Source organism: Medicago sativa, chromosome 7, assembly GCF_051527215.1.
Source record: "Medicago sativa cultivar Bolivia chromosome 7, Bolivia_mono, whole genome shotgun sequence".
Lineage (NCBI taxonomy): Eukaryota > Viridiplantae > Streptophyta > Magnoliopsida > Fabales > Fabaceae > Medicago > Medicago sativa.
Genome location: NC_140755.1, coordinates 60,864,755 through 60,998,831, shown reverse-complemented (window position 1 = coordinate 60,998,831; position 134,077 = coordinate 60,864,755). Strand labels below are relative to the sequence as shown.

Below are 134,077 nucleotides of genomic sequence, written 5' to 3'. Positions count from 1 at the left end.
AGTTTATCAGACAAGATTGTACAAGAGAAGAAACATGGCTAACCTTGAGGAAGAGAATGCCAGCCCCTCGGGCCAGCCCATTGAAGAGTCTAACTTGGACGAAATTCTGAGGCTTATCAAAAAGAGCGATTATCAAATTGTTGACCAGCTGCTACAAACCCCATCAAAGGTATCCATCTTGTCTCTGCTCATGAGCTCAGAAGTTCACAGGAAGGTGTTGATGAAGATACTTGAGCAAGCTTACGTTGACCACGAGGTCTCTGTGGATCAGTTTGATGGGATAGTGAGTAATATTACTGCCTGCAACAACTTGGGGTTCGGTGACGATGAGCTCCCCGAAGCAGGGAAACGCCACAACTTGGCTCTACATATTTCAGTACATTGTGGATCTGACCTGATATCCAACGTATTGGTAGACACTGGATCGTCTCTGAATGTAATGCCCGAATCCACGCTAAGGCAATTGAGCCATCATGGAATTTCTCTGAGGGGTAGCAGTTATCTGGTTAAAGCTTTTGATGGATCCCGCAAGGATGTTCTCGGGGAAGTGGACTTGCCAATTACCGTTGGACCCGAGACATTCCAAATAACCTTCCAAGCCATGGATATCAATGCCTCTTACAGCTGTCTCCTCGGAAGACCATGGATCCACGACGCTAGAGCAGTCACATCCACTTTGCATCAGAAGCTCAAGTTCATGAGGAATGGTAAGATTGTCACTGTGCATGGTGAGGAAGCATATCTAGTTAGCCAGGTATCATCGTTCTCTTGTGTTGAAGCAGGGTCCACTGAAGGGACGTCGTTTCAAGGCTTGACTGTTGAAGGTGCAGAGCCCCGGAGGGCTGGTGCTAGCATGGCTTCACTGAAAGACGCCTAGAAGGCTGTTCAAGCAGGGCAAACTGCTGGCTGGGGCAAAGTGATTCAGATCTTGGAAAACAAGCGTAAAGAGGGCCTTGGATTCTCCCCGACATCTGCTGTTTCAAAGGGAACCTTTTACAGTGCTGGGTTCATCAATGCTATTACTGAAGATGCTGCTGAAGGTGGTTACGTGCCTGCATTTGTTATACCAGGAGGCACTGTGAGAAATTGGGAAGCCATTGATGTTCCTTTAGTCATGCATGCTCCCATGTAATGTGTTTTGTTGCTCATGTTTTTTGCTGTTTTCAAAATAACAATCCTTTCGCTCTGCCCAAGGCGAAAGTGATATCACTGTAAGGGCGTGTTTGTTTCGGCATTGCCGTTGTCAATAAAAGTTGTCGTTTTTCTCACGACTCTTTGTTTTTTTACTTTTTAGTGCCTTTTTCTTGGAAATAATGGTAATGCCAGAAAAAACCAAAACATTTGTATTTTTCTTATTAATTTCAAAAATCTGCATGAAAAACTTTTTCTAAAATCATCCCAATCATATTATGCAGATTAAACCACAATAAACCCGTTGAACACAGTGACCCTATGGTTCCTCCAAATTTTGAATTCCCTGTATATGAAGCTGAAGATGAGGATGATGATTATGAAGAGATACCGTATGAGATCACTCGACTGCTTGAGCAAGAAAGAAGAGCCATTCAGCCTCACCAGGAAGAGATTGAACTCATCAACCTGGGTACTGAAGAGAACAAGCGAGAGATCAAGATTGGTGCTGCACTTGAGCCAGAGGTGAAAAAGAAGATCATTCGGCTTCTCCATGACTATCCAGATGTCTTTGCATGGTCCTATGAAGATATGCCGGGTCTAGATCCCAAGATTGTGGAACATCGGATACCGACAAGACCTGAATGTCCTCCTGTCAAACAGAAATTGAGAAGGTCTCGTCCAGACATGGCTCTTAAGATCAAGGCTGAGGTGCAGAAGCAAATTGATGCGGGTTTCCTCATGACAGCTGAATATCCTGAGTGGATTGCCAACATCGTACCAGTACCAAAGAAAGATGGGAAAGTTCGAATGTGCGTGGATTACAGAGATTTGAATAAAGCTAGTCCAAAACATAACTTCCCATTGCCTCATATTGATGTGCTTGTTGACAGTAGTGCTCAATCCAAAGTGTTCTCCTTCATGGATGGTTTCTCTGGTTATAATCAGATACGAATGTCTCCTGAAGATAGAGAAAAGACGTCCTTCATTACTCCGTGGGGAACATTCTGTTATAAAGTGATGCCATTCGGCTTGATAAATGCTGGTGCTACCTATCAAAGGGGTATGACCACTCTGTTTCATGATATGATTCACAAAGAGATTGAAGTATATGTTGATGACATGATTGTGAAGTCAAGCGATGAAGAGCAGCATGTTGTGTATTTGAAAAAGATGTTTGAAAGATTGAGAAAGTACAAGCTGCGGTTGAATCCTAACAAGTGTACATTTGGTGTAAGATCTGGAAAGTTGCTAGGCTTCATTGTCAGCCAGAGAGGCATTGAAGTTGATCCTGACAAAGTCCGAGCCATCAGAGAGATGCCGACCCCTCAAACTGAGAAGCAAGTCAGAGGTTTCCTCGGACGTCTGAATTATATTTCAAGATTCATATCTCACATGACTACTACTTGTGGTCCCATTTTCAAATTGCTCAGAAAGAATCAGCCTGTTGTATGGAATGATGAATGTCAGGAAGCTTTTGATAGCATTAAAGAATACCTGTTGGAACCACCTATCCTTGTCCCACCAGTGGAAGGAAGGCCTTTGATTATGTATCTGTCAGTGTTAGACGATTCAGTGGGCTGTGTTCTCGGTCAGCAAGATGAGACTGGTAAGAAAGAGCATGCTATCTACTATCTGAGCAAGAAGTTCACCGACTGCGAGACTCGGTATACGATGCTTGAAAAGACTTGTTGTGCTTTAGCTTGGGCTGCCAAACGCCTGCGTCATTATATGGTGAATCATACAACTTGGTTGATATCCCGAATGGATCCAATCAAGTACATCTTTGAAAAGCCTGCTGTTACTGGAAAGATTGCACGTTGGCAAATGTTGTTGTCTGAATATGATATTGTGTACAAAGCTCAGAAAGCAATCAAAGGAAGTGTCCTTGCTGAGCATCTTGCTTGTCAGCCTCTTGATGATTACCAGCCAATTAAGTTTGATTTCCCTGATGAAGAGATTATGTATCTGAAAGCGAAAGACTGTGAGGAGCCACTGATCAATGAAGGGCCCGATCCCAATAGCAAGTGGGGATTGGTGTTTGATGGTGCTGTTAATGCTTACGGTAAAGGAATTGGGGCCATCATTGTAACTCCACAAGGACACCACATTCCTTTCACCGCTCGAATAACCTTTGACTGCACAAACAACATAGCTGAATATGAAGCATGCATCTTGGGCATTGAAGAAGCCCTCGATCTGAGAATTAAGCACCTTGACATCTATGGAGATTCTGCACTTGTTATCAATCAGATAAAGGGTGAATGGGAGACTCATCATGAGAAGCTGATCCCGTACCGTGATTATGCAAGACGTCTGTTGACGTACTTTACAAAGGTTGAGCTGCATCATATCCCTCGGGATGAAAACCAGATGGCTGACGCCCTTGCTACTCTGTCTTCCATGTTTCGGGTGAACCATTGGAATGATGTGCCTGTAATCAAAGTGCAGCGTCTTGATAGACCCGCTCATGTGTTTACTGTTGAAAATATGCCAGATCAAGCTAATGAAGATGTGAATGACAAAAAGCCTTGGTATTACAACATCAAACAATTCTTACAGAATCGTGAATATCCACCTGGTGCTTCCAACAGGGATAAAAAGACTCTGAGACGATGGGCTAGCAGATTCCTTCTGGAGGGAGAAGTCCTATACAAGAGGAACTATGACATGGTCTTGTTGAGATGTGTTGATAAGCAAGAAGCCGAGAAATTGATGCATGATGTACATGATGGTACCTTTGGGACCCATGCTTCGGGTCACACCATGTCAAGGAAACTGTTAAGAGCCGGCTATTACTGGATAACTATGGAACGTGACTGCAACAGACATGCCAAAAGATGCCACAAATGTCAAGTTTATGCTAGCAAGATTCATGTGCCTCCGCATGCTCTCAATGTTATCTCTTCCCCATGGCCTTTCTCTATGTGGGGCATTGACATGATCGGAAGGATTGAACCGAAGGCTTCCAATGGACATCGTTTCATCCTAGTGGCAATTGACTACTTCACCAAGTGGGTTGAAGCTGCCTCCTATGCAAATGTGACCAAGCAAGTGGTTGTCAAGTTTATCAAGAATAACATCATCTATCGATATGGTGTTCCCAACAAAATTATCACTGACAATGGTTCTAATCTGAACAATAGCATGATGCAAGATTTATGTGAAGAATTCAAGATTGAACATCACAACTCTTCTCCTTATAGACCTCAGATGAATGGTGCAGTTGAGGCCGCTAACAAGAACATCAAGAAGATTGTTCAGAAGATGGTCACTACTTACAAAGACTGGCATGAAATGTTACCTTTTGCCTTGCATGGTTACCGTACTACGGTACGCAGCTCAACCGGGGCAACTCCTTTCTCTCTGGTGTATGGCATGGAAGCAGTTCTCCCTCTGGAAGTGGAGATTCCATCTCTTCGAGTGATCATGGAAGCAAAACTAACCGAGGCTGAATGGTGTCAAAGTCGGTATGACCAGTTGAATCTGATTGAAGAGAAACGTATGGATGCTATGGCTCACGGACAGTTGTATCAAGTGCGGATGAAGAATGCTTTTGACAAGAAAGTCCGACCTCGAGAATTCAAGGAAGGCGAACTTGTTTTGAAAAGAAGGATAAATCAGCAACCCGACCCAAGGGGCAAGTGGACACCTAACTATGAAGGTCCTTATGTTGTCAAGAAGGCTTTCTCTGGTGGTGCTTTGATTCTTACACACATGGATGGTGTTGAACTCCCAAATCCTGTTAATGCCGATATAGTCAAGAAATACTTTGTCTAGAAAGAAAAGAACAGTGTGGTAGGTCGAAAACCCGAAAGGGCGGCCTAGGCAAAAATGCGCTTCCCGGTGGATCGAAAACCCGAAAGGGCGATCCAGGCAAAAGTTAGGGACAAAAAAAAATGAATATGAAAGAGCTCGCTGAGATTGTACGCAACTCAGGCAAGAATGGGCGCCTCGATGAGCCGAAAACCCGAAAGGGCGGTTCATGCAAAAATGAGGTTAACAATAAAAGACAAGTAACTATATCTGGCAAATCACCATCACCCCTTGGGGCATCTGCAACTGTCAACGATCGTCTTCATCAGAAGCTTCTATACTTGTGGATTCAAAATTTCTATGAAATGTAGCGGTCATCGTGTTCAATGTATCACCAACCAATAAAATTACCATTTTCCAAGCTTTGTAAATCCGTGAAGTCATGCCTTTGGCTAACTCTCACTCTTATACATCAATTTGAGCCTTTCTATTGTTTGAAACTCTATATTTTTCTTTCTATTTTTCAATGCTATATACAAAATATTTTCTTTCTATTTGATAACGTCAACGTCTGAAACAAACATCTTTTGAAAATTGAAAAATCTTTTTCTGTCTATTTTGAAAGCAAACCTGAGCAACAGGGTACATTTCAATGAAACATGCATGAACGAATGAGCATCAATGTCTATTACAATACATGTTACAAGCAGGTTACTCCCCAGGATGATCTGTGGTCAATGGCAAGAATGAAAAAACAGAATGAAAATGAGAAATGAAAAATGAGAATAAAAAGCTCGCTAAGTTGAAAACCCGAAAGGGCGGCTTAGGCAAAAATGAGCACCCCGCTGATTGACAACCTATGAAGGCAATTCAGGCAAAAATGGGGCAATGAAAAGAATCTTTATTCCCCGGTGAATCGAAAACCCGAAAGGGCGGTTCAGACAAAAATGGGTTTGAAAATGAAAAATGAAAGAATGAAATATTGAAAAAGCATTGACCACAGATGCGAACATCCAATGTTTACCCAGCACTGACACGCCTAGCAACGGCGACCTGTATCCAAGGACTTTCCAAGGGTCCCTCCTCTACAAGTTTTATTGCCCTCAGCCATGGTTTTGATACGTCTCAAATGACGGTCTCTCCAAAGAGGTTTTCCCCTGTGAATATGTTGCAGCACGAGCCACTACGTGCCCAATCTTCCAATGTTTCGTCTGCCTTTGTGAAACTTCTCCGTTAAACTGCCAATCAATCATGCATTTCAAGCATTCATACATGCATAATCATGCATTTTATGTGCTCATACATCCAATAATCTTGCTATACCATACATACATGTTGCATATCCAACTTTCAACTGCCAAATTCAATGCAATTTTCCACTCTCCAACTTCAATTCCAATCATGTCGACTGTCAAATTCGAAGCAATTTCCAATCTCCAATGTCAATCCTAACCTCAATTTCAATGTCAAACTGTCAAATTCAACTCAATGTCAATTGTCAAATTCGATGCAATCTCAACCTTCCAATCTCAATTCCAAACCATGTCAAATGTCGAATTCGAAGCAATCTCAACTTCAATAACAATGTCAATATCCACATTCAATGACAATTCCAATGTTGACATCCAATGACAATGTCAATGTCAATCTCCGATTCCAATGTTGACATCCAATGACAATGTCAATGTCAATCTCCAATTCCAATTTCAATGTCAATCTCCAATTCCAATTCCAATGTCAAATTCCAATTTCAATCCAATTCCAATGTCAAATTCCAATTCCAATTCCAATTCCAATGTCAAATTCCAATTTCAATCCAATTCCAATGTCAATTTCAATTTCAATGTCAATATCCAATGTCAATTTCAATTCCAATTTCAATGCCAATGTCAATTTCAATTTCAATGTCAATATCCAATGTCAATTTCAATTTCAATGTCAATATCCAATGTCAATGTCAATGCCAATGTTAATGCCAATGTCAATGCCAATGTCAATGTCAATGCCAATGTCAATGTCAATGTCAATTTCAATTTCCAAGCCAATGTCAAATGTCAATTTCAACTTTCAATTCAATCCAAATCAATGTCAATTTACCCCTGGGCCAACAAAAATGGTCATGTCTATTCTCAGAGCAAGTCAATGACAATTTACCCTCAATTGGTATCTTGTTAAGCCAGACTCTCAATTTGTATCTTGTTACTGGTCAAGTGCCAAGGTTCGATCCAAAAAGAACCACTTGTACCTGCTTGTATACCTGTGCTTCCAGACAAACGGCAAAGTTCGATAGAACAGTTTGTACCCAGCTCATGCTTTGTTACCGGTCAGACGGCAAGTTCGATCTGAAGAACAGTTTGTACCCAGCTTATGCTTTGTTATCGGTCAAACGACAAGTTCGATCTAAGAGAACAGTCTGCACCTTCCCACATGATGTGGTGATAATCCAACAAGCAAGTTCGATCCAAAGAAACAGCTTGTATCAACCCTTTTGTCTATGTCTCCAGCCAAACAGCCAGTTCAATCCAAAAGAACAGTTTGTGTCTGCCTATCTGTTTGTACCTTCAACCAAGTGTCAAGTTCGATCCAAAAGAACCGCTTGTATCTGCCTATATGTCTATGTTTCCGGTCAAGTGCCAAGTTCAGTCCCAAGAACAGCTTGCACCTATCTCTTGTTTTGCATTTCTTGGTCAAGTGACTATTTCGACCCAAAGAACAACTTGCACCTTATTATTCTACTCCCTGGTTTGTCTACCCTGTCAATGTCCACCTGAATCCCCAGTGACATCACAGGTTCCATAGACTCCAGTTGTCTGTCTTGCATTCATAATCTAAGTATTGCATAACATTCACGTTTTTGAAAATCTGAAAGCGTATTTTTACGTCCAAAAGCAGTGCAAATGTTAATATTTAAGTATCTTCGTCCCGTCAACTCTGAGACTTCGTCTCTTGACTCTCCGGACAAAGAAACTTAAATAGGGGCAGCTGTTATACCCTAATTTTGGACCTAAAAATACTAACTCAATTCCTCTTTTCTTGCATTATAAGTCATTTGAACTATCCTCGATCAATTGCATCTTTCTCTGCATTTTATTTCAATGTTATTTGCAAAATTTACATGCAAGGGTATTTTAGTCATTTCCTATGTCAAATTTCTCTCAGTCTTTCAAAAATTTGGTTGAGTCCTTTCAAATAGTTTGAATAAGTCTTCATTTCAATTCTAGGTCAAAATCCATTCCAAAATTTGCATTTGAAGTCATTTTGAGTCAGTTATGCCCCTAGGGGCATTTTGGTCATTTCAAGTGTCAAGTCACTGTTTAAATCATAAATTTGTCTCTGAGTCTGTTAATTTTGCTTGTATAAGTCTTTGCTTTAAACCCTTGTTAAAAAATCCATTTTAAAATTCGCATCTGAGTCATTTTCAGTCGTTTTAGCCCTAGGGGCATTTTGGTCATTTCACACGAAATTTCGGCAGAGAGGTACTTTAAAGTACCTCATTTAGGCCATTGGTTCGTTTTAGTCCGTTTTGTCAATTTTAATCGTTTCACTTTACGTTATTTTCCAATTACCAATTTTAATTCATTTTATTTTTATTTTTAGTCCTAAAATTCCTAAAAATTGTATTTTAGTCCTTTTGTCCAAGTCGTCAGGTCTGTACACGTGTCAGTTTCTCATTTGTCCATCTGTCCAAAAGTTTGTTACAAGGTCCAGCGCCACATGGCAGTTTGTTATTGGTCCAGGCAGTTACACAGTCAGCTATAAAAGCCAACTCACTGGTCAAAGGTCAAATTGACCAATTATTTTCTGCACAATCATCACAAACAGATTCTCTTTTCTCTCTCTCTGCATTTTCAGATCAAAACACAAAAAACTCTTGATGAACTTGATGAACACTCATCAAGAACATCAAGAACAATCACAACAATTTTTTCCAGAAATTCAATCCAAACACATCACACCGCCACTGATTCAACACTGATTTCACCAATTCCGTTCACAACACAGATCAAGAAACGAAAACCAGCAACCAATTCTCAAGAACTCGCAGCAAATTCTGGAATCTTCATCAATTTCATTCGACGAAAATACCAGAATTTCGCCACAAATCACAACAACAACAGAATCAAGAGCAAGAACACAAGTCCAAATTCGTTCTCAGCACTGAATCGAACAAAGGGAGACAGAATCGAAGCTCAACATCACAAGACAAGGATGAAAAGTAAATGCAGAATCAAAGTTGAAGAACGAAAACAACAAGTGGCGAATTGAAACCAGAGAAGTGTGAAATAGATCCATTCGTGTTCTTCCTTTGAAATCCAGCACCATTCCGATCGTCCTTCAAAGCAGTTCCGTTGAAAATCAAGAACGTCGTCGGAGCGCGTAGGATCTCTTGGAAACTCTATTTCGCCAATTTGAGCAGCAAGGAGGAGTGAAAGGTCCAGAAACGAACTCAATCAGAACAGAACCGAATCAGCATCCTCATCAGATTCGAAAGCTCCAGGAGAAGGTAATTTCTCATCTTCGTTCTTGGGACGTGTCGTTAGATCTAGCTTCATGTGATTTCGTTTTAGAACTTTTGAATTGAGATTTGAATAGAGGGGAAGAAGAGCTTTGTTTTGATATATTGATCTTTAAAAATGGAGGTTCCTAGAGGTTTTCCGGCGGCGGCGCCGCCACCTTGTGGTGGCCGGCCACCGCGTCGGATACTTGGAGAAGATGAGTGTTCATCTTTTTGTTCATCTGTTCTTTTCTGGGATGTTTAGAGAGAGATAGGCTTAGAGAGAGGGAAGTATGTGTGAAAAGAGAAGAAGAAACCAACACAAACCCTTTTATACTTCACCCAACCGAGTTGGGTTCTCTGCGACCCATGGATCTGTTCCTGACCCGCTTCCATAACCCAGCTCTCTCCCTCTAGCCTGTTTCTTCTGCGGCCCATCTTCCTTATGTCTTGCTGATTGCTACGCGCACCCCCCCTTTTCCCTGAGTTTCTTGCAATTTCTTGCTGTTTACACCCCTGCTTGACTGAAAACCTCTTGAAAAATTCTATAAAAATTCCTGTGTGTTTCTTTATTTTTTGTGACTCTTTTATGATAGTAGTTGTGTTGGAAAATTGATAGAAAATAGTGTGGATTTTTCTTGCTTTAATTGTAAGATTTTATGTTAAAAACTTGTGGTTTTCTTGCCTAGTTTCAATTCCATTTCTTGATAGATGCTAGTAAATCATGATATGAGATGTTGTGAGGATTTTTGCCACTGTGAGTATGTCTTTTGTTGAATGTGTGTCTTGTGCCTAGTTGCTTGCTTTGCAAGATTCGTTTGTGAATAAATAATGTAAAATATGCTTAAATTCACTATTAAAATGCATGGACTATCACATCCCTTTGATCCCCATTTTACAATCTGAGTTCATGTCTTTAAAATGTGTTAAAATGTGAGGATTATAAGTCATGTGAATCTTTGCATTTTGTAGTAGGATTTTAGCTCTATTTTGCATCATTTTCGCTATGTTTTTTTTTTTTTTTTGTGGTAATTTCTTTGCTTTTGTTATAGTAATTTTTACTTGATTTTACTTCTTGATATTGTCGTGTACTACTAACCCTTTTGTTTCTTGTTTCATGTATCCCATAAGCTCATCTCATTTCATATTCTAGCTTAACTTTCTTGCAATTTATATTTCATACCAAAATTAGAATGTAACACTTAGGAGTTTTGTAATATTTTTTCCTTTATACACTTTTAATTTTCTTGGCAAAGAGGCCATAGAATGTATCTAGGATATGATGTAAAGGACAATGGACTCTAATGATGTACACCGACACAAGCACCGACACATGCACACACATCACTATATAGCTAGAATATGCATGTTTAGATGTATGTTTAGGATTGTATGTTTAGATGAATGCCTAGGGTTTATACTTAGAAAAAACCAATTTTCCAAACAAATGTGAACAACTTCACTCAAACCTTTTCCAAATAAACCTTGGGATCCAACATCCCATTGTATTTTCTTTTCCATTTTCTTAATCAAATTTCAATGAAAATAATCAAACTTTGACTTCTTTTGCAAATCACTAATCAAACCTCACAATTTCCTAATCTCATGCCCTTGAGGCCTCTTTCTATTCTTCAAAATCCCATTTTCAAACTTAAAATCAACCAACAAAAACAAAAACATTTTTTGGAAGAGAACTACGGTGGATTTGATCCCTTAATCGGGTACGTAGGCAAGGAACAAAATTCCTTCAATTCAACTAAAATAAAAATCCAAAAACATTCTTCTCCCTCCAATTCTTCATTTAGTAACTCTTAGGTGTAAATATCATTTCAAAATAGCATTTAAAAATAAAGCGCGCGCGTAGAAATTAAAGACGGTTCCTATAGGATACTATAGTCGTTATGGGTGCCTAACACCTTCCCGTAGCGAAAACAACTCCCGGACCTCGATTCTCAAGGGTTTTGCTTACTTTTTCCCTTCCCAAGAAAAAATAAGATATCACCGGTTTAAAAGGTTCAAACGTAATCAATGTTTGACACCCGAAAACCAAGATAAAACAGAAGGTTCTTGGATACAGGTCGCCGCGGCTAGGCGTGTCAGTGCTGGGTAATCATTGGATGTTCGCGTCTGTGGTCAATGCTCTTATATTTTGCTTTTCATTCTTTTATTTTTTCATTTTCAAACCCCATTTTTGCCTGAACCGCCCTTTCGGGTTTTCGATTCACCGGGGAGTAATATTCTTTTTATTGCCCCATTTTTGCCTGAATTGCCTTCATAGATTGTCAATCAGCGGGGTGCTCATTTTTGCCTAAGCCGCCCTTTCGGGTTTTCAACTTAGCGAGCTTTTTATTTTCATTTTCATTTTTCATCTTCATTCTGTTTTTTCATTCTTGCCATTGACCACAGATCGTCCTGGGGAGTAACCTGCTTGTAACATGTATTGAAATAGACATTGACACTCATTCATTCATGCATGTTTCAGACATTGACATAATCAAATGGAAAGGAAGTATTTTGTATATAGCATTGAAAGTAAAAAGAAAACAGAATATCAAACTGTAGAAAGGCTCAAATTGATGTAGAAGAGTGAAAGTCAGCCAAAGGCATGACTTCACGGATTTACAAAGCTTGGAAAATGGTAATTTTATTGGTTGGTGATACATTGAACACGACGACCGCTACATTTCATAGAAATTTTAAATTCACAGGTACAGAAGCTTCTGATGAAGACGATCATTGACAGTTGTAGATGCCCCAAGGGTGATGGTGATTTGCCAGATATAGTTACTTGTCTTTTATTGTCAACCTCATTTTTGCATGAACCGCCCTTTCGGGTTTTCGGCTCATCGAGGCGCTCATTCTTGCCTGAGTTGCGTACAATCTCAGCGAGCTCTTTCATATTCATTTTTTTTGTCCCTAACTTTTGCCTGGATCGCCCTTTCGGGTTTTCGATCCACCGGGAAGCGCATTTTTGCCTAGGCCGCCCTTTCGGGTTTTCGACCTACCACGCTGTTCTTTTCTTTCTAGACAAAGTATTTCTTGACTATATCGGCATTAACAGGATTTGGGAGTTCAACACCATCCATGTGTGTAAGAATCAAAGCACCACCAGAGAAAGCCTTCTTGACAACATAAGGACCTTCATAGTTAGGTGTCCACTTGCCCCTTGGGTCGGGTTGCTGGTTTATCCTTCTTTTCAATACAAGTTCGCCTTCCTTGAATTCTCGAGGTCGGACTTTCTTGTCAAAAGCATTCTTCATCCGCACTTGATACAACTGTCCATGAGCCATAGCATCCATACGTTTCTCTTCAATCAAATTCAACTGGTCATACCGACTTTGACACCATTCAGCTTCAGTCAACTTTGCTTCCATGATCACTCGAAGAGATGGAATCTCCACTTCCAGAGGGAGAACTGCTTCCATACCATATACCAAAGAGAAAGGGGTTGCCCCGGTTGAACTGCGCACCGTAGTACGGTAACCATGCAAATTTCATGCCAGTCTTTGTAAGTAGTGACCATCTTCTGAACAATCTTCTTGATGTTCTTGTTAGCGGCCTCGACTGCACCATTCATCTGAGGTCTATAAGGAGAAGAGTTGTGATGTTCAATTTTGAATTCTTCACATAAAGCTTGCATCATGCTATTGTTCAGATTGGAGCCATTGTCAGTGATGATTTTGTGGGAACTCCGTATCGACAGATGATGTTATTCTTGATAAACCTGACAACCACTTGCTTGGTCACATTTGCATAGGAGGCAGCTTCAACCCACTTGGTGAAGTAGTCAATTGCCACTAGAATGAAACGATGTCCATTGGAAGCCTTTGGTTCAATTCTTCCGATCATGTCAATGCCCCACATAGAGAAAGGCCATGGGGAAGATATAACGTTGAGAGCGTGTGGAGGCACATGAATCTTGTCAGCATAAATTTGACATTTGTGGCATCTTTTAGCATGTTTGTGGCAGTCACGCTCCATAGTTATCCAGTAATAGCCGGCTCTTAACAGTTTTCTTGACATGGTGTGACCCGAAGCATGGGTCCCAAAGGTACCGTCATGTACATCATGCATCAATTTCTCAGCTTCTTGTTTGTCAACACATCTCAACAAGACCGTGTCATAGTTCCTCTTGTATAGGATTTCTCCGTCCAGAAGGAATTTACTAGCCCATCGTCTCAAGGTCTTTTTATCCCTGTTGGAAGCACCAGGCGGATATTCACGATTCTGCAAGAATTGTTTGATGTTATAATACCAAGGCTTTTTATCATTCACATCTTCATCAGCTTGATTAGGCATATTTTCAATGGTAAACACATGAGCGGGTCTATCAAGACGTTGCACTTTGATTACAGGCACATCATTCCAGTGATTGACACGAAACATGGAAGACAGAGTAGCAAGAGCGTCAGCCATCTGATTTTCATCCCGAGGGATGTGGTGCAGTTCAACCTTTGTAAAGTATGTCAACAGACGTCTTGCATAGTCACGGTAAGGGATCAGCTTCTCATGATGGGTCTCCCATTCACCTTTTATCTGATTAGTAACAAGTGCAGAATCTCCATAGATGTCAAGGTGCTTCATCCTCAGGTCAAGAGCTTCTTCAATGCCCAAGATGCATGCTTCATATTCAGCTATGTTGTTTATGCATTCAAAAGTTATTCGAGCAGTGAAAGGAATGTGGTGCCCCTGCGGAGTTACAATGATGGCCCCAATTCCTTTACCATAAGCATTAACAGCACCATCAAACACCAATCCCCATTTGCTATTGGGGTCCGGCCTTTCATTGATCAGTGGTTCTTCACAGTCTTTCGCTTTCAAATACATAATCTCTTCATCAGGGAAATCAAACTTGATTGGCTGGTAATCATCAAGAGGTTGACAAGCAAGATGCTCAGCAAGGACACTTCCTTTGATTGCTTTCTGAGCTTTGTACACAATATCATATTCAAACAACAACATTTGCCAACGCGTAATTTTTCCAGTAACAGCAGGCTTTTCAAAGATGTACTTGATTGGATCCATTCGGGATATCAACCAAGTTGTATGATTCACCATATAATGACGTAGGCGTTTGGCAGCCCAAGCTAAAGCACAACAGGTCTTTTCAAGCATTGTATACCGAGTCTCACAGTCGGTGAACTTCTTGCTCAGATAGTAGATAGCATGCTCTTTCTTACCAGTCTCGTCTTGTTGACCGAGAACACAACCCACTGAATCATCTAACACTGACAGATACATAATCAAAGGCCTTCCTTCCACTGGTGGGACAAGGATAGGTGGTTCTAACAGGTATTCTTTAATGCTATCAAAAGCTTCCTGACATTCATCATTCCATACAACGGGCTGATTCTTTCTGAGCAATTTGAAAATTGGTCCACAGGTAGTAGTCATGTGAGATATAAATCTTGAAATGTAATTCAGACGTCCGAGGAAACCTCTGTCTTGCTTCTCAGTTTGAGGGGCCGACATCTCTCTGATGGCTCGGACTTTGTCAGGATCAACTTCAAAGCCTCTTTGACTGACAATGAAGCCTAGCAACTTTCCAGATCATACACCGAATGTGCACTTGTTAGGATTCAACCGCAGCTTGTACTTTCTCAGTCTCTCAAACATCTTTTCCAAATACACAACATGCTGTTCTTCATCACTTGACTTCACAATCATATCATCAACATATACTTCAATCTCTTTGTGAATCATATCATGAAACAGAGTTGTCATACCTCTCTGATAGGTAGCACCAGCATTTATCAAGCCAAACGGCATCACTTTATAACAGAACGTTCCCCATGGAGTGATGAAGGACGTCTTTTCTCTATCTTCAGGAGACATTCGTATTTGATTATAACCAGAGAAACCATCCATAAAGGAGAACACTTTGGATTGAGCAGTACTGTCAACAAGCACATCAATATGAGGCAATGGGAAGTTATCTTTTGGACTAGCTTTATTCAAATATCTGTAATCAACACACATTCGAACTTTCCCATCTTTCTTTGGCACTGGTACGATGTTGGCAATCCACTCAGGATATTCAGCCGTCATGAGGAAACCCGCATCAATTTGCTTCTGTACTTCAGCCTTGATCTTAAGAGCCATGTCTGGACGAGACCTCCTCAACTTCTGTTTGACGGGAGGACATTCAGGTCTTGTCGGAATCCGGTGTTCCACAATCTTGGGATCTAGACCCGGCATATCTTCATAGGACCATGCAAAGACATCTGGATAATCATGGAGAAGCTGAGTGATCTTCTTCTTCACTTCTGGCTCAAGTGCAGCACCAATCTTGATCTCTCGCTTGTTTTCTTCAGTGCCCAGGTTGATAAGCTCAATCTCTTCCTGGTGAGGCTGAATGGCTCTTCTTTCTTGCTCAAGCAGTCGAGTGATCTCATACGGTATCTCTTCATCATCCTCCTCATCTTCAGCTTCATATACAGGGAATTCAAAATTTGGAGAAACCATAGGGTCACTGTGTTCAACGGGTTTATTATGGTTCAATCTGCATAATATGATTGGGATGATTTTAGAAAAAAAGTTTTCATGCAGATTTTTGAAATTAATAAGAAAATACAGATGTTTTGGTTTTTTCTGGCATTACCATTATTTCCAAGAAAAAGGCACTAAAAAGTAAAAAAAACAAAGAGTCGTGAGAAAGACGATAACTTTTATTGATAACGGCAATGCCGAAACAAACACGCCCTTACAATGATATCACTTTCGCCTTGGGCAGAGCGAAAGGATTGTTATTTTGAAAACAAAGAAAACATGAGCAACAAGACACATTACATGGAAGCATGCATGACTAAAGGAACATCAATGGCCTCCCAATTTCTCACAGTGCCTCCTGGTACAACAAATGTAGGCACGTAACTACTTTCAGCAGCATCTTCTGTAATAGCATTAATAAACCCAGCACTGTAGAAAGTCCCTGTTGAAACACCAGAGGTTGGGGAGAATCCAAGGCCCTCTTTACGCTTGTTTTCCAGAATCTGAATCACTTTGCCCCAGCCAGCAGCTTGCCCTTCTTGAACAGCCTTCTGGGCATCTTTCAATGAAGTTATGCTAGTACCAGCCCTCCGGGGCTCTGCTCCTTCAACAGTTAAGCCTTGAAATGACGTCCCTTCAGCGGACCCTGCTTCAACACAAGAGAAAGATGACACTTGGCTAACCAGATATGCTTCTTCACCATGTACAGTGACAATCTTACCGTTCCTCATAAACTTGAGCTTTTGGTGCAGAGTAGAAGTGACTGCTCCAGCGTCGTGGATCCATGGTCTTCCGAGGAGACAACTGTAAGAAGCATTGATGTCCATGACCTGGAAAGTAATCTGGAATGTCTCAGGACCAATGGTAATTGGCAAGTCTACTTCCCCAAGAACATCTTTGCGAGATCCGTCGAAAGCCTTAACCAGATAGCTACTTCCCCTCAGAGAAATTCCATGATGACTCAACTGCCTTAGTGTAGATTCAGGCATTACATTTAAGGATGATCCAGTGTCCACCAACACATTGGATATCATGTCAGACTTGCAGTGCACCGAGATATGTAGAGCCAAGTTGTGGTGTTTCCCTACTTCGGGGAGTTCATCGTCACCAAACCCCAAGTTATTGCAAGCAGTGATGTTACCCACTATTCCATCGAACTGATCCACAGAGACTTCATGATCAACATAGGCCTGTTCCAGTACTTTCATCAGCACTTTCCTGTGAGTTTCTGAGCTCAGGAGCAGAGACAAGATGGATATCTATGATGGAGTCTGCAGCAGCTGGTCAACAATTTTATAATCGCTCTTCTTGATGAGCCTCAAAATCTCGTCCAGATTAGACTCTTCGATGGGCTGGCCCGAGGGGCTGGCATTCTCTTCCTCAAGGTTAGCCATGTTTCTTCTCTTGTACAATCTTGTCTGATAAACTCTATCTGGTTGGTGAATCTTGCGAGCACGAGCCACCTTTCAGACTGCGGCAGAAGAACCAGGAGACAATGAGCACGGGAAGCCATTTGTGACCGATGAATGATGCATATGATGCATGATATGCAAATGCAAAAAGACTCTTTTTTTGTCAGAAGACTTGTCAAAGTGGTTGTGAACATCACGGAGAAACACAATTTTATTTGAAGATCTTGAGCAAAACTAGAAGTTTAGTTGAGATAGTATCACTTGGTGTTCACATCCGTGATGTTCAAAAGATGACTTGTCTAAGTCCTCCGATAAATGCATGGAAAAAGTTTATGCATGTATGCATGTATGCATGAATGCATGATTATGTTCAAGTTCGGAGAAAACATGGTGGGTTGAAGTTCAAAGTCGAGGAGTCATGGGTGGACACGGCGTCCGGTGAAACTAGGGCTTTAGGAAATAGTAACCGGGTTCTAAAAGGGTTCCCAAGTTGCAACCTCTCCGACGTATATCATGGTGTCACGAGACAAACACTCGCTACATGATTATCCGTAAGAAGGTCTAACTTGAGTGTAGTATCGCGTGACGACTAAAACTCGAGACAACACTCGGTTTAGCCTCCGCACTACATCCTAGAAAATGGCCATGGATGGGTTCGGTTATCTACGGTTCATAGCGTCATAGAACAATTAGAAGTGAAGTGCCTAAACGCGACAACACGCGCCGACAACATCACCCCTAAAATGCCTCAGCTATGTGGGATTGATAGCATAATCCAAAGCACGAGGCAACCCCCGGAATGAATTGTCGATTATATCCCTCCTATATCCTAAGTTCACTCAGCCCGGGTGTAGGACTTTTGATATTCTCACCCCACACGTTTGCAAGAAATTAAACATTTATTCACATAAGAAAGCAAGTAAAAGAAATAAGTAAAAAGAGCGCAAGCGTGGAAATAAAGACTAGGCGTAACTCTCGAATTTCCCCAGTGAAGTCGCCAGCTGTTTTATCTTGGTTTTCGGGTGTCAAACATTGATTACGTTTGAACCTTTTTAACCGGTGATATCTCATTTTTTCTTGGGAAGGGAAAAAGTAAGCAAAACCCTTGAGAATCGAGGTCCGGGAGTTGTTTTCGCTACGGGAAGGTGTTAGGCACCCATAACGACTATAGTATCCTATAGGAACCGTCTTTAATTTCTACGCGCGCGATTTATTTTTAAATGCTATTTTGAAAGATGTTATTAAGCCTAAAGGTGTTCTAAGTGAAGAATTGGAGGGAGAAGAATGTGTTTGAATTTTATTTTAATTGAATTGAAGGAATTTTGTTCCTTGCCTACGTACCCGTTTAAGGGATCAAATCCACCGTAGTTCTCTTCCAAAAATGTTTTTGTTTTTGTTGGTTGATTTTAAGTTTGAAAATTGGATTTTGAAGAATGGAGATTGAGAGGCCTCAAGGGCATGAGATTTATGAAATTGTGAGGTTTGATTAGTTATTTTGCAAAAGAAGTCAAGTATGATTATTTTCATTGAATTTTGATTAAGAAAATGAAAAGGGAAAATACAATGGGATTTTGATCCCAAGGTTTATTTTGAAAATGATTTAGGTGAAGTTTGTTCAAGTTTTTTGGAAAATGATTTTTCTAAGTATAAAGCCTAAACATTCATCTAAACATACAATCCTAAACATACATCTAAACATGCATATTCTAGCTATATGCCTAAAGTGGTGTGTGTGCATGTGTCGGTGCTTGTGTCGGTGTACATCATTAGAGTCCATTGTCCTTATTACATCATGCCCTAATTACATGCTATGGTCTTGCAAGAAATTTAAAGGCATAAGAAGAATATTACAAAATTTCCTAAGCTTTACATTCTAACTTTGCATGAAAATTAAAGTGCAAGAAATAAAGAGGAAATGGAGGATAGGATTCTTAAGAAACATGAAACAAAAGGGTTAGTGGCACATGACAATATCAAGAAGTAAAAGCAAGTAAAGATTACTATAACAAAAGCAAGAAAAATACTACAAAACATAGCGAAAATGATATAAAATAGAGCTAAAATCCTACTACAAAATGCAAGGTTCACATGACTTATAATCCTCATATTTTAACACATTTTAAAGACATGAACTCAGATTGTAAAATGGGAATCAAAGGGATGTGATAGACCATGCATTTTAATAGTGAATTTAAGCATATTTTACATTATTTATTCACGAACAAATCTTGCAAAGCAAGCAACTAGGCACAATACACAAACATACAACAAAAACACATTCAAACAGCAGAAAAACCTTCACAAAAATTATATATCATGAATCAAGAATATCCATCAAGAATTGGCATCGAAGTCATACAATTTTCATAGGTTTTTTTACATAAAGTCTCACAATTAAAGCAAGAAAGCACCATACTATTTTTATATCAATTTTCCAACACAACTACTATCATAAAAGAGTCACAAAAAATAAAGAAACACACAGGAATTTTTATAGAATTTTTTCAAGAAATTATGGGCATGGCAGGGGTGCATACAGCAGCACTGGGGGGTGCAAACAACAAAACTGAATACACACACAGCTGGGCCTAGCAGAATTGAAAACAGGCTGGGTTGAAAAAGCTGGATCGGTTTGGATCCATGGGTTAATGGGTTAAACAAAAATAGATAAAGTTGGTTTGAAGGACAAAAAGCAGTTTCACGTTAAAAAAAAAAACAAATTGCTCTCCTTTCTTCATTGCAAGCATAACAGCGGCCATCATCAAGCTCACTTCGCCGGAAAAATTTCTCCGGCACGGTGGTCGGTGGTGCTCCACCGTGCTGGAGTTCCAAAACAACTCTGTTTTCAGAAACAAATACGCATTCCCACGTTGTTTTTTACACTGATAACAGATCCGGTCTCAAAAATCTTCAACATCTCGCCGCAAGCTTCCATACAATAATGAAAATACAGAGATTGAAACCTTACCTTCGTTCTTCGATCTGGTTCCAACTTAGCTTTGTTGAGATTGAAACCGGTTCCGATTCGAATCTGTTTATCGCTCGCATTTGTTCTTGCGGTATGAGGTTCCCCTTTGAATCCGCCGCCGGTTTGTCACCGCAGAATCTGAACTCGGTTTCGTTCTTCACAACTCGATATCATTCCAGATTGCTCGCGTTCGATCCAGTTGTTGAAGCTTCGGATAGTTCAGCGTTTGTTCGGATTCATCCCTCCATGTTTGAACGCGATTGCTTTGATCTGAGCTGAAAACGTTGTTGTTGTTGCGACATTGGAGCTTCTTCCTCTTCCTTGATTTCGAAAACGCTTGTTTGTGATGTGATGAATTTCAAGAATGATCGGGGAAGTTGCGATTCGGCTTTGGTTATGGATGTTGAATTGTTATTTTCCGTGAATAATTGTGGTGAAAGGTTGTTGGAGAGAGGTTGAAGATGAATTTGTGGTGGTTATGGAGGTTGAAGGTGGTGGTTGTGGAGGATTGGTGAGGGTTTTGGCTATGGTGGAAAGTTAGTTAGAGGTGAAGATGGAGGTGGTTAGAGTTTGTTAGGGTGGTGATGGAGGTGGTTAGAGTTTGTTAGGGTGGTGAAGGAGGTGGAGGAAATTAGTTAGAAGGGAGGAAAAAATTGAGGGAAAATAATTATGAATTTTTGGATTTTTGTGGAGTTTTTGTGAAAAATCATTGGTGAAATGATTAATTGACCCTTTGACCAATTTATAGGCTAAGTCATTGGCCTTGGACCAATAGGATAGAGACATGTGGCACTTGGACTCTAACAAACTTTTATGGACCAATAGCATTTGGACACATGGCACTTGGACTCTAACAAACTTAAAAAGGGATTAAAATGCAAATAACAAAAGTACAAGGACAAATATGAAGATTAAAACTAAAATTGAATTGAAAAAGTAAATTGAAAATTAACGTAAAGCGAGACGATTAAAAACAACGAAGCAGACAAGAGTTTTTATGTGAAATGACCAAAACGCCCCTAGGGACTAAAACGACTAAAAACGACTCGAATGCAATTTTAAAAGGATTTTTTAACAAGGGATTAAAGCAAGAGTTCATACAAGCGAATTAAAAGACTCAGAGACAATTTTTAGAATTTAAACAGGGTTTTAACACATGAAAAGACTAAAATGCCCCTAGGGGCAAAACTGACTCAAAATGACTTCAAATGCAGTTTTTTAAAATGGACTTTGACATAGAATTGAAGTAGAAACCTATCAAACTATTTGAAAGGACTCAAACCAATTTTCAAAGATTGAAAGAAATTTTAACATGGGAAATGACTAAAATGGCCCTAGGGGCTAAACTGACTAAAAATGACTCAACTGATATTTTTTTGAAATGAATTTTGACATGAAATTGAAACAAGGATTTATACAAACCAATTTGAAAGACTCAAACAATTTTCAAGGATTAAAATGAGTTTGAATGCAGGAAATGACTAAAATACCCTTCTATGTGAATTTTGCAAATAACATTGAAATAAAATGCAGAGAGAGATGTAATTGATCAGAGCCAGCTCAAATGGCTTGTAATGCAAGAAAAGAAGAATTGAACAAGTATTTTTAGGTCCAAAATTAGGGTATAACAACATGTACATCCAAATTGATGAAAGTAAAAGATATTGGGTCTTCTTCCCTTAAAGAGTTCATATGCTGTTTTCTCCAAGATAGGTCTGATATGGATTCTATTTTGGACATAACATGTTGTATTCACTGCTTCTGCCCTGAAATGTTTAGCCAAATTGTTTTCATGAATCATGGTTCTAGCCATCTCTTGTAAAGTTCTATTCTTTCTTTCTACAACCCCATTTTGTTTTGGAGTTCTAGGAGAAGAAAATTCATGAACAATTTCAAGTTTTTCATAAAAGATTTCAAATGTCTCATTTTCAAATTCTCCACCATGATCACTTCCAACTTTTAAAATTTTCATTTCTTTTTCATACTAAATTTGAGTACAGAAGTTACTGAATACATCATAAGCATGATCCTTACTTTTCAGGAATTTTACCCAAGTCCATCTGTTGTAATCATCAACAATAACCAATCCATATTTACTTCCATATAAAGATGCAGTACTAACTGGTCCAAATAAATCAATATGGAGTAATTCTAAGGGTCTAGAGGTTGAAACAATGTCTTTTGATTTAAAAGATGATTTCACAATCTTTCCCTTCTGGCATGCACCACACAGTGCATCTGAATGATAGTCAATGTCTTGAAGGCCTTTGACAAGTTGTAACTTACTAAGCTTAGAGATTAACCTTCAGTTAGTATGTCCCAACCTTCTATGCCACATCCATTTCTTATCATTCACTGATAGAGGGCTAATCACCTTCTGGTAAACGAGTTCAGAGAAATTAATTTTATAGACATTTTCCATTCTCTTTCCCTTGAATATTATGGATTTGTTTTCTTTGTTGATTACAGTGCAGTTGGTCTTTTCAAACATGACATCATAACCATTGTGACAAAATTGACTAATGCTCAATAGGTTATATTCAAGACCATCTACCAACCACACATTATTAATTGAGATAGAGGAGTTACCAATAGTTCCTGTACCAATGATCTTGCCAGACTGGTTGCCTCCAAACTTCACACTTCCTCCTTCTTTCATAGTGGGGGTGAGGAACATAGACTTCTCTCCTGTCATATGCCTTGAGCAACCGCTGTCTAGGTACCCTGACTTTTGCTTTTCCTTTGCTCTTAGATATATCTGCAGTATTGACCAATTCAGATTTAGGTACCCATTGTTTTATGGGTCCATTCAGTTTAGTACTGGAAGCTTTACTCTTCACTTCTTGTACCTTGTGTTGTAAAATTGGTTGCTTCTGGTTAACCATTACTTTAGGTTTGACAACCTTTGGTTTTGGTACTCCAGGAGCACTAACTACTTTGTTCTTCTGACCTCTAGACTTCAGGACCTCAGATTCAGGTTTAATCAGACTCTGAGGAATAGGTTCTGACCTCTTTAGAATCTTTATCTGTGAAGTCTTAGAATCAGAGTTTATCACTGCCTTTGGCTTAGAGTTCTTTGGCTTTGATGTAATCTTAGCCTCAGAGCTGGAAGCTTCAGGTTCTGACTGAACAGCAGTTTCATTCTTAGCACCTTCAGGTACAAAGAAGGTTTTCAATCTTTCCTTGATGCATTCACAACATGCTATGAGACTGATTTCATTAGGTTTCCCTCCTGAAAATCCAATCCCTTTACCATTGTTTCTGTAAATGCTATAAATCATTGTAGCAACTTTGCTTCTATCAATACTAGATATAGTAAAGTCCTCAAGAGCTATCTCATGTTTACTTAAAGACTTTCCATTACATTTTTCTTAAGCTTCTCTTCATAAGTTTTACAAATGAAGTCAAAGCCTCTAAGTCATTCTTCAGAAGCTTTTAGATCCAATAGAGTTGATTCTTGTTGTTTCATTAAAACAACATATTTTTCTTTTAAATCTTTCAACTCATTGGTTCTCAGCTCAAAATGTGTAAGGAGTTCTTTAAGTGACTCAACAAGTTCTTCTCTGGGAATTTTAGAATATACCTCATTTTCATCTTCAGAGTCTGAAACAGGTTCTGCTTCTGAAGTCACAGTAGCTACTAACCCAACAGCTACCTTAGCATCTTCATCAGCTTCTTCCTTTTCAGATCGAGATTCACTATCTAAATCTTCTCAGGTTGCCATTAAACTCTTCTTGATCTGCTTTCTGAATTTCCTTGTGTTGAAGCTTGATTTCTTTGACTTGTCCTTTGATTTCTCCTTCTAAAGATCAGGGCAATTAGCAATGAAGTGTCCAGGCTTCTTACAGTTGAAGCAACCATTCTGATATTCTCTTTTGAAGTTCTTGCTACCACTTCTCTTACTCAGAAACTTCCTGTTATTTCTTGCTAGACACCCAAGCTTGTTGGAAAGCATAGCCATCTTCTCTGCAGGATATTCACTAGAGTCTTCATCAGATGACTCTTCTTCAGATTAAACCACCTTCAGAGATTTTGATGACTTCCCTTTAGATGGTGGAGCAATAGATTTACTCTTCCTGACAGGTTCATGTTCATTAAGACTAATCTCATGAACTTTGAGAGAGCTGACAAGATCTTCAACACTTAAAGTGTTTAAATCTTTAGCTTCCTCAATAGCAGTAACCTTAGGCCTCCATCTAGCAGGAAAGCTTCTTAGTATCTTGCTAACATGGTCAAAAGCAACATAACTCTTCTTCAGTATTTGTAGTCCAGAGACTAATGTTTGAAACCTTGAGTACATCTCCTCAATAGTTTCATCATCCTTCATCTTAAACAAGTCATACTGATGAACAAGCATAAGCGCCTTTGCTTCTCTAACTTTCATGTTGCCTTCATAGTTAGCACAGAGAGAAGCAAACATTGCTTTTGCTGTTGACTTGTCACTCATCTTCATATACTCTGCTTTAGGAATAGCAGTGACAGGTGCTCCTCTTATAATATGATGCTTCTTGTAGATCTTCTTCTGAGTAGGAGTATGTTTCTTTCTATCCACAGCAGCTCCTTCATCATCAAGAACCAAGTCACCAACACCATCTTCAAGTATGTCCCATAGTACTTCATCTAAACCCATGACATAGCTGTAGAAGTTGGTTTTCCACCAAGAAAATTCTTCTGGATCTCCATTGAACTTAGGAACTTTTCCTGAGTTGAATTTCTTGTTGTCACCATAATCATATGGAAGAGCATTGTGACCAGATCCAGAACTAGAAGTATCACTAGACATGTTTTTCTCAGATCTTTTTTTGTTACACTGTTAAATGTTAAGACAACAGACCAAAGGCTCTAGATACCAATTGAAGGTGAGAAAAACACAAGAAGGGGGGTTGAATTGTGTAGACCAAGATTTTCGGGTGTCAAGCCATTGATTGGACTTGAACCTTCAATCTACCGGACTTGCTCGATTTTATTCTTGGGAAGGGAAAAAGAGATTGAAAAACCCTTTTTGGATCCGGGGGTTGGTTACGATTCGGGAAGGTGTTAGGCACCCGCGTCGTTCACGGTACTCCGTGAGAACCTCTTTCTAACTTTATTTTATTTGAAAATTTATTAATTAAAGTATGAGTGAGAGAATGGAGGGAGAAGAAGTAGGAGTTTTGGTTATTTTTATTTGATCGATTTGAAAGGATTAAAGCCTCTGCCTACGTACCCTTTAAAAGGGATCAAAACCGTCGTAGTTCACTCTTATAAAAAATACCTTTGTGGGTTAGGTTGATTTTAATTATTTTTGAAAAAATGGTTTTCAAGAAGGAGATTGCGGGGCCTCAAGGCACTAGAAATAAAAATAGAAGTGAGGTTGTTTCATTTTATTTAAGAAATTGAGTCTAAGTTTAATTAAAGTTCAATTAGGAATTTGATTAAGAAAATAAAGGGAAAAATCACTTGGATTTGGATCCAAGGTTTATTATGAAAATAATTTGACTTTTGCTTACTTAATTTTTGGAATGAAAAAGGTTTTACTAAACTAACGGTAAATAGGTGTAACGATGCGAAAAGTAAAGCAAGCATGGATAAAATGGTGTAGTGTCGGTGCTTGTGTCGGTGTGTGCAATTACTAAGCTATTACATACCATTCCTAAATGCAAAGCCCACAACAAATTACATCATTCCCCTAATTATACACACTAAAAAATCATGGGGCTTTGCAATAGGAAATAAATGAATAGATACCAAAAATTAAAGCAAACATAATTAAATGAAATATAGAGAAAATTTAAAGCATCAAATATTAAAATGTAAAGCAATGATGATAATTTTTTTTTAGTAAAGCATGATTTAAAGCTAGATGCACATATAAAAAAATGGACAAGACATTAAAAATATGCATAATATAAAAACTTTAAAGCCTAAGAACAAAATGATAAAGTATGGAGATTAATGCTAAAAAAAAGATGAGGTAATATCAAAATAAAAAATGCATGAAAGAAAGTTTAAAACATGAAATTATAAAAATATAGTGATAATAAAATGCAATGCATGAAATAAATTATTATGCCGTAAGTATGAGAAAAGGATATGCATGTGAAAGATTTTTTTTGAGTCTAAATAGAATGCATGACATAGAGAAGGACTATATGAGCTATAACATAGAAGTTTGGTTCATAATCAGACTTATATAAATGCACAATGGTGTAAATTCTTTCAAGAAGAAGCTACGTAAACTAGAAAAGTAAAAAAGAATGCGTGATGTAAGAACAAAAGTTATTTAAATGAACTTAAAAGATAAAGATGCATGATATAAACGATTCTAAACCTAAAAAAGATGAATGTATCAAAGGATTAATGTGCTAAGATAATAAGTAAAAACAAAGTAGAGTAAGACATGCAACTACGAGGAGAAAAAAAACAAAAGCAAAGAAAATTTTATCATGAAATAGGGGGGTACAGGCTGTACAGTGGGGTGTGTGTAGTGAAACTGAAAACCTGCAACAGAAGGAAGAAGAGTGGGCTGCAAGATGGGTCAAAAGAAAATTGGACCGGTTCAGGAACGGGTCGGTTCAACCGAACCGGTCCAACACATTGGTATAAAAACGGGAAACTAGGGTTTCCTCTTCATTTCAAACAAAAATCTTCTTCCTCCCTACATGCTAAACGGCGCTACTCTCTTCACTTCCTTCTTCATCCCTTTTTTTAAAATTTTCTTCTTAAACATAACAAACTCATATGTTTTAACATTCAAACTACTCTATTTTTTTCTAAGAAAACGAAACCGATTTAAAACTCAAGATGAAACATGAAGCTGAGCTTCATCTTCTTTGTCGGATCCAAATGGTGACTCCGGCGAATCTCTTTGAACAAAGCAACCTCATCTTTCATTTTCTTTTCATTCAAACGTTAGATTCGAGGTTTTTTGTTCGAAGGAATTCGGGACCAGAATGGATCTACGAGTTTTGGTTCACGGATATGAAAATACACACACATACCAGTCGAGTGATATTCATGTTCAAAACCTCTATCTCTTCTAAAAACGTTTTACGAGTGAAAAAACGGAGAGAGAAGTTTAGATCTATGAATATACCGATTGTTTGTTCACATATTTTGAAAACGAATCGAACACAGTTCAAAGGTGAGTTGGATCAAAGTTTTACCTCAATTTTTACGGAGGAAAAATACGTCGACGGGAAAACTTGAAAAGCTGCTCAAACTGGTTCAAAGAGCTTCAATCCGAACACAATCTGCTCCGATCTGGTACAAAAGCTTCGATCCAAACTCTTGTTGCTCCGATCTGCCTCTTTGTGGTGATATTTTGTCCGAATTTGAAATGTGTTGCAGTAGTGAGATCCGAAAATGAGGAATGTGGCTGTGTTGATGTGTTTGCGTGAAGGTTTTAAAGGAAACGGTGGAAAATTGAGAAGTTTAAGTTTCTGGAATTTTGTTCATGTTCATATGTTCTTCCTGTTCATATGAATTTTTGATTTTTGTTTTTGAGTATTTGATTCGAATTTGTGAAAAGAAATGAAGAATTAGGGTTTGTTGCTGAAAAGCTGCGGCTACAGTGAAGACTAATGATTGGACCTCTGCTGCCATAAATGACAGTCTATTTATAGGCTGTCATTTTAGGGTTTCAGAGCCTGAGCGAAAAAAGACCAAAATGCCCTTATGTCTCTGATGAAAAAGTGCCAGCACAACAAAAACGAAAATTGGGGACCAAGTCTCCTATAAGACCAATGACAGACTGACACTTGGACAAGACTAAAGGACTCAAGGACTAAAATGAAATAAGAATAATAATAAAAAGGCAAAAAGAAAATAAAAAGGATGGTGAGTTTTTAACTCACGTGACTAAAACAAAATATTAATAAAAGTTGTAATAAAAATAATAATAATAATAATAATAATAATAATAATAATAATAATAATAAAAAATAAAGACTTTATCTTAAATGAGGTATTTTAAAATACCTCTCTGCCGAAGTTTTGACTGAAACGTCTAAAATAACGCGGCGTTTTAAAGCGCGAACAAAATTCTTTTGAAGCAATCTAAAGACGGACAAAGAGGAAAATTTGAATTAAAAGCTTCTTACAGGAAATTAAAATAAAAATAGGACGCTAAACACTTAAAAAGAGCGCGTAAAATATTTTTTAAAAAAAGCTGACGCGCAAAAGAAATAATTACACGAAAGTTGGACAAAAAGAAATTCGCTTTGAACTGTAAAATAAAGCCTTAAAAATTTTAAAAGACGACTACATGACTTTAAATAAATAAAGCGAAAAGAGTTTGACGTTTTTAAAAAATACGACTAAAAAGAAATGACTGGTCCAAAATTGGAGTATGACAGATGCCCCTATTTAAGTTTCTTCGTCACAAAGATTTGGAAGAAGACTTTTAAATCGATGGGTCGAAGAGACTTAAATACTTAAATACACCACTTTTGGACCAGTCGAGATGCTAAGAGTGTAATGTTCATGAGTGTTATGGTATGCATGTGTACAATGTCATTATGAATGCAATGACGACAAACATATACTGACTGGGGGAACAAACTGATAAATGACATTGGGGAGATAAAGCCTGTCTAAAACTGACTGCCATGGTAAAGGCGAAAATGCGGAGGATAAAGCTTGTCTTTTATCAACTGCCGTGATAAAGACGAAAGTACCGAAGATAAAGCTTGGAACAGGCAATAAAGCTTAAGACGGAAAATAAAGCTTGAGACGGGAAGTAAAGCTTGTCTATTACCAACAGCCCGTAGTAAAGACGGAGATGCAGAAGATAAAGCTTGTCTACTACCAACTGACGCGGTAAAGACGAAAATACAGATGATAAAGCTTGTCGGAATATAAAGCTTGAACAAACGGTAAAGCTTGGAAGATAAAGCTCAGACAGCAAATAAAGCTTAAGACAGGATGAAAAGCTTGAGACGGAAAATAAAGCTTAAGACGGAAAATAAAGCTTATGACGGAAAATAAAGCTTGAGATGGAAAGTAAAGCTTATCAATTACCAACAACCCGTGGTAAACGACGACAATGCGGGAGATAAAGCTTAGACTGAAGATAAAGCTCAGACGGGAGATAAAACTTGAGACTGATCGTAAAGCTTGAGGCAAAAGTAAAGCTTGAGGTGGAAAGTAAAGCTTATCAATTACCAACAGCCCGTGGTAAATGATGAAAATGCGGAAGATAAAGCTTGTCTACTACCAACTGCCGTGGTAAAGACGAAAGTACTGATTAAAGCTTGTCTATTACCAACTGCCCGTGGTAAAGACGCAAGAACGGAAGATAAAGCTTGTCTATCAATAATACCGGAGTACTTTAAGCAGGGTACTGGGAAACTGATTAGCATTGGTAAAATGATCATTTGATGTGACCTGCCACTTGAGCATAAATTGATTGGTTAACACCTTGGGATTGACATTTTTAAGTATTGGAGTAAAGCATGGGAAAATAATGCAGTTATGCATGAATGATATTTGTATGCATGCTATCTATGCATGGATGAATGAATGCATATGAGACTTATATGACGGTTTAACAGAAAGATTATTGAGACGAGCATGGGCAGGTCCAAAGAAAGTGGCCCGACATCACATAGCCAACACTTAGTAATCTTCATTGGGGATAACATCGCTGGGGATGAACCAAAACAAAAGCCGGGGTACAACCCATCAAACGAATCATTGGCAGAGGTCGACATTTCTCAACCGCGGCACCTTCTCAAATTCATGCCCTACATAGTCATTGCTTTCTTTTGAATATTTTTCTTTCAAATCTTTTGAAATCCCTAACTTTTGCCTGGATCGCCCTTTCGGGTTTTCAATCCATCGGGAATATATTCTCTTTTCATTTTCTATGTCCTTAATTTTTGCCTGGACCGCCCTTTCGGGTTTTCGATCCACCAGGACGCTCATTCTTGCCTAATTCGCCCTTTCGGGTTTTCAACTTAGCGAGCTTCTCTTTTTTTCTCTCTTTTTTTTTTTTTTTTTAGCAATGACTATGTCCAATTGTTGTATCCACCTGCTTTTAGATCGAATGTTGACACATGCTTCTATGATACATAATTGTAAAGATAATATGTTTGTCATTTTTTTTTTATTTTTTCAAAGAAAACATGAAAAAAATTTTTTAAAAAAGATTTTTCAAAGTTTTTGTTTCAAGTACTAATATTAAAAACGGAAGAAATTTTGCACATAGAATAAACAAGAATTCCAAATAAAAGCACTGACTCAAATTAATGTATTAGAAATGGTAACCGGCCAAAGGCATGGCACCACGGATTACAAAATTTGGAAAATGGTAATTAATATATGGAAGGTACATTGAACACAATAACCGCTATATTCCCTAACAACTTTGAAATCCACTGCTATGATGCTCTGATATAGGAGAACTTCTGACAACTAAGGTGCCCCAAGTGAGTGATGCTTAGTCTGATGCAATTACTTGTCATAAACCCTTAACTTTTGCATAGATCGCCCTTTCGGGTTTTCAATCTATCAGGGTAAACATTTTTTTTCTTTTTTCTTCTTTTTTTTTGTGTCTCTAATTTTTGCATGGACCGCCCTTTCGGGTTTTCAATCCATCGAGACGCTCATTTTTGGTTTAGGCCGCCCTTTCGGGTTTTCAACCTACCGAGCTGTTCTTTTATATATTTTCTAGACATAGTATTTCTTGACTGCATCAGAATTCACAGGACGGGGTAACTCTTCTCCATCCATATTTGTAAGTATTAAAGCACCACCGGAGAAAGCTCTCTTGACAACATAGGGACCTTCATAGTTAGGTGTCCATTTGCCCCTTGGGTCTGGTTGAAAGGACTTGATACTCTTGACCACAAGGTCTCCTTCTTTAAATTTGCGGGGATGCACCCTCTTGTCAAATGCCTGTTTCATTCTTGACTGATATAGCTGTCCACGACACAAAGCTGTCATACGCTTTTCTTCAATCAAATTCAACTGATCATACCTATCCTGACACCATTCAGCTTCAGACAATTCAGCTTCCTTCAAAACTCTTAAAGATGGGATTTCAACCTCCACCGGGAGTACAGCCTCCATACCATATACCAGGGAGAAAGGGGTTGCCCCTGTCGAAGTACGCACTGAGGTACGATAACCATACAAAGCATAAGGTAACATTTCATGCCAGTCCTTGTAAGTGACCACCATCTTTTGCACAATCTTCTTGATGTTCTTATTTGCAGCTTCAACTGCACCATTCATCTGTGGTCTATAAGGAGAGGAGTTATGATGTTCAATCTTGAAATCCTCGCACAATTCCTTCATCATCTTGTTATTCAGATTGGTACCATTATCTGTGATAATCTTGTTAGGGACACCATATCTGCAGATGATATTGTTCTTGATGAATCGGACCACCACTTGCTTGGTCACATTAGCATAAGATGCCGCTTCAACCCACTTGGTGAAGTAATCAATAGCCACTAGTATGAAACGATGTCCATTGGAAGCTTTTGGTTCAATCCGACCAATCATATCAATGCCCCACATAGAGAAAGGCCACGGGGAGGAGATAACATTGAGCAAAGTTGGCGGGACATGGATCTTATCCGCATAAATCTGACACTTGTGACACTTCTTGGCATGGTGATAACAGTCAGCATGCATCGTTATCCAGTAATAGCCTGCCCTCAACGCCTTCTTAGCCATTGCATAGCCATTAGCGTGAGTCCCGAACGTGCCTTCATGTATCTCATGCATTAACAAATCTGCCTCACGCCGATCTATACATCGGAGCAAAACCTCATCGAAGTTCCTTTTGTACAACACATCTCCATTCAAGAAAAAGTTACCAGACAATCTTCTTAGAGTCCTCTTATCTTTGCGAGATGCCCCAGGCGGATACTCTTGAGTTTGAAGGAAAACCTTGATATCGTGAAACCATGGTTTGTCATCAAAGACTGCTTCAGCAGCAAATACATAAGCTGGCCTGTCAAGGAACTTGACACTAATCAAAGGTACCATTTTGGGGCAATTTACCTTGATCATGGAGGATAAGGTAGCTAAAGCATCTGCCATTTGATTCTCCTCCCTAGGAATGTGGTTCAATTCCACTTTGTTGAAGAAAGTTAACAGACGTCTGGCGTAATCTCTGTAAGGTATCAAACCGTCATGATGAGTTTCCCACTTTCCCTTAATCTGGTTAATCACCAGAGCTGAATCACCATATATCTTAATCTTCTTAATTCTCAAATCGATAGCTTCCTCAATACCCATAATACAAGCCTCATACTCTGCACTGTTATTTGTACAATCAAAACGTAACCTTGCAGTAAAAGGGATGTGCTCGCCATTGGGTTTGATGAGAATCGCCCCAATTCCTTTACCATAGACATTCACAGCTCCATCAAATATCAAACCCCATTCAGATTCAGGATCAGGACCTTCACCAAACAACGGTTCATCACAATCTTTCATCTTCAAATACATGATCTCTTCATCTGGGAAGTCAAACTTGATAGGCTGGTAATCTTCAATTGGTTGATGGGCCAAATGATCAGCAATGGCACTTCCTTTGATAGCTTTCTGAGTGCGGTACACAATATCATACTCGGACAATAACATCTGCCAACGAGAGATTCTTCCGTTCAGAACAGGCTTCTCGAAGAGGTATTTGATGGGATCCATTCTGGAGATCAACCAAGTAGTGTGATTAATCATGTAGTGGCGGAGACGCCGGGCAGCCCAGACTAAGGCACAACAAGTTTTCTCCAGCGCGGAGTATCGAGTCTCACAATCAGTGAACTTCTTGCTTAAGTAGTAAATTGCATGCTCTTTCTTACCAGTTTCATCTTGCTGACCAAGTACACAACCCATAGAATCTTCTAATACAGTCAAATACATGATCAAAGGCCTTCCGTCTACTGGAGGGACAAGGATTGGAGGTTCTAACAAATACTCCTTGATACTATCGAAGGCTTTTTGGCATTCATCTGTCCACACAATCCCTTGATCCTTGCGAAGCAACTTGAATATCGGCCCACATGTAGCGGTCATCTGAGAAATGAATCGGGATATGTAGTTCAGCCTACCAAGGAAACCTCTGACTTGTTTCTCGGTTTTTGGAACAGGCATCTCTCTGATAGCTTTGACTTTGTCGGGATCTACTTCAATACCCTTCTGACTAACAATAAAACCAAGAAGTTTCCCGGATCTGACGCCGAAAGTACATTTATTGGGATTTAGACGGAGCTTATACTTTCTCAACCGCTGAAACATCTTCAATAAATACTCAACATGCTCTTCTTCAGTACTTGACTTGACAATCATATCATCCACATAAACCTCGACCTCTTTGTGCATCATATCATGGAAAATCTTAGTCATGCCCCTTTGGTAAGTGGCACCAGCATTTATCAATCCGAACGGCATCACCTTATAGCAAAAAGCGCCCCATGGCGTGATGAAAGATGTCTTCTCTCTATCTTCAGGAGCCATCTTGATCTGATTATACCCGGAGAAACCATCCATGAAGGAGAACACTTTGCATTTAGCAGTATTATCAACCAATACATCGATGTGAGGTAAAGGGAAATCATCTTTTGGGCTAGCTTTGTTCAAATCTCGGTAGTCCACACACATTCTGACTTTACCATCTTTCTTTGGAACAGGTACTATATTGGCTAACCATTGAGGGTATTCAGATGTGATTAGGAAACCGGCGTCAATCTGCTTTCGCACTTCTTCCTTGATCTTGAGGGCCATCTCGGGATGAGATCTTCTCAACTTCTGCTTAACAGGAGGGCACTCGGGTTTCAAAGGCAAACGATGTTCCACAACTTCGGCATCTATCCCTGGCATATCCTTGTATGACCATGCGAAAATGTCAGCATACTCTCTGAGAAGCTCAATAACTCTTTCCTTAACCGTGGCATCCAACAATGCCCCTATCTTGATTTCTTTCTTGTCTTCCTCTGTACCCAGATTGACAATTTCTATCTCTTCCTGATGAGGTTGAATAGCTTTTCCTTCTCGCTCCAACATCCATCTAATCTCATCAGGAATCTCTTCATCACCTTCTACCATAGCCTCATATACGGGAACCTCAAAGTTGGGAGGAAGCATAGGGTTACTGTGTTCAACGGGCTCATTTATGTTCAGCCTGCATATGATTTATGATTGATTTTAAATGAGTAAATGCAGGACCTTTGAGTTTGATTTTTAAAAGAAAAAGAGAAACAATTTTGGTTTTATGTATTACCATTTTTTCCAGAAAAAGCCCTAGAATAAAATAAAGTAAAGTAAAATAAAGGCCGTGATAGAAACGACGATTTCATTAATAACCAAAAGTACTTGAAACAAAACATAAGGCCCTACAAAGTTTCACTTTCGTCTGGGGCAGGACGAAAGGAGTTTTCTTAAAGAAAAAACAAAAACAAAGACAAACATATTACTTAAAGCGAGGTATCACAGAAGGAACATCCACAGCGATCCAATTGCAGCAGACTCCCCCAGGTGTTACGAAGATAGGTGCCACCTCTTCAGATTGATCCTCAATGATCGCATTAGTCTCCGGTGGATCATTGATAAAACCAGCACTGTAAAAAGTACAACCAGCAGGGTTGAATGCCCCAGGCTTGCTATTCGGGAAACCAATTCCCTCCTTGCGTTTGTTCTCGTGCAGCTCCACCAACTGACCCCACGCTTCAATCTTGCCTTCTTGAATAACCCTCTGAGCGTCCTTCAAAGAAGCCATACTAGTCTCAGCTTTCTTTGCACTCCTTTCAACGGAGAGACCCTGGAATGACGACCCCTCTGAGCTACTACCCCCAATGTAAGAGAAAGCCGACAGATTACTGACCAACAAGGCCGTCTCACCACTTACGGTTATTAACTTTCCATGACTTATAAACTTCAGCTTCTGGTGGAGAGTGGATGTCACTGCCCCAGCATCATGGATCCAAGGCCGGCCAAGGAGGCAACTGAAAGAGGCCTGAATCTCCATAACTTGGAATTTAACTTCAAATTCATGCGGGCCCACTGAGATAGGCAACTTTATTTCCCCAAATACTGACCTTCTAGTTCCGTCAAATGCTCTCACCGTCACCGTGCTGGGCTGCAAGAGAGCTTTTGGATATGAAAGCTGGTCCAAAGTGGACTTAGGCATCACATTTAAAGCGGACCCAGTATCTATCAAGACGTTAGAGAGAGAATCTGATTTGCAGAGGACGGAGATAAGCAATGCCAGATTGTGATTCTTTCCTTCCGCTGGGAGGTCTTCGTCACTGAAGCTCAAATTGTTGCAGGCAGTCACATTCCCCACAATACTTTCAAATTGTCCCAGAGTCACATCATATTCCACATAGGCTTGATCTAGCACCTTCATCAAGGCATCTCTGTGGGCATCAGAGCTGGATAGGAGAGACATTATAGAGATTTTGGCAGGAGTTTGTAGCAACTGATCCACTACCTTATACTCGCTCCTCTTGATTAGTTTCAAGATCTCATCACTATCTTCATAGACAATCTCATTGGGCTGTCTGATAGCTTTACCCTTATCAAGATTTCGCCCTTTCACTGGTTCTTCGGCTGGAGCACTGACTTCTTTCTGATTAACAACCGGGAACACCCGTCCACTTCTCAAGATCTTGCTATTTTCCGCAATGTTGTCTACATGGACTGACGAATCAAGAGGTACCTTTTTTCCATCTTCCAGAATGGAGTATTCGTAGTTATACGGCACAGCTTTTTGAGATGAATAAGGCAACTGTTCTGGCGGGCAGATCACCAGGGGAGTACTGGCTGGTTTGGCACGATTGACCATTATCACAAGTGGCTCCCGAGTCTTGAACACTGGAGTAACAACACAAACATTCTTATCTTTCTCCTTTCTAGTGACAACAAGTTCTTTCCTGTCTAGTAACCCCTGCACATCGTCCTGGACTTGCTTACACCCGCGAGAATCCACTGAACATACAACACAAGCCTCATGATTATGGCTGAAGAGGGTGGCCTCACACATTTTTACATGGATCGGGACCAGAGGAGTCTTGATATCACTTGCATAGAGAACATAGTTGTCTCCTTGAATCATATTGACAGCAGGCCCATGTGGCGGCAGAGGGTTGTTTGGAACAACAGGGTCAGGGTTCGCGAAGGTTAGTTCCTTGTCATTGATTAACTTCTGGACCTCTTCTTTAAGGGCGCGACAATGTTCAATATCATGCCCTGGTGCCCCTTGATGGAATTCACAGGTGCGATCGGCACGATACCAGGCTGGTAAAGGGTTTTGCATGCGAGGCTGAGGCCTAGTTTGCACCAAATTTCTGGCAAGGAGAGAAGGCAACAAATCCTTGTATGGCATAGGTATGGGAGGGAATTGACTTCTAGGAGGGCGAGGCTGCTGTTGAGCTTGAGGACGTTGTTGTTGTTGAGGGGGTGAGGGTGGTGGAGGATAATATGGGTATGGGTAGAATGGTTGAGGATTGTATGGTTGGTAAGGTTGTTGGTATAATGGTGGATAGTATGGTGGAGGAGCTTGAGGACGTTGTTGTTGTTGAGGTGGGTTTTGTGGGGCTGGCGTTTGTGGTGCGATATTGGCGACATATGGGTAGTTTGAGTATACAGGCTGAGATCCGCCATGGGCCACCATGCCGACCTCTTGAGTGTTCTTCCTTGGATACCCATTTCCAAACTTTTTACCATTAGACGATCCACTTGATGAGCCACCCGAAGAACCATTCGATGAACCATTATCCTTAGACACGTGACCTTTCCGGGCCCACTCTTCGATACGCACCCCTGTATCCACCATGTCAGTGAACTTTTGCGAAGCACATGCCACCATCTTCTCTGAGTAAAAAGGGCTCAAAGTTTCATAGAATAAGTCAGATAACTCTCTTTCATTCAGAGCTGGGCGGATCTGAGCAGACTTCTGGATGAACCGCTGAGCATATTCCTTGAATGACTCCTTTTCTCCTTGTGTCATAGATTGCAGCTCTTTCCGATTAGGTGCCAGATAGGAGTTGTACTTATATTGCTGAAGGAAAGCGTCGGCCAGTTCCCCAAAAGTGGTAATACTCTTCAAATTCATATACCACGTATGCGCGGGGCCAGCCAAACTGTCCTCGAAACAGTAAATAAGCAAAGGTTCATTATCTCTATGAGCTGTCATTTTTCTCACATACGTGGTTAAATGCATTTGCGGGCAAGTTTCTCCTGTATACTTCTCAAACACCGGCGTCTTAAACTTAGGCGGTATTACCACATTTGGAACCAAGCAGAGATCATGCACACTTTGACCGAATACCTCCTTACCCTTGATACTCCTCAACTCTTTTTGTACTGCATCAAACTTCTCTTCCAAGTTACCCACTCGATCATCCCCCATTACACTACCAGAGTGATAAACCTGTTCTTCCTCTTGCTGGGTCGCATGGACAATAGGCCCTGCCTGAGTCATAGTAGCCTGAGGAATTGGCTGGCCAGGCTGAACAAATGGTGGTGATTGTTGACCATAAGGAAATGGCATTTCCGTAGCACCAGGACGAACACCGTCATTGATCATTTGTGGCATGCCCCATGGATAACCGGGCGGCATGTAGTATTGGGAAGCAACACCAAGAGGACCAGGAGGACGGAAATTCTGGTTGTTCATATCATCAGATGAGAAACCCACCATGAGAGGCTGTGTAGGCCCAGCAGATGTAACAACAGCAGGTATCGGCTGTGAAGTACCATTAAGTGCAGCAGAAGCGACCACAGTAGGAGCTGGCTCGGAAACCGCTGCATGTTCTCTCTCAGTCATCAAGACTTCCATCATAAGTGCCATCTTCTCTAATTCTGCCTTGAGATTACTAACATCTGCTCTGAGCTGAACGTTTTCCTGTTCCGCATTTGCCATCTTCTTCTTAATGTAAGCCCTTGTGTGATGAATGCGAGTAGGCTTGTATTGAATTCGTCGGGCCACTTTCAATTACTGCGGCAGAAAAGGAGTGAAGTGTGAGACTTGATTTTGACACTTGATGAATGCAAATGATGCATGATATGCAAGATGCGCAAGTATGCATTTTTTAATTTTTATCGAAGGACTTATAGAAGTAATTTTGTAAACATAACAACTTAAACATTACATTAATGATAAAAGAGTACTACAAGGTAATTCCCTTTCTAACAACCAAGCCAAGGGATAAGCTTACAAATATAAAATACTACAAGATAAATCCCTTTCTAACAGACTAAGCCAAGGGGTGGACTCCAAATATAAAAAGACTAGAAGGTAAATCCCTTTCTAACAGACTGAGCCAAAGGGTAGGCTCCAAATACAAAACACTTGCAAACCTAAAACAATACAAATATAAAACATAAAGCAGTAAACAACTCTCGGAAGAAACTTCAGGCACCCTAGGGAGACGGGTAAGAACATGTGCTGGCAAAGAAAGCGCTCCGCTTCTTCTTATGTCCCGGAATCTGGCCAATGATAGCCTCCTTCTCTTCATTCAATTTGACAATTTCCTTCTTCAGCTCACCGATATCCCAAGCCCTCTGTTCCAGTAGGCCCATCACACATGCATTCTCGCGTACTGCTTCTTTATACTCTTCCGTCACCCTTGCATTTTCTTTCATCAACTCGGCTATCTTTTCCTGATACTCCCTTTCAGTCTCCAAGGTCATGGGCATAGGTGGTGCTGGAGTTACTGCGGACACGGACCTTGTGAGCTTGTAAGGCATCCCGAAATCAATAGCTCGATCAATAACCCACTGCGTATAGTCAGCATGGACGGCCCCCGTCCGCCTTCCTAACTGGCCTCTATCTTTCCACCGGATGGCGTGCCAAGCTCGTGCAATTTGGCGCCTCATTCCCGTAGGGTCAATCTCATTGTTGTAATATATGTTATCCAGGTGAATGCTGAGAGGCTTTCCTACCATGGGGAGCTTGAACTGACGTCTTGCGAGAACCGGATTGTAACTGATTCCTCCATACATACCCATGAGTGGTACATTGTTGAACAACCCGCAACTATCAATGATGGTACCTTTGTCATAAGCTGGTTCATACCATACTACCTCATTTGGGGTAAGGGCCATGAGTCTGTCTGACCATCGGAGGCCATCTGGGTTGGTGGTGAAACGAGGAGTTCGGGGTAAATGAGAGGTAATCCACCTATAGAACAACGGTGCACAACATTTGATAAGTCCACGACCCGCTAAGGTACGCTCATGGATGGAGTGATAGGTATCGGCTAACAAAGTAGGAGTAGGGTTTTTTGAGAGGAAAATTTTAATGGCATGGATGTCGACAAAGTTGTCAAGGTTGGGGAAGAGCACTAGACCATAAATGAGTAGGGCAAGGATGGCATCAAAGGCGTCAGCACTGGACATTCTGTAGAAATAATCGGCTTTTTCAAAAAGGAACTTGGTAGGGAAACCTAAGAGTTTGCTATTAGCGGTAATATGGTTTTTCACTTCGGTAGTCGGTAAATGGAGAGCTTCGGCAATGGTCGAGAACCTAGGAGGATCTTCGAGACCACTAAAAGGTATTTGGTTGAGCACTGGTCGACCAATCCAAAAAGCATATTCCTCCAAAGTGGGAACCAATTGAAACTCTGGGAAACCAAAGCAATGATACTCTGGGTCATAGAACTGAACAAATGTACCAAGGAGTCCCTCATCAACCTTCATCCTTACCATACCGAGTAGATTCCCATGGTCTCTACAGAAGCGGTCCGAGCATTTCACCTTATTTGTTAAATCCCTTAACCTTACAAGATCCAGCTTCCTGAAGCTGTACTGCTTAAGCTTCCTTGTTTTAAAAGTCATATCTACGATGTTTACAATAAAACTAATATAAGTCCTTCAATATTTTGATGAATGCGAAAAAAAAGTTTTATGAATGAATGCGTGGATGTATGATTATGCAAGGAAACATGATGAAGTTTAGGATATACAATGTTGGAGCTTAGGGATAACAACGCCATTTGGTAAGGACTATGGTTTCCATTTGCACTTGTAACAAGGGTTCTACCAAGGTTCCCAAAGTTTTCAACCACGTCCGAATATTTGTTAGGCGACGAGAGTACTCTCGTTCCAACAATATTCATCGGTTAGTCTCGTTTGGGTGTAGTATCGCGTGACGACCAATACGAGAGTACTCTCGACTAGCCACCGCACTACGTCCTAAAAGGCCAAGATGGGTTAAAGGAGACTAAAGGTCCTCAACTTCGACGGTCCCTTGAAAGTATCATGCCATACGCGAGTACTCGCGACAACAACGGTATACCTCCAAGGTCCCTCCATTGAGTGGGTTATCACATGTACCCATGCCGAAGAGTACTCTTGGCATGTATACTATGATTATACCCGATCCTATCTTAAGTTCACTCAAGCCCGGGTATAGAGCTTATCTCACCACTCCCGTATAAATACTTACAAAGTATATACAAATGATAAAGCATAAGAAATAAAGAAAGAAAGGTGGGCTTAACCCGCGTAGGATCCCCAGTGAAGTCGCCATTTTTGTAGACCAAGATTTTCGGGTGTCAAGCCATTGATTGGACTTGAACCTTCAATCTACCGGACTTGCTCGATTTTATTCTTGGGAAGGGAAAAAGAGATTGAAAAACCCTTTTTGGATCCGGGGGTTGGTTACGATTCGGGAAGGTGTTAGGCACCCGCGTCGTTCACGGTACTCCGTGAGAACCTCTTTCTAACTTTATTTTATTTGAAAATTTATTAATTAAAGTATGAGTGAGAGAATGGAGGGAGAAGAAGTAGGAGTTTTGGTTATTTTTATTTGATCGATTTGAAAGGATTAAAGCCTCTGCCTACGTACCCTTTAAAAGGGATCAAAACCGTCGTAGTTCACTCTTATAAAAAATACCTTTGTGGGTTAGGTTGATTTTAATTATTTTTGAAAAAATGGTTTTCAAGAAGGAGATTGCGGGGCCTCAAGGCACTAGAAATAAAAATAGAAGTGAGGTTGTTTCATTTTATTTAAGAAATTGAGTCTAAGTTTAATTAAAGTTCAATTAGGAATTTGATTAAGAAAATAAAGGGAAAAATCACTTGGATTTGGATCCAAGGTTTATTATGAAAATAATTTGACTTTTGCTTACTTAATTTTTGGAATGAAAAAGGTTTTACTAAACTAACGGTAAATAGGTGTAACGATGCGAAAAGTAAAGCAAGCATGGATAAAATGGTGTAGTGTCGGTGCTTGTGTCGGTGTGTGCAATTACTAAGCTATTACATACCATTCCTAAATGCAAAGCCCACAACAAATTACATCATTCCCCTAATTATACACACTAAAAAATCATGGGGCTTTGCAATAGGAAATAAATGAATAGATACCAAAAATTAAAGCAAACATAATTAAATGAAATATAGAGAAAATTTAAAGCATCAAATATTAAAATGTAAAGCAATGATGATAAATTTTTTTTAGTAAAGCATGATTTAAAGCTAGATGCACATATAAAAAAATGGACAAGACATTAAAAATATGCATAATATAAAAACTTTAAAGCCTAAGAACAAAATGATAAAGTATGGAGATTAATGCTAAAAAAAAGATGAGGTAATATCAAAATAAAAAATGCATGAAAGAAAGTTTAAAACATGAAATTATAAAAATATAGTGATAATAAAATGCAATGCATGAAATAAATTATTATGCCGTAAGTATGAGAAAAGGATATGCATGTGAAAGATTTTTTTTGAGTCTAAATAGAATGCATGACATAGAGAAGGACTATATGAGCTATAACATAGAAGTTTGGTTCATAATCAGACTTATATAAATGCACAATGGTGTAAATTCTTTCAAGAAGAAGCTACGTAAACTAGAAAAGTAAAAAAGAATGCGTGATGTAAGAACAAAAGTTATTTAAATGAACTTAAAAGATAAAGATGCATGATATAAACGATTCTAAACCTAAAAAAGATGAATGTATCAAAGGATTAATGTGCTAAGATAATAAGTAAAAACAAAGTAGAGTAAGACATGCAACTACGAGGAGAAAAAAAACAAAAGCAAAGAAAATTTTATCATGAAATAGGGGGGTACAGGCTGTACAGTGGGGTGTGTGTAGTGAAACTGAAAACCTGCAACAGAAGGAAGAAGAGTGGGCTGCAAGATGGGTCAAAAGAAAATTGGACCGGTTCAGGAACGGGTCGGTTCAACCGAACCGGTCCAACACATTGGTATAAAAACGGGAAACTAGGGTTTCCTCTTCATTTCAAACAAAAATCTTCTTCCTCCCTACATGCTAAACGGCGCTACTCTCTTCACTTCCTTCTTCATCCCTTTTTTTAAAATTTTCTTCTTAAACATAACAAACTCATATGTTTTAACATTCAAACTACTCTATTTTTTTCTAAGAAAACGAAACCGATTTAAAACTCAAGATGAAACATGAAGCTGAGCTTCATCTTCTTTGTCGGATCCAAATGGTGACTCCGGCGAATCTCTTTGAACAAAGCAACCTCATCTTTCATTTTCTTTTCATTCAAACGTTAGATTCGAGGTTTTTTGTTCGAAGGAATTCGGGACCAGAATGGATCTACGAGTTTTGGTTCACGGATATGAAAATACACACACATACCAGTCGAGTGATATTCATGTTCCACTACAAGAAAATCTGTCATTACCCACGAACAGTTACCCGCGGCCGTAAGGCCGTGGGTAATTTTTTAGAGTACTGACGGATTACCCACGGCTAAACCGTCTGTAAGGTTAAAATCTCAATGTGAATTTTTTGAAATTGCTACCCACGGCTTAGCCATCAATAATTATAGACGGCTTTTTATCGTCAATAGTTACCCATGGTCTAACCCTCTTTATGATACATTTATTTATGTTAATTCATTTTCATAATGGCAACAATATATTTTTTTTTTTCTCAACAAAAAAAAATATTTGTTTCGGATTTTGGCTCCAAACTTTTTCCCCAATCTCAAAATTTCAATGATTTGGCTCCAAAAAATGTGCCAAAACTCATATTCCCAAACAAATAAAACAAAACTTAAACAAAAACGTAAAACGTAAAACAAAACGTATCTCACTCTCACAACTCATAGTAGAACGGTTAGCACTCCTCTCTCTCTCTCTCTCTCTCTCTCTCTCTCTCTCTCGTCCGTAAAATCTCCTCACCTGGCTCGTTCTCTTCTTCAATCGTCCACCGGTTCCCTCCCTCCCTCCCTCTCTCTCTCTCTCTGTGTTCGATTTTGGGTTTCTCGTGAGAAAGGGTTCTCGTCAGAAGAAGGGTTCTTGTGAGGAAGGGGATTCTCCAATTTCAATTTTGGTAAGTCTTCTCTCCTTCATCATCGTTAATTACAGATTCGTATTTCATACATGTATATTTGTGGTTATTAGGGTTTAGATTTTAATTTGATTGTGTTTTTCAATTGACTGTGATTGTGGCTTATTGTGGTTCAAATTGTTCGATGTGATTGTGACTGATTCAAATTGTTCAATGTTTGTGGCTGATTCAAATCATTAGTTCAATGTTATGTTTATTCAAATTGTTCTTGCATTTAAGTCATTAAATATGGTTAAATTATTTTGTATAAGTTGTTTCAACACTTGTCTATAAGTTGTTGGAACCCTCGGGAGTGTCTGATGAGATAGGGATTGGAGTTTTGGTGCGGTTTTAGTGTCGATTGCTGCCTGTTTGGCCTAGCTGGTTTGCTGTTTTTGCTGCAGGAATTTTGACAGCAAAGCTGTGTCTGTGCCTGTTTTGCTGTGTGCGCTACAGGGGTTGGGGGATTCTGTTCTGTTTTAGTAGGTGTGGTGTTATTAGTTTTCCCATTTGGGTGGCCCTGTTATGCTCATACGGTAGGGTATTTGTTTGTTTCATAGCACCAACTTTTTTATCTTAAGAAGTTGGCTTTGCTTGCATTAATATATTGACTATTAAAAAAAAAAACTTTTTCCTTCCAAGGATCTTTTGATGGCCCACCTTTCTTCTGATGGTTTATGTTTACTGAACAGCTTTTTGAAGTAGTAAAGAGATGATGTATGTTAAAAGAAAATTATCAAATAATCCCTCTCATCCATTTTATATGAAACAAAAGTGTCTTTTTTTTTTTTAAAATACACAAAGGTTCATGTTGATGGAAGCTAACTGATTCATAACTGATGTTTGTCTCTTACAATTTTCTTGTAAATTAAGTTTGTCATGCTACTTTTGAATTTGTTCTGTCTTTTCTATTTATGTTTCATAAGATGAGCTATATACACCTACTCTATCATTAGCAATTTTTGTTGCCATTTAATGTGATTTAACTGTATATAAAAACATGGCAGGAACTAAGTTTGCAAGATAACTTGTATTCACCAAATTCAGGGTTTTAAGAAAGGTGCTTCTTCTATTGCAGTTACTAGCAAAGGCAAGTATAAGTTTAATACCTATGAACTTAAGATAATACACATATAGGCCATGATTCTTCATGGATGAACTGTTTAATGAAACTGTTTCCATTTATGGCCCTGTTTTATATCAACTATTCTTTCATTTCGATGAGATTTTTTATATTTTTAATGAACTCAAGACTATACAAAAAAAAAAACAAATCATATGAATCAATGAATACTAGCATATTTTTGCCATTCTGTTTCTGCCTTTTTTGTCATTTGAGGGTGTTTGACAGGTGCTGCTGCTGTTTTTATTTTTTTGGTTGTATTTTATAATGCTAATATGATCTGATCAACTTTGATCCAATCTTGTGTTGTTTTAATTCACTAATCAGTGTTATGACATAATGAAGTTATACTCTGTTATGAAATTTTAAGTTTTGCTGCATTTTGACATTTGACATAAGCATTATGAATTTTGTGGGTAGAGTACTTGTTACATTTATGCAGAAATTGCAGAAATTTCATAACTTTTATATTTAATAGGTAGTAATTGAAAAAAAAAATCTTATATATGGATATGCATGGTGTAATATAATATAGTCTTCTCTATGCATTAGATGTGGTTGGAGTGTGTATATGATTCCACTTGAGAAAAAAGAGAGGCACATGCAATGAAATTAATTTCTCTTCACCAATATTATCTTGTCAATTATCGTTGCAGCTTGAGGAGTACATGCCTTAAGTAGCATTTATTTATTACACATAAAACCTCTCTATTAGAAAGATATTTGAGGTTCTTTACATAGTTTGATAGTTACACTTCATGAATTGACTTGTAAATTAGGATAGGGTGCCATGGCATATCAACTAGGATTGTAAATCCCCACCTGGACAGAAAATTCATTACTTGTTACATTTATGCAGCAAAACTTATAAATCATTACTAATCAGGGTTCACTAATCTTGACATTTGACTTTATACCCTGTTATGAAATTTTAAGTTTCCTGCATTTTTTAGTCAATGCTGGTCTAAAGTTTGTATTTTTAATAATATTTTTTTAGTATATCTAGTGCTAATGTATATCTGTATTTATGTGATCCAAATGTTTTAGTGTTTAATTTTGCAAATAATTATGATTCAATTTTTTTCATATCTAATAGTAGTGTGGTCTGATTAATTTTGCACTAAAGATGAATGTTCATAATATGATTTGTATGTAGGTTTGAATTGCAATGACTATATTCATATTTTTAAGGGTCTATAAATTTGCAATTTGATAAGATATTAGTGTGTTATGGAATAATGTTCTAACACTGTTTTTACCTGTTTTTTAGTATGGTCATTTGGTGCATTATAAAAGTTGTTTTCACTTATAAAAGTTGCCTCCCTGTTAATTCCCTTAGAATGTTAAAAAATTATCAACTTCACCATACACTAATTAATGTTCTAAAATACCATCTGTTTTAAAGTTGGCATATATTTTTTGTTGTTTCTCATTATCGACTATATTCTTTTATGTTTTTTTGGACAGATCATGGCTCCTAAAGAAAACTGCAAGAAGTTCAAAGGTTCACAGATGAAAAAGCGGATGATTATGCCACATAAATTGAAACAAGCTACTAGGCATCTACATGCGTCTACTGCAAAATCGCCTTTCAGTGATGACACTACAACACCATGGCAGCGGGATGCATATCAGCTGAATGAAGGGGAGCGAGATGCAGAGGAGCGAGATATCGAGCAGCTGGATATGGATGCAGGGCAGTCGGATACAGGGCATCTAGATGCAAGGCAGTTGGATCCAAGGGTGTCATTAGATGCAATACCCTCATCTTCCCCTACCATTGATCCTTCCCCATCAGCACAGGGGTCACGTCAAACTCCAGATCCAAACAATCAATCAAGTTCAGTGCATGCGCACAACAGTGATGATAGGGCACAACTGTCAAGACACACTAATCATGATCTTGATAAAGCACCTGATGGAAGACCATATATTTTTCCAGATGGGAAAGGGTACATAATTAATTATTGTTAACTTATCAATTGAATGATTACGTGTGTATAAGGTATTTTAGTATTTTGTTTATAACTTGTTTGTAGGTGGAACCCGTGTAGGGTGGCCTCAAGGGCACTGACCTCGGTGATTCAATCTCAGTTTCGCAGTGCTTGGTCTAGATGGGGAGAGATCCCGCCTAAGAGGGTGGAGCGCATGTTCTTAAAACTTGGGGTAAGTTTGTCACTTTTCTTAGCTATTCAAAGTTGTGTGAAGTTTTTCACTTTGATGTTTTTTTTTGTTTGTTTATGTTGGTTCTTATTACAGAAAAAAGTTGCATGGCGGCCCGAGGATGAGTTTGAGCTTAAGACTATCTTCAAGAGCAAGGGCTCAAAGCGTCTTTCTGAGATGCTAATGGAGGCAAGGAACAAGAATGAACGCCCATCTTGGATTGGCCCGCGTTCTTGGAAAGGGCTTGAAAAGAAATGGCAATCTACAGATTATAAGGTGAAATCTGCCCGAAATAAGAATAATCGTGCTTCTGCCAAGGGTGGATCCGTCCATACAGGTGGATCCATATCCACAAATGAGTATGTCATACGTATGGTATGTTTTTTTTTTATGATAAACACTTGCTTCCTTAAAATTCAACTTGTAGGTTCAATATTTAATGTTTCTAACATTCATAAACAATTTTTTATTATGTATAAGCGTCAAGAGATGGGTAGAGAGCCCACAATTGATGAGGTCTTCTTATGGACTCATACGAAGAAGGAGGACAGATCTTCATGGGTGGACGAAAGATCCAAGAGGACATATGTAAGTATCTATTGATGTTCAGTAGATGTAGTTTTTATTGATTGTTTGCAAAAAAACATAATGAATGTTTCTGTCAAGAAAGTTATTATTCATTTCATAGACCTTTGTTGCATGCTTCATCCATTCTGCATCTCTCTCTTCGTTCTCATCAGATTACATAATAGAATTGAGTTTCCGCATGCAATATGCAGAAAGTGTTATCATATTAAGATCAAATAATAAAATGAACCTGTAGGTACTTTGTATTTATCTGATGATGCACAATAAAATTCATTTCGTAGACTAGTATTTTATTTCAACGATAACCAATGAAGGAACTCTTGTAACTGATTAGATTATGTTCAACTACATAAGACTGAAATCTCTCTTTTTCCCTAGATTCAGTATTAGATTTATGTATAATATGCTTATCTGGTATATTGGTGGAAAAATTCACTAGTTGTTTCTTAATAAGAAGTTAGAGAAAAATAGAGACAAAAAATACATAGGGAAAAGGTGCTAAATGTGATCTTGTGCATCTCTCAGCGAATTTCTACTTGCTATGTTTATTGTGGTGAATTGTGGGAAACAACAATTATTGATTTAACAGTAGATCGACAATATTTATTACATATTAGAGAACTAAGTTATTGAAGGCTATATACCTACTGCAATTTGATGGAAAGTTATTGAAGGCTATATACCTACTGTATTTCATACATCGTGTGACAACTTAGATGTAATATGTATGTTACATTGTTATGTTGAGCAGGAAACATATAAGGAGAAGATGAAGAAGGCATCTGATAATGGCACCAAGGAGGTTGATCCTGCAACTCAATTGAACTTATGGGCTGAATCAGCTGGGGGAAAGTCTCGGGGACGTCTTTATGGTACTGGTGATATGGCAAAGCGCTACAAGCCAGGTGTATCCTCCCTGATCCAGCAGTCGCATGTATCTCCATATAGTAGCCAAGTTTCTGCTGGGATTGCTGCACAGATGGCAGCAATTGAAGAGAGAGCAAATGCAGCAGAGGATGATGCTCGAGTTGCACGTGAGGAATGTCTCAAGGCTAATAAGCGTACACAGGATTTGGAGAGACAACTGAAGGAATTGGCTGAAAGTGTTGCTTCCATCAAGGGTGGTCGACAACGTCGCCATCCAGACTATGATGATGACTCTGACACTGATGCTGACTCTGTTGACAGCGTAGAGGATTGAATTATGCTTTAGTATTACTTTGACATCCACACTATGTTTTATTGAAGACTTGTTTTATGTTTTGTTTAACTTTATGTCAAACTGCTTGCTATATATTAATGTTTATTTCGTTCGGAGAATTATGGCTTGATAATGATTGAGACTTGTTTAAGTTAAAATCCATTGGAGTTATCAAAGTTATTGAGTTTTGATTTTATTTTAGCTTTTGTTGATTACATAAAGGTCAATATGTTTTATGTATAAAGGTCAAGGTGGTTCTAAAAATATAGCAATCTTGAAGGCTAATGTGCAATCAATATATGAAACTGTATACAGGGAAAAAAAACATTACTGAAGGCTTAGCCGTGGGTATTAATGATTGAATCTCAAAGCATACAAACGAATTATAGACGGCTTAGGTAATGTTACTGACGGCTAAGCCGTGGGTAATATTACAGATGGCTAAGCCGTGGGTAATGTTACTGACGGCCAAGCCGTGGGTAATGTTATTGACGGCTAAGCCGTGGGTAATATATGACCAAAAATTTGTTGTTGAAACCACGATTACCCACAAATTATCCATGGTATGGCCGACGGTAAATATAGAGGGCTTACATGGCCGTGGGTAACGTTACCGACGAGGCATTTTCCCACGGCCTCGGGACCCTCGGTAAGCCGTGGGTAATTAAGATTACCCACGGCTTTTTGCTCCTAGAGACGGATTTTGTCCGTGGGTAATAAGAGATTTTCTTGTAGTGTTCAAAACCTCTATCTCTTCTAAAAACGTTTTACGAGTGAAAAAACGGAGAGAGAAGTTTAGATCTATGAATATACCGATTGTTTGTTCACATATTTTGAAAACGAATCGAACACAGTTCAAAGGTGAGTTGGATCAAAGTTTTACCTCAATTTTTACGGAGGAAAAATACGTCGACGGGAAAACTTGAAAAGCTGCTCAAACTGGTTCAAAGAGCTTCAATCCGAACACAATCTGCTCCGATCTGGTACAAAAGCTTCGATCCAAACTCTTGTTGCTCCGATCTGCCTCTTTGTGGTGATATTTTGTCCGAATTTGAAATGTGTTGCAGTAGTGAGATCCGAAAATGAGGAATGTGGCTGTGTTGATGTGTTTGCGTGAAGGTTTTAAAGGAAACGGTGGAAAATTGAGAAGTTTAAGTTTCTCGAATTTTGTTCATGTTCATATGTTCTTCCTGTTCATATGAATTTTTGATTTTTGTTTTTGAGTATTTGATTCGAATTTGTGAAAAGAAATGAAGAATTAGGGTTTGTTGCTGAAAAGCTGCGGCTACAGTGAAGACTAATGATTGGACCTCTGCTGCCATAAATGACAGTCTATTTATAGGCTGTCATTTTAGGGTTTCAGAGCCTGAGCGAAAAAAGACCAAAATGCCCTTATGTCTCTGATGAAAAAGTGCCAGCACAACAAAAACGAAAATTGGGGACCAAGTCTCCTATAAGACCAATGACAGACTGACACTTGGACAAGACTAAAGGACTCAAGGACTAAAATGAAATAAGAATAATAATAAAAAGGCAAAAAGAAAATAAAAAGGATGGTGAGTTTTTAACTCACGTGACTAAAACAAAATATTAATAAAAGTTGTAATAAAAATAATAATAATAATAATAATAATAATAATAATAATAAAAAATAAAGACTTTATCTTAAATGAGGTATTTTAAAATACCTCTCTGCCGAAGTTTTGACTGAAACGTCTAAAATAACGCGGCGTTTTAAAGCGCGAACAAAATTCTTTTGAAGCAATCTAAAGACGGACAAAGAGGAAAATTTGAATTAAAAGCTTCTTACAGGAAATTAAAATAAAAATAGGACGCTAAACACTTAAAAAGAGCGCGTAAAATATTTTTTAAAAAAAGCTGACGCGCAAAAGAAATAATTACACGAAAGTTGGACAAAAAGAAATTCGCTTTGAACTGTAAAATAAAGCCTTAAAAATTTTAAAAGACGACTACATGACTTTAAATAAATAAAGCGAAAAGAGTCTGACGTTTTTAAAAAATACGACTAAAAAGAAATGACTGGTCCAAAATTGGAGTATGACAAATTGTGTTAGATTTTTCTTCGTTTTCTCCTATCTGAAAACACTGATCAGAAGCAATTAGAGTACTGCTTCTGAAGTGATGTTCATAACTAAAATGCAGTGGATAAAACAGAGAAGAGAGAGAGAGAGAGAGAGAGAGAGAGAGAGAGAGAGAGAGAGAGAGAGAGAAGAAACACACAAAACAATTATACAGGTTCCTTCCACAGACCGAAAGTAGTCCTGTCCCCCCTTGCACTTCCAAGGAGAGTTCACTAAAATGTAATATCTGATTACAATTGCTCAAGCACACAGCAAGAGACTTCCTTTGCTCAAGCACACTTTGCAAGAGTCTTCCTATGCTCAAGAACACAATCAAGAGACTTCTATGCTCAAGCACAACTGCAAGAGGCTTATAAACAAACAAGATTACAAAGAATATGTTTGAGTTTGAACACTTGATATACAATCAGGGGTGCTCACAATACAAATCATATGCAGACTCTTAAGACTTTAGAATCTCAAAGATATGAACTTGAAAACAGAAATTCTAAGTGAACTTTTGAATGCAGAATAATTTCAGCGGAGTTTTGGCACTTGTAAGTTGTAGAGTATTATTGGAAATTGTTGCCATTCTCTAAGTCTTCACTCCTTTATATAGAGGTGTGAAAGAGACGTTGTGAAATTGCCAGCACATCAAAATAGAGTCGTTTGAAGCTTGATCAATCACCAATTCTCTTTTGCCTGATTTGGCTGTTGTCCTATGAAGGATCAATTTCAAATCCATTCCCATTGTGAAGGAACATCTTTGCAGGCAAGGCTGTATCCATAGCTGTTTTTCTTGTCTTGTAGCAAGGACACTACAGAGTAGTGGAGATAGTGGTTGTACACTTCGTACAATTGTACCATGTCAACGTTTTTTGAAGATAAGCATCCAATGCCTTCAAATCCTTTAAAAATGACCGTTGCTTCACATTCCAAGCCTTCTGCCATGCTTTCGAATCCATTAAACAGCTTTTGAAGCTTTAATTCTTTCATCTTGATGAATTACAGCTTCTGGTGATTTCCAGCTTCTGATGAGGTTGCTTCTGATGAACTTCAACTTCTGATTACGTAATCTCTTCAGGAGCACTTTGTCTTCAGGAGCACTATTGTCTTCAGGAGCGCTTTCTCTTCAGATGCTTTAAGCTTCCTTTTTGTTGATTTCTTAGCTCTCTTTTGTTCATCCAGAACTTTTGTATGATATAAATTTTTTTCTATGGTCCTGTACACTTGAACAAATATTAGCTAGTCCAATTGACAATTTTTAATACCTTGTTATCATCAAAACTCTCAAGGTTCATTCTTAAACACATTTTGTTCCAACAGTGTTATCAAAGGAAATTAGTCTATTTAAACGGAAGCTTTCCATATTTAAAACATAAAGCAACAAATTATAAATTTTAATGACATGCCTTAGCTGTTCAGTAGTCAGTGGATACAACCCGAAAGAATGAACTAGTTTAATGATATAGTAAATTTGCGGTTCGTCACTTATAGAAATGTCCTTTGTTATCTAGTTTGGATTAGCTTCCATTTTGTAGAAGTTTCTCAATTAAAATAAGTCTGCGGTTCTTGACTTACAGAAATGTCCTTATATGCTTATAGATACATACAAAGAAGTCATGCAGAGTTGGGTCACGAGGGGAACCCAGAGGACCATCCACATTATACGGAAGGTTAAATCCAGGCATGATAAGATTCTTTTAATATCTCTTCTCCCATGAGAGCTTCATGAGAATTCTATCTAAACCTGGCTCTAGAAGTACAAAATGAGTTAAATCCACGAGTTAAACTTAAGACGGTTACAACACTAGTCTCTTTACACTTAAATGATGATATGTATGATAAGAATGTCAGACCAACAAAATTTTTAAAAGCTCCCATATAACACAGTAAGGACATTTCACTATGATGGCATAAGAACAAAAAATTTCCTAGGGTTTCTGTACCACTAAGGAAAATATTAGGAAATGTATTACCTACCTCTTTATGTCCTCCATGGCTTGTTTGCGGCGCTCTATCTGAAGTTTCATAATGTGAATCAATGTTGATCTTGCCTACAGAGTAAATACATGACGTAATAATGAAAATTCCCCGAAAATGAAAAAAGAAACAAGCATGAAAATGAAAGGCAAGTATATATAATTGTATTATTTGTACAGAAGATTTAATACCTGATGAGGATGCAATGAATTTAAAAGATGATGCAAGTTTTTGAATAAAGTTGAAATTTCTTCGACTCTTCTTGCATACTGTGATGGTCTTTCAATAAGAATATCAGGAAACTCCAAAATGTGTAGTTGTAGTTCTCGATTAAGTGACCACAGTTCCTTCTTGAAGTCTATATAAAATCAAATAACAAGGGGGAAACTTTTGCTGATAGAGAAAATACAGTATGAGCACTATCCAAAAGGCAACCGCAAGACAGCATACCAACAAAGTAAGAATATTGAAATACATAATAGAATGCTCTTTGCTTTGGCTTTAAATGGGGCCCTCGCAAGTGGACAGTAGGTTTGGGCCCTTCGGATTAGCCGGTCCTTAGGCCAGATACCGAGTTGTCAAAAAAAAAAAAAGCAAAAATTATTTTTAACGACTCACATGGTTGTTTCATAACTTGTTTTGAGCACAAGTTACTTTAGTCGTAAAAAGGACAGGTATAAAAACTAAAGCACTACACTGAACCCATATTATATAATACACATTTTGATTTATGTTTTCGTTAAGTTGAAGAGGACAGGAATTGAAACCGATTAAAGTTAAATTGTAAGATTATTTTAAGCAGGCATATTTAGTTATCTTGTTAATTAGGTAAAGGTTTGAGAGCATGAAAAACTAAAGCACTACACTGAGCCCATATTATATAATACACATTTTGATTTATGTTTTCGTTAAGTTTGAAAGATCAATATCCCTCAACCATTACATTGAATGAATGATGTCATCCCAAACTACCACTGAAGAAAATATTGTGGAGCTACAAAGGTACATAGATACAGATCAAACACACCAAAATTCACGACCAAAGATACAAAGGGTGCCACAGTATCTCAGAAATAGAAAAAAAAATTTGAGGAGCCTTACCCCCCAAGTTGGTGTCAATAGGTCCTATCCCTCATGGCAATACAGATCTAAAGTTAGGAGAGAAGTACAAGCTTATGTGGGCAGCAAAATACATCAAAAACACTGGAAGCACTCAGAAGGATCTACACAAAAAGATTGTTTATAACATTGATGAACTGAAGGGTTATTTTCGCGACGATGTTTTTACTTTAACTGGCGAGTCTCTTAAAGGCTATCATAGCCTTGAAGAAAAGTTGTCGTGGATGTTGTTCGTGGATGGATGTTCTTTCCTGCACATCTTGGAGAAAGCCGGTCTTCTTTACCCAGAACGCATGAATATGAAGGTCGATCAACTGGTTCTTGTGATGATGGATGTGCTTTTGTTGGAGAATCAACTTCCTTATCAAGTACTCAAGCTATTATGTAAAGATAACAACGAGAATGAATTGAAAAATACCACGAAAAATTTCCTCAAATGCCACAGCAGATAATAAGAGGAATGGGAGGAAGCGACGCAATCAAGAGACTAGCAATATGGTTCCAGACATAGAAGAAAAAGAACAACATAGTGTATTGATAAGGAATGAGTCAGACACACCGACTCATCTTCTTGATCTTCAACGTAATCCTCATTGCATCTACACCGAAGGTACAATAGAAATATTAAAGACAAAAGTAAAATTTGCTACAAAATTTTTGTCTTCAAAACATAACGACAAAATTAGAAACAGATTTTGCCTTTTTCCGTTTCTAAATTTGCTACCATTATTATGGTGGATAGTATTTACAGAGGGTTAAACTAAAATAAAAACTAAAATAAAAAATTAGTAACCAAAAAAAACTAAAATAAAATAATTAATACTACGTAGAAAAGATAAAATAACAATTGTTTTAAAATGTTTTTTCTTTGCAAAATGTGATATTTAATTTTATTACTGTAAGAGGAATTAAATTTTGAAATTTTATTGTTATGATCCAATCCATTTCTGTTTAAAACAGATTAAAAACAATAAAGCTAAAAAAGAGTATTGCAGTAAGAAGAGTGCAGATGAAAAGGTCAAGATGATGGACAAGATATACACGAACATAAAAGATCTAAAAGCATTAGGAATAAGACTTTAGTAATCAAACCTATTTCAATGATTTGATTACTAGAAGAAGCTTTAAGGTTTGAAACATCCAATGTCTCAAGAATTGCAAAGACTATTTCGCTGTCTTTGAAATCCTTGTCTACATTCACTTGTTCAAATATCAAAACTCCACTTTCGTTTTATGAATTGATATTTGAGATGATGAATTAACAATTATCAAACCCTCCACTTTCGTTTCCACAGTTTGATAATGGTTAATTCATGTTAAAATGGTGAATTTAGATTAGAAACTAGGGTTACATAAGATTGGGGTTAAAGCATGGTTTGATTAGGATTATGTCATTAGACTTATCCAACAATCCCAAGACAAGAGAAATCTACTCACTCATGTTCATCGTAGACATAGAGAAGAAGAAGAATAACATAAATAAAATAAGAAGAAATTAAAAGAAAGAACTTTTATTAAGAAAGACAATTGCCACTTATTGAATTCCAAGAACAAAAGATGAATTGTTGTGATAGATAGCTACTCTATTTATAGTCTTATGTCGACTTAAAACCTAAGCAATTATTCAGTAGAATGTTTCACAAGAAACAACGGGCTTTTAGGTCAAAACAGGCAGCTTCTCCATGAAGCAAAAGCATCAAAAGAAGGCGTGGGAGGTGGCGCAGCCGTGCCTGCTGGTGGCACTGGCCGTGTCAAGCTTCTGACTTGGGGAGAATATTTTTTTGTCTTCAATCTTCGTATTTTTCACCCGAATCTGCTCCTAATCCTCTTTCTTTTGCTCCAAGACTCAATCTATCAAATATTCGTTCCTGAAATATAATAATATGCAATTGAAGTAAAATAGTTCTAAAAGGAAATAGTATTTAAATAAAAATACTTAAATCTAAATAAAACGAAACCAAATATTATATTAAAACTACTAATTATTGACTCATAAAACTCCTCCGCACTTGAATCTTTGCTTGTCCTCAAGCAAAAGGCATGGACATAGCAGCACAAACAAGATTTAATCATATGACAATTCAATTAAAAATTTATGTCTCCTCTAAGGCTTCATTTCAAGTGTACACTAATCACAACTCCAAGTATTCCTTGTGAACCTATTCAACCCAACAACAAGTCTCAAGTGAGAGTGTGTGTGTGTGTGTGTGTGTGTGTGTGTGTGTGTGTGTGTGTAGTCCAACCTTATGAGGAACATGTTCTAACCTTAACACTAAAGTAACCGAGAAAAGTCCTTTCTTCATTTCATATAAGAGAGATGGGAATATTTATTTCTATGGCATATTTATGTTTAATATTCGGGGAGTGGGGCAGACACTAGTAAAGAGGTTACCCTCGATACACCATTGCATCTGTACATGGGTTGGCTGTAACGGTACTATCCTCGCTTTAAGAAATCAATTATTTGCTTTATTTGCTTTGGGTAATATTTTAGATGCCATTTAGGAAGATTACGGAAGCTATTTTTGTTTGTTAAGGACGATACCACCTTCACGTGGGATGTCAGTGAGGGAGTATCCTTTCCCCCAGAGTCAGTGATGTCCATTTTATAAATGTATTTGTGTTTGCCCCTCTTCTAAAATTGATTTATTATTTCCCACACAAACTTATACTACTTTTACTCTGAAGACTTTTAAGGGTCCAAGTTACCATTAAAGTTAGAACGTGTTTGTCGCGCCATTTTTCGAAGATCAAGGCTATTTGATTAGCTTTTGACTCACTTTTGATTCTATGACTGAACATTTTAATTTTTTTAAGAAAAGGGGGAAAAATTCAAACCACCCAATTTCGAAAAGATTTAGGGTTCGGGGGTTAGTTACATAAATGGAAGGTATTAGCACCCTTTATGTCCGTAGTACTCTACGGGAACCTCTTGATTTTATTTAAATAATGTGTTATAAACTTGCTTGCTTTAAAAGAAATTGATTTGAAGTGATAAAAATAAAGACTGATTTTATTTACATTTTTTATGATTTGAGAGGACGAGTGCCCTTTGCCTACGTACCCATAATGGATCAAAACCTCGTAGTTCGGGGTAGAAATTGACGTTTGATTGATTTTTGTGTTTTTTATTAGTTTTGAAAAAAAGTTTTAAAATGAAAAGCCAAGTGGCAAATGAGAATTTATTTGTGTTTTTTAATTTAATTAAATGTAAATAGACTCGAAGTAGAATTAGATTGATTAAAGTTTGATTTAAGAAAATAAAATATAAGAAAGACGGTCACTTGGTTAGGATCAAGGTTTGTTATAAAAAATATTTTTGTGATTTTTTTTGGTTATTCACATTAAAACATTGAATTGTATTTATAACTAACGGGGTAAATAAAATCGTAGGTACTTTGTGGTGACGTTGGATCACCACAAAGACCATTAACCTAAAATGTAGAGCATAAAAATAAACCATACACACACACACATGCATGATTTACATTAAGCCAAGTATACATTCTAAAGACTGCAGAAGAATAGATATGCTGATAAATTTACATTAAGCCTAAATATACATTATAAAGTCTGCGGAAAAATAAATATGCATGATAAATTTACATTAAACCTAAATATACATTCTAAGTCCATGTAATACGAAAAAATAAATATTTAAATGACAATAAAATAGAGTGCTAAATAAAAAAATGCATGAAAAGAAACTAATAAAAAAAAGGCTTAATTGCACTTACAGCCCCCTATCTTTCCAAAAGTTGCGGTTACAGCCCCTTAACTAATTTAAATACAAAACAGCCCCCTAAGTATTGAATCTTTGGCAGTTTTGGCCCCCCAAGGCAAAAAAAAATTGCCAAAAATGACACGTGTCACCTTACTTAGGGTGCCACGTCAGCCTTGGGGGCCAAAACTGCCAAAGATTCAATACTTAGGGGGCTGTTTTGTATTTAAATTAGTTAAGGGGCTATAACCGCAACTTTTGGAAAGATAGGGGGCTGTAAGTGCAATTAAGCCTAAAAAAACAAACAAAATAAAAGGGCAGGGGTGTACGAAGAGCATGTGTGTGTGTGTGCAGGAAGTAGTGGAAAGAAAGAAGCAAAAAAAGGAAGATGGGCCTTGCTGGATTTCAAAATGGGCTTAGAGGAATTGGTTCTCGACCCTTTGATCTGGAATCAGTGGACTAAGGTGCGTGGGCGCATGGTAACCCATACACCCACGCACACCCAATCAAAATGATGTGGGTCCCTTTTCTTTCATTTTAAACGAATCTTCTCTCTCTTAACTACAAGGTCGCCGCTCTCTTCTCTCTTGTTCTCTGTATCTCTTCTTCTTCTCCGACGAGGAGAACGGTGGTCGGAGCAAACTCCGACGCGGCGGCTAGCCGTCGTAGACGGAGTCGCCGCCGTTATTAGCGTCCCAAACCACCCTTTTTTGGATTCTTGCTTATTTCCCTACCCTCTACTCCTTTCTATACTCAAAATTGCCAAACACCCAACCTAAACTTCTAGATTTAAAAAGAAACAAAACAAAAGAAAAAAAGATACTACCTTTGGGTTTCTCGATCCGGTTCGATTTGGTGATTCCGGCCCGGTTCCGTTTTGATTCTGACGGTGGTGATAACGTCTTGATATGTTCTTGCTGGTGGTTCACATGTTGAAAGCGGCTTTGATTCACAGTTGCTGGTTATTTACGGTTTGAATATTTGGTTGGACTTAAGTTCGTTTTGATTTGTTGTAGGGTTGCGTGATTTGAGAGATTGACCGTGAAATTGATTCCTGGTTGTGATTGAGGTTGATTAAAATTGGTTTATGCGTGTTAAATTGTTGAGTTGTCCATGTTATTATTTTTTTGCAGGTTTAGACGGTGTGTTGTGTGTGAATTGGCTATGGAAAATTGGTTTTTTAAGATGCAGGTTTTGGTGAATTCTCGGCCAGTTTGTGCGTTGATGAATTTTGGCCCCCCTTGTGTTTTGTGTAGTGCTGGTTTTTATAGTGTTGGATTTTGACTTAGGGTTTGTTGAGAAGAAGCACAAAAACTATGCTTCTGGATTGGGATGAAAGCAAAATGCGTTTGCTTGTTCCCGGATAGTAGCAGATGAGGTTGTGAATTGAACTGCATTGGATTTGCCTGTGTGAGGCGCGTGACAGGCTGTCACTTGGATTGAAAATAAGATAAAGACTAAAAAGAATTAAAAATTAAAATTAAGAATAATAAGATTTTAAAAACGAATTTATAATTAATTAGAAAGTTAATAAAAGATGGAAATTTAAACTAAAAATAAAGAGATAAGAGGGCCCGACTCGGAAACAAATATGAGGTATTTTAAAATACCTCTCTACCGAATTTTTACAGAAAATTTGGAGACTAATCAGGGTTAAACGACGCGTGTCAGTGGTATCTTAGGTCAAAAATTGGGGTCTAAGAGTGTTCCTTAAAATACCTACTCAAACACTTGCTCAAAGATTGCAACTATGTGCTTTTCTCATTGGAGAATTTTTCACAATAAAACATGATGTGGGTATAGCAAGAACACTTAAAACTCAAGAAATCACTTTCATGTACAAGAAACAACCAATTTAAAAGAGACAACAAAAAATTTATGTCATAATTTTTCAATAAAAACAAGCCGCCTAATCATGTCTTTCGCAACAAAACATAACAAAAGAATTAAAGTTCAAGGGAGTTTGGAAACACTACGACTCAAGACACTTTATTACCCCCCCCCCCCCCCACACACACACACACACACACACACACACTTGGGAGAAGCATTGTCCTCAATGATTCAAAAACATAATTAAAATAGAAGAAGCACGAGGAGGAGGAGGAGGAGGAGGAGGAGGAGGAGGAGGAGGAGGAGGAGGAGGAGGAGGAGGAGGAGGAGAGATAAGGGAAGAGAGGAAGAGGAAAACTCACATTTTTATTGAGGTCCATAAGGAGGACCTTGGAGGTGGAAGTGCTCCATCATGTTCCGAAGCATTTGATTGTTTTCTTCGGTCATGCGGTTGCCCCTTAGGACATCATTTGTTAGCCCAGAGAGTTCAACATCTTGCCTTTGTTGCTCGGTGCTTATCCTTTATACCTCAGTTTGCATCCATGCCCATCTTTGATTTTCAAAGTTTCCTCCGGTGTCATGGTCATGGTGCTCCTCATCATGGTGCAATTTAGCACCTTCCTCCTCACCGAGATTTTGCTCCTCATGTAACTGGCCATCATCAACATACAACAAATTTTCCTCCACCTCGGTGTTAGTTCGAGATGGGTTAGGAAGTAGAAATAAAATAGGCACATTGAGCTTGAGTGAATATTGCATAGGTGGACGATGCTTAATGAACTTCATATAGATGAAGGTCTCTGTGTTAAGCCTATTGTTGCCCTCAGTTGGATTTATTCCTTTGTCCTCACCTACTCAAAATTCCTAGCAATGAAGGTAATGATACCACCTATCACTATCTCAGCTCTATTGTCAGACTTAGCACCTACAGAAGCAAAGTAATCAAGCAAGTAAAAACAAGTATTCACGGGGTTGTTTCTAAGCATTGCCCAAAGCATGAAGAGTTCTAGTTTTCCTAGTTTTCCTAGTTTTCCTAGTTGTCCTAGTTTTCCTACCAGTTTGGAGGTACCTAAGCACGGGGTTGTGAATCTTACTTGCCTTGTTGGAACGTGAATTATATTATCTTAAACCGATAATGCGTCCAAATGCTAGCAGGGTCATAGTCTTCCGACTTTAGATCATGATTCCAAGAGTCATAGATGAACCCTGCATTTGCGAAGCCTATCTTTAAGCAAAAATTTTCAAAAGTCATTTCGTAACAATATTCAAAAGTCAGAAGGAGACTCTATGATCGGGGTTATCGAAATTCATCCTATCTTTCTTGAATTCAATAGAACTCAAGAACTCATAAGTGAAGTTTTTAAACCCCTTCATAGGTCTAAGCATTTCAACCCATCCTAATCTATTCAACAGCCCAAACACATTGTCCCTCATCCATAAGACATTCAGAGTATGAGAATCAGGGTACCTGCAAGGATGTAAAGGTTTAGAGATAAGAGCTTTATACCATGATTCTTTGAAGATTATGCCATGATTCTTTGTTGGTGCTTTCTTCTTTGAAGGTGGTCCTCCAGAAGAGCTTGCTGCTTCTTTTCCACTTCTCTTTGAAGCCATTACCTTGACCTTGTTATGATTTTGTGTGGTTTTGGTGAAGGTTAGGGTTTGGGAAGATTTTTGGTGGAAAAGGTTGGTTTAGTTATGGGGTTAAGGTTAAAGTAAGATTTATGAGTTTAGTTGTGGAGATTGGTGAAGAATTTGTGGTTTTTGGGTTATGTTAATAAGTGTTACGAATTTGGTGATTTTTGATTTGGGTGGATGAAAGTTGTTTTTGATTGGTGGGTTATGGTTTGAATGATGTTTGGAATTGATTGGGTGAAGAAATTGTGTGATTTGGTGAAGATTTGAGGGGGATATGAAGGTTTTTGGTTATGGATGTTTTAGAGAGAAGTTTGGATGTAGAGAGATGTTTGTGTTGGAGAATGAAGGAAGAAGAACTTTTAGAGCATTAGCTTGACGGTTAGAAAGTGTCCTTAGAAAGGATCAAAGAGATCATATTGTGTAGATGACGCTATGAAGCATTCTTTCACATCGTGATCTTTAATCGAATAAAGAGCGGGACCTTTCATAACATTTTCCAACTCAAATCCTTCCATTTCATCACTCACTTGAAAACCAATCCTACCATTTTTAACATCAACAATAGCTCCTGCAGTGGCGAGAAAAGGTAGTCCTAGGATTATAGGGACGTCATCGTCCTCTTCAATGTCAACTACCACAAAATCAGCCGGAATGTATATCCCTTCTATCTTAACAGGTATGTCCTCAACAAATCCGACTAGTTTTATAGTAGAACGATCAGCTAACTTCAAGACCAACTCAATAGGTTTCAACTCTCCTATCCCCATCCTCTTAAAGAGAGACAAAGGCAACAAACTAACACTAGCTCCTAAGTCGCACAAGGCTTTGTCAATGGTCTCACTCCCAATCATGCAAGGTATGGCAAAACTACCTGGATATCTAAGCTTAGGAGGTGCTTTCTGGATGATTGCACTACTTTCCCTAGCCAAGGCTATTGTCTCACTATGCTCTATAGTCTTTTTCTTTGAAAAAATTTCCTTTAAAAACTTAGCATATAGAGGCATCTGAGACAAAACTTCTGCAAAGCGAATTTTAATGCAAATTTTCTTAAGTATGTTGAAAATTTTATTAAATTGAGCTTCCAGGTTGAGCTTAGCAAGTTTTAAAAGGGAAGGAGCTTTGGTCTCATCAAACATGTTCTTAGTTTCTATCACAGTTTTCTCACCTAAAAGCTTAACACTCTCTCCCTCAATGTTTTTAACCTTAGCAATAGTTTCTCCTAACTTACTATACCCAAAAGAAATAGCATTAACATGGGCTTTGGGGTTGGCTTCGGTTTGACCAGGAAAGACCCCCGGTGTTTGAAAAGAGGTGGCCACTTGTTGGGCCACTTGAGAGATTTGGGTCTCAAGCATTTTAGTGTGGGTAGAAATAGAATCTACTTTGGTATTGAGTTTGGAAAGAGAATCATTCAGAAATCCGGTTTGGTTTTTGAGCTCTTGAAGCTGTTTAGATTGATTTGTGATATAGTTCTCCATTAAAATTTCCAAATTTTATTTCTAAGCGACTCTCTGGTTGTTTGCATAGCCAGGTGGTGCTACTTGTCCATAGGAATTTTGAGGGTTTTTATAAAAGTTTTGGTTTTGCCTCATTCCTTAGTTGTATTGAGCGTAGTTCATTTGTTCAACACCATTAATAGCACTACCTAGTGGGCAATCAACACCAATATGACCAAATATTCCTCAGATTTCACAAGAAAGAGATGCAGGAGCAGTTGTGATAGCACTAACATTTAGTTTTTCAAATTTTTGGGTTAGTGCATCAACCTTAGCAGCAAGATGGTCATAGTTAGAGACTTCATACATACCTGCCTCCTTTTTGGAGGGTGAAGAATTGGTGATGGCTCTCTCATCGGTCCATTTGTAGTGATTCTGAGCCATGTCTTCAATCAAGGCGTATGTTGCTGTATAATTCTTGTTCATTAAAGCTCCACCTGCAGCTGCATCAACAAACATCTTAGTGGTATATGATACACCATTATAAAAAGTGTGGACTATGAGCCACTTCTCTAAACCATGGTGGAGACAAAGTCTAAGCATTTCCTTGAAACGCTCCCACGCATCATAAAGAGACTCCCCATCTTTTTGATTGAATCGTGTGATTTGGTCTCTTAGTTTAGCAGTTTTAGAGGGGGAAAGAATCGGGCAAGGAATGGTTGCCTCATTTGATCCCATGAAGTGATGGAACCAACTTCTAGAGAATGGAACCAAGTGATAGCTCTATCCCTTAAGGAAAAGGGAAAAAGATGAAGTCTTACGGCTTCTTGGTTCTCTTTCAAGGTTCCGCTGATTCTTAGAAAAATTGAGATATGTAGATTTGGATCCTCAGCGTGCGATCCAGAAAATTAATTTTTCTGCACCAAGTTATTTTTTCATATTACTCCACTTTAGTAAGTGTATTTTTGTGTTGTATAGCAAGTGTCACCGTGTTAGTTAAAAGTCTCACATTGCTTAGAAAAGTGGAGGTTGAGCTCTTAATAAGTGAGAAGAAGACCCATAAATCCATTGTCTCAAGGTTTTGGAGAAAAGTGTGATGTCTCTCTCACTTGTATGGTTGCTCTGGGCCCAATGTGGATGGTCCCTTGAGTTCTTATCGTGACCCAGCATTTTGAAATTGATTAGATGACACGAAAAAAATGGAAATCTCTCATTATATATTAGTCTAAAACTGATTTATTTACAATGAATTTGAATGAGTGCGTTGTTGGAGTTGTTTGTGCAATAGAATATTGATTTGGCTCTTACTAAGGTTGATTTAGTTTCTTATGTTTATGGTTGGGTTATTTCTGAGAGATTGATTATATGACTTGAACACATTTTAAGTCATAGTCGCATGACAACAACTCCAATCATTTTTTGATTAAATTTAATCTATAAACACATATCTTCAGATTTTTATGTTTCCCTTGAATGATGCAGATAAGATTTTTGCTATGCCAACAACATACCCACCACCACCACCTTATTATAGACTTTACAAATATTATTTGGAAGATTTTGAATCATCTCCAGAGCTTCCACAGCCAATTCAAGGGACTTATGATGAGATAAAACCGCAAGTGCACGGTTCTACCGAAGTAGTGAAAATAGAGTATCGTTATGACAGGGAGTTCTTCAATTTAATTTACTTTAGTTGATGATTAGAAGAGAATTAAGTTACAAAGTTGGAGTTTTCAAATGGCTGAAAAGAAATTAAAATAATAAAAAAAGAGCCTTGGGATTATTGGTCATCCTAATGACAAACCCTTCACAAACCAAAACCTTAAACCTAGAACTTTATGTTAGACCTAATTTCTAAAGCCGGTTTCCCTTTAGCCCCTCACTTTTCCTTCCAGTCCCTTGAGAGTTTTCTTCTAGTAATCAAACATATTTCACTGATTTGATTACTAGAAGAAGCTTTAAGGTTTGAAACATCCAATGTCTCAAGAATTGCAAAGACTATTTTGCTACCTTTGCAATTCTTGTCTAAATTCACTTGTTCGAATATCAAAACTCCACTTTTGTTTAATGAATTGATATTTGAGATGATGAATTAACAATTATCAAACCCTCCACTTTTGTTTCCACAGTTTGATAATTTTTAATTCATGTTAAAACGGTGAATTTAGATTGGAAACTAGGGTTAAATAAGATTGGGGTTAAAGCATGGTTTGATTAGGATTATGTCATTAGACTTATCTAACAATCCTAAGACATGAGAAATCTACTCACTCATGTTCATCGTAGACATAGAGAAGAAGAAGAAGAACATAAATAAAATAACAATTGTCACTTATTAAGAAAGTAAAAGAAAGAACTTTTATTAAGAAATACAATTGTCACTTATTGAATTCCAATAACAAAAGATGAATTGTTGTGATATAGCTAGCTACTCTATTTATAGTCTTATGTCGACTTAAAACCTAAGCAACTATTCAGTAGAATGTTCCACAAGAGATCATGAGCTTTTAGGTCAAAACAGGCATCTTGTCCATTAAGCAAAAGCAGCATAAGAAGGCGTGGGAGGTGGCAGGCCGTGCCAAGCTTCTAACTTGGGGAGAATATATTTTTGTCTTCAATCTTCGTATTTTTCACCTGAATCAGCTCCTAATCCTCTTTCTTTTGCTCCAAGACTCAATCTATCAAATATTCGTTCCTGAAATATAATAATATGCAATTGAAGTAAAATAGTTCTAAAAGGAAATAATATTTAAATCAAATAAACTTAAATCTAAATAAAACAAAATCAAATATTATATTAAAACTACTAATTATTGACTCATCAACTTACATTTGTTTTGGTGGAAATTACACTGTGAGTTTTTTTATTAACCTTATGATTTTGATTATTCTATGGCCCTTGTGATTTTTAGTGGGATTTAGGGTATCGCTTGACTGACTTATTTGAGTTTATTTGTACGGCATAAGTTTTGTGACTGATTGGAAGAACTTATGGAAGCGACTTATGACAGTTTTGTTCAAAAGGTGTTTCAATGTATTTTTATATGTTCTCCAAAATGGCTGAAGTTATGGTGCATAAGTGATTTCCTTATGCACCATGCATAAGGACACCACAACCGTCAGATTTGTTTAACACTCCAGATCTGCTGGACCCCATTAAGCATGCACGTGAAGGGAGGAGGTCATAACATCTCATTCTTCTCTCTCTAACAAACATGTTACCCTCTCCTTTCTCTCAAACTTCATCTTTCTCAATTTTTTTTCCAGAAAACCGGTTAATAAACATGAAGATTCCGGTGACGATTGAGTTTCCGGTGACGGAACCACCGCGCCGGAATCTTAAACTTAATCTTTTTACATCTTTAGAAACCTCTTCTCATCCCTGTTTCAAATCTTTCTCTGTTCTCTTAAAACGGTTTGTTGTTGTTGAGATTCGAGTTTCGGATCTACGATGCTTCACGATTTGGAAGGAGATTTGAACTGGTTTGATATCGTTTGAACGCCGATTTGTGGTTTTGGTGAGTATGTTATTGCTGTCCGATTTTGCAAAACGTAGATTCGAAATTCGGCATTGAATTGATGAACGATTTGAGTTTGTGTGTTTTGATTTGTGCTTGTGTGGATTATAACGATGATTTTTGTGGTGTTATGTGAGTTTATGATTTTCTGGAAAAATTGCTCATGAACATTGTTTGGATGTTCTTGAGAATTTTCGAATGAGTTTGATCCGTTTTTTGGTATGAGAGAGGGTTTGAATTATGTTTCTGGAAAGAGTTTTTTTAAGAAGACGAAGTTGAGAGAAGAGAGGAGACCGATCAAAGAAAACCATTAAGTACATCTAATGGTTTTGGAGTACAACTCACATAAACCATTTCCACAGCAAAATGGTTTTGGAGTCCAACTCACAGAAACCATTTCCACAGCAAAATGGTTTTGGCATTCCGGTACATTGATGATGACGGTGATGATGATGAACGACAGTGTTGATGATGAGATTTAAGATTCTGGAAACCATTTCCACAACAAAATGGTTTTGGAGTACAACTCGCAGAAACCATTTCCACAGCAAAATGGTTTTGGCATTCCGGTACAGTGATGATGACGGTGATGAGATTGAAGATTCTGGCATAATTTACAATATTCAAGAGAGCAATATTTTGAGCTAAAACAAAACCAAAAGTTATGGCTAGGTGTTAATGATCATTCAACCTTGGAAACATCGAGCTGCAATTCGTGTTATCATTATCACCATGGAATACTTCTTCATTTGTATCATATTTAATTATGATTATTTCCAATTTCTCCCAATCAATTATTTTTAAACTCTCCAACAGAAGTGGACAAGTTAAAAACAGAAACCAACATTGGACATGATTTTAGCGTCATGTTCTTCAGATTGAAAAGATTTAGGCTGCTTTTGAACAACCTTTGTAAATTTTGACAACACTTGATGGTTAGCTCCTCTAAATTGTTCATAGAGTCAAATGAGATGGGACCATTGCATAATTCTTTTAAATTTTCCATTCCCTCCAGATATAGTTCAGCTAACTTGGAGAATACATGTACACTTGGTACTTGAGAATCAATATGTTCAATGTATATGAGGTACTGTAGTTGTGAATCATATTACAAATGAAGCTCAGTTAGATCATTCATACCATGATCTATTCAAGAGAGCAATATTTACAATATTTTGAGCAATATTCTGGGGTGTAGAAAGCAATTTTGTTGGACTAGGTGTTAATGGGCTGGACTTATGCAGGACTTATGCATGGTGCATAAGTTATGGCTTATGCATGATAACCACACCCCTCCAAAATAGCTTTATAAAAATAATTTCACTATAGAAATAGCTTTAAAGATAAGCGTTTATCATGATAAGTGTCTATGCTATAGCCTATAAGCTGTAAATTAGTTGTTTATACAACGAAGACCTATGGACATGCATTGTCATTGTAAACAATATGAAAGTACGCTATTTTTCCATATTAATCCACTTCCGTAAGTGTATTTTTGTGTTTGTAGTAAGTGTGGGTTAAAAGTCCCACATTGCTTAGAATAGTGGAGGTTGATCACATAAAACCCATAAACTCATTGTCTTAAGATTTTGTTTGAAAGTGTGGTGTATCTCTTTTTTGTATGATTGCTCCGGGCTCAATGTGGATGGTCATCTGGGCTCCCCTCGTGACCCAATATTTTGAAATTGATTAGATGACACGAAAAAATGGTGGTCTCTCATTTTATGTTAGTGTGAAACTGATTTACACAGATAGTTTATGACCATTAAACTATTTTAAATTTACAATGACATTTGAATGAGTGCTTTGTTGGAGTTGTTTGTACAGAATATTGATTTGCCTCTTACTAAGGTTAATTTAGTTTCTTATGTTTATGGTTGGCTTATTTGTTAGAGATTGATTATATGACTTGAACATGTAAGTCATAGTCGCATGACAACAACTCCAATAGTTTTGCGAAAACTCCTCTTTCAAAAGTTTGTTTGGTAAGGTCATATACACATGATTTCTATCTAGTTGGTTGGTATGTTTTTCTATAAGGTTATGATTGGATGCCATATTGTTGTGTGATAAATTCCTCCCCCTTGTTTATGCTATTTTAGTCATTTAAGTTTTAACTTTCAGTGTGTGGGAGTTATAAGGGTTTGTTTGGGAGTTGGGGGTGAAGGTAGGGGCTCAAGTTGAAACAAAGGAGGAAGGAGGAAGGAGAAGGAAGGTTAGTCTCTCCAAAACAAGAGAAAACCTTATGCCTAATATTTTCATTGTTTGAGATTATTATAAAAAAGAGAGAATTGAGTTCCCCCAAATTGGGTGGTTTTAGCCCAATAGGAAAAGATAAACCTTTATGAAAGGTGAAGGACTATCCTCCTTAATCCTTTCCTTTTTCCCCAACCTTCCCCTCCCAACTCCCAAATAAGCCGTAAGAGGAGTAATTGGTGAATGATTGAATCTAGGCGGTTACCAATGTTTCTTTGTATAGGGTTGCGGGGTAGTTTTTTTGTAGGTCTGTTTATCTGTTTGTGTTTTATTGCCCGGGATCTCTTTCAAGTTTTAAAATGCACTTATAAAAATTCCTTTGTTTTTTACATAGACCAACGATGTTCTACCAAGCTTGGAAGAACAAGGGGTGCGCCAGCTCTATCCTAAGGGGCCAGATGTTGGTACATTATCTTTAGTTGTGTTAAACTATTAACTGCTCAATTTGAATTTGGATTGATAATGTTATGAAGCGACCATGTCAGTCGTTAGAAATATATTTTTCTTTGTTTTTGATAACTTGGTATCCGGCCCAAAGAGCGACTAATCCAAGGGGTCTAAACCGACCGTCCATGATGACACTAGGTCATACATACTTTTATTTCAGTTTTTATGCTATTTTAAGCTGAGTTGAGGTGATTATGCATGTGTTAGAAGCCACAAATGACATGTCTAATGCTGCAAGCGAAGAAAAGAATCTTGCTTCAATCTATGAGCATTTGTGGCTACTGGGAAAATCGGGCTACGATGGAATCTCATCGTGCTCTGATTGTGAAGGCGCGTCGGGTTGGATTTGAAGCTTAATGACCAATCGTGCTTCGATTTGGAGCATCGTACTCTGATTTGTCTTGATCTAGATTATTTTCTATAAAAGCACGGTTCTGTTCTGAAGGAGGGATTGGAAATTTTACGGAGAAAAACTTACTTTTGGAGCTGGATCACTGAGCAAAAGGTGGGAGACCATCAAAACACATAGCCGGTTATCAATTTCAAGTAATGAATTCTTCTTTATCATTAGTTATTTGTGATTTAGCCATGAGTAATTAAATCCTTTGTGATTAGGTCAAGAGATGATTCTGTACTAGCTCATGTTAATGTAACCTGAAACTCTTACGTTCTATGAATGTCATTCTAGTTTATTCAGTATATCTTGTTCTTAATGCCTTTATGATTCTGACCAAATATAATTGATTGAAGAGTTTATACGATTATTGACACTAACGTGTAACTCAGAAATAGTTATACTGTTCGATTTGACGAACAATCTAGGGATGGAACGTTGTTAGGTTGTGATTCTAAAATTAACGCACTTAAATCCTTTGATGATTATAGGTTTGCCTAAGGGATTAGGGAATTATAATTAGATAACAGGACTTAGGATCATGGGATTGACCTAAGCCATTTTGTTAATTTGTCGTTAACTGGGAAGCATTCATAAACTTAAGAAACATGTTGCTAATGAGCGATGTGCAGATGAATCGAATGACCTAGTCATCTCTCTTTATTATTTCTCAAACCAACTTTGTTTTAATCATTTTTAATCACAATTTCACTCAAAACCAATTTGCCTATGGCAAACCCCCATTTAATTATATCTTAATTTTAACGTTCTTGTTACGTAGAAATTAAAACAGTCATTGAGGAAACGAATTATTTTATTACTCGATTTAAATTAGTACACTTGCTAATTTTTTATCAAGTTTTTGGCGCCATTGCCGGGGACTGTTGATTAATTTCAACATAGCATCAACGTTTATTGTTAAGATTTCTTTCATTTAAATTTTTGTTTGAATATTAAAAAAAAAATTATTGGTTTTTTATGGTGCAGTGCTACTAAGGTATTCTTTTGCTGTGTATGCAAGGTAGAGTCTGACCTGAGGACTTGTTGCACAATCCGGAGATCGAAAATACCGCAAGGGCTAATCGAAGAGCAGTTCAGTTAGCTAGATCAGCTGAAGGTACAACCTGAGATTCTTCACTAATAGACATCCATCCCGCTGAAATTGAATTCATAATCATGGGAGAACCACCACCACAACCCCCGCCTAGACCTCTGATGGGTGACTACCGATTAACTACCTATCGTGGTCACTTGACTCACATATATCAGCCAGCGAACCCTGTTGCGTTTGATATTAAAACTTCAGTCCAACAAGGGTTGAGCAAAGACCCATTTGAAGGGAGAGAAGCCCAATGTCCTCATAAACACCTTAGCAGGTTCTATGAAACATGTCAATATTGTGTGCCACCAAATCATGTCACCGAAGACCAAAAGAAACTAAGGCTTTTTTCCTTCACTTTAATTGGAAGAGCTAAAGATTGGTTGTTGTCTTTACCTAGTGGAACTTTACACACTTGGGATGAGTTAGCGCAGAAATTTCTTGAAAGGTTTTTCCCTATGTCAAAATATTGGGAGAAAAAGCACGAAATATCAAACTTCACGCAAGAGAGAAAGTGAATCTCTTTATGACGCCTGGGAGAGGTTTAAGTTGTTGTTGAAAAGGTGTCCAACCCATGATTTTAGTGAGAAAGCTCAAATGCAAATCTTCACCGAGGGATTGAGCAATAGCCAATGAATGCTCTTAGATGCCTCAGCTAGAGGTAGTATGAGAGTAAAAGCTGACATGAAGTTCAAACCTTGATTGAAAACATGGACAAATATGAGTACCGTGCTGAAAGCGAGCGCAGAAAGAAAGGAGTGTTTGAGGTGAGTGAAAACAGTGACATCCTTGAAAACCAAGCATGTGTAAACATTTAGAAGCATTAACCAAGCATGTTCAAGGTATGAGTGTGGGTCAGGGTCAAGTCCAACAAGCAATAACCCTTAGATGTGATTTATGTGGAGAAGGCCATGTCAACAGGGAGTGTGTACCTGAAGGAGTGAGCGAGGAAGCCAACTATATGGGAAACTATCAAAAAAATAACCCTTAACCCAATACCTACAATCCGAGATGGGCACAACACCCTAACTTAAAATATTCAAATACCAACACCTTGAACCCACTTCTACCTAACCCGATACCTCAACAACAAAGGAAGTCGTCCGCTTTTGAAGAAGCTATGACTAGCTTTGTGAAGATGACTACATCCAACATGCAAGAGCTGAAAGCAAGTCAAGAAGCAGCATAAAAAAATCAGGAGGCAGCTCAAAGGAATCATGAGGCATCAATCAAAAGTCTTGATAGTCAAATTGGGCAGCTTGTTATACAAATGGCAAATCAATCCAATGGAGGATTTTCTGGTAACACTGAAGATAATCCCAAGAATGAAAGTTTTAAGGCCATCGAGTTGAGAAACAAGAAGGTGTTGAGTCCTGTTATTCCAAAAAGAAAAGAAGTGGAAGAAGTAGAGGAGGATGAGGCGTTAGTTGAAAAAGAAAGTAGTGAGGTTGAAGATAAAAATGGTGGAGTTGAAAATGAATAGGAAGAGAAAAATTCAGAGGGAGAAAAAAATAAGAAAAAGAAAAATGAGGGAGAAAATAATGAGAGGTTGATTAATGCAGATTCCATCTTGCGAAGAACAAAAAGTCAAATCTTAGCAGAAGGAGAGAAAAAACAGAAGGTGCTTTCTTATGTCAAACTACCATACCCTAACTTGTCAAAAAAGAAGGAAAAACAAGAAGGGCAGTTCAAGAAGTTTATGGAGTTATTCTCTCAGTTGCAAGTGAACATTCCATTTAGTGAGGCTCTTGATCAGATGCTTCTGTATGCAAAGTTCATGAACGACCTGCTAACTGGAAGAAGGAAGCCTAGTGGTGATGAAAACATTGCATTATCAGAAAAATTATAGTGTCATTCTCCAGAAGAAACTTCCCCCTAAGTTGAAAGATCCGGGAGCATTCACAATTCCTTGTACTATTCGGAAGGTGAGTGTTGGATGAGCATTATGTGGTTTGGGGGCTAACATTAATCTGATGCCTTTGTTCATGATGAAGAAGTTAGGATGTGGAGAACCACAGCCAACAAAAATGACTCTTACACTTGCTGATTGATAGATCTCTGGCAAGTGCACCAAATACTATCGAAGTAGTAAAAATATCGATCCCACGAGGACTGTGTTAATCTCAATTCAGCAATAAGGCAAAATATTTAGGATGCGTAAAAGTTATTTTTGGTTTGCCACTAGGCAGTAGATTTGATTGCATAAAATTAAATAACATAAAATAAAGATTTGGTTAGAAAATAATAGAGAGATGAGATCAGGTCTTTCGAATCATCGATGTTCCCCTAATTGTTATGCTGCACCTATTCTTATGAATGATCTTCTAATCCCACGATAGTTAACAAAATAGTCCTAATCAATCCCTTGAGTTACGACCCTCTTCTTAAACTACAGCCCCTAATCCCTTAGGTGGTCTAATAATCTTTGAAGGTTTAAAGCACGTTAACCTAATATCACTAATAAACGATTATCCATTCCTAGACTAACCATGTTTATTAGAACAATTCAATTTGGTCTAAGTCGAAAGCTATGGTCAGTAGTCATTCGTTCTCACAAAATCATGTTTATATTTGATCAGGATATAAAAAGCATTAAGAACAATTGAATTGAATAAAGACTAGAATATCATTCACAATAAATAGAGTTTCACAACATAATATCTCAATTAGGGTTACAAAGAATCATCTCAGACCTAATCTCTAAGAGATTTAGCTACTCATAATTGAGTTTACAAATAGCATAATCAATGAAAGAATTAAAACATACATAAACTGGTAAAGAATGGAGGAAATCGCCCCGTTCTTCAGTCTCCAGGTCTGCAAATCGCACTTTCTCTTTCCAGAATTCGTAACCCTTGTTTTTGGAATAGACTTCAGCATAAATAGGCACAGAAAATCGCCCAAATCGTGTCACGTTTTAAGTGAATCGTGACACGTTTTTACCTTCTGGAGCAAGAAACTGAATTAGGGTTTCACCAAATCGTGTCACGTTTTACCAATCGTGACACGTTTTCATAATGTCGAACCAAACCTTTCTGAAGCTCTTAAATCGTGTCACGTTTCTGATAAATCATGACACGTTTTCTTTCTTTGTATTTTCTTCAGTTTTTCTGCTCTTTTGCTGCATAAGTCTCCTTGTGAACTCCATTTTTGTGCTAAAATACATATAAAATTACGTAATGACAAGATGTCATCACAACCCCAAACTTAAACCATTCCTTGTCCTCAAGGAATTTACTTGCAAAGCTGACAATTGACAGTGAAATAACAATTACCTATTCAAGCAGTAGTACCCAAAAGTTCAACACCTTACTAGCTAATGATGAGCTAGTTTGACTTGTATGCATCCACCAATTCACAACTCCACGCAAATATTTGAAATAGGGTTCTACCAGTCGACATGCAGATCTACATATTACCATACGCTTGAAAAGTTTCTAAACATCAATCAAAGTCAATATCATTACACACTTTTGAGGTCTTTAGGGTTATAACGGGGCTTAGGTGAAAGGTGGGACATATTTGGATAAGTAGGCTACACAAAATTAGAGTTAGGCATTCCTACGTAAGTTAAAGAATAAATTCAATCCTACGATCATTCACCTTGTGGAATAACAATCAATGCAAAGGTACTAGAGAATAATTATAACTTTTAGGGACAATCGAGTTTGAAGTTACTCGCATGTTTCAAAGTTTGGTCCCTTTTTCATCATTCATTTCATATTTTTTTTTTCATACATCAATTTTTGAATGTATTTTTGCATTTTGCATGACAATTCTTTTTCTTTTTGTTCTCTTATTCTCTAGTACCCCCACCCCAAACTTAATTGGTTGCAAATTCCAATAGCAACCCCAAACTTAATTTTAAGCAACATTCTACAATGCCTAACTCAGAAAAACAATAAGGGACAAGTCCTAAAAGTCTCTAAGTTTGTAATGTAGTTTGTCACCGAACAAAAAGTTCTAATCCTACCGGCTCAAAGTGGCTAAGAAAAGGATAAAGTTTAACAATTTTAATCAGGGTAGGCTTCAAAAGGCTCACAGGACCAAGCACTTTTGCCTCAGTGTGTAATTAACAAAGACCAATCAATAATAGAGAAACAATGCAAGTTCTAGAAATGTAGTTGCATGGAAAACTAAGCTAAATATAAGTAAATTGAAAAACAAAATATGGCAATGAACCTTATGGCTGAGATTTCTGGGAGTATGTGACTACCTAGCAACGCCGTACACTTCGCCTTTGAAAACCAAGTCACTCCTCCTTTTGAACTTTTGGAATACCACTTGAACAACTATTTGTTATCAAACTGTAAAAAGTCAACTAAACAAACAAATTCATCAATAATAAACAAGTGCAGGAATAATTACATAAACGGGGAGTAAAACCGAGTTAAACTTAATTAAAAGCAATTAAAATTGTTCGAACATAAAATTAAAGTTACATAACCAAAGTGCTGAAACAAAAATAGAAAAATAAAAATAGGTGGGCCATCAGTAGCCCACTCAATCCTGCATCTGGTCCTCCGGAATCCAAGTGTTGGGGTCCTCCTCTGCATAGGTATCCTCCCCAAAGTGCTGCCTAGACTGAGCTCCACCAGCAGCAAAGTCAGCTCGGATCTCCTGCTCTCTATCCTGAGCTCGACCTCTGGTGACATCAAAGTAGTGGTCCATAGCCTCCTCGGACCCATCAAAGCGCTCGAAAGACCCAGTCATCTTCCTCCTGTTGAGGCAGACCGCCTCAGTGAACTCCTGACCAAACCTCGGACGGTTCCAATACTCCTGATCTGACACCTCATTCATCCAGTTGGCATGGCCGAACATGTAGTCCAGCATCATAGGATGAATAGGTGCATAGGCACCCTGCTGGCTGCTCCCCTCTCCAGCAAAAGTCTGACTCTGAGGTGGTGGCTGTGGCTGTTGCGGTGGTGGCGGCTGTGGCTGTCCTGCTGCTGCTGCCTCGGCACCCATGATAGTCTGCATGCGGTCATGATAATCCTTGACAAAGCCATCCATGTAAGTGTCGGTGATGGGCTTCATCATTGCTGCACTCAAATCATTAGCAAACAAATCGCACTCCTCCTCCTCACAAAGCCAATTGATAAGGCTCAAATGAGGGAGTGCCTTCTTGGTACCTGAAGCAAACATATAGATATTGTCGGCAATTAACTCACCAACATTGATGGGTGCACCATCAAGAATAGCAGACAGCGTCAACAAGCGGGGCAGCGGAATCTCTGAAGTACAAGAGGTGCCCTCAATAGTTTGCACCACAAAAGATGCCCACGCCTTTGCATGGGGCTTGAAGTCAGCCCTCAACAGCATATGTGACCCTCCATGCCACTTAGCACCTTCAACACAAATCTGCATTAGCAACTCCTCCCACCTTTCATCATCCCAATTCTTGCACTCCTCCATCCTCCTCTTCACATCACAAATCTCCGGTGGCACAATCTCCAGCAACTGATTAATTCTTTCCGGGCTATAGTCTATCTCCTTCCCCCTCACATAGGACACATACTTCCTCCCCATATACCTAGCATTGGAATAGAATTCTATCCCAATAGTTTTGTTGGCCTGCTCGAAAATCATACTAACAAGGGACTCCCACCCTCTCTCAGTGATCACTTGATGGAATTCAGGGTTGGAGATGAGTTTGGTGAAATCAAAACCTCTCTCCAGGATCACCCTATAGCCTCGGATGTCCTTGAAACGGTCACGGGCAGCAGTATTATAAAACCGGTGGTTGATGGACGGTGGGGGTGCGGTGTTAGGGCTAGGTTTGACAGGTTGTTTGCGTTTGGGTGCTATTTTGGCCTTTTTGGCTGGTTGGGATGTGGCTTGTGACTTGCCTTTGTTGCGGGTCTCGACCATGGTTAGGGTTAGGATTTGGAGAAAAAAAAACTGGATATTAGGGTTAGGGTTAAGATGGAGATAATGGGTTTGGTTGTTTGTTGGTGATGATGAAGGTGTATGGTAATGGTTTGGTGATTAGAAGATGAAAAGATGAATATTTTTGGTAGAAAAGGGTTAGAAAATCGTAGGTTAGGGTTCTGGGAAAATTTTGGCAGAGTTTGGCTACTTTTGGAAGTGAATGGAATGAAAATCGTGTTGGATATATTTATAGGCTGGGAAAATCGTGCCACGTTTGGCCAAAAACGTGTCACGATTTTGTTTTGTAACGGTTAAATTTTTGAAACTGCTAAAATCGTGTCACGTTTGGGCTAAACATGTCACGATTGTTCATTTTTGAAAATTTTCTTGCCCAGAAATCGTGTCACGTTTTGGCCAACGTGTCACGATTTCCAATTGTCGAATTGCACCAGTTTGAGACTTGGAAAAATATTTAGGTGCCAAAATTCGTGTCACGATTTCAGTATCGTGACACGTTTCTGGAAATGTCGAATGGCACTTTTTTTTTTACTTAGAAAAATTTCTGAGAGGAGCTTCAGAGGGGGGGGGGGGGGGCAAATCGTGTCACGTTTGGCCCAAAACGTGTCACGATTTGCACAGTATTGGAAAACAAAAAATTTTCTTCCTCTGTTCGTTTCAGCAAAAATCTTTTTGTATTTTTGAATATTTGAAAGCAATAAAAAGGAAATAAGAAATACTACCTGAAATCTAAATGTGGGTTGCCTCCCACCAAGCGCTTTCTTTTACGTCATTGAGCTTGACGCTTCAACCACTGTTAGGGTGGCAAATATGTCAGAAAGAACACATCATCCTTCTTCTTCCTCTTGTTTGGTAGGAATTCCATGAATTTGTAGCAAAGAAGTAGATGCTCCCATGCGCTCACAGTTAAACCTTTGGAATTTAAGCTCTCCCACCTTAGAGAAGGACAAGCAACCATCTGCACACAAGTGATTTCCTTAACCCCTGTTTGTTCAGACTTCGAGAAAATGTCAACACTCCTCACTTTTGGATTTTCTTCCACCACAACCTTGTGACACTCAATCTCCATCTGAACTAGCTTCCTCTGAGACTCATGTGCTTTCTTAACAAGATCACCACACTGAACATCAAACTTTTCAAATAAAACTTGATTTGACACCAAGAAATCATCTAAAATATTCTGAAGTTGAGTATTGTAATCGATGTTGATCACCTCTTTCTTTCCTTCACCATCACTACCTGGTTGATTCGCCTCATAAAGACCACAACTCGAGATTTTGTTGTCCAAAATTTTGATCTTAAAAGATAGCATATATTTTTCATACTGCAACTTAGCAATCTCTTCTGTGTCATAGAGGAGTACCCTGTCTATCATAGCTGCAAAACTTGGATAAACTTTTTAGTAGCACGGTACAATGAGAAGAAAAAGAAGAGCATAAATCTTTTTTTTTATAAATATATATATACAAAAATATAAATGACAGAAATCCTAAATAAAAAACAAAATTGCCAAATTGAAATGACTCAACAGTCCCCGGCAACGGCGCCAAAAACTTGATAGATCTCTGGCAAGTGCACCAAATACTATCGAAGTAGTAAAAATATCGATCCCACGAGGACTGTGTTAATCTCAATTCAGCAATAAGGTAAAATATTTAGGATGCGTAAAAGTTATTTTTGGTTTGCCACTAGGCAGTAGATTTGATTGCATAAAATTAAATAACATAAAATAAAGATTTGGTTAGAAAATAATAGAGAGATGAGATCAGGTCTTTCGAATCATCGATGTTCCCCTAATTGTTATGCTGCACCTATTCTTATGAATGATCTTCTAATCCCACGATAGTTAACAAAATAGTCCTAATCAATCCCTTGAGTTAGGACCCTCTTCTTAAACTACAGCCCCTAATCCCTTAGGCGGTCTAATAATCTTTGAAGGTTTAAAGCACGTTAACCTAATATCACTAATAAACGATTATCCATTCCTAGACTAACCATGTTTATTAGAACAATTCAATTTGGTCTAAGTCGAAAGCTATGGTCAGTAGTCATTCGTTCTCACAAAATCATGTTTATATTTGATCAGGATATAAAAAGCATTAAGAACAATTGAATTGAATAAAGACTAGAATATCATTCACAATAAATAGAGTTTCACAACATAATATCTCAATTAGGGTTACAAAGAATCATCTCAGACCTAATCTCTAAGAGATTTAGCTACTCATAATTGAGTTTACAAATAGCATAATCAATGAAAGAATTAAAACATACATAAACTGGTAAAGAATGGAGGAAATCGCCCCGTTCTTCAGTCTCTAGGTCTGCAAATCGCACTTTCTCTTTCCAGAATTCGTAACCCTTGTTTTTGGAATAGACTTCAGCATAAATAGGCACAGAAAATCGCCCAAATCGTGTCACGTTTTAAGTGAATCGTGACACGTTTTTACCTTCTGGAGCAAGAAACTGAATTAGGGTTTCACCAAATCGTGTCACGTTTTACCAATCGTGACACGTTTTCATAATGTCGAACCAAACCTTTCTGAAGCTCTTAAATCGTGTCACGTTTCTGATAAATCGTGACACGTTTTCTTTCTTTGTATTTTCTTCAGTTTTTCTGCTCTTTTGCTGCATAAGTCTCCTTGTGAACTCCATTTTTGTGCTAAAATACATATAAAATTACGTAATGACAAGATGTCATCACTGATCGTTATGTTTCCTACCCTTATGGAGTTTTAAAAGATGTATTGGTGAAAGTAAATGACTTATTGTTTCCTGCTAACTTTGTTATCTTAGACATGGAGGAAGATGATGAGACACCCTTGTTATTGGAAAGACTTTTCTTAGCAACAGGGAGAGCTTTGATAGATGTGGAGATGAGGGAGTTTATGCTCAGGTTTCAGAATGAACAGGTTGTCTTTAATATTTTTGAAGCTATGAAGCATAGGAATAAGAACCCTCAGTGTTATAGGGTCGATGAGGTTGATGGTTTAGTTGAAGAGACCAATCTAGAAGAAACTGCTGCACACTTGGAAAAAGTGATGATCAGCTCCATTGAATGTAGTGATAAAGACATGAATGATGAGGTTGATGAATATCTTCAACAATTAAAGGCGTCAAGGGTTGAATCTGCAAACATAAAATTTGAGGTTTTGGAAGCAAAGGTTGTTGAAAAACCAATGGCACCAAAATTAAAAGAACTCACATCTCATTTGAAGTATGTGTTTTTAAGTGAAGATGCCACCAAACCAGCAATCATCAATAGCTCCCTATCCACTCTTGAAGAGGAAAAACTGATGAGGGTCTTGAAAGATAACAAAGAGGCTCTTGGGTGGAACATATCAGATTTGAAGGGAATCAGTCCAGCCTATTGTATGCATAAAATTCATTTGGAGGCTGCATACAAACCGGTGGTCCAACCCCAAAGGCGCCTTAACCCCAAAATGAAAGAGGTTATCAAGAAAGAGGTTCCTAGGTTATTGGACGCAGGAATGATTTATCCAATTTTAGATAGTGCATGGGTGTGTCTTGTACATGTGGTACCTAAGAAAGGGGGGATAACCGTAGTAGCAAATGAAAAGAATGAGTTAATCCCTACTCGGACGGTGACTGACTGGAGGATGTGCATCGACTACAAGAGGTTAAATCAGGCCACTAGGAAGGACCGATTTCCTTTTCCTTTCATGGATCAGATGTTGGAGAGGCTAGTTAGACAAGCTTTTTATTGTTTCTTGGATGGGTACTCGGGGTACAACCAAATTACGGTGTTGATGAGTCAATAACTAGTCATTAATTAGTGTCTTTTATTTAATATTTAAGTTTATTTTAATTAGATTTAATATGTTTTTATTTCCTTCTAGAACTATTTTACTTCAATTGCAAGTTATTATATTTCAGGAACAAATATTCAAAAGATTTAGTCTTGGAGCAAAAGAAAGGAGAATCGGAGCTGATTCGTGCCAAAAATATGAAGATCTCATACAAAAATATCTTGTGCAAGGATTCATGCCAAAAATATGAAGATCTCATACAAAAATATCTTGTGTAAAGAATTTGAAGATCTTGTGCAAAAATATAACAAAGTGGCGCGCCCCTTTTACCCTTTTGTTGATTTTGCTTCTTGGACAAAGCTGCCAATTTTAGTATTTCTGACCTAGAGCCCATGGTTTCTTATGCAACACTTTAGTGATTTAATTCTTGGGGCTCAAGTCAATGTTAGACTATAAATAGAGCAGTCATCTAGTTTGTAAAACCATCTTTTGTTCTTGGAATAAAAGTTCACCTTTATTTTATTGTTATTTACTTTTATGTTCTTCTTCTTCTTCTTCTTCTCTTCTATGTCTACAATGAACATGAGTGAGTAGACTCTTCTTCTCTTGGGATTGTTGGATAAGTCTAATGACGTAATCCTAATCAAACCAAACCATAAACCCTAATATTATATAAATCTACTTTGTAATCTAATTTCACCATTTTTATAATGAATTAACAAATACCAAACTCATAAATCGAATGCGGAGGGTTAGTATTTGTTAATTCATCATCTCAAATATCAATTCATAAAGAGAACGTGGAGCTTTGATATTGGAACAAGTGAAATTAGACAAGGATTGGAAAACACAAGAATAGTCTAGCAAACCTTGAGACACATAAAGTTTCGTTCTTCAAGGATTCTAATAGCAATCAACCATGAGAATAGGTGTGGTTTATAGAGGAACACACTCAATGACTTCGAGATAAGCTTTGATACGCTTAAGAGAAACTTGTCTTTAGAAAGTAGGTCCAATATAATGTTTAGGTTTAAGGTTTGTTTGTGATGGGTTTTTCATCAAGACGAACCAATAATCCCAAGGCGCTTTTATTTTATTATTGTTATTTTCTTTTAATTAAACAAAAATACAACTTTCTACCTTTCAAACTTTAAATCTAATCATTGTTAAAAGTTAATTGAATTTATAACTCCATGTCGGAACGATACTCTTTTTACTACTTCGGTAGAACCGTGCACTTGCGGTTTTACTCATCAGGTGTCTCCGGATGATCAGGAGAAGACAACTTTCACATGCCCCTTCAGCGTGTTTGCATATCGAAGAATGCCTTTTGGATTGTGCAATGCACCAGCCACTTTCCTATGGTGCATGCTCGCCATCTTCTCAGACTTTCTAGAAAAGAACATAGAGGTTTATGGATGCTTTTTCAGTTTTCGGTAAGTCTTTTGATCATTGTTTATATCACTTAGATGTTGTTCTCAAGAGATGCATTGAAACTAACCTTGTTTTGAAGGAAAAATGTCACTTTTTGGTGACCGAAGGTATAGTTTTGGGGCATAAAATCTCTAGCAAGAGCATCCAAGTTGATCAAGCTAAAATTGAGGTTATAGAAAAACTTCCACCACCCATCAATGTGAAGGGAGTAAGGAGCTTTTTGGGGCACGCCGGTATTTATAGGCGATTTATAAAAGACTTTTTGAAAATTGCAAAGCCCCTCTGTAACCTCCTGGTTAAAGAAAATGATTTTGTTTTTTATGCTGAATGTTTAGAATCGTTTTCCATAATCAAGAAAAAGTTGGTCACTGCGCCGGTAATCATTGCACCAAATTGGGACATCCCATTTGAACTTATGTGTGATGCAAGCAATTAATCGGTTGGAGCAGTGCTTGGCCAGTGACATGAGAAATTTTTCCATGCCATCTATTATGCGAGCAAGGTTTTAAATGAAAACCAAGTCAATTATTCAACTACTGAAAAATAGTTGCTTGCTAAAATATTTGCTTTGGAAAAAATTTTCTCTTATCTTATTGGGTCCAAAGTTATTATTTTTACAGATCATTCAACACTAAAATTTTTGCTTACTAAGGGGAACTCTAAACCCTGGTTGCTGAGATGGATTCTTTTATTGAAAGAGTTTGTGTAACACCCATACTAAATTTATCTAGAATATTTAGCATGTGCGTTAAACTTAGTATTGGATACATTAAAATTACAATAAATAAAAATTTCTCCAAATAAATTATAGAATTACTTGTCTTATACATCTGAAAGAGTATCAATGACGTTTACAAAATACATGCAATGACAAGTAAACATAATTTTCCAGCTTCTTCTGCTACTTCATCACGAAATGTTCAGCTTGCGCACCACCTGAGAATCTGAAATAAAATAAAAGGGATTGGGGTGAGACAGGATGTCTCAGTGAGTTCCACCTATCCTAGGTTGTAGGCAATCACAGGGAACCTAGGATCGCCATCTGTCTCTAAACTTAACCCATTCCGGGTTTATACTGTTTTATCATGCATAACTGAGCGATCGGGGGATAACTAGGATCGCTATCTGAATTACTAATATAATTCTAATACTAATGACAAAATCATAAACATAATCATAATGTCTGTCATATTATGTTAGAAATGTTAGCGTTGAACAAACAATATTATCTGAGTTGATTTTACGGAATAAACCTAGGTGGAGTAACCCCGGAATTTATTCCACTCTGACCGGTATTAATTTCCAACTGGCGGGAACCCAACTGACGGGGATACCGGACTCCTCTGATTATTGTGGGGTCATCCTCACGGATAGTGCCCGTTCCAACTGGCGGGAACCTTTCGTATCCAACTGGCGGGATAGCGAAAGCCACATTTTAAACATGTTTTAATATTGTAACTTGAACTAATTTTCTGATAACTGAGTTAATCCTCAACTCCACTACTGACGGGGAGATAGAGAGAAATAACTTATCTTAACTGATTTTCTTATAATAACAACATCCTGAAACTGATAATAAAGACGTAGTGATTTCGTCTTGATTCTGAAATTAATTCTGATACTAACCTATTTAGGTTCTAGGCATATCGTTGTCATATGCCATTCCTAAAAGGTTATGAAATTTTCCCCATATCCTGATAAATTAAATCCGACTAATTAAGCCGAACTTTCATACTTAGAATTCTTTACTTTCCAATGATTGGAAATCTACCCATGAATAATTTGTTTCAATGACTATTTTACTCTAAATATTCCTTTACACAAATAAATATACACTATGGTAGTGTATGGTTAGAGGATATGCATAATACAATTTCGGCTACATATTCGGCAATAATGAGAATTGGAGTCTTAGCCAAGCTAAACCATTATATTACCTTAAAAGTGTAATTTATATTAGCCAAGAGTCGAAATAAAGTAATAAAATCAAACAATTCTCACTTTACGTAACGTTAGCCGAAATTGCATATTTATTCATTCTCACGTAAAACTTATCATAATATTTTTCCTCTAACTTCTACATTACCATAATCATATTTATCAACATAAAAGTTATTTTAGAGTACTCTAGCAAGGGTATAAATCTTAATCATATTGTCACTAAATTATGTACTAATGTACTAAATCATATTCTATTATTCTAAAGGCATAATTTAACTACCCAAAGGGAAGTTTTCTAACTAAAGGAACTCACCGTGAATCATTCTTGCAAATTGCAAGCAGCTTATTCCAAAATCTGCAGCTCTGCTATCTCCAAAACTCTATAATCACTTTCCCAAAATAGCTTATGCCTTAGCTTATAGGTCTTGCCCCTTCTGAAACAATTCAAACCACTCGTGACATAGCCTTACTTCATCAACCAGCTTACACAAAAATTTTATTTCCGTCCCTGCACCAGAAGTTCGCCGTTTGGCTATTTAAGCACTTCTAAAACAGCTTAATTATCATTTAAGCACTTTTAACATTACTAAAACAGCTTATCATTTTTCCATTACTCATATGTCAATTAAACATATTTCTCATAAGCTGTTCTTCAGAAAATAATACTTGAAACAACTTAACTTTCAACTTAAGCTATTCTTCAACGGCTTAATTAGCAACTTATAACTTCTATAAAATTAATTTCGACCCAACCTTTAACACAGAAGTTCCAACATGTATAATCAGCCCTATGAACCACTTATACAGCAGTTTGAATTCACCACTTAGTCATTTAAGGCATTTTACTCAAAACAGCTTAACTGACAGCTTATGACCTCTAAACAATTCAATTTCAATTCAAATTTTCCAGAATTAAAGCATACATGTATACACAGCTCCTATCCCATTTCTACAGCAGTACTAACATGTTAACTTCAAAAATCAGTTATGGAAATTATTGGAACAACTTATGGCTTTTAGCTTCTAGCTTTCTACCCTTTTCATTCCAAACAACAACAACAACAACAAATGCTACTAACAGCCCTTACCTCAATCTTGACACTTCTTCTTGCTTCCAACTTTGAGTTTCTACTTCAAACTTGAACCTAGTATCCAAAAATACCCTCATGAACTTCATTTCTTGAATTTCACATTCCAAACTTGCAAAAGAAACTTACCTCATGATTCTAAAGGATGGAGAGTTGCTGTTATGGCTGATTAGAGGGAGACAAATTAATTCTTGAAGCTTGTTTCTAGCTTATCTCACTCTAGAGATCTCACTTGAAGCATGTGCAACTTGATTCCATGAAGAATTGTTGAAAAAATGGAGGTTAGGGTGGCTCATGATGAGGACCGATTTTGGCAAGGGAAGGAGAAGGATGAATTTCTCTAGAATGGTTTGGAAAAATGAAGAAAGTGGTAGAAAAATGGTCCCATTTTTTTTTTAAAAAAATCTTGTGTCCTAAATGACCAAAATCCCCTTCAAGGAAAAAGACACTTCTACCCTCTATTAATTCATAACCATATAATTCTTCAAGTTCATTGGAATAATGTGTGAGATATTTACCGATTAACGTCGCATTTCTCAATAAATAATTAACCCTTCAGAAATTATTTTTGTTCCGACATATTCATCTGATACGACAATTTATTTAAAAAAATCAGCGGGATATTACAGTTTGACTTGGAAATACAAGATAAGAAGGGAGTAGAGAATGTGGTGGCTGACCACCTCTCCAGGTTGGAAAACGATGAGGCTACGAAGAAGGAAAAGGCCATTGAGGCTGAATTTCCTGATGAACAACTGTTTGTGGTAGCTAAAAGACCATGGTTTGCAAACATGGCAAATTTCAAAGCAGGGAACTTGATTCCCGAGGAATTCACCTACCAGCAAAAGAAGAAATTATTCAAGGAGGCTGATTTTTACGTGTGGGATGACCCATATTTGTTTAGAACTAACACTGACGGTTTGTTGCGTAGATGTGTTGTAGGTTATGAAGTGAAAAGCATCATATGGCACTTCCATAGCTCAGCTTATGGAGGCCACCACAGCGGTGAAAAGACCGCAGCTAAAGTGTTACAAAGTGGCTTCTGGTGGCCAACCTTGTTTAAGGATTGTCAAGAGTTTGTCAAATATTGCGACAACTGTCAAAGGACAGGTAACATATCTAAGAGGAATGAGATGCCCCTAAATGGAATTTTCGAGGTGGAACCTTTTGACGGTTGGGACATCGATTTCATGGATCCATTCCCATCCTTTTACTCTAACCTTTATATCCTTGTCTATGTGGACTATATGACCAAATGGATGGACACAATTGCTTGCATAGCAAATGATGCCCATATTGTTGTTAATTTTTTAAAGAAAAATATGTTTCCTAGGTTTGGAACCCCTAGGGTCTTGATCAATGATGGGGGAAGCACTTTTGCAATAAGTACTTGGAAAGTGTGCTTGCAAAATATAATGTTAAACATAAAGTTGCTACTCCCTATCATCCTCAGACCAATGGGCAGGTGGAAGTGTCTAATAGACAACTGAAACAAATCCTAGAGAAAACAGTAGCATCATCTAGGAAAGATTGGTCTAAGAAACTTGATGATGCACTGTGGGCTTAAATAACTGCTTTTAAAACTCATATTAGTTTTTTGTCATATCAGTTAGTTTATGGGAAAGCTTGTCATTTACCAGTTGAGTTGGAACACAAATCCTATTGGGTGATTAAATTTTTAAATTTTGATCATACACTAGCTGGTAAGAAAAGACTCCTTAAACTAGATGAATTGGAAGAAATGAGGTTGTAGGCGTATGAAAATGCGCTAATTTATAAAGAAAGAACAAAAAAACTATCATGACCGCAACCTTGTCCATAGAGAGTTTTATGTTGGGCAACCAGTATTATTGTTCAATTCTCGGTTGAAGTTGTTTCCAGGTAAATTGAAGTCCAAGTGGTCTGGACCATTCATAGTGAAGGATGTGTCACAACACGGAGCTGTTGAGGTGATGACACCTGATGGTGAGAGAAGTTTTAAGGTGAATGGGAAAAGGTTAAAGCCCTATCACGGAGGTGACTTGCCCAAGAAAAGGGTAGGTCTGGTACTTACAGACTTTTAGGAGGTCACCTGAAGTCAAGATAATGACAAAAAATGAGCGCTGAGTGGGAGACAACACACTTAAATTATGGTTCAGGTAAATTTTTACGTTTTTATGTATAAAAATAAATAAAAAAAATTTAGAGAGTTGGAAACAAAAGCGAAATCGTAGCACGATGGAATAAGAATCGGGCTATGATTTGCTGTCTCAAATAAAATTTGCTCTCGGAAAAAATTGGAGTACGATATCCCACAAATCATACTACGATATTTATAAAAAAAAAAAAAAACTCCCAAAAATCGGACTGCGATGCACATGTATCGGGCTACGACTTTTGGGAACAAAATAAACATGTTTGTTACTGGAAAAGTCAGGCTACGAATTGTTGGGATCGGGCTATGATTTTTGAAAACATTTTGCTGCTCTATAAATACATGAACCATATCTCTCCACTTCCTGTCACGAATTGAGGTGAAACTCTGCCAAATTTTCCAACTGAAACCGTGAATCACCATCTCCACTCAAACCTCACCCTATCTTCATCCTCCTAACTCAAACAACACTAATTCATCATCACAAATTCAAGCCAAACCATCCCTAAACCTCAAATTCACGCAACTTTCTTATACCCATTTTCTCAAACACCTTCAATATACAACGAAAACTTCACCCAAATTCACACAAATGGCCAAAACATTGAATAACACTGATTTGCAATTAAGGAAAAGAACCAGAAATCAAACCAAGGCATCCTCATCAAACCCTCCACCACCAAATCAACCACCAGTTCAACCACCACAAACTCAACCACCCACTTATAAGAGATTCACTTTTGAAGCAGTTGAGGAAAGGTTTCAGGTTATTAAGGAGTTGGATTTCACCGGTAAAAAAGCGTTTGATCTCAAGAAATTAACTAGGTACAATACTTTTGAGAGAACTTTGAAAGAGAAAGGTTGGGAGAGTTTGAATGCTATGGTGGGCAAGTCGAGTAACAAATCAATAGTAATGGAATTTTTTGCAAATGTTGTCAGTGAGAAAGAGGGAAGTTATGTGAGTCGTATTTGAGGGAAGAGGATTGATTTTAGTTCCTATAAGATTAACCGGGTTTTGGGGTTACCAGTGCCTGAGGTCTGCGACGTTGAAAGGATGAGATTATCAGATAATTGGCCTAGTAGTAAAGAAGAATGAGATGGGCTGCTCGTGGGGCTAATGAAGGAAGGGATAAGTTTGGTAAGAAATCAACCAACATACAACCCTCAAAGGATTGACACCGCTGAACTGCTACCTGTACCTAGATCTTGGACATCTTTCATTCTATCCACCATTGTTAGTACTTCCTCTGTTGTAGAGATGATACTTGTTAGCGCTTATATTCCCTTGGTGTTGTTTTCTGAGCATGAGCAGATGATAACATATAACATCAATGGTATAATTACCAAAAACACTTCTTTTGGGCACTCTTATTTGATTAATCCCTTGTGTCACAACACGAGTGTATTACCGGAACCTGTAGATGTGTATCTTAAATCTCACCTACCTATCACTAATTCGACGATGGCATGGTTGGAAAAGAAGGGGCCAAAAGTTGCATCGCCAGAGGCACACCATCAACAGCACCAATAACCAGAGGGTGACTATTCACCTCTACATCCCATGCTGGCAAAATACATTTTTACATCAGCAAATTTGATGGATGAGGCTTCTTCTCAGTTGTACATTGAGCCCCCGCAGTTCTCTCAACAATTCTCCAAGATGGAAATTCAGCACAAGAAGAAGCCGGGTAGTTCTTATGAGAGGTTTAACTCTAGAGATGACATGAGGAGTTACTTCCAGGAGAATAAGGAAAGAGCTAAGCAGAGAGAGAAAGACATTGAGGAGGACTATGACTATGGTGAAAATATGGATTTTGCAGGCATTTTATCAGATGTTCCTTGTAACGCCCTATTTCTTTAATTATTATTTTATTAAATTATTGTATTTTTAGTGTATTATTATTATTTGATTTATAATATATATTTTGATGAAATATGCTAATATGTGTTATTTGGTGTAAAAATATATTAGTTATTTTGTGTAGAAATATATATGTTATTTTGTGTGGAAATATATATATGTTATCTAGTGTAGAAATATATTTGTTATTTGTGTAGAATTATATATATATATATATATATATTTGTTATTTGTGTAGAAATATATTTGTTACTTGATGTAGAGATATATTTGTTACTTGGTGTTAAAATATTATATACATATATATTGATGAAATATGTTATTATTTGTTATTTGGTGTATTAATATTATTAAGTGACTTTATTCTATTATTTATTAGAGTATGAGAATTATTAGAGTAAGTAGATTTGGGGGTTAGAATAGAAAGAAGAAAGAGTTATTGGGCCTAAACATATTTAGGAAGAGCATTTAGTATTATAAATAAGGAAGCTTATGTTAGAAAGAGTTTTTACGTTAAACCGCTTTTTGGAAAAGAGGAGAACAAAGGGAGAAGTTAGAGAAGACATTAGGAGAGAAGAACGCTGCTGCTAATTCAGGAGTAAATTTAAGGTAAAGGTGAGACTATGTTGCAATAATAATAAGTCTGTGAATCATTAGATTACAATTAACATGTTTTAGGTTGAGTTTGTGAGGATTTAAGAATTAGGGTTTATGAGCGATTTTGATGATTAGATGATGTAAAACCGTTGAATTGATGTAAAAATGATGTACATACCTTAGATAAATCATAGGGTGATGTTTAGAAGCTGTTTTGAGGTTAGAACCATGTGATTAGGTGAAATTTTGAAAAAATTGGAATTCTGCCCGAACCTGACATTCATCGCTCGCCTCCGCGAGCAGCAACACTCGCCTCGTGAGTGATGAAGTTCATCGCTCGCCTCGCGAGCATTATCGCTCGCCATAGCGAGCAAGACCATTCTACTCGCCTCGCAAGCAAACCAACTCGCCTCGCGAGCAAGCGTTGTTTTGAGTTCCAGTAAGGGGGTATGTGCTCGCCCTCGCGAGCAATGACACTCGCCTCGCGATCTTAGGAGCTCGCCACCGCGAGCAGGGTAGCTCGCCACTGCGAGCAAGTGCTTTAGAAGGATTCCAGAGAGGGGGTAAGTGCGTGCCTCGCGAGCAAGTCTGATTAGTTGCCCAAATTATTTTAATTGCGATCCTTTCGCACGAGTAGCTTTGAGAGGGACTTTGAGTAGAAAATGAAGGATGTCTAGATTATTAGAAGTTGTCCAGAAAACCTAAGTTAAGATGAATAAGATTATTAATGATGTGACATTGTTATATATGCACTATATGTGTTATTTATGATGCTTATGTTAGTGCGATGCCTAAGATGCTATTGTTATCATTTATACTGTTATGTTATGATGCTCATATGATATGACTTTATTAGTGCTGCATATGTTGCTGTTATTATTGAATTGAGATGATTAATATGATTATTAATGTGATATTAATATATATGTATTATGTGGAATATTTAAGATGTTTAAGTTGTTGTTGTTCATTCATCAATCATGAAATGTTGTGAATTGTTTATCTGTTGTATGTTGTTGTTGAACCTTATTTAAGATGTAAAGGTCAGTCTAAGTTGAGGAGTCTTATAAGATGTTACGATGTTAAGACGTTATGTTGTTAAGATGTTGCATTCAAGTCGTGTCGTTGCATAATAATAGTCAGAGATGGGGACTTAATGCCTAACAGGTTCTTTTATGACCTTAGAGATGGGGGCTTAATGCCTGACAGGTCCTTTTATGACCTTAGAGATGGGGGCTTAATTCCCGACAGGTCCTTTTATGACCTTAGAGATGGGGGCTTAATGCCCTGATGGTACCACATGCATATTGCATTGTCTAGATGTTGTTGTTTTAAGATGAGAAGTTGTTGTTGCATTGTAGAGTTGTCATTGCATAATGTAACTGATGTTTAATTGAGAAGTTGTAGTTGTTGTTGATGTTTATGATGTTGATGTTGTTTTTATCCTTATTAAATGATGTTATGTGATGTTTATTTAATGTTGAATATATGTTATTGATTATTCTTTTATGAATTGTTACTTGCTATTATTGAATGTGAAATCTCACCCCTTCTGCTTGAAAATGTTGCTCTTCGTATGGGTAACTTGCAGATGATAAAGATTAAGTAGATGTGCTTTGCTGTCGTGAGTGGCTACCCTCACTGTGTCTTTAGGTGCTCTGATACGAACGGGATGGGGATCTTTGTTATTGTTTTCTATTCCTTACGTATTATTTATGAAGTTTTATGACAATGATGTTGACTTTGATTTATGAGATTTTACGATGAGGCCTGTGTGCCAAGACTTTTATGTTATTGAATTAATTCCGCTGCGAAGTTTTGAATAATTATAATGACTATTTTTATGAAGAATAAATTGTTATTTATTCATGCTTGAGATTTTTGAGAAATGTGACATTCCGTTATGTGAATACTCTGATTTATGTAAGAAATTTTTATATTGGGAAAACTGGGTGTTACATTCCTCCACATCCATATGATTTTCCCCAAGATGACCACCAAGGCCAGCATGACGAGTGATTTTTCACTCTTCATTTTAGTAGTTTAGTGTTTATTTTCGCTTTGTTTTAGTAATTTGAATTTAAAAAAAAAAAGGCAACAAAATAATCATGTGTGATTGCTGCTAGTGTGTTAAATGTTAAACTCCCATGTGTTTTGTAATTGCATCTGCATTTGTCTATTATTAATGAATTTACTTTGATTCTGAAGTTTACCAGTTTTGTAGCATATGGTTAATCAACGGTGTGTCAAAAGTTCAAAGGAGGTAGAGCTTGCACAAGGTTCAACAATGAAGTGTACGGCAACGTGAATTGTCACAACTTCCATAAATCTCGGCCTGTAAATTCATTAGCCAAATTCTTATTTTTTTTTTCTTTTCAATTTTCACAAACATGAGTGTTCCATGCTGATACTATTTCTAGGATTTGCGAATTTTCTTTATGTCAATTGGTTGCATCTTATAACACACTAAGGCAAAGTGCTTGTACCTTGAACCTTTGAAGCCTACCTTGTGCATTGAATATTCCTTTTTTAAGCCAACTTTGAGCCAATAGGTTAGACCCCGTTGTTTCGGTTACAAACTACATTACATGCCTAGAAGCTTTAGGATTTTAAACCCAATATTTGTTGGAGTTACGCATTGTGATATGTTGGCAAAAATATAAGTTTGGGGTTGCTCACGGGATAGCAACTTTATAAGTTTGGGGTAGGGGGTCTAGAGAACAAAAAAATGATAAAAGATCACTATGTCTCATCAAAAAAAAAATTGAAATCAAGTTGAAGTACAGATATCAACTTACAAAAAAAAAAGTTGTATAATAAATTGAGACAAGAGTTGTAATTATAAGTGATCTAGGAGCTTCACGTGTTCTCTAATTTCCCTAGATGTTTGTCAAGTGGTCCCATATTGTGGTGGTTTATTGTTAAGAAAGTAGTGTATCTCCTAAAAGTGTTGTGTTAAGCCTACTTCCCAAATGATCCCACCGTTAACCTTGGCCCCGTTACACCTTGAAAGTCCTTAAAAGTGTGAAAAATGATGCAACTTTGATTGATGTTTAGAAGTTTTTCAAATTTTGGTAATATAGTGATGAGCTTGTCGATAGTGTGTACCCTTATTCATAATGTGCATGAAGTTATGGGATGATATTTGGCAAGCATGTTAGTCCTCTAGTTACTAACAAGAAGATGAAATTTTGACACTGCCATTGTTGAGGTAAATGCTATTTTACTGTTAAATTTCAATTTTAAAGTTTATTCCTGATGGCAAGTAATGATGCAAGTTTGGGGTTGTGATGACACTAGGTCATACATACTTTTATTTCAGTTTTTATGCTATTTTGAGCTAAGTTCAGGTGATTATGCATGTGTTAAAAGCCACAATGACATGTCTAATGTTGCAAGCGAAGAAAAGAATCGTGCTCCGATCTATGAGCATCGGGCTACGATTTCACCAAAATTTTGAAGGCTGTGGCTACTGAAAAAATCGGGCTACGATGGAATCTCATCGTGCTCCGATTGTGAAGGCGCGTCTGGTTGGCTTTGAAGCTTAATGACCAATCGTGCTCCAATTTGGAGCATCGTACTACGATTTGTCCTGATCCAGATTATTTTCTATAAAATCCCGGTTCTATTCTGAAGGAAAAGTTGGAAATTTTACGGAGAAAAACTGACTTTTGGAGCTAGATCACTGAGCAGAAGGTGGGAGACCATCAAAACTCATAGCCGGTTATCAAATTTCATGTAATGAATTCTTCTTTATCAGTAGTTATTTGTGCTTTACCCATGAGTAGCTAAATCCTTTGTGATTAGGTCAATAGATGATTATGTACTAGCTCATGTTAATGTAACTTGAAACTCTTACGTTCTATGAATGTCTGTAGACCAAGATTTTCGGGTGTCAATCCATTGATTGGATTTGAACCTTCAATCTACCGGACTTGCTCGATTTTATTCTTGGGAAGGGAAAAATGAGATTGAAAAACCCTTTTTGGATCCGGGGGTCGGTTACGATTCGGGAAGGTGTTAGGCACCCGCGTCGTTCACGGTACTCCGTGAGAACCTCTTTCTAACTTTATTTTTATTTGAAAATTTATTGTTTAAAGTTGAAGTGAAAGAATGGAGGGAGAAGAAGTTGGAGTTTTGGTTATTTTTATTTGATCGATTTGAAAGGAATAAAGCCTCTGCCTACGTACCCTTAAAAGGGATCAAAACCGCCGTAGTTCTCTCTCAAAAATATTTTTTGTTGGTTAGGTTGATTTTAATTTGATTTTGAAAATGGTTTTAAGAATGGTTGCGAGACCTCAAGGTATAGAAGAATAAAATTGGAGTGAGGTTGTTTCATTTTATTTAAGAAATTTAGTCTAAGTTTAATTAAGATTCATTTAGGAATTTGATTAAGAAAACAAAGGGAAAACCACTTGGATTTGGATCCAAGGTTTATTAAGAAAACAATTTGACTTTTGCTCATTTGATTTTTGAGATAAAAAGATTTTACTAAACTAACGGTAAACTAGCGTAACGATGCGGAAAAAATAAAGCAATATAAAGCAACGAATAAAATGGTGTAGTGTCGGTGCTTGTGTCGGTGTGTGCAATTACTACATTATTACATACCATCCTAGGGGCATTCTAAAGCAAGAAATAAAAAGCTCAAAAATAAATTACATCAATGCCTAAAATACACACTAAGATATGGAAATTAAATAAATTGCAAGAATAAAAATGCATGAGATGATACTAGAAGTAAAGCAAGCATAATAGGATGATAAGGAATATAAAAGCATTGTATGAATTATCAAAAAGAAAGCATGATGTCGAAATATTAAAGCAAGATATGAAGCGTGAATTGAAATATTAAAGCAAGATCAACACAAGGTATTATGGAGCAAAAAGTATTTAAAATGCATGAAATAAAGCCTTTTAACACATTAAAGCAAAATAAAAGTGATGGAGATTAAAGTATTTAAAATGCTTGGAGCAAAGTCACAAAATAGGTTTAAAAATGCATGAGTTGATAAAATGATTCGAACACCCCCAAAAATGCATGATGTAAAATCTTTCAAGAGCCTTCATGAACTAAAAAAGTAAGAATATGCATGAGATAAGAATTTAGTTATTTGAATGAATTGGATAAAAATGCATGATATGAAAAATGATTCTTGAGTTAAAATGCAAGAAAATATAATTGAAGTGCATGATAAACGACGCATGATATAAAAGCGTTTTGAATTAAAATGCATGAAATGATTTTTGTTTAAAAACCTATATAAACCATAATGCGTACGATCAGAATCGGGTTAATCATCAAACCATAGAACAATGTATGATAAAAATAAAATTTGAGCTAAGATGCATGAGGCCCTAAAAACAAGATACATTAATACATGACATGAAAAAAAATTTGTCCTAAAATGCATGCGATTAAATCAATAAGCAGACTTATATAACATGTACGAAGGAAAATTTTCAAAGGAATAGAGAGGTGCAGTGAGCATGCAAGGGTGTGTGTGCAGCATTCAGTAAGCAAGCAAGAAACAAAGAAAATGGGCCGCAGAAATAGAGAGTGGGCCTGCAGCTGGGTATGGGTAGATGGAGCGGGTTAGGTTACTGATGGGTATGGGTTGGAGCAATATAAAACGGTGGCTGCTTGTTAATAAAATCCTCCCAACCCATCATCAGTAACAAAACGCTCCCTTCCTCCCATTCCTCTTTTAAAACTTTCGCAAATACATAAACAAAACAACACAGTCACAGGCAGATTCACAAAACTCCATCCAAGGCTCGATTTCAAAGCAAAACAGAGAAAGATGAACTTAAGTATGAAAACAAACATCGGTTTGAATTTCAGGAAGTTGATTTCAGGTGAAAAGTTTAAAACACAACAAAACAAAAGGAAATTCAAACGCAGATTGAATCCAAAAAGAGGAAGTAGTGATACCTTAGGACAACATTGGAGGAAACAAGAGGGATTACTTTCGATCGATCCGAGCCTGCTGTTTTAGTGTTCTTGTTCGATTGTGTTCTTCTCGGATTCAGCTTTGGTTCAGATGCGTGAGTCTCCGTCGTAGCTTCTTCTTCTCGCTGCTTCGTGGTTTGAATCTGAAAAGGGACCAGCTCCTACTTGTCACTCCTGGAATCAATTGTTGTTGTGTTTGATTCAAGCTTTGCTGTGTTTTTCACGCCCTGCTTTGGATCTGACTTGTATGTTATTGATGTAAGGATTGTGCGTGAAGCAGTATGTGTATGAGTTTTGTGTTGAATGTGTTTGGATCTCTGAAAAATGGTGTGAGTATTGTGATGGATTGAATGTTGTTTGTGTAAGAGTTGAAGCCGTGAATGGTTTAGGTGTGATTATGGGTTGATTTGTGAATCTGGCCGAATCACTGTGTTGTGTGAATGGATTTGTAATTGTTGTGGATGAAGGTTGAATTCTAACTAGCGGTTTTGGATTGGGTTTTATGATTATATGATTGTTGCTGGGATTTCCATTTGTTCTTGCGTGTTTATATGGTCTTTGAGGAAAGGGTTTTTTCGATCTACATTTTCATCAGAGAAAAAGGGAAACGTGTTTGTGTGGGTTTTAGACCCTGCTGCAGCTGGAATGAGTGTCAGTGAATATTTTTGTGCCAGCCCCCCTTTTGCCAATGATTGGCAACACTACTTATAGTAAAAAAACTAGGTTATGAAAGATGAATGGACTAAAGACCAAGTTACCCTCGAAGAAACTTGGAGACAAAGGAAAGAATTAGATGCTTTTTGGACCAATTAACAAAGGACACATGGACTTAAGACAAAACAAGTTATTAATAAAAAAAAATAAAAATGACATTAAAAGCAAAAAGAATAAATGGTTAAAATGAAATAAAATAAAATAGAATTGTAAAATAATATAAAAGTGATAAAAAAAAATGTAATAAAATTTAAAGCTGTCGAAACTTCGACTGAGACGACTAAAACTCGCGGTGGTTTTAAAACACGAACAAAACTTTTTAAACAGTTTAATCATACGGACAAAAGGAATTTACCTAAAAAGGTCTATTTATCAAAGAAATGAATAAAAGACTTTAAAAGCACGCGTAAAAATTTAAAATGTCTAAAAAACAAATAAAGCGATTTCAACTAGATAAAGCGCGAACAAAATTTTACTTGCAAGATAAAAGACTTTAAATTACTAAACAACGACTGAAGAAATTTTAACTGGTTAAAGCGAATAAAAAAAAAGAAATTAAGCCGTTTTGAAATATAGACAAAAATGGGAAAAAACAGAGCAAAGTGGTCAAAATTTGGGGTATGACAGATGCCCCTATTTAAGTTTCTTCGTCACGAAGATTTGAAAGAAGACTTTTAAATCGATGGGTTGAAGAGACTTAAATACTAAGTACACCGAATTTTGACCAGTTGAAAAGCTGAGAATGCAATGAATATAATGATATGAATGCAAACGATGCAAGCATGAATGCAAAGACGACAAAAATAAACTGACTGGGGAGCAAACTGATAAGTATCACTGGGGAGATAAAGCTTGTCTATTACCGACTTCCGTGGTAAAGACAACATGCGGAGGATAAAGCTTGTCTATTACCAACTGTCGTGGTAAGGACGAAAATGCGGAAGATAAAGCTTGAACGGAAGATAAAGCTCAGACGGAAGATAAAGCTTGAGACGGAAAATAAAGCTTGAAATGGAAAGTAAAGCTTGACACGGAAAATAAAGCTTGTCTAATACCAACAGCCCGTGATAAAGACGACATCACAAAAAAGATAAACACATGTTTATTACCTTTACTGGGCAAAGACGAACAGAAGGAAGGGATTCAGACTCTTCTGGGGGTAGAACAGGTTCACTGGGGAACAAAGGGTTGTCTACTATCGCACTGATAGCAGCATGAAGTCAAAAAGACAGATAATACCTACTATCGCACAATGATAGCTGTATGAAGGTAAGAATTATGAAAGAGACATCGCCTACTACCTGTAAGATAGTTGTATGAAGACGAATGAAAGAGATGTTGCCTACTATCTGTAAGATAGCTGTATGAAGACAAATGAGAGAAAAGTTGTCTACTATCTGTAAGATAGTTGTATGAAGACAAATGAAAGATACAATGTCTACTATCTATAAGATAGTTGTATGAAGACAAATGAATGGCTGTCTACTATCTGTAAGATAGTTGTATGAAGACAAATGAGAGAAACAGTGTCTACTATCTGTAAGATAGCTGTATGAAGACAAATGAGAGAAACAATGTCTACTATCTGTAAGATAGCTGTATGAAGACAAATGAATAGTTGTCTACTATCTGTAAGATAGTTGTATGAAGATAAACCAAATAAAATTGGACAGATGCTGGGGAAATTGAAATGTATTTACACAATGGTCATTTGTAGAAACCGACACTTGAAAAAAAAAGTTTGATTGGTGACCTCTCTGGATCAGACACAACTGGGGATGACACTTTTGAAATACAATTGAAATAAGACACAAGGTGGTCAATGCAATCATGTATGAATGATATTTGTATGCAAGTTATGTGTGCTTGGATGTTTATATGCATGAATATGTGTATGAATGAATGTATGAGTACATGAATGTATGAATGTATGACTGTATATGACAGGTGGACTTGATGAAAGAAAACAGGATAGGTAAGATGAGAGATGGGCTGGCACCACAGTACAAACACTCGGCAATCTTCTTTGGGGATAACATTACTGGAGATGAATCAAGACATTGTTGGGGTAAAGCCCCTCAAACAAACCACTGATGGGGATAAAGCCCACGTTCAAACCAGCTGATGGGATAAAGAGCCCAATAATCAAAACATTTAAGGGAGACACAACCCATTAATCAAACCGCAAAAAGGAGAATGCCCAATAATCGATCCACTTGGGGAAATAGCTCATCAATCAACAATTTGGCAGAAGTCGCCATCTCTAAGGGATAAAATACATCAATCAATCATTTTGGCAGAAGTCGCCACTTGTAAACCAGCACGAAGTGCATTCTTTCCATTTGGCCCACTTGAACTGTGATGCCCCTGTCTTTATTTTCTTTTTCATTTTTTGTATTGCTTTTCTCTTTTTTTTTTTTTTGAAAATCCCTAACTTTTTCCTGGATCGCCCTTTCAGGTTTTCAATCCACCGGGAGTATATATATATTTTTTTATGCCCCTAATTTTTGCCTGGACCGCCCTTTTCGGGTTTTCAGTCCACCGGGACGCTCATTTTTGGCTTAAACCGCCCTTTCGGGTTTTCGACTTAGCGAGCTCTTCTTTTTTTTTTGTATTCTTTTTTCTCTTTTTTTTCTTGACAGAGGTCATCGCACAACACTTGTTCATAACTATCTTGCAGAGTTTAACTGTCCTTGGGACGAATGCTGATGTATGCTTCTCTTACTCATAAGTTCAAAGAATATGTACCTGTTGTTTATGCTTTTCAAAGGACATTAAAAAAGATTTTTTTTTTTGCCTTAAGTATTCACATCAAAAATAGAAGAAAATTATGCAAACAGAATAAATGAGAATTTCAAATAAATGGGCACAGACTCAAATTAGATGTAAAGGAGTGGTGACCTGCCAAAGGCGTGGTTCCAAAGATTTTAAAAAGTTTGGAAAATGTTAATTATATTGGAAAAGGTACATTGAACACGATAACCGCTATGCTCTCTAACAACTTTGAATTCCACTGTTCCGAGTCTTTGATTTGCAGATGCTTCATGTCGAAGGTCTTTTGACAGTTGAAAATGCCCCAGATGAATCATATCTGAATTGATGCAGTTACCTTGCCATAAATCGGACACCTTTTGACGGCTGAATTGCCCCAAGTGAGTCATGTCCGACCAGATGCAGTTACTTTGTCACAATCCTTAACTTTTGCGTAGGTCACCCTTGCGGGTGTCAACCTATCAGGATAAACACATTTTTTTTTATCACTTTTTTTTTACATGTCTCTAACTTTTGCATGGACCGCCCTTTCGGGTTTTCAGTCCATCGAGACGCTCTTTTTTGCCTAAGCCGCTTTTTTAATGTTTGCGACTTATCGAGCTGATTTTTTATTTCTTTTTTTTTTCATGTCTCTAATTTTTGCATGGACCGCCCTTTCAGGTTTTCAATCCATCGAGACGCTCTTTTTTGCCTAAGCCGCTTTTTCCAGTTTGCGACTTATCGAGCTTTTCATTTTAACAAAGTATTTCTTGACTGCACTGGCATTCATAGGGCACACAAATTCATCACTATCCTTGGTAATTAGGCATACATTGCCCCTGGAATCAGGTAACACATTTTTTAGCGCAAAGCCACTTTCTTGACTTTCACGGGGACGAGCCTTCTTTGTCAAATACTTGATATAACTGTCGGTGGCACACGACAATAACACTTTTGAATTCAACCAAGCTTAGCTTTCATTGGAACCTCTGTCGACAGGACTTTGACCTCCCTGTAGAGTACTGCCTTTATAAACTGAGGGATGGTGGGGGGGTTGCCCCTGTTAAAGTGTGCACTTGAAGTACAATATCCCTGCAAGGCAGATGGAAGCATCTCATGCCAGTCTTTGTGTATGAAAGTCCTCTTCAGGACGATCTTTCTCGATATTTGCAGTTTCGATGGCCAAGATGCCCCAGTAGGCGAGAAATCTCATTGAAAACTTCTTCATCATCCTCCTCTTCAACCTCAGATACTAGGAACTCAAAGTCGAGAGATAGCACATGGTTCAAGTGTTCAACGGGTTTATTAATGCATGATTTGATTATTGATATAAACATTTTGATTATGCATACATGTGGAAATGATTTAAAGAAAAAGATTTTTTTTGGTTTTTTTGTATTACCATTTTTCCAGAAAAAGCACAAAATAAAAACAAAGTCGGGATCAAAGCGACCTTTTAATTAATGATGACAATACATAAAGCAAAAAGCCCTAAACAAGTTCACTTCCGTCTCGGGTGGGACGAAAAGATTTTTTTTTGAAAAACATAAAGCAACAAACAAACATATTGATTGAACAAACGAGTAGTAGAAATAAACATCAGCAAAGACCCAATTGCAGCTAAACATTCCATGTATCAACATCAGGCTCCAAGATCCGATAGCGGATTAACTTGCATATTCAAATTCCAAACTTTTCAAAAGGTATGAGATCATCTTTGACCAGCTTCTGGACTTCCATTTTCAAGGAGAAACAGTGCTCAACATCATGACCATGTGCCCCTTGATGGAAAGTACAAAAGAGGTCAGGTCTCCACCGCTTTGGCAATTTCTTCGGTGTTAGAGGAGGTGGCCTGGTCTGGACAAGATTCCTCTCAAGCAAATAGGGAAGCAACCTTTCATACTTCATAGGAATCGGATCATACTGTGGTGCTTTCTGAGTCTGTTGACGGGGCTGTTGTTGATATTGCTGAAATTGGGGTTGATAACCCGAACTTTGCAGAGCATTTGTGACAGGCATAACAGCGGCCACAGGATGATAAGCCAGATACTGTTGTTGAGGCTGACTTTCTGCCACACTCATTTCCTGGTCTTCCTCTTCTGAACCATTAGTGGGAACAACTTCTTTGATCAAATGTCCTTTTCGAACCCAATCTTCAATACGCATGCCCGCGGTCATCATACCCGCGAAATCGCCAGATGCACTTGCAAGCATATGCTCAAAATAGAACGGATCCAGTGTTTCCAGGAAAATCTCGGTCAATTCTTTCTCTTCTAGACGTGGACGAACTTGTTCAGCGAAATCTCTCCAACGTTGGGCATAAGCTTTGAAGGATTCATTATCATTCTGAGTCATGGCCTGTAGTTCCTTTCTGTTTGGGGCCAAGTGCAAGTTGTAGTTATACCACTGAACGAAAGCCTCACACAAATCACTGAAAGTTTTGATATCATCCTTGCTCAGACTCATATACCATATCAGTGCGGCACCAGTCAAACTATCTTGGAAACAGTGGATAAGGAGCTCATCATTGCCTACTTGAGCAGACATCTTTCTCATGTACATTACTAAATGAAGCTCAGGGCAAATGTTCCCTTTGTATTTCTCAAAATCAGGGACCTTGAATTTGGGTGGTATCACGACATTGGGAACCAAGCAAAGATCATAAGCATTTTTCCCAAACAGTTCTTTCCCACGAAGAGCTTTCAATTCCAATTGTATTCTGTCAAACTTTTCTTCCAGTTCAGCTATCCGGTCGTATGCAACCACATTTTCTGAGTGATAGATTGGCCCAGGGCCCTGCTGAGTAGTATGAATCAACGGTGATGAGTAAGTCATAGTGGCTTGAGGGATCAAAGGGCCTAATTGAGGGATAGACGTTGTCTGTTGCACAAAAGGAGCTTGAACCTTAGAGACACCCGGATGGAATACTTCACTAGAACTTAAAGGTGTACTCCAGAGATAACCTTCCAGCATAGCATGTTGAGGAGTACTAGCAAACACTGTTGAAATTGGGGTAGTGGAAGCAACCGTCTGAGCTTGAGTGCTGCCAACTAGAAGAGATAGTGGCTGACTCTGCGCAACCGTCATCAAAGACACTAAGTTCCTCAAAATCTCATTCTCGGCCCGGAGGGTTGTCACCTCTTCACGAAGCTTGTGGACCTCTTGCTCAAGCTGATCCATCTTTTGTGTTTGCACGAGTGTTTGTATATGCGAGCCGAACTTGGATGAAAACATCGGACCACTTTACTAATGGATTGACCTTTTGTAGAAAGAACCAAAGTATGAGACACATGCTAGAAACTATGAATGCTAAATGATGCATGATATGTTTTTAAAAAAAACTGTACACTTTTTTTGTTATTGAAGGATTTATCAAAGTAAATTGTAAACATTGAAGATGAACATGGTTTCATTTGAAGATTTGTAAAGATATTGCAATTGGTTTCCATTTCAAAAGTTAAGAACGAACCCAAGGAAGAAGTTCTTAACAAAAGCAAAAGCTTAGTTAAGATTTTTGAAGTTGTATTTCTTGGTGCTCATTCTTACAAGCTCCATACCTTTAATGTTTACAAAAAGCTTGGCTAAATCCTTCAATATTTTTTTAATGGATGAAAAAAAAAATTATGGATGAATGCATGTATGCATGATTATGCAATGAACAATGTTGGAGTTAAGGGATAACAACGCCATTTGGTAAGGACTATGGTTTGAATTTCACTCGTAACAAGGGTTCTACCAAGTTCCCAAATTACAACTACCCTCATGAACTTATCGGTGCGTAGGACTGCTCCTAGACCAACAGTATTCGTAAGGAAGTCTAGTTTGAGTGTAGTATCGCGTGACGACTAAAGTCAAGACCGCTCTTGGTTTAGCCACCGCACTCCGTCCTAGAAAGGCCAAGATGGGTTAAAGGTAATCTAAAGGTTCTCAACGCTTGATGGGTTTCAAAAATAATATCGCCAATCATGACTGCTCATGGTGACGTATATTTACTCTTGAACCCACGTTGAGTGGAGTTATATCACATGCACACATAGGCAGGACCGCTCCTGGTATGGCACTATGATCGTACTCCGTCCTATCTTATGTTTCACTCAAGTCCGGGAGTAGGACTTTTATTTTTCTCACCCCTCACGTAACAAAGTAAAAATATTTACAAAATAGTAAAGCAAAAATAAAGGAAGAAAGGTGGGCTTAACCCGCATAGGACCCCCAGCGGAGTCGCCATTTTGTAGACCAAGATTTTCGGGTGTCAATCCATTGATTGGATTTGAACCTTCAATCTACCGGACTTGCTCGATTTTATTCTTGGGAAGGGAAAAATGAGATTGAAAAACCCTTTTTGGATCCGGGGGTCGGTTACGATTCGGGAAGGTGTTAGGCACCCGCGTCGTTCACGGTACTCCGTGAGAACCTCTTTCTAACTTTATTTTTATTTGAAAATTTATTGTTTAAAGTTGAAGTGAAAGAATGGAGGGAGAAGAAGTTGGAGTTTTGGTTATTTTTATTTGATCGATTTGAAAGGAATAAAGCCTCTGCCTACGTACCCTTAAAAGGGATCAAAACCGCCGTAGTTCTCTCTCAAAAATATTTTTTGTTGGTTAGGTTGATTTTAATTTGATTTTGAAAATGGTTTTAAGAATGGTTGCGAGACCTCAAGGTATAGAAGAATAAAATTGGAGTGAGGTTGTTTCATTTTATTTAAGAAATTTAGTCTAAGTTTAATTAAGATTCATTTAGGAATTTGATTAAGAAAACAAAGGGAAAACCACTTGGATTTGGATCCAAGGTTTATTAAGAAAACAATTTGACTTTTGCTCATTTGATTTTTGAGATAAAAAGATTTTACTAAACTAACGGTAAACTAGCGTAACGATGCGGAAAAAATAAAGCAATATAAAGCAACGAATAAAATGGTGTAGTGTCGGTGCTTGTGTCGGTGTGTGCAATTACTACATTATTACATACCATCCTAGGGGCATTCTAAAGCAAGAAATAAAAAGCTCAAAAATAAATTACATCAATGCCTAAAATACACACTAAGATATGGAAATTAAATAAATTGCAAGAATAAAAATGCATGAGATGATACTAGAAGTAAAGCAAGCATAATAGGATGATAAGGAATATAAAAGCATTGTATGAATTATCAAAAAGAAAGCATGATGTCGAAATATTAAAGCAAGATATGAAGCGTGAATTGAAATATTAAAGCAAGATCAACACAAGGTATTATGGAGCAAAAAGTATTTAAAATGCATGAAATAAAGCCTTTTAACACATTAAAGCAAAATAAAAGTGATGGAGATTAAAGTATTTAAAATGCTTGGAGCAAAGTCACAAAATAGGTTTAAAAATGCATGAGTTGATAAAATGATTCGAACACCCCCAAAAATGCATGATGTAAAATCTTTCAAGAGCCTTCATGAACTAAAAAAGTAAGAATATGCATGAGATAAGAATTTAGTTATTTGAATGAATTGGATAAAAATGCATGATATGAAAAATGATTCTTGAGTTAAAATGCAAGAAAATATAATTGAAGTGCATGATAAACGACGCATGATATAAAAGCGTTTTGAATTAAAATGCATGAAATGATTTTTGTTTAAAAACCTATATAAACCATAATGCGTACGATCAGAATCGGGTTAATCATCAAACCATAGAACAATGTATGATAAAAATAAAATTTGAGCTAAGATGCATGAGGCCCTAAAAACAAGATACATTAATACATGACATGAAAAAAAAAATTGTCCTAAAATGCATGCGATTAAATCAATAAGCAGACTTATATAACATGTACGAAGGAAAATTTTCAAAGGAATAGAGAGGTGCAGTGAGCATGCAAGGGTGTGTGTGCAGCATTCAGTAAGCAAGCAAGAAACAAAGAAAATGGGCCGCAGAAATAGAGAGTGGGCCTGCAGCTGGGTATGGGTAGATGGAGCGGGTTAGGTTACTGATGGGTATGGGTTGGAGCAATATAAAACGGTGGCTGCTTGTTAAGAAAATCCTCCCAACCCATCATCAGTAACAAAACGCTCCCTTCCTCCCATTCCTCTTTTAAAACTTTCGCAAATACATAAACAAAACAACACAGTCACAGGCAAATTCACAAAACTCCATCCAAGGCTCGATTTCAAAGCAAAACAGAGAAAGATGAACTTAAGTATGAAAACAAACATCGGTTTGAATTTCAGGAAGTTGATTTCAGGTGAAAAGTTTAAAACACAACAAAACAAAAGGAAATTCAAACGCAGATTGAATCCAAAAAGAGGAAGTAGTGATACCTTAGGACAACATTGGAGGAAACAGGAGGGATTACTTTCGATCGATCCGAGCCTGCTGTTTTAGTGTTCTTGTTCGATTGTGTTCTTCTCGGATTCAGCTTTGGTTCAGATGCGTGAGTCTCCGTCGTAGCTTCTTCTTCTCGCTGCTTCGTGGTTTGAATCTGAAAAGGGACCAGCTCCTACTTGTCACTCCTGGAATCAATTGTTGTTGTGTTTGATTCAAGCTTTGCTGTGTTTTTCACGCCCTGCTTTGGATCTGACTTGTATGTTATTGATGTAAGGATTGTGCGTGAAGCAGTATGTGTATGAGTTTTGTGTTGAATGTGTTTGGATCTCTGAAAAATGGTGTGAGTATTGTGATGGATTGAATGTTGTTTGTGTAAGAGTTGAAGCCGTGAATGGTTTAGGTGTGATTATGGGTTGATTTGTGAATCTGGCCGAATCACTGTGTTGTGTGAATGGATTTGTAATTGTTGTGAATGAAGGTTGAATTCTAACTAGCGGTTTTGGATTGGGTTTTATGATTATATGATTGTTGCTGGGATTTCCATTTGTTCTTGCGTGTTTATATGGTCTTTGAGGAAAGGGTTTTTTCGATCTACATTTTCATCAGAGAAAAAGGGAAACGTGTTTGTGTGGGTTTTAGACCCTGCTGCAGCTGGAATGAGTGTCAGTGAATATTTCTGTGCCAGCCCCCCTTTTGCCAATGATTGGCAACACTACTTATAGTAAAAAAACTAGGTTATGAAAGATGAATGGACTAAAGACCAAGTTACCCTCGAAGAAACTTGGAGACAAAGGAAAGAATTAGATGCTTTTTGGACCAATTAACAAAGGACACATGGACTTAAGACAAAACAAGTTATTAATAAAAAAAAATAAAAATGACATTAAAAGCAAAAAGAATAAATGGTTAAAATGAAATAAAATAAAATAGAATTGTAAAATAATATAAAAGTGATAAAAAAAATGTAATAAAATTTAAAGCTGTCGAAACTTCGACTGAGACGACTAAAACTCGCGGTGGTTTTAAAACACGAACAAAACTTTTTAAACAGTTTAATCATACGGACAAAAGGAATTTACCTAAAAAGGTCTATTTATCAAAGAAATGAATAAAAGACTTTAAAAGCACGCGTAAAAATTTAAAATGTCTAAAAAACAAATAAAGCGATTTCAACTAGATAAAGCGCGAACAAAATTTTACTTGCAAGATAAAAGACTTTAAATTACTAAACAACGACTGAAGAAATTTTAACTGGTTAAAGCGAATAAAAAAAAGAAATTAAGCCGTTTTGAAATATAGACAAAAATGGGAAAAAACAGAGCAAAGTGGTCAAAATTTGGGGTATGACAATGTCAATCTAGTTTATTCAGTATATCTTGTTCTTAATTCCTTTATGATTCTGACCAAATATAATTGATTCAAGAGTTTATACGATTATTGACACTAATGTGTAACTCAGAAATAGTTATACTGTTCGATCTGACGGACAATCTAGGGATGGAACGTTGTTAGGTTGTGATTCTAAAATTAACAGACTTAAATCCTTTGATGATTATATGTTTACCTAAGGGATTAGGGAATTATAATTAGATAAGAGGACTTAGGATCAAGGGATTGACCTAAGCCATTTTGTTAATTTGTCGTTAACTGGGAAGCATTCGTAAATTTAAGAAACAGGTTGCTAATGAGCGATGTGGAGATGAATCGAATGACCTAATCATCTCTCTTTATTATTTCTCAAACCAACTTTGTTTTAATCATTTTTAATCAAAATTGCACTCAAAATCAATTTGCCTACGGCAAACCACCATTTAATTATATCTTAGTTTTAACGTTCTTATTACGTATAAATCAAAAGAGTCCCTGAGGAAACGAATTATTTTATTACTCGATTTAAATTAGTACACTTGCTAATTTTCTATCAATCCACTTGGGAGGCCTCATTTAAAGCCAAGGAAAAGCTTTGTATGGATAATTTTTGTTTTCTATTATGTATTTCAATATTTTTCTTACTTTGCTGGTATGTTGTCTTGCGGTGGACTTTTGGATGGTTCTGGAACAGTTTTTTTTACTTTCTGTCCACATGAATGCTTCGTTTAGGTAACCTCCGTACTACGTTGCTGTCCACATGAATATTTTTCTTACTTTGCTGGTATGTTGTCTTGCGGAGTCCGTAGGTTTATCCTTCACATTTTCAGTTTTGGTGATCTTGATAAAATAAATGCAGTAACCTTGGAGGTATTAAGTTGATAGTTCTGTGTTGAGGAAGTACTACATCAGTCACAAAAGTCACTACATAGTGTTACGTCGCCTTGGCTCTTCTCACTTTTAGCTTGTTTGTCAACTTTCCTTTGCTACATGTTATGTGACTAGACTAAATACCAAATCACATTTACATCAGTGATTAGAGATTTCACTGTAGGAAAGAGAAGGATCAATGAAGCCCACATACCTGACACGATACGGATACGATACGACACTGATACGGCGATACGACACTGATACGGCGATACGGGAAATTTTTCAAAATTCCGTATACGATACGGCCTCGATACGTTATTAAAAAATTAAATTTAAAATTAATAGTATAAATGCACAATGTATAATCATAAATAAAAATGATAATAAACAAACATTCACATTAATGAAAATGATCAAAACAGGTGACAATTACATATTTTTTCAGCACATATTAGATAGAATATAGCTAAACATCATCAGTACCATCCAAAGAGAACATCATAAGTACTATAAGAAAAGAACACCTTTGTCTAATATTGAGTACTTAATAGTTAACATTAATTTAGATTGAAAACAAACACTTTTTTCCCAATTAAAGAGAATAACATAAGAAAAATAGCATTAGAGACAAGAGAAACAAACTAGAATTCAATCGGTGGTAATGGTTAAAAGAGGGAATAGCTATCGCTATGCGGTCATGAGAAACCCTATTTTTTTGGGTTAGAAGAGACAATATGTTTTTGATAGCGTTGTCAGACTTGTAGTTTTATTTCTTATTATTTTATTTTTTATTTTTTTTTAAAAGGAAATATGTAAGACAGAAGTATCGGTGTCGGAGTATAAGTTAGCTACAAGTTAGCCGTATCCGACACGTATCGGTCATTTTTTATGAAAAAAATAAATATTAATTGCCTGATGCTTCTCTGATACGCGTATCGGAACGTATCGGGGTGTGTCGGTATCAGATACGACACGATTCTTCACCATTTTTGAAGTATCGGGGCTTGAGAGAGGATCACTATTTCACTAACATAGAATATATGCAAATTACTACTTTGAACACACTAGGTTCTCTCAATTCTGGTAATAAGCACCTTGTATGATCAGTTGAGCTACTGCTAGTGATGTTGTTTATTATTTGAACTTAATAGCTTAATTTGATTGAATCCTCTGCCTAAATATGCATTGCTTCATAAATTTACATAGAACTTACACCCATGTCATAATTTGAGTGATTGGAAAGAGATAGTGTTCATACTCTATTTTCTCTATCATTAAAGGTTCCCCCTTGTTATTTGATTTTATTTAGACTTCAAGAAGGAACTGAGGTCACTTAATCGAGAACTGCAACTACACATTTTGGAGCTTGCTGATATTCTTATTGAGAGACCGCAAGAAGAGTCGAAGAAATTTCGACTTCATTCAAAAACTTGCATCATCTTTTAAATTCATTGCATCCTCATCAGGTATTAAATCTTCTGTACAAATAATACAATTATATATAGTTCCCTTTCATTTTCATGCTTCTTTCTTTTTTTGTTTCTTGAAATTTTCATTATTACATCATGCATTTACTCTGTAGGCAAGATCAACATTGATTCACATTATGCAACTTCAGATAGAGCGCCGCCGTGGAGGACATAAAGAGGTACATCATACATTTCCTAATATTTTCCATAAAGAGGTACAGAAACCTTAGGCAATCTTTTGTTCTTATTGCCATCATATATGAGAGCTTTTAACAATTTTGTTGGTCTCACATTCTTATCATACATATCATCATTTTAAGTGTAAAGAGACTAGTGCTGTAACCGTCTTAAGTCTGAACCGTCGATTTAACTCATTTTGTACTTCTAGAGCCAGGTTTAGATAGAATTCTCCTGAAGCTCTTATGGGAAAAGAGCCATTCCGTATAATTCGAAATTAGTTTCTGCATCTAATTGTTTTTTTAGAAGCTCTCTTATTTTACTTCTTTGTATGTATCTATAAGTATATAAGCACTTTTCTGTAAGTGTAGAACCGCTGACTTATTTTAATTGAGAAACTATTATAAAATGGAAGCTAATCCAAACGAGGCATTCATGGATTACTGAATCCTTAAACTAGTTCATTCTTTCGGGGTGTACTAAGGTAAGAGTAGAAGTTACTGAAACAGAGCATGTCCTTAAAATTTATAATATGCTGCTTTATTTAGACTGATTTCCTTTTACAACACACACATGTCACCTTCAAATAACCTTCATTTGTGAGAGAATCATCCCAGCTTGACAACATTCATTTAAAACTTGATTGGTCTAATTTGTAAGATTTTATAGTTGGTGCACTTTTGTTGATTGAGGCAACCTTTCTCTCCCCTGTTTTTCTAGTTTTGCTTTGGAAACAATAGGTAGATACTGCGTCTTTTATATAATGCTTGTACATAATCGATACGAAGTTTTATTACATTCTTGTCATTAGTCTTTCCTGACCTACCTTTACATTTCAGGAGGAGAGAAGTAACTCGAAGACTTCTTAGCGTGTCTTTAGCAACACTCGATGGCCATTAAGGCACTCTTATACTTAATCCACTGAGCAAATTAGTCTAATGTGAAATTTGTTGACCCTTAGAATTGTTGCAATAGTCAAAAGATTGAAACACTCGAGTTATGTCGATTCCTTCAACTATCACTTTCTCTTCTAGTGAAAGTTGATTAGATTTAGAAGTATGTTTATTGTAATGTATGAAGTCTGATTATTCTTGGAATTATGGGAGGAAATATCTGTTAACCGAGTATTTGAACAATCGAGCCTTTGGTTGAGGATACGGAACCTATTGGATTTTTTTCGTACTTATTTTCCCATAAAATTAATGAATAATTTCTCAGTTTGCTCCTCATTAACCATGGAAACGGGAGGACCCTTCTGATAGTGTATTTGAAGGGCATATGAGAATATAGGGGGCGGATTGAGAAATTATCAAATAAATTATCCTTCAGTAAATAAATTTCTGAAAATTTTTGTATTGGAAAAATGAGTGTGTAAATACAAGCAACTGAAGTTTCCTCTCACAATATGGATCAAATTATGAAGAACTGAACAGACCAGTGCTTGTGGACAAAAAGAAAAAGCTTCACATGATTAAAACAAGTTGGAAATTGCTCTTTAGGTTTCCAAAATTTCTCCCGAACACTCGGAAAAGATCAAAATACCCCCCCCCCCCCCCCCCCCAAAGACACTTAAGTACCGTTGGAACGACAATTAACTGCCGTTCAACACGACGGTTAACTGTCCTTGAAGATGTTTTGGTCTTTTTTCGAATGTCTGGGAAAATTTTGAAAACCTAAAGTGCAATTTTCAAACAAGTTCGACCTAATATGCATTTCTTTTAATTTAAGTTCTCAAATCACACTTTCAGGTACTCTAACTACTTCATACATATATTTAGGATTCGAATTACAGTATAAAAAACAAAGATGTAAAGAGTAAAAAGTTTTATATAGAATTAACTAATTAATATTTAACAACAAACTACATCTAAAGCCACAAAGATTTGTTTAGTGGTGAGGGCTTATGTACTATATACGAGGTCTTGTGTTCAAACCTCATAGGCTTCATTGTACACCAAGGAAACCGGAAAGAAAAGGAACTGCACACGGAGGAATCGAGTTCCCCTAGCATAAGCTTAAACATAATTCACCATGGAAGATTTACAAGTCGGGATGATCCTGAACTCATGAGAAAGTAAAGCACTCAATTTAGCGAGTGAATCTATCCACAAGTTTCTCGGAATCATTTGGATTCAACCACCATGAGACCCCCATTCAGTCCACAATTATAACCCTACAAATTAACAAACATATGAAGCTCTCTTATATACACTATCAAAAATAGTAAATGAGAGTGGTGCAATGTTTAAAAGTGAGAAACAATTCAAAATAGTAAATGTTGGAACCTCAATGTCATAGAATTTTAAGTAGAAACGTGACTTGGGCACCGACAACATGGTGTGAAGAACTAAGGCAATTTCAGCACTTAGTTTGTTGTTCAAATCTGGATTGAGAATACCAATAGCCACAAATTCACCATATGCTGCTGCCTCCTCAGTTTCACCAAAACATATTGGTATTGATCCTTCTAATGAAACCGTCACATACTGCAAATCAATATCAAAAAATGAAAAATGAAGATAGATTTCACATCACATGTATAGAACAAAGAAATAGCACACTTAAAAAAATGATTTCAGCTTAAATATTTTTTACATTTAGAGATATAATCTGAAATTGTTATAATAAGTGTGATAATATGCTCCCTTGTATTTTGCGTTAGGCCTCTTAATCTGTTGGGCCGGTCCTGCCAGGAATTAGTTTAAAATGAGATAAAAACCGGATTAAATATTCGATAACTAACTTTCAATATAATTTTGAGTTAAGTGAATTGAAGTCAAATGAGTTAAAAGAACTATGGTTCAAATTTCGGTGAAGGAAAAATAACTAAAATACTAGTGTTTTTGACTTAACCCTCCAATTCTTTAAGGAAGGGAATTATGCTAAGCTAGAATTCAAGTGGGAAGTTAGGTAAGCAAAAACTAATTAAAATTGTTTCAATCAGAATTTAAACTCGTATTCGTCCAAAAGATTCGCCTTTAAATTTAGTTAACTTACCTCTCTGGTTACTACTATATTTGTCTATAAAAGTAGAATTGATTCATAAATTTTTCAATATTTTATATATGAAATTTTTATCCATATTTCCCCCAAGACCATAACATGACCATAAAACTAATCAATAATTTATGCATACATTCATGCAAATAGAGAAGCTTAAGAAAGAGAGAGAAAAGTGTTCATACAGATTTGGGGTAACCCAAGATGTTGGCAATAGTAGAGTTGAGTTGAGAGAGTATGGAAGATACATCTACACCATCAAAGCTAACGTTTGTTGAAAGGGTGAGACAAGGCATCTTCACTTCACTCTTTGCTTCTTTTTGATATCACTCACATGGCAAATACCACCACCACACAACTTTTATTATCTTCTTATTCTTCTTTCTTTGACCTTTAATATAGTTCTCTAGGATAAAATTAAATTTGGCTCTCCATTCTGAATAAAATTTATTTTCAAGTTTATTTTAGGAGATATATGATTGATTTTTTTTTTTTTGATAAAATGATAGAATTATTTGGTAACTAGGAGTTTGTTTGATACCAATACCCTTTAAACAAAATTAATTTATACTTTAATTTATTTAAAATTAATTAAATACAAAAATAAAACGGTATTAAATAATTGAACGATAAATATGTATCAAACAAAATTTTAGAGTACTCAAATGTTCACTATCTTTTTAGAGAAATGATATTTTGACAACCACTCTTTGACAACTTTTGGACAACTTTCTCTCTCATACTCACATGATATTGTTATCCTCTCTCTTCCTTTTCCTCTCTCCATTGTTTTTGACCAATAAGAAGTGAGAAAAACAAGGTTGTCAACAAAGTTGTCATCAAATGGATGTCAAAATATCATTACTCATCTTTTTAATGGTTGAGATTGTGTATTGAACACGCCATGAAAACTTTAACATCGCCTACACCATGTTCTTTGAATTATGGATTTGGATAGCAGAAACACTTGTGTGGACCATGACCAAGAATTTTGGTTTGGTCACACACAAAGAGAGAAGAGAGAAGAGAGAAGAGAGAAGAGAGAGAACATGTAGAAGAGAGAAGAGAAGAGAGAGAACTCAAAGGTAGGCAACATGTCTTTGTCTCTATCTACTCCTTCGTGTTACTTACACTTTATCATACTCCCCTCAGTCATATTTATAAAAAAACTTTGACTTTTTTGATTCATTACATAAATAATGTATTTGGTCTTTATTCTAAACAAGATACATTAATTACACAATGAATCTAAAAAATCAACTTTTTCTTATAAATAAGACCGGAGAGAGTAATATTTTAAATTTCTATTTCATCTTTTTCTGGTAAAATACATTAACTTACCCTAAAGTTGTGTGACCTTTTCCCATAATAAATGAGATGATTAAATTATTACCAATTATTTGTACAAAAAAGAAATTACTAATTATCATCTCATTTATCTCTTGCAATTTATTATAATAACTTTTTTTTATCAAGTAATCTATTGACTAGAAATTCACCTCTTAAAATGAATAAATGAGGTGTGTGGAGGTTTGAACCATCAAACTTACATATATTATGAAATGTCTATATCAAATGAGATAAATTTACATATCATTGAATTTAAAAAATTTACCCTACAAGAACAACACCTAATATTTTTATCGAGAAAAATATTAGGTATTACACATGTAGGAAATCCATGTGTAGTCCAACTCACTTCAACATCCTAAACCCTAAACTACAAATGGGATTTAATTTACACATAAAATAATTTGAGTTTCATGAGTATATATTGTCACTAATTCAACGATAAACCTCCTATTTTTCAATCTCATGAACCATTTCAAACCTCTACCAGTTAAAGTGCTGTAGCAAATAACAATTTTTCACAAAGTTGCACAACTACATTGGTTATTCGTTGTAGAACTAGTAGAACATATTAAAATCTCATATGAGCTTTATGTGTAACATTAATTCATGCTGCGTGATGCATTTTTTTTTATATTATCTTGGATAAAAAACATCCCAAATAAAAAAAATCCAAATTGGAATTTTTGAAAAAACTTAATGCATGCAAGTGGTATTAATTACTCTCTCATGTCTTTATTTATTATAAGAAATAATTCACTTTTTAGATTCATTCAATGATTGATGTATTTAGTTTATAATATAGATTGGATACATCAGTTATTTAATGAACTTAAAAAATTTATTGTTTCTTATAATAAAAACCGGAAGAAGAAGTAGAATTTAACATCAACTGTTAGATTTATAAATCAATATAAATATAAACCAAATATAATAGCTAATCAACAACATAGCCCGTCCATAAATGATCAACATATCATAGTAGCATGCTGTGTTGGTCGAAGGATTTCAATTAGACTCAACCCAAATTCATATAGAAATATTTATTACTGAATTATAAGTTTATTTTATTGTATTTTTTGTACATAAATTATAAGTTTATAATGAGGTACATTTATTTAATGAACAGATCCATCTTCTTTTTTTTTTTTTTTTTTTTTTTTTGAAGAGAAAAAAATTATATCATTTCATTTAAAATCAGATCAGTAATACATGTTGGAATATCATCAAATATCTGGAAGCTAGTATTAAATGTGGCTGCCTTAGCTAAAGTATGAGCAACCTCATTTGCTTGCCTCCTAATAAACTCGACATGAGAGTTTGTTAAAAAGTTGTTGAAAAAGTAGATGCTACTTTCCATGATGGACCCAAACTCGGTGACATCTCCTCGGCCATTGTTGAAGTAATCAGCGACTCTTTTAGAATCCACTTCGAAATCAACATTTGTAAGTTGAAGTTCATGTATCCACCGAATTGCATGAAACAAACCCAGGGCCTCCCCTACATCGATAGAACAAGCTGGACTGAACCACATAGTTTTAGAACGGATATGATTTCCGTCTGAATCTCTAATGCACATTCCAATTCCAACTTTGTTTGTATTGATTGGAAAGGAGGCATCGACATTGCACTTGTATCTTCCGCTTGTTGGTTTCGTCCACCTAAAGATTGCATCCCTATCGTTGGGATATCTCGGAATGGACGATGAGTTGTCTTGCCTTATAGGTGCCTGCCTACGATTGGCATTTCGCCATCCTTCTAAAAGGTGCCTTGCTCTTTCCAGAATTGTAGCAGTCGAATCTGATACTTGTTGCCATAATTTGAGATTCCTAGCCTTCCAAATACTCCACATAATAGTAGCAATGAACTCCATGTGAGCTAGATCCATCTTCTTTATAATCTTGCTTTCTTTATTTCACATTAAGTTTGTGTACTGCTTTCTTTTTCTTCTGCGGAGATTAGACATCACAATATATAACTGATATATATGCTTCAAACATGAAAATAAAAGATTTGCAGGGAAGATGTTTCTTATTTAGTTTATTCTTCTTCTTTTTTAATGAGATTGTTTATTCGCTCCATCTCCATAGGAACACATACTTATAAATATTCATAATATTGTAATTTACTTCAATTATTACTGACAGCAACAAAAATTTCCCATACAGCTTCCTCCCTGACCCTGAGTACGGCATTTTGTGTCGCATTCCCAAGTATTAGGGCAAGGTTTAGAGCAGTAATTCACCTCTTGGGTTGATCCTGTTAACAACGACTTACACGATTGTCATCAAAACATGTAATTGTTTAACACCTTTTTTTTGTAACAAGTTGGAGTATCCCTTGTACTCCCTACTAATACTACTAATATAAATGTTTATTAGAAAAATATAACGATGTACAAACTGTATCAAACTTTTTTTTTTTTTTTTTTATCAAATATAACAAACTATTGACCTAAGCAAATATTTCCCTAAGTTACGAAAACTGACGTGAAAGAAAAGAAGTAAGAAAACGTTATTATTATTTTTTTGTTAAAGTATATTATAAAAAATATAGAACTTAAAGGTTCAAAGCTCATATATATATATATATATATATATATATATATATATATATATATATATATATATATATATATATTTCTCATTAGCATTCTTAAAAAACAAAAAAAAAGTTTCTTATTAGCAAAAAGAAAAAGAAAAAATGTTCATTGTTTCTTACCTGAAGATAGGAGAAACGCAATGCACAAAAATCCCAAGAGAAAATATTGGAAAATGTGTTTTGCCATTTTTTGTTTAGATTTTATTTTAGAACTTTGTTATCATTTGCTCTCGCAATACATAGCATACATTCAAGTTCATTATATATATACTAGTATGCATATGATACTGCATCCGTTTCTTTTCAAATTTCAATGTAAATTTAATTATTATTTTGTCAATTTTTTTGAGAGGCCAAATATATACATAAAGTAAGGTCTTTTTAAATATAATCATACATTTTAATTATAATTATTTATTTCTTTCTCATTTTTATCCTCCGTCAACTTCAGTTCAAATTATATAAAACTCAGAATAGCTTTTTTTATCAAACTTAATAGATAATTAAAATAAAGGTTGACTCAATTGATATAGATTTGACTCACACATAAGTTCATATGTAATATTGTCGTTGTCAATGTGGAAACATCATTTGTGAGTGATATGTAAGTATCTCTATAAACGTTCTTTGAGTTTGAGGTCTTCCCTGACCTTGGTGAGCACTCGAAGCTCATCTAATTTCTGTAACCAATTTTTTTAATAGATAATTCCTTTTTGAAATAAGAAATGATAGAGAAATTTTAAATAAATATTTGTGAAAATTAAATTATTTATTTTGATCAATTTTATATATCAGGAAATTTTTTATTTTCTCACATGTGTCCATTCTATTCTATTAATTCTAAACACATATTCTTAATTATTATCTCAACTTACACAACTAGAACTTATTTATTTTATGTTTTTCCTAGATTTTAATAATTCATTCAATAAATTGTGGATTGATATATTGTGGGTTTATCAAGAGTGAAGTTCGACGCAATCACCAAGATGTTCCATTGGAAGTTCTTTGTTGGAAAAAGTCCTTGAATCCGGTTCTTTCCGGATAATCCAAACACAAGACATCCATATTAATTATTAAGGGTAAACAATACCATATTTTCTTTTGAAAAGAAACGCACCACTTAGTTGCATAGCACGCTCGCTGCTGGTATCTGCAGACATTATTGCAAAGAATGAAATAATAATTAATTATGTTATTGTGTGTCAAAAAAAAATTAATTATGTTATTGAAAAATCTTAAATAGTTCTATTAAAAGTAACAAAATTTTATTGGTTCTCTTGGTGTAAATTGGTTCTCTTGGTGTAAAAATTCATCACACCATAACTAAAATTCTGAGGTGATAAGTAATATGTCACTCTAATAGATAGATGTCTTTTGAGGTGATAAGTAACAAATATCATTGGTTTGTGAATGCTTGTCACTTCATTTTATTTGGAATTTTAATGACGGTTTTTAGTAAAATGTTTATCATTTATCTGATCACCAGTATATATGTAGTGCGGGAAACTTTTTTATTTTTTTTATTTTTATAAATGAGATTTTTTAAGTCGGTTAAAAATGTATTTGTCATTGATTTGGCGTCCATAATTAGTGAATGCTAACTAGCGTAGCGCCCGTTTTAGCATCCATTTCAGTTAGCGTCTGCATTTATATATACTTTTATTACACATTGAGCTTCAATTTTAGCGTCCACTTTGTAGATGCTATTTAGCTTCAGTTGGAAGCTAGTGTTTAGCATCCAAGCTATTATTGTCCTCAACTTTTTGAACTCTACACTGACGCTAAAAGCAATTAGCGTCTGCAATTTGTTTGTTAGCATCCATTTTTCTGCTGATTATAAAACACAATTTTCTTGTAAGGATTACACCATCAACTATTTAGGTTAGTTGAGTAAAAGTGTCATATTTTTTTTATAATTCATTTGGCATTAATTTATGATGGAAGTTTGGTAAAATTATCGTAGTTTTTCGATTGAGAGAGTGGTTTTGAGTCAATTTGTTATCTGAAATCAGCAATTTTTATCCTTTTCACTCTATTTCAATTAAAGTAAGTGATTTTTATGTAGATCTAGGTTTTGCTTCATCATTTCATCGTGCGTTTTCTTCGTGATTTCGTTGTCTAAATGTAGCATTGTGTTGGCATTGTTTGATTTATTGTTTTGTTGTGGTGCTCATTTGGTTCATATTGAAAAATCTGTTATTCACTCAATGATTTGAACGTCAACATTGCAGATCTGAAGACATGAATATTTTGTTCACTTTAATTTTTTTAATATTATCTGTAGAGATTTTGCCGTCGTATGTTATCAACTTTAGATAATGTGAGTTTGTTTGTTGTTTTATCATATTTACGTTTTTATCGATGTTGAATGATATACTCTATCTATTTAAATGAATAAATATCATTTTCTTTTCGTAAAGAAAATAAAACACATTACTACAAGTGCATTGTTTTTCCTTTTCTTGTTAAACGTTTCAACAACCATGTCAAGAAAAATTGTTACCAAAGAAAGTGACACGTGAGATCTATTTATTTTCTTTAAAAGTAAAAATTTGTTTTATCTACCTAGAAAAACAAAGAAAAGAAGATGCAATGGTTTTCCTTTCTTAGAGGTATGGTTGGAATGAATCCATTTTTGAGTAATTTTATTTATAAGCAAATTTTATTAAAAGCACGTTAGCACAATATATGCATAGTTTTTTTTTTTTTGAGCAAAGCACAATATATGCATAGTTGTCAAAATTGAAATTGTTCTCTTACACAGGCATAACTTACAAGCTAAATGAAACAACACTAACTGAGAAGTGTAATGGATTATCTACCAGAAAACAAAGAAAAGAAAGAGTAATGGATTTCGTGTGGTTGGAATTAATCCATTTTAAGAGTTTTTTTTTTTTTATAAGCAAATTTTGTTTAAAGCACGCTAACCCAATATAATTCTTTCTTCCAATATATGGATAGTTGCCAAATTATTATTGTTTTACGAAAACAATTAATGACGTTCATTCATTTAAATAGATAAAATACATCGATTGAACAACACAAACTAAAAATTGCTAAAATTAAAAAGGATCAATCTACAAACATACTCACAACATATTGGTTAATAGTATAGATCGACAAAGTGTCTACAAATGTGACCGCGCCTAAAAATATGACGAAATTAAAGTGTCTCAAATATTCATATCTCCAAATTTACATCGTTAAAAACGTCAAAATTATTGATTTAATCTGCATTATATCAAAGCTTTTGATCATCTGAATTGAAGAACACTTTCACGTGATCATTAACATGATGTTTTCGTATCTCAAGTTGACCATCAACATGTTTAAGTTTTCGCGGAAGGCATTGAAGACATATGTCATTGAAAACATTAAGGTGTAAATTAACAAGTTTATGTATTTGTTTATTTGGACAAAAAACCATTTTTCACTATTTTAAGTCACTAAATTTATGACAATTTTGTAAGTTTTGATCAAAGTGGAGGTAAATTAGCAAGGTGAGTGTAAATTAAATTGGATATTTATAATTGGAAGGAAGTTTTTCTTAGTTGTTTTTGTTAATAAGCTAACTTATGTTTTTTGTATGTTGTTTAAGGTTTACAATGTTTTAATAATAAGGTGAGTGTAGATTAGCAAAGTAGATGAAAATTAACAAACATTTTTAATGAAAGTTATAAAACTAAATCTTAGTTACTGGTTTTAAATAATAAAGGTGAATGATTTTTTGGTCAAAATGAAAAAGTGCACACTTGCTAATTTACACCGTAATATTTTTATGTGGGTGTAAATTAACAGGATATATATATATATATATATATATATATATATATATATATATATATATATATAATTCAAGATTGGGTCAAGGTCCAATCCAACTTAGGATTCAAGTCTAATTGGAATCCAATGCAGGGCGGACCCATATCATGAACACACCCTAGATCCCACTGGATCGCAGTCCAAACCATTAATCTGGTCCATCCACTCCGGATCCAATGTGGTGACTATCCATAGATCATTACAAGTGTCCTTTGAGGATGACTTTTTGGGTGAAGGCCTAACAACCAAAAGTCATATTTATCCACTATAAATACCAATGCATATCATTGGGTGAGGTATCTCACTATGTACATTAACATTTGTCTGACTATCTTGACCATTCATGACTTGAGCGTAGGAGCACATGTAGCCACGCCACCACCACCCCTCTAGTGGAGAAGAATTCATGACGGACCACGGTGGACCAACAACAAATTCCTTCATTTTTGCAGTAGCAACCAACTTTCAAACCATCTTTAGTATGTTCGGAAGGATCAGTGGTGACTTCTCTGAGGAAGAAACCCTAGAAAAAATATCCTCTCATAAATAAGATGGTTAACACCCGACTAGTCCACCGCAACGCCAACAATGATGAAGTCAAGAAGCATGAAACAGATGACACAATATCGTTGTCGTCCTCGCTCCCGGAGTCTAACCAAAAAGGCTCTAGCCCATTCCTTTTCGTTGTGGTACCAAGAACTGCTACCACAATGATGGAAACAATTATGACACTAAACTCGATCCAAAGGAGGAATATGTGGCAGCCGGGAGTTGTTTCTCTCAAATTTTATGGATCAAACAACAACTCATTGACTATGATTTTAAACTAGGTTGCGTTCTGTAACACCCTATTTCTACTAAGCGGTAAAACGCGCGAATATATAGACATATTCTAGAAATAGATGCTACGTCTTCATTCAACCACAAAACATGCATGTATAAATTGTCAAGTCTCATAAACATAGCAGCGGAACATATATAATCATGTGAATAACATCTCCAAATCTCATGACAATAAATACATCTCAGATGCAAAAAAAAACTCCACTCTAAATTACCTAATCAAAACTAAATCCAACATGCAAGTATTATCCTAGATCAGAGCCCTAATCTAGACACTTGCACATAAAAAGAGGAACTCCTCTCCTCGGCAACATCAAGCAAACAGTCTAAGCATCTTGCATCCCATCTACCCGTCCATGCGGAAAGGCAGGTGGTAAACCACTGAGGGTTAGCATTACATCATCATAATCCATATAAGATTTAATCAAGAACATTGGAAATGAAAGATATATTCAAGAATAAAGAATAGAAAATCATACATAGATTCACAAATATTCACAACACCTAAATCATTCGAGATCGTTCAATATCATCATTCCAAGTTCATATCAACAAGTGTATCAGACACGTATCACAATTTCAACCATGTCAATTAACAATTAACAAATTCAACCATTATGCACAACTCAAATGCATTTCAATTCACCAACAATGTATGCAATGACTCTAGACTCATCTAGATGCATGCGGTACCATATCACCTCAAGGTCGTCACCTCCGATGCAACAAAAACATCGTAATCACCTCAATTGGATATAAAATCCACCACCATCAGTCATGAATGCATGAACATATTGTTATACCCTAATTTTGGACCTAAAAATACTAACTCAATTCTTCTTTTCTTGCATTTCAAGCCATTTGAACTATCTCTGATCAATTGCATTTTTCTCTGCATTTTATTTCAATGTTATTTGCAAAATTCACATAGAAGGGTATTTTAGTCATTTCCTGCATTCAACTCATTTTAATCCTTGAAAATTGTTTGAGTCTTTTAAATTGGTTTGTATAAGTCCTTGTTTCAATCTCATGTCAAAATTCATTTCTAAAACATCAGTTGAGTCATTTTTTAGTCAGTTTAGCCCCTAGGGGCATTTTACTCATTTCCTATGTCAAAATTTCTTTCAGTCTTTTAAAAATTTATTTGAGTCCTTTCAAGTAGTTTGAATAAGTCCTCATTTCAATTCTATGTCAAAATCCATTTCAAAAAAAATTGCATCTGAAGTCATTTTGAGTCAGTTTTGCCCCTAGGGGCATTTTAGTCTTTTCATGTGTCAAAACTCTGTTTAAACTCTTAAATTTGCCTCTGAGTCTTTTAAGTTGCTTGTATAAATTCTTGCTTTAAATCCCTGTTAAAAATCCATTTTAAAATTGCATCTGAGTCATTTAGTCGTTTTAAGCCCCAGGGGCATTTTAGTCATTTCACACGAAATTTTGGCAGAGAGAGGTTACTTTAAAGTACCTCATTTAAGCCATTGGTTCATTTTAGTCCGTTTTGTCAATTTTAATCGTTTCACTTTGCGTTTAGTCAAATTTACCATTTTTTAAGTCCAATTTTATTTTTAGTTTTCTTTTAAGTCCTCAAAATTTCCAAAAAAATTGCATTTAAGTCCTTCTTCTAATTTCAAGTTTTATTTTTTTAAAGTTTTTTTGCCTATTTCGAAATTTCACTTTTCTTAAGTTTTTATTTGCAGATTAGTCCTTAATATTTTTTTTGCAGGTCAGTCCTTGAAGTTCTCAAAATTACACAAAGGTCCCAAAGTCCAAAAATCAGTCCAAGGTAAGGTCCAAGATACGTGGCAGGTCCTAAGTGGCTCAGAGGCCACATGGCAGCCTATATAAGGGGCCAAGTCATCAATGCACAGAACAACAACACCATTCAATCACTGACACATCATCAGAAAACCCTAACCAACTCTCTCTCTCTTCCAAACCCTAACCACCGTAACAAGGATCAAAAACCACCGTAACAGAATCAGAAAGCCACCGTAACAGAATCAATCACCACCACAAAACTCTCGAATTCATACCAATTCTCTATCAGAATTCATCATCAAACACACAAAATCAAAAGAAACCTTCAGAAGACCAAAAGATCATCGTCTCAATCAGAAAAACTCTTATCAAATTTGGTTTAATTTGTGTTCGTTATCAGAGATTCCTTGCGGAAATCATCATCATCGAATCGTATACTTCAACTTCTTGCAATTCAAGCCGAAGCCGATCACAAGAAGCAAGTGTGAGAAGAAAAGAAGAGGAATCAAAGTCAGTTTCGAACCAGTGAAGAAGGAGAAGAGAGAACACCGATTTATTTTCGGTCCAAACTCACCAGAAGCTTGCAAGGATCTTATTGTTCGAAATCTCCGATTAAAACCAGGTATTCATCAAAACTCCCTCGTTTTTCATCGCAAAAAGCTCAACGAAGGTCTGTCAACACAAATAAACGGTGAATCAGAATAGATCGGTGACATAGAAGCAGTTTCCTGCGAAAGAACTTTGAAAAGATCCAAAAAAGTTTTAAACCGAACCCTAAAACGTAGATCTACGAAGATTCACCGTTTATTTTTAGGAATTGAGTTCATATTCGTAATCTGTGGGAAAAAACAAGTAGATTAGGGTTTAGATCCATACAAACCGTTTGGTTTGAGGCGTTGCCGGAATCTGGAATTCACGGCGGTGGCGATGAAGATTCCGATGAATCTTCATCTTCATCAGCCGTTGTTTTCCAGAAAACAGCGAAGGGAAGAACGCCGGCGAAGGAGAGAAGTGAGAGCTTCTCTCACTAGAAGGAAGTTAGAGAGAGAAGTGAATGGAACGAATGAGGCCTAGACCGGCCTCTTAGGATATATAGAGGGAGTGAACCAGACCGGTTCACCTGAACCAGTCTGGTTTGCCTTTGAACCGTGTTCCTAACCGTTTGATCTAGGGTTTGTGGATCCTGGGTCAATCCAACGATCCTGATGAGTTTGGATGATCCAGGATCCATGCAGGGCTGGATTGGGCTTAGTCCCTTCGATTTGACCTGATTTTTTTGCTATTTTCCACACTGCTTGATGCTTTTTACACCCCTGTCTCATCAAAAATTCCCTTGAAAATTCCTAAAAAATTCCTATGTGTTCTAGATCCTTTTCTTGACATTTTATGATGTATTATGTGTTAATTCTTGGTTAAAAAAAATATGTGTGGTATTTTCTTGCTAGTTGTTACTATTTTAATTGAAGTTAGTGGAATTTCATATGCTCTTGAGCCTTTAAAAATCCTTTAAAATTTCTATAAAAATTTTTGTATGTTTCTTGGTAATTTTGTGATACATCTATGCATTCAATTCACTGAAAATTTTGCCAAGAGGTGTTAACACATTTTCTCGCATTATTTCTTGTTTTTATGTGAAAAGCCTCTAAAGATTTGTTCAATTCTATGCCATGTTCTTGAGGGCTACTTGATATACATGATATGTGCTTTTATGAATATTTAGCCACTGTTTGTACATAACTTTGATGTTTGTGTGTGGATCTTGGGTAATTACTTGGTTTACAAGTCACATTTGTGAATAAACAAGGCAAATATGTCTAAATCCACCTTAAAAAGTCAAGTCCATCATATTACCTTAATTCTCACTTTAAGAATTGATTCTAAGCCCTTGGAAAATGTATGAAAATGTGAGGATTTTAGGCAATAGGATTTTTGCATTTTGGGGTGAATTTTAGTCATGTTTGCACTTGCTTTGGGCTTTATTTTGTGTTAGTTTCTATACTTTAGCCATAGTATCCTTTGCCTTATTCCCCTTTATTCTATCATGTGCTACTAACCATCTTGTTTCATGTTTCATGCATCCCATGAGCATCTCATATCCTATTTCATATTCTTGGCTTTATTTTCTTGCAATTTAATTTCATGCAAAAATTAGAATGTAAAGACTTAGGAGTTCTTGTAATACTTTACTTCATGCAATTTTAAAATTTCTTGCAAGACCATAGAATGTATCTAGGCCAATGATGTAATAAGGACAATGGACTCTAATAATGTACACCGACACAAGCACCGACACATGCACACACACCACTTTAGGTATGTAGCTAGAATATGCATGTTTAGATGTATGTTTAGGATTGTATGTTTAGATGAATGTTTAGGCTTCATACTTAGAAAAATCTTCTTTCCAAAAAATATGAACCAATTTCACTCAAATCCTTTTTCATAATAAACCTTGGGATCAAAATCCCATTGAATTTTCCTTTTGTTTTCTTAATCAAATTTCAATGAACTTTAATCATACTTTGACTTTCTTTTGCATATGACTAATTCCACCTCACATTTTTTACAATCTCATGCCCTTGAGGCCTCTCCTTCTCATTCTTCAAATTCCAATTTTCAAACTTAAAATCAACCAACAAAAACAAAAATATTTTTGGAAGAGAACTACGGTGGATTTGATCCCTTAAACGGGTACGTAGGCAAGGAATCAAAATTCCTTCAATTCAAATAAAATAAAAATTCAAACATTCTTCTCCCTCCAATTCTTCACTTAGAATACCTTTAGGCTTAATAAACACTTTCAAATAGCATTTAAAAATAAAGCGCGCGCGTAGAAATTAAAGACGGTTCCTATAGGATACTATAGTCGTTATGGGTGCCTAACACCTTCCCGTAGCGAAAACAACTCCCGGACCTCGATTCTCAAGGGTTTTGCTTACTTTTTCCCTTCCCAAGAAAAAATAAGATATCACCGGTTAAAAAGGTTCAAACGTAATCAATGTTTGACACCCGAAAACCAAGATAAAACACATATGACTCAACTACAATGCATATGTTCACACAAACAAATCACCTCAACATCACCAATACTTATATATGTGCAATCAACAACAATTCACCACCACTTAACATATATACAATCACCAACAATATCCATAATTCAAGCAACAAATAGTTGTCACATATAAACACCACCAATCATCTTCACATAAGGTATAACATCTATCCACAAAGGATTCATATGCAATTGGCTCTCAAAAATCATTTTCAATCAAATTCGTCTCTCAAAGTCACAATATTAAAAATAATTGAGCATTTAAGTCAAAATCAAGTGAACAAGCTCAATTGCCTATGCCATGTATTCTCACAAGTCACATATGCGTGCAGTAGAGGTTACATAAGCATTTCATCGGCCAAATACGACGGATTCATGGAAATCATGAAGTTCGTCTCTCTTATCACATTTCACAAAAATTCTCATTTTCTAAAATAAAACAAGTTAAAACTTGATGAAACTAATCACAACCATTTTTAGAAATCATATAAACAATATACAACTTTAATCCCACTTCAAATTCCAGAGATAAATGAGTTTTCGGAAAAATCGACGTTTGGACCGTTTTTCTAAAAGTTAGACGAATTTCACAAATTCGAGTCCAAACCAATTCAAATCATGTTCCAGTAGGATTAAAGGTATAAACAGAGGTTAATTAAGTCAAAAGAAACCTTTTAGAAGTCTCGGATTGGTCCCCACGTGCACAAAACGAAGATTTAAAAATGGCAGAATTGGAAGCTGCATGCTTAAGCGTCCTCTGCACGCTTAAGCGTCCAACTTCCAGTAGCCTCTGGAAGTAGCTCGCTTGGAGCACGCTTTCTGCACGCTGGTGAGCACGCTTAAGCGTCCTCTGCACGCTTAAGCGTCCTACCCAGAATTTCAAAAATCCAGTTTCTGGTTCCAACCCATTTTCATCCCAAAATCCAATTTTCAATCCCCCAATTCACCAAAACAAGTTCGAGAAAGTGTTTATGGGTTCTAATAGTTATAATGCATCTAAACAAACATGAATCATGCATTAGAAACAACAAAATGGCTCATTTCATCAAAATCATGAAATTTTCTCAAAACACCAACACAACCACATATCTCTTCACAAATCCATAAACAACGATTCCAGTTACACCAATTCAATTCCAACAGTTCAGCAATCATCAACAACAACTAATGAACACAAATTCATGCACAATTCAACACCACAACCTCATTTCTCATCAAATTTGCTCAAGAACACAAAATACCCACAAATATACATTTCAACATTGTCATACCCCAATTTTTGACCTAAGGATCCGACATTCATACACCGACACGTGCCCTACGATCCTGATCTGTCTTTGACTTTTCGGTAAAAATCCGGCAGAGAGGTATTTTGAAATACCTCATGTTTGGTTCCGAGTCGGGCCCTCTTCTCTCTTTATTTTTATTTTTATCTTTATTTCCATCTTTTATTTAAATTTTAATTAACTTTAATTTTTCTTTTTTAATCTTTATTTTCTTATTAACCTTATCATGTTCTTTTTATTTTTAGCCTTTATCTCCCTTTTATTCTTTTTTTTTTTTATTTCTTGTTCAACGATAAGTCTAAATCCAAAATATGCATAGTTATCCTTTTTGTTATTTATTTTTATTATTAGATGATAAGTTCAAATGACCAAGCCTCATATGTAGCCAAACCAGTCCAAATACATTTTCCTTCTCCCCAAGCCAAGGCATACGGTTTCTTTTTCACCAAATCCTAATCCTATAAGAAGCAACCTGTACAGATGCACAAACACACACAATTTTACCCAACAACACAAATTTTCACGCACAAATATTCCAAAAAAAACCTGCAAAGCAAAAACCCTTAGCTGCCGCGATTTTCATAACCCTAATTTTAAGTTTCAATTTTATTTTGTTATTTGTTTTGAATCCTAGTTGCCGTAGTTTATAGTATTAGTTTTCATTCAATTTAACTCAAGCTTCAGTTTTTCTTTACTATTCTTTGCGATTCATGCTACCGGTGTTGCTTTAATTGAATTCATTCCCGTTGATTCTTTATACAATTTGCAGCAGCCATATTTGTATATATACTCCATATTCATGTTGTCGTGTCTTTAAATCTATGTTCCTTATTTCAATTGCCATTCCCTTTTACTTTCAAGTTGTTGCTTCATAATTTATCTTTGTTGCTGTGCTACTTTGATTTCAATTATGGACTGCTATTGTTAGTATTAAGTGTCGTGTTCCATATATATATTCCTGTTGCTGCGTGGCTAATTCTACGAATTGCTACGTAAACTGCTTGTTGCGGTTTGGTTATTCCTTTTAATTTAAAGTGTTCATCAATAACAGGGTGGTACCGTGAGTGCATCACACTGCAGCGTGGGTATTTAGTTTTAAATTTCATTGATAAGAATTCATTGTTGTGCTCGTGGTATATTGCTGCTTGCATTTATTATCCATGTTGTGTAGTTTTCATGTTATTATTTGTTTAGTTTGTTGTGTTTTGCAGTATGGTTCCTCATTTAACAGCCTACCGCGAATTGTTCAAGGGAATTTTACTCGCCAGATTTTTACAGGAGATTAAGTTGTGAGGTTATTATTGGTTTGAAGAAGGTAGAAGAAAGACAACAGAAACCCACGCCCCCGTTTTTACTTTTATTCTATTCTCATGCATTTTAATTTTTCTTGTATTTTTATTCTTCTACACTTTATTATTTTTATGTTTATTAGATTAGGTTGCATGTTTATCATTCATTTATTTGTGGATCTTTTTTTTTTTTTATGTCATTTATTTTTATTGCATATAATCTAGAATGTAAATTTAGGCTTAATGTAAATCATGCATATTTATTTTATTGCAGACCATAGCATGTATAATAGGTTTTTATGTAATAGTCTTAGGTGCATGTGTGCGTGCGTGTGTATGATGTTCCTTTTATGTTTCTAGATTAGGTTAAAGGTTTTTGTGGTGATCCAACGTCACCACGTAATACCTACGCTTTTATTTTTATGCTCCGATAGCTATTATTCAAAAACAACAAAAAATGCAAATAGTTCAAAAATCACAAAAAATATTTTCTTAAATAAACCTTGATCCTAAATCAAGTGACCGTCTTTTTTATTTTCTTTTCTTAATCAAATATCAATCAATCTAATTTATTTTGAATCCATTTTTCTTTAATATTAAAATACACAAACAAATACATTTTTGCCACTTTGGCTTTCTTTTATTTTAAAACCTTTTTCAAAACTAATAAAAAACACACCACCAATCAAACGTCAATTTCTACCCCGAACTACGAACGGGTACGTAGGCAGAGGACACTCGTCCTTCCAAATCAATAAAATGTAGATAAACTAGGTCTCCTTTCTTTTATCATTTCAAATTCTACTCTTTTTCAAAAACGAGCAAGTTATAGCACATTAATTAAATGAAACCAAGAGGTTCCCGTAGAGTACTACGGATATAAAGGGTGCTAACACCTTCCCTTTATGTAACTAACCCCCGAACCTAAAATCTTTTCAAAATGGGGTGTTTGAACTTTTTTCCCCTTTTCTTAAATAAAAATTAAATGTTCAGTCGTGAAAATAAAGAGTGAGTCAAACGCTAATCAAATAGCCTTGATCTCCGAAAAATGACGCGACAGAAATGGCGACTTCACTGGGGACCCCCCTAAGAGGGTTGAGCCTAACTTGGTCTTATTTAAATTTTGTGCTATAACTTGCTTAAAAAATCAAAAATAAAAGATGGAAATACCTGTATATATATGTTCTCCCTTCTCCTTCTTTCTCCCTTCTTTTAACGTGAGTGGTGAGATAAGTCCTAACCCGGACTTGAGAGAAATATAAGATAGGACGGGGTATAATCATAGTGTCATACCAAGAGCATTCTTGGACCATGTGCACATGTGATAACCCTACTCGGTGGAGGCCTCGCGGAAGGTAGTACTCTTGTTGTCATGAGCATTCATGTCGACGTTATTACTTTCAATGTGAGTGTCTGTCGAAGCCGTGGACCTTAGTAACCCTTAACCCATCTTGGCCTTTTTAGGACGTAGTGCGGTGGCTAAACCAAGAGCATTCTTGACTTTAGTTGTCACGCGATACTACACTCAAACTAGACTTCCTTGTGGATTATATTGGACTAGGAGCATTCCTGTACACCGATATATTCATAAGGGTAGTTGTAATTTGGGAACTTGGTAGAACCTTTGTTACAAGTGCAAATGAAACCATAGTCCTTACCAAATGGCGTTGTTACCCTTGACTCCAACATGTGGACTTAACCTCACCATATTATAACTGTTTGTGTTAGCAAAATCGTGCATACATGCATTCATTCATTCATGAAGACTTTTTCTCATTAAAAAAATATCGAAGGACTTAAACAAGTTTTTGTAAACATTGTAGATATGGCTACTAGGAGTATTAAGAAGTATAGCTTCCAAAGCCAAGATCTGGGAAGCTTGAGGAGTTTAGGAGATGTCATCACTAATCCAGCAGGTTTTCAGTCTCACCATGGGAAGTTGCTCAAAGTTCGACAAAGGGATCCTCAAGACTTTGGTCCAATTCTATGATCCTCTCCTCCACTGCTTCACCTTCCCGGACTACCAGCTTGTCCCCACCCTTGAAGAGTATTCCTATTTGGTCAGTCTACCCATACTTAATATAGTACCTTTCAGTGGTCTCGAGGGGGCCCCTAAGGCATCAGATATTGCAAAAGCCCTTCACCTCAAGATATCCAACATAACTGATAACCTCACTACCAAAGGGAAAGAGAAAATCCAGGGGCTAACTTCCAAATTCCTAATCAGTAAAGCCAACATTTTTGCTGCATCAAAGAATACCGTTGCTTTCGAGTCCATCCTGGCCTTGCTCATATATGGCCTTGTGCTTTTCCCCAACGTTAATGGTTTTGTCGATGCTAATGCCATCCAAATTTTCCTCACCAAAAACCCTGTCCCTACTCTCCTTGCTGATACTTACCACTCCATCCACCATAGAACCGATAAGCAGGGCGGAACCATTCTTTGCTGTGCACCTTTACTCTATAGGTGGTACATCTCACACCTACCTCAATTCTACCTCTCCAAAGACAAAGCTATATACTCAGAGAAAATCATGTCCCTTGCTCCAGCCGATGTAGTTTGGTACAACCCAGCTTACGACACCGGAACCATCATTGACTCATGTGGAGACTTCGGTAATGTGCCTCTCCTCGGTATTCATGGGGGAATCGGCTACAACCCTATCCTAGCTAGACGACAGTTCGGGTATCCCATGAAAGAAAAGCCTTGCAACATTGCACTAGAGGGCACATTCTATCTTAACCTCACCGATAGCAAAGGTATGAGAGACCAGTTCGTGAAAGCTTGGCGTACCATCCACAGGAAAAACAGCAATCAATTAGGGGACAAGTCAGACCTCACTTATGAAACCTATACCCAATGGGTAATCGATAGAGCTGCTGAGTATATGATGCCTTACTCTATACCGAGGTACTTGTCCTCAACCACTCCAACAATACCTTTACCCCTACCCCTTAGTACCCAAGAAAAGTACCAAGAGAAAATGGCTGACTTAAACCGTCTGTGTACCACTTGGAAAAGGAAGTACGAGGAAGCTATGTCTGAAGTAGGGGATAAAGATGTGGAAATACTGCAACTCAAGCATGAGCTCCTTAACAAAGAGCGACAATTGATCGAGAAAAATGCACAGATCCAAGCCCAAAGTGCGACGCTTGCGCAATTTATCAGCAAGAAGGAGTGCATGGATTTCTTCGCAGGGGCGCACCCAGATTTCGAGGAGTAGTCTACTACAAGAGCTCAAGAGTTTCCCACCTGTTTCACCACTTTATGTTATTTTCTAGCTTTTTGTGATGTACTTTGGAGTCCATCCCTTGGCTCAGTTTTGTTAAAAGGGAATTATCTTGTAGTACTTTAATTAGTCAATGAAATTTTCAATTATGATGTTTACAAATTTGCTTTTATAAGTCCTTCGATAAAAAAAAAAGTGTCTATTTTTGCATAAGCATCATGCATCATTTTGCATTTCATAGTCTCAATTCTGAGTCTCACAAAATTTCTTTTCCATATAGGTCAATCTATTTCAAAAGTGGTCCGACTGTCCTCGCCCAAGGCCAACTCGCACCTACGACACTCGTGCAAACAAAAAGGGAGAAGTGTGGACAAGAGATCACAACGCTCCAGGGCGAGTCAAAGAAGCCGCAGTTCCAGCAGGGGCACGAACGCCAACATCAACAACAGCCTCGACAACAGGCTCCAAAGATGCAGTTTGACCCAATCCCAATGACGTATGCGGAGCTGCTTACCATCTTGCTCATGAAGAACCTTGTCAAAACTAGAAAGCCTCCTCGAGTGCCCAACGAGTTGCCGGTTGGGTATCAACCTGACCTCTCCTGTGCCTTTCATCAAGGAGCACCCGGCCATGACATTGAACATTGTCTCTCTTTGAAGATTGAAGTCCAGAAGCTGATTGAAGCCAATATATTGCTCTTCGAAGATTGAATTCGGACTTGCAAGCCACATTTGGGTCGTTTTTGATGTTCCTTCTACTACTTATCTGTTCAAATAATGCGTTGGTTTGTTGTTTGCTGCTTTTCAAAAAAACCCTTTCGTTCTGCCCGAGACGAAAGTGAACTGGTGTAGGACTTTTTGCTTTAAGCATTTTCATCATTAATAAAAAGGTCGTTTTGATCCCGACTTTGTTTTTATTTTGTGCTTTGTTCTGGAAAAATGGTAATACAAAAAACCAAAAAATATAATCATTCTCCAATATCTGCATAATCATAACTTACACTTGTCAAAATCAATAATCAAATCATGCATTAATAAACCCGTTGAACACGTTAACCATGTACTCTTTTCCAACTTTGAGTTCCCTGTGTCCGAAGCTGAAGAAGGAAAATGAAGAGATTCCCGACGAGATCTCTCACATATTGGGGTATCTTAGCCATTGAAGATGCAAACAAAATATCAAGAAGATTGTCCAGAAGATGACATTCAATTACAAAGACTGGCTCGGCGTGCTACCATTCGCTTTGCTCAAATATCGTACTTCAGTACACATTTCAATAGGGGCAGCCCCCCTCCTTCCCCAATATGCAACATGGAGGTCGTGCTTTCCGTGAAGGTCGAAGTCCCGTCAATAGGAGTTCTGCTAAAGTCCAAGCTTGATCGAATTTAAACACATGACGACGTTGTGCAAACATATCAAAAGAGGTTTGAAACAAGCTTCTAACAAAAAGGTTCGTCCCCATGAATTTCAAGAAGGAGACTTCATGCCTAAAAAGGTAATACTTTTCAATCAGACTCCAGGGGAAAGTGGATGCTTAACTATGAAGGCCCATATGCAATGACTTTTGCAACTACGGATGGTGACAAACTCACGCGTCCCATGAATGCCGGTGCAGTCAAGAAATACTCTGTCAAAAAAATAAAAGCTCGATAAGTCGCAAATCATAAAAAGCGGCTTAGGCAAAAAAGAGCGTCTCGGTGGACTGAAAACCCGAAAGGGCGGTCCAGGCAAAAATTAGAGACATGAACAAAAAATGATGATTATCCTGATAGGTTGAAACCCGAAAAGGGCGATCTATGCAAAAGTTAAGGATCATGACAAAGTAACTGCATCCAGTCAAGCACCATCCACTAGGGGGCATACCTTCTATCAAAGAACCTCCGATTCGAAGCATCTACAGATCAAAGACTCGGAACTGGGGCATTCAAAGTTGTCAGGTAGTATAACGGTTATTGTGTTCAATGTACCTTCCAATATATTTACCATTTTCCAAATTTTTCAAAGATCCGTGGGGCCACGCCATTGGTAGGCCACCACTCAATTAATCAAATTTGAGACTGTGCCCATTTATTTGGAACTCTCATTTATTCTATATAAAAAATTTCTTCTATTTTTGATGGCAATACTTGAAGCAAAAATTTTCAAAATACAAAACTTTTTTTTTACATCTTTTGAAAAGTGTGAACAACAAACACACTCTCTTTGAACTCGTGAGTAGTTGAAGCGTACGTCAGCATCCGCCTCGAGAACGGTTACATTCCGGAAGAGAAACATGGCTAAGCACTATGGAGAGGACTTCTGCTTCGAGCAAGATGCTTTCACAGTCAAAAAAAAATATACAAAAAAAAGAAAAATAATACAAAAATAAATGCTCGCTAAGTTGAAAACCTGAAAAGGCGGCTTAGGCAATAGAGAGCGTCCCGGTGGACTGAAAACCCGAAAGGGCGGTCCAGGCAAAAATTAGGGGCACAAAAAAGGAATATACTCCCGGTGGACTGAAAACCCGAAAGGGCGGTCCAGGCAAAAGTTAGGGATTTTCAAAGGAAAATACAAAAATGACTGTCGAAGCATGACAAGGGAAAAGCATGCCGCGCTGATTTACAAATGGCGACTTCTTCCGGGCTGTTGGTTAAACAATGGGCTTTCTCCCCAAGATTCATCGGTTGCTATTCATTAATTGCAACCTTGTGCCGGGTTTTACATCGTCAACGGCTTGATTTGTTCACAATAACATCATCTCCAAGGAAGTTTGCCGAGTGTTTGTACTGCGATGTCAGTCCAACTCCCATCTTACCTGTCTTGTCTTGTTTCATCAAGTCATCTGTCATATACAGTCGTACAAGTTACATCCATACATTCATACATCCATTTATACAATCGTACATTCATACAGTAATACTTTCACACATTCATACACTCATGCCTACACAACATATACACAACATCAATTCATACATGGTTGCATTAGTCACCAAAATCTTGTTTCGGTTGTGTCTCTTCAGTTCGATCTTCACTTACCATTGCGTCAATCAGCAAGTTTCTGCACATGAACATCTGACATCTACCTTCTCATCATCAAAAGTGTCATCCCCAGTGTGTCTGGTCCAGAGATGTCACTCATTATAAGCCCGGTGGATTCCGACGAACTCTTACAAAGCCGAGTGGATTCTCGCAAAAGCCCAGTGGATTCTGGCAAACTTTTATCAAAAGCCCAGTGGATTCTGGCAAACTTTTATCAAAAGCCGAGTGGATTCTAGCAAAAGCCGAGTGGATTCTCGCAAAAGCCCAGTGGATTCTGGCAAACTTTTATCAAAAGCCGAGTGGATTCTCGCAAAAAGCCGAGTGGATTCTCGCAAAAGCCCAGTGGATTCTGGCAAACTTTTATCAAAAGCCGAGTGGATTCTCGCAAAAGCCC

General features: G+C 36.9%; 6 protein-coding genes, 1 long non-coding RNA gene, 1 other non-coding gene and 2 pseudogenes across 12 annotated transcripts; 5 read left to right on the top strand and 5 right to left on the bottom strand.

Annotated features, from left to right (window-relative positions):
- Positions 1-30,840: 30,840 nt before the first annotated feature.
- LOC146907361 (uncharacterized) lies at positions 30,841-49,641 on the bottom strand. The gene is made up of 3 exons (XM_085722468.1): positions 49,465-49,641; positions 34,660-38,183; positions 30,841-34,367 (listed from the first exon to the last, which is right to left on the bottom strand). The coding sequence occupies exons 2-3, from the start codon at positions 38,106-38,108 to the stop codon at positions 30,902-30,904; spliced, it is 6,915 nt and encodes a 2,304-aa protein (XP_085578594.1). The 5' UTR covers positions 38,109-38,183; positions 49,465-49,641; the 3' UTR covers positions 30,841-30,901.
- LOC146907363 (uncharacterized) lies at positions 38,309-42,815 on the bottom strand. The gene has a single exon (XM_085722471.1). The coding sequence runs from the start codon at positions 40,022-40,024 to the stop codon at positions 38,609-38,611; it is 1,416 nt and encodes a 471-aa protein (XP_085578597.1). The 5' UTR covers positions 40,025-42,815; the 3' UTR covers positions 38,309-38,608.
- LOC146907362 (uncharacterized) lies at positions 43,252-48,777 on the top strand. 2 transcript variants are annotated; one of them, XM_085722470.1, is made up of 6 exons: positions 43,252-43,509; positions 46,097-46,581; positions 46,669-46,795; positions 46,889-47,167; positions 47,273-47,380; positions 48,132-48,777. In XM_085722470.1, exons 2-6 carry the CDS (start codon positions 46,100-46,102, stop codon positions 48,579-48,581), a joined length of 1,446 nt encoding a protein of 481 aa, XP_085578596.1. In that variant the 5' UTR covers positions 43,252-43,509; positions 46,097-46,099; the 3' UTR covers positions 48,582-48,777. The 2 variants fall into 2 exon arrangements, with proteins under 2 accessions (XP_085578596.1, XP_085578595.1); XM_085722469.1 differs by having other exon boundaries at positions 48,129-48,777.
- A 3,849-nt stretch (positions 49,642-53,490) lies between the features above and the next one.
- Positions 53,491-54,848, top strand: LOC146907360 (uncharacterized; annotated as a pseudogene). Its single transcript, XR_015018591.1, has 2 exons — positions 53,491-54,374; positions 54,725-54,848. The product of XR_015018591.1 is annotated as an uncharacterized LOC146907360 (transcript).
- Positions 54,849-62,966: 8,118 nt separating this feature from the next.
- On the top strand, positions 62,967-63,073 carry LOC146907359 (small nucleolar RNA R71). Its single transcript, XR_015020833.1, has one exon. It is a non-coding gene; the product is annotated as a small nucleolar RNA R71 (small nucleolar RNA).
- Positions 63,074-63,888: 815 nt separating this feature from the next.
- Positions 63,889-109,543, top strand: LOC146907357 (mediator of RNA polymerase II transcription subunit 7b-like; annotated as a pseudogene).
- Positions 81,978-84,839, bottom strand: LOC146907358 (uncharacterized). 3 transcript variants are annotated; one of them, XR_015019108.1, is made up of 4 exons: positions 84,361-84,839; positions 84,232-84,288; positions 83,457-83,651; positions 81,978-82,146 (listed from the first exon to the last, which is right to left on the bottom strand). It is a non-coding gene; the product is annotated as an uncharacterized LOC146907358 (long non-coding RNA). The 3 variants fall into 3 exon arrangements; XR_015019109.1 differs by having other exon boundaries at positions 83,457-83,577; positions 84,361-84,838; XR_015019107.1 differs by having other exon boundaries at positions 84,232-84,836.
- Positions 109,544-110,170: 627 nt separating the features above from the next.
- Positions 110,171-111,876, bottom strand: LOC146907356 (uncharacterized). The gene is made up of 3 exons (XM_085722466.1): positions 111,614-111,876; positions 110,714-110,914; positions 110,171-110,601 (listed from the first exon to the last, which is right to left on the bottom strand). Exons 1-3 carry the CDS (start codon positions 111,722-111,724, stop codon positions 110,551-110,553), a joined length of 363 nt encoding a protein of 120 aa, XP_085578592.1. The 5' UTR covers positions 111,725-111,876; the 3' UTR covers positions 110,171-110,550.
- A 1,392-nt stretch (positions 111,877-113,268) lies between these two features.
- LOC146907355 (uncharacterized) lies at positions 113,269-114,666 on the bottom strand. Its single transcript, XM_085729089.1, has 2 exons — positions 114,132-114,666; positions 113,269-113,276 (listed from the first exon to the last, which is right to left on the bottom strand). Exons 1-2 carry the CDS (start codon positions 114,664-114,666, stop codon positions 113,269-113,271), a joined length of 543 nt encoding a protein of 180 aa, XP_085585215.1.
- Positions 114,667-129,363: 14,697 nt separating this feature from the next.
- LOC146907354 (uncharacterized) lies at positions 129,364-130,656 on the top strand. Its single transcript, XM_085729088.1, has one exon. The coding sequence runs from the start codon at positions 129,364-129,366 to the stop codon at positions 130,654-130,656; it is 1,293 nt and encodes a 430-aa protein (XP_085585214.1).
- Positions 130,657-134,077: the final 3,421 nt, after the last annotated feature.

Bases quoted from the DNA above. Each gene is read 5' to 3' on its own strand.
- LOC146907361 (XM_085722468.1), bottom strand. From the start codon at position 38,108: ATGGCAAATGCGGAACAGGAAAACGTTCAGCTCAGAGCAGATGTTAGT. The intron at 34,368-34,659 runs GTAATATGTTTG...AATCATATGCAG, and splicing joins TCTGTGATACCTCGCTTTAA to GCTGAACATAAATGAGCCCG.
- LOC146907363 (XM_085722471.1), bottom strand. From the start codon at position 40,024: ATGACTTTTAAAACAAGGAAGCTTAAGCAGTACAGCTTCAGGAAGCTG.
- LOC146907362 (XM_085722469.1), top strand. From the start codon at position 46,100: ATGGCTCCTAAAGAAAACTGCAAGAAGTTCAAAGGTTCACAGATGAAA. The intron at 46,582-46,668 runs GTACATAATTAA...ACTTGTTTGTAG, and splicing joins ATTTTTCCAGATGGGAAAGG to GTGGAACCCGTGTAGGGTGG. The intron at 46,796-46,888 runs GTAAGTTTGTCA...TTCTTATTACAG, and splicing joins GCATGTTCTTAAAACTTGGG to AAAAAAGTTGCATGGCGGCC.
- LOC146907356 (XM_085722466.1), bottom strand. From the start codon at position 111,724: ATGCCTTGTCTCACCCTTTCAACAAACGTTAGCTTTGATGGTGTAGAT. The intron at 110,915-111,613 runs GTATGAACACTT...ATTGATTTGCAG, and splicing joins TCTTGGGTTACCCCAAATCT to TATGTGACGGTTTCATTAGA. The intron at 110,602-110,713 runs GTTCCAACATTT...GTTAATTTGTAG, and splicing joins TAAAATTCTATGACATTGAG to GGTTATAATTGTGGACTGAA.
- LOC146907355 (XM_085729089.1), bottom strand. From the start codon at position 114,666: ATGGATCTAGCTCACATGGAGTTCATTGCTACTATTATGTGGAGTATT.
- LOC146907354 (XM_085729088.1), top strand. From the start codon at position 129,364: ATGGGAAGTTGCTCAAAGTTCGACAAAGGGATCCTCAAGACTTTGGTC.